Raw genomic sequence first — 124462 nt, forward strand, 5'->3', positions numbered from 1 at the left:
ATGAAAAGATTATCATTCTACCTAAATAGAAATACTCTAAATAATATGAGATATGCTCTGTATCACTACACCAATTTTTCAATCAGACGACAGTGAAAAACTGTCGTCTGATTATAGAGTTTGCTGTTGTCTATCTCAATGCCGTCTGATACATAATCAGACAATACCAAAAAACTGTCGTCTGATAAAGTTTACTACAACATCTACTACTATATTGTCTGTTGTCTGAATACCACGAAGAACAACAGCAATAATACCAAAAACTGCGGTCTGATAAAGTTTACTACAACAGCGACTACTATATTGTCTGTTGTCTGAATACCACGAAGAACAACAGCAATTGGCAACTTAACTCTTGTGCAAAGTAATTTCAGTTGACAGACCCTAGAAGAATATGGACGTGTAATAAAAATTTAGAGAACATTGATTTGTAAAAAAACTGTTGTCTGAAGGAAGCTTGTACATCTGCAAAGTAATTGAATACTATTGACTGACTTTGAACAAGACAAGATCAAAACTATTAAAGCCATTGTGTATTATTGCTTCATACTATTGCATCCTAAAATAAACTGTTGTCTGAGATTTTCTTGAACTATAGCTTTCTTGCTTCATGGATCCTTAAAGTCTCTTTTCAACCATATGGCCTCCCAAGATGCTGTAGTAGTTTATCAATTCATACAATTGTAGCTTTTCAATTCTCTGTGGTCTTCGTTTTCATCAGACAACAGAACATATTTTTTTTTTTTGTGTCATATCTTGTTAGACAACTGAATATGTTTAATAACTATTGTAGATAGATGATTCAGACAATAGATTTTTCTTTCTTTTTTCATCATGTTCATTTGTTAGACAATGGTTTGCTGTTGGTTCTGAATTGTCTGAGATATAAGAGAAGACATACATTCTGTACAATTGAACACATCCTTGATTCCAAAAGCCATTTCATTCATCAGCAATATTCATCCCAACATTTACATAAGAATTAACATTGCCTAAGTGGCAATAACTGCATAAAGCCCGGAAAACATAAACGCGCCCACATTGCATTAACCATGCCTATAACTAAAGCAAAACTAAGTCTAGCTAGCAGGAGGCTCATCAAAATACCAAAACAAAAATGCCTTCAACTGCGCATTAACCATGCCTAAAACTAAAACTAGCTAGTAGGAGGCTCATCAAAATACCAAAACAAAAATGCCTTCAACTGCACATTAACCATGCCTATAACTAAAGAAAAAACTAAAACCAGCTAGCAGGAGGCAGGTGATCAAAATACCAAAATAAGAGCCCTGCCTTGAACAACCATCACAGCTATGCAATATGATACTTCATCACAAACTTAGCCCACTCTGACCTCACAACATCAACATCCTTTTGGGTGTAGAACAATTCGGATCGTCGCTGCCACTGAAACAAAAGGCATAGTACAATCTCAACATCACAACATCATGCAGCAACAAGAACATTAAGTTATAAAGCTGTCGAACTAAAATTTAAGGCTTTACCTTTGAAGCAAAACCCAGTTTCTTATCCTCAATTATTTCCTTCATGTACCGCATGATGAATATGCCACAGTCCTTCACATTTTGTTGTGCCGGAATACCCTAAAAACAGTCATTACAAAATCTCAGCAGTGCACTAACCATAGCATGTACAAAATCTGAACCTACAATTATGAATACTAGCATACCCCCATGTTTTGCCACACTATTGATTTCCGGCCAGACCTATTTCTTTGAGCATTGTAAATTTTGATCCCACTTCAACAATAAAATAGAAGACAGCAGTAAGTTTAATCAATCGGCAACAAACAAACCAACATAAAAATCATCATTCCAGTAATTTATCAAAATCAGAGACTTGGTCAGACTTACTTTTCTACAACAGTTTGCCATTCTCCACCAACTAGTCGACGCCGCAATGGATCCATGAAATAGACAGTTTCTTCCTCCGGATTGACAACAGTCAACATCCAATGGTTACTTATAATTTTATACCAAGAAATTAAGTCAGTTGCAATTTTTTTTATTATATATATATATATTACTTACTAAACGACATGTTTGAAGTAATTAATTAGACAAGTTCAAGATAAGTCATTCACCCTGCATTATACGGCAACAAAAAATCTGGCCCTTCTCTGCAGTTGTGAACCTATTTGCTAGAAAACGTGATCTTTCCGTTGTATTTCCACTTCCAGCTGCTCCAATCTGTGAAGGGTCCACAAAGCTAACCATGTGTGACATCTTTGCTCTCTTCAAGACTTCATGCAAGTAGCTGTAAAAGCACATAACCTTAATACATTTGAAAACAAATAAGAGTATACATATTGAATACATTTATGAGATAATAATTCATCGGAGCCTACTGATTTTTCCAACTTACCATATATACATTGAGATTACTCCACCTGATAGTTCAGTCATTGTACACAATGCATGAATGTCTGACTTAAACAGATAATGCTTCCTGTCGATGCCAAACACTTTCTGTTCCAAATTGAAGGAGATTGTCCTCCCATTTGCCAAATTGTCCCTTGTCCAAATCCACAAGCACTTCAAAGGTGCAGGGTAATCTTTTGGTAGCTTCTTCATGTCAATATTCTCCTCTTCAGGACTGCCTAATTGCATTTTCCTCTTCTTCAAACCCTTACTGGACTTATTTGGTTGTTTCTACATGATAACATATCGAGTTATTACTAAATACACAATGGAAGAACATGCATGCTTCAGTTGCAGTTTCAGTTAGTTTACCTTCATAGTGTCGGGAGGGGATTGAAGTATGAGGTCCCTCGGCCAAGCAATGTAAGTCCCAACAGCATCTTTGACAGTAACTATCTCATCGTTGACTGGGAATGGAACCTTAGCTTGAGGATCAAGTGGACGCAGAATCGACACTCGCACATTCCCTTCTTCCAAAGCAACACCATGAAGTGTCTGGTTTTCGCAATTAGCGTCCACTTCAACAATGGTTGCAATAGCAACAATATTGTCGATCGACCCTAAAGCCAATCGGCACTCGAACTCTTTAAGTTCCTGTTTTATGCAATCACACATATTTCAAGAGAAACCATTTCAGCCATCTAGGACAACTCGACATATCAACACTGATTATTAATATACAAATCAAACACATGCATCAAAATAGTTTAATTAATTTATCTATGTCGTAGATTAGAGCATATATACCTGTTGTGTAACTTCAACCAACTCAATAGCCTTCTCATGAACTACTACAGCAGCTGGTTCTTCCACCGGAACCTGTACAACCTTATCTTCTTCCACTTCCTTCGCAATGTCATCCACTAAGTCTAACCGCTTCTTTGCAGAGATACCAGCAGCGTCCTCAATCTTTTGTAATGCACACTTCTCCCGCAAAGTGGAGCAACTACCTTGTCCAGAACCATGGTCCTTCTGGCCTGCCGTAGGGGACTCAATGGGAAGGGTTTTCCCATCAACTTTTGCTTCCAACCTCATTATTGTTGCAGCCCAATATGCTCTCTCTCGTGCCACAATTTTCTCTGTCTCCTCCTCTATTAATTTCTTGCAGCCTTCCTTAATTCTCTCTTCAACAGTTTTCCTTTTTTGCCTTGGTAGGTTAAAATATACGCTAGGCTTGACATGACCCCCCACACCACGCACTCTTCCATGGTGTTCACGGTTACCTAGAGCCTTTGTCAATACATCATCAGTGCCACAAGATGTCACCTCACCGTCACTCACTTGTCTCTTCAGCTTTTCCTAAAAGAAGAAATTTTATTTAATTTAAATCAGTTTTTGATTTAAAGTTGTATATCTTGTAATGTAGTTGTAGTAAATGGCTTAGATAAGCTAAAACAAGTATAACACTTTACTTACTATGTCTGCGGCACACTTCTCTACCTCAACATCTTTGAAGTTGCCGTGTTTATCCTGCCGTGCCTTTATCCACATTGTTGCACGGTCGATTTCCGAATCAGGATTGATTTCAGACTACAAAATAATATAACTATAAGTAACCATTTAACCTTAACAATAACTCAGCATGCAAGATATAAAAGTAAATCACTCTACATATGCTCACCAATTCAGCCTCCAGATTTGCGTATCCCTTACGCGACATGCGATGAGGGTACTTGTTCTTACACCTCTTTCCCTTTTGCACCTTCTGCATTTCCTATAAACCATCAAAGTAATGACCATCATAACTCAATTCACTATAGTTATAACATGAGTAGTTATAATTTATCCAAGTTCTGAAAACATGAAAATACAAACAAACTGTACCTGAAATTCCTCAGACAATCGATCAGCTACAAAGATGTCCCAATGAGACTTCTTGATGAAGTTGTAATCAGCTGGGGGATACTCTAACAATTCAGGTTCATCCTTATGTGGGATGATGTACTGTGTAGTCAGCTTGCTCTTAAATTCTCTCCACTTCTGTGAAGCTGAAGATAGGACCATTCTCCTTGCCTCCGGAGGTACCTCAAATGCCATCTAACCAAATGATAAAGCAAAAATTAAAACCAGTCTATGAACATGGAGTCTTTATATTAATCAAGAAAAGGATCAGTATTTTTATACCTCGACACACCTCTAAATCTTATTTTTTCGATCCTTTGGGACCTGCTTCCAAGAAGGTCTCCATATTGGTGCCTTAGTACGTGCTAGTACCCCAATATATGACTGCATTTCCTTGGCTGCAGCACCATAAGGCGACCCCTTCTGATTAAACAAGACTTTCAACTTTACCCCAAGAATTTTCCTTCTCACAATCCTGTGCATTGTAACACAACCACGCTTCAGCAACTTTAAGCCGCTTTTTTCTGGGCTGGATGCCTCAGATGACTTTTTCTTCTTATGCTTTGTCAATGACTTGCTGACCCTTAACGATGTCGTTGCTCTCTTTGGTGATGGCTTATTTTCTGATGCATTTGACTGACCAGAATATGCAAGTTCTGGTGCAGATCTCGCTCTTGTCACTTTCAATGCATTGATAATATTCTGCCTTGCTCTAGTGGCAGCCCTAGATTTTGAAGGAGCCATGATCTACAACCAAAAACACATGAGGGTTAGTTAAATATAAATGGGGCATGCTAGATCATATATAGTAAAGCAATATATATTGACCTTATTGTAAAATTATCAAGTTTAAAGAAAAAAAAAATCAATCTTGAAAACAGAAAGCTTAACAGATAAGGGAACATTGTCATTGATAAGAAACGAAACAAATCAAGTAAAAACAACGATTCACAAATCAAGTTAAAAAAAGATTCATCCGAATTCAAATAAATAAAGTACATAGCCAACAATAACAATAATAAACCCTAAACTAAGAGTTGACACATTTCATCAGTCAATCCATATTCCTTCATCACCATCCCGCATATAATTGCTAGTTTGGTTACCATCTACATCTGTAGTGTCGATCGAAGGCATTGTGGTATCAAACAGCTCGTTCTCAAGTTCAATGACTCCAACCTCCTCATCATCACCTGCATGGTAATCCCTATCAGGACATCGTACGACCACAGACCAATTAGCGTTAAGAGGATCATCTATGTAACAGACTTGCTTCACATCTGTACCTAACACGAAAGGATCATTAAAATGACCTAACTTATTCAAATTTACTAATGTATAACCCAAATCATCTATTTTAATGCTCTTATCAATGTCAACCCAATCACAGTAGAATACAGGAACCCTAAAGCTATGATAGTCTAACTCCCATATATCTTTAACGACTCCATAAAAAGTCGTATCATCATTAACCGGGTTTTTATCCTTCGCACTAGAGATTAGCATTGCATTGGCGAACAATGAAACACCACTGCATTGAACTGCTCGAACATCATCACGATCCTTGGTGTTGAAATTAACCCCATTTATCTTGTAAGCACTGAATGTTGGTACTTCTGAACTAGGACCATCAGCAATCCACCTTAAGTGTTCCGAAACATTAATATGATCATCAATACACCCAGCAGCAACCTTCATGCAAAGAAATAACATTATGGTTAGTTAAACTGTCATTTATACTTAATATCTACCCAAACTATAAAAGGTACTGGAATAAACAGATCATTGTACTTAGCTTTTCTTGTATCCATTTCGCAAATGTTTTATTCTGTTTCTCCTTTAGCCACTTCTTATTTTTTTTAAAATTTGGATGAACATGCTTCAACCATTCCAAATGTTCACTACAAAAGACAAGAAAAATGCAAAACCTTTAGTAAACTCCAACTACATGTATTTATTTGTACCGAAATGACACAGTATAAAAATTAAAAAATTAAAAACAAATAAACAGAACACATGACTTACTCAAAGTAGGGCCTTGCTTCATTCGTATTCTGCAACACACAAAGATGTGCTAGCTGCAACTTCTTTTGACTTGGATAGATCATTGTGGCACCTGACATAGGTCTGCACGTCCCCTTCTGGTCAGATGTACTGCTAGATGGTAGTCCAACAGTAGGTTCAGTTAGATTACGTTCTGCCAAAAACTCTACTGCTTCTTCGGCGATGTATGATTCAGCAATGCAACCTTCTGGATGGTTACGGTTCCTAACATATCCTTTTAATGTTTTCATGTACCTTTCGAAGGGGTACATCCATCTAAAGAAAATAGGGCCACAGAGCTCAACTTCTCTAACAAGATGGATCGAAAGATGAATCATAATATCGAAGAAGGACGGTGGGAAGAATTTCTCAAGCTCACAAACTGTTTCGACAAGGTCAGCTTGAATTTTTTTTAGCTTCTCTACATCTATGACTTTACTGCATATGGCCTTGAAGAAGAGACAGAACTTAATGATAGCATATCTAACTGGTTTCTCTAATACTGAACGAATTGCAATGGGGAGCAAGTGATGGAGGACGGTATGGCAATCATGTGATTTCATACCAACAAGCCGTAGATCATCCATGGACACTAAACTCTTCATAATAGAACATAACCGATCAGCAAGCTTCATGCCAAAAAAAGATTTGCAAACTGTTTTCTTTTCTTCTAACATGAGATTCCAACTTGCCAAAGGTAATTTCTCTTTTTTCCCCCCAATTTTAGGATTCAGACCAGCCCTTATACCCATTGCCACCATATCTAAACGAGCAGCCACCCCATCTTTGGTTTTCCCAGGAATATTCAACAATGTACCGATTAATGCATCGCAAACATTTTTCTCGATGTGCATTACATCAAGATTATGTCGAACGGGAAGAAACTTCCAGTACTCAAGTTCGAAGAAAACAGATTTCTTCTTCCAACATGGTCTACTCTCATCTTCAGCACCCTTATATGGAGGATGAGGGTGCTTTTTACCAAAAGGCCAGTTCATACCTTCTACTCTTTGCAGCACCTCATGTCCACTTAATGGAATAGGAGCGAGATCACGTTCTTCAGTGTTATCGAAAACTGCTGCCTGTTTTCGATAAGGATGGTAACGTGGTAAGAATCTTCGATGCCGCATATACGACATCTTTTGACCATGAGCCAGCCTATGAGGTTTGGTATGCTGTAAACAAACAGGACAAGCATTGTACCCTTTCACAATGCTGCCTGACAAATTCCCATATGCAGGGAAGTCGTTAATGGTCCAAAAGAGCACTGCTTTAAGTTTGAAGTACTTTTTTCTATAACCATCATATACCCCTTCAACCCCATCCCACAAAATCTTCAAATCATCTATCAAGGGCTGGAGATAGACATCAATGTCATTTCCAGGCTGTTTAGGTCCAGAGATTAACAAGGTGAGCATCATATACTTCCTCTTCATGCAGAGCCATGGGGGAAGATTGTAGGTCACTAGTATGACAGGCCAACAAGAATATCTATTAGAAAGGGAACTGTGGGGATTGAAACCATCAGAATACAGCGCTAGCCTTAGATTCCTAGGCTCTGAACTAAAAGCAGGCCACTTATCGTCCACTAACTTCCAAGTAGGGGAGTCAGCCGGATGCCTCATTTTATCATCCTTCAGTCGCTCATCAGCATGCCATGTCAAGCTTTTAGCTGTACTAGTCGACTGAAACATCTTTCTAAATCTAGGTATAGGTGGAAAATACCATAACACTTTCCCTGGAACCCCGACTTTTTCTACTTTATTCTTTCCCTACTTCCACCTAGAGAGACCACAAGTAGGGCAGCTAGTGGCATCAACATTACTATCCCTGTATAAGATACAGTCGTTAGGACACGCATGTATCTTTTCATAATTCATTCCCAACGCACACAAACTCTTTTTGGCCTCATAAAAAGAACTTGGCACTTCATTACCTTCTGGAAGCAATATTCCAATCAATATCAACATGTCAGAATAGCAAGCATCACTCAACCCATGCTTTGCTTTGAGGTTGTAAGTTTTAACAAGTCCATTTAACTTGGTAAAACGCGTACAGCCAGGGTAAAGAGGTTTGTCGCCATCCTCAACAAACCTTAAAAACTCATCAGAGTCTACTGAAAACTCATGATCATCAGACCCCCCCACAGTGTCATTACCTGCCATTTCTACAGTTTCAGAATTCCCTTCGGGTTCGCTACTCTCATTTGACGAGAGTTCCCCATGCCATATCCATTTTGTGTAAGTTTTATCAATACCAAACTCAACCAAATGATCCCTTACTACCCCAGCCTTCCAAGATTTACCATGACCACATCTCATACAAGGACAGCAAACCTTATTGACATCACAACCACTCTCTAATGCAGACATAATCAATTCTTCAACTCCTAACTCAAAAGCTCGCGATCTCCTATCAGCATGCATCCATGATTTGTCCATCTTACAATGAAAGCCAGACAACATATAAATATTCCAAGGATGCAACCACAAAACAAAACAACTTAATATACCTAACATTTCATCGCATCCACAAGTGTACTATATATATGCATGTCATAGAATCATAGAGCACTTAGGCAGCCATTGCAATCATCACAAATATACAGCAACGAACATGTATATTATAAATTGCATCATATTAATGATAACGAAATCAACAACCACATCAACAAACACAACAACATATATTATAAACCTATATGCTACACTAGTACAAAATAAGAGAGAGCTTAGCAACACTCACCAAAAGTGCTTATCTAAGCTAGTTTGCCACAGCAATAAGCTTATCTACCTCCACCAGCCTCCTTAGTTCATCCGCCGAGATTCCTTTTCAATCATCAAATTTACCTATGACAAATTTACAATACATACAAAAGTTATCTCCAAGTTCAAAACTTTAACACTTTTGAAACAAAGAACCAACAAAAGAAGTTGCATCATTAAGATCCCATTTTTGACTCAATACCAAGATATATAAGTAATCACTAGCATTTTTGTTTTAGATGAACAGCTTGGGAGAACTTGAAGATTCAGTCAAAGAGTACAAAATCATTACAATGTTTCCCTGCTATTACCCACAGAATTTTCTTGGAAAAAAAAAATGTAACTGAGAAGCAAAAGACACAAAATATTTATACTCTATGATGAAAAAGCCAGAAAGAATCATGAAAATCAAACCAGGAATGTTGAGGAAACATTGGTTTTTGGGAGCCATTAACAATACAGAAAATAGCAAATGGTCTTGGCAACCAATCCATACCTATAAAAACCATACCCAGAAATTGACAACCTTTGCTTTTCAGATCCGCAGACGTTTGCTGCAAAAGCAATGCAAGAAAAAACATCAATGCAAGAAAAAACATGAATCAGAAACCAAGTAGAGGTAGGAGGAAAGTTTTACAAATTAAATGAAGGATTTCCACTTTATAAAATGAAACACTTATTGAAGAATTTTATTACTAATTGTACGAAAATAACATTATAGACAAAAAAAAAACACTAATGATGCTTTGTAACAGTTCACTAAGACTTCCTACAAAGCAAAAAACACACACCCGATCTCTCTATGGATAGTTCTTTGATATCTCTCTGGATCGCTCTCTATGAGCAGAAAAGCTATGAGAATTAGCTTAGAACAAAAGGCAGTTACTTGGTTGAACCTCAGCAACAAGAGCATAAGAAATATCAACTTTGGAGGAGCTATATATTTTTTGATGTATTGTGGTTTCTATACATGCATCAGTTATAGCAGCAACTATGCTAGTAGCAAATATAAAAAAGCAGAAGTACAAAAGAAAATTGAAAGTAAAGTCCACGGTCTTTAATCAATCTTTTCTTAGTACAATATACTTTAGTACAGCTATATGTTTAACGTTCTTTCGACATACACCCTTTAACCCCATTTCATGACCTATCTTTAACTAATTAACTACCCTGTTGTCCCAACCATTTCAGATAATTGAGTATTGCTTTGAAAAAGTCCAAATTGGAAAACAAAATAAGGGAAGCCAACTGAATCAAAGTCCAAGTCATATCTATGTCGAACCAAATTTGAATATCATTTATGTCCTCATGACTGAAATTTATATCCAAAAAAAAAAGAGAAAGAACAGTAGTTAATTGTGAAAAATGTTGAAATTGTAATCTTGGTTGTAGTAACACTTCAAAAACCCAAGATTCTAAACCCTATATAATTTTATTCTATATTTGTGGCTGATGTAGTAAAGCATAATGCCAAAACCCCCATTACAAACAGAATAGCGAAAAACTGAAAGCCAAATAGGAGACAGAGCATTTCCATGATGCTACAAAGATGGCCATAAGCTGTGCACGTCTGATTTCGAATAGGGTAACAATCAAGTCGACAAACTAACTCAGAAAGTAATTAATTTCTTTTATCATTTAGTTTTTCCTTTAGAGTCTGCTAGCACAATTATTATTATTATTATCCAAACAAATAAACTCTTTAGTTTCTATTCTATAGGAAAAACAGAAGGAATAACAGCTGGTTATCCATGAAGAATAGAACTGATTGAACTCTTTGAAACTAAAGTCTATAATCATCAATGGAACAGAATAGAACAATCAGTAATATAATGATTTAGAAATACAATGTTAAGAACTCATTCTTGAAAACAGAACACCTCACAATCTTAAATTGTTCCATGAGGAGTTTAAAATAAAATCTGAAAACTCATGATCATCAGACAAAGATTTCGAACAACTGGTAATGATAGTACAACGATCATGACAAGCAAGTAGTATAGGCCACTATGCACATAAAGAGAAACCACAAAAGTTCCTTCAATTTGATAAAGCCAAATAAACCCTTTTCAAAAACAGTTACTACTACTTAGGGATCCATAAACTCCCAACCAATCTCAACGGTAAACAATTAAGCCCAACCAAATGCTAGAACTAAATGGTCCGTAATAAATATGCAAAATCTGGAAAAAAAAAAAAAAAAGGGGTGGGGTGGGGGTAAGATAGCTCTTCTGCTTCAGATGGAATCAACTTCATCAATAGGCTAAAAAGGCTAATTACACCTACTGTTATAAAACAGATATGTAAATGTTAATGATACAGCAGCCAAAATTTCATTCTTTCTTTAATATATCAAATGGGTTTATCAAAAGCTAAGCATATAACTAAAAAATATGCAAAATTTGAATGACAGCAACCAAAGTTTCAATCTTTCTTCTAAAGTTTATCAAAAGCTTCAGACTTTAATCACACAAATGGCTATTCAGCAATACCCAGAGAGTAAAATCAAACAAAGTTGAGTACCTAAAGTTCAGAGGGAGCAGGGTGAATGAGTCGGAGCAGATCGAGCTTGGGCAACCCAAAAAAAAAACACATCTAACACTTCGCACTTCAAGCCTATTTGCCTGAAATCTCTTAACAACCTACTGGGACATGATATCGAACAGGATTTCAGGATTCACACTAATCGAGGGCTGAGGGCGGGGCTGAGGGCGGGACTGAGAGCGGGACTGAGGGCGGGGCTGATCGAGAGAGACGGGTTCGTGGTCTGAGAGCGGGCTGAGGGCGGGGCTGATCGAGAGAGACGGGTTCGTGGTCTGAGAGCGGGCTGAGGACGGGGCAGAGAGAGACGGGTTCGTAGTCTGAGAGCGGGCTGAGGGCGGGGCTGGGCTGAGAGCGGGACTGAGGGATGAGAGTGAGAGAGAGTGATTTTCAGCTGGAGGCGGACTGGGTGTTTTGCTCGATGGAATGGAGAGGGAACGAGTTGAAAGAGTATAAGTGTTAAAAGTATAAGTCAAACCCTAACTAATTAAAGTCAGCTATTCATTGTATCCAAAAAAAAAATCTAAAACTCAGACGACATCAAATAAAATGCATTGTCTGAAACTCATGTAACAACAGAAAAATTAAAAACCATTGTCTGAACAACTTAAATCAAACAACATCTTTCAGTAGCCATTGACTTACAAGATATCAGACAACAGACACCTAATAACAGTTGTGTGACTGAAAATAATCAGACAACAGCAAAAATCAACCATTGTATAAATGAACCTTGGACAACATCACATAATAACTGTTGTCTGAATTAATTCATTCAGACAACATCAAAAAAATAAACCATTGTCTGAAATGATATTGCACAAGAGCCAAGAAAAAACTGTTGTCTAATTCGAAAACTCAGACGACACAATATTTCTTGCTGTCATCTGATTAAATCAGACGACAGTTAAAATGTTTGCTGTCGTCTGATATGTGTTGTCTGATTCCGAAATTGGTGTAGTGTATGCACCAAGAGCTAATCGAACCTTATTAAGTTTCAAAGATATTCGTGCCAACGGTTATCATGTAGAAACACATTGTGAGAATGGAACTGAATAGCTCTGTATTACCTCTAATGAATGTGGAAGGAAACACATTTTAGAGAAACTTATGAGTCAATTTAGTGGACTTTACCTCACTACGATTCGGATCATTGAATCCTATGCTGTCACCAATAATAAAATGTGGGACACTGACTTATACAGGCTTTGGCATGACCGCGTAGGGCACCCCGGTCGTGACATAATGATCCGTATTTTAAAAAACTCATATGGACATCCCTTCTTTCAAGTGAAAAATAAAATGGGAGAAAAATCTGCACATTGCAAGGTGTCGGTCCTAGTACTGCTCAAATGCAACCATTGCCTTCTGAAGTACCAGAAGCAGTACCTCCCTCCCATTATGCCTCATTGACTATTTCAAAGGCAAATCACTCGCTTTGCAAAGCCTACTCTTTAGCAAAAACAATATCGAGACATTCCTATGCTAAAGACACAAAACAAAACATTCCATTCTTACAAAGGATACAATGATATATCTGTGGACCTATCCATCCAGAATGCGGACCATTCAAGTACTTTATGGTTCTGGTGGATGCTTAGACACGCTAGTCACATGTCGTTTTATTGTCCTCAAGAAATGCTGCATTTGCAAAACTCCTAGCACAAATTATACGTTTAAGGGCTCATCACCCTGGTCACCCTATCAAAGCTATAAGGCTTGATAAGGCTGGAGAGTTTACATCAAAAGCATTTGATGATTATTGCATGTCTATTGGGATCAATGTAAAGCATCCTGTACCCCATATGCATACACAAAATGGTCTCGTAGAAGTCACCATCAAAAGGCTACAGATGTTGGCTAGGGTACTGGTTATGCGCACCAACCTGCCTATATCTGTCTGGGGTTATGCAATATTGCACGCATCTTTACTTATTCGTTTCATACCCAATGCTAGCCAACCAATTTCTGCGTACCAGTTGGTAACTGGATATGAGCCTCACATTTCACACTTACGCATATATGCATATTGCTCCCCCACAGCACACCAGAATGGGTCCTCAGGGATGATTAAGTACTTATGTTGGATATGAATCCCTAAAAATTATCCGCTACTTGGAACCCTTGATAGGCGATCTCTTTACTGCTAGATTTGCGGATTGTCACTTTGATGAGAGAGTCTTCCTGTCGTTAGGGGGAGATAGGAAAAAAGATTTTCCAAGGGAGCGACAGGAATTGTCGTGGTTTGTCCCCACTCTGTCTCATTTTGATCCCTGCACTTCACAATGTGAAAGTGAAGTGAAAAGAATAATCGATCTTCAGAACGTAGCAGATTCGATACCTGATGTGTTTACTGATATCATAAAAGTGACGTAAAAGTGACGAGATCATATATACCAGCTGCAAATATGCCTGCAAGGTTAGAAGTCCCCAACAAGGGGCACGATGCCTTAGATAGAGGCATTGTAACCACACTTAGTGGAGGTGTGGTTGAGGCCGTAGCTCCCCAAAGGAAGAGGGGGATGCCACTTGGTTCGATTGACACTCACCCAAGGAAGAAGAGGGCAAGTAAGGCACAAACTAATCAATTAATCATCAATGTAGAGAATCCCTCTCATAAGATTGTCTTTGATTATAGTTATGTCCATGAATCAATACTGGAGGACGCTCTGATGTTTGAAATGATTCCAGAGAACAAAGAAATCTTAATGGATTATGAGAGTGCGTATGAGTTGATGGAAAGATCTTCCATACACATTGATGATATATTTGCATTTACTGTTGCTCAAGAAATCATAGAGCATTATGATATTGAACCACGCTCTGTTGCATAATGTCAATAAAGAGCAGATTGGCCTAAATGGAAAGAAGCAATCTAGGCAGAACTAGATTCTCAGACAAAGAGACAGGTATTTGATCCGGTAGTGCTAACCCCACCAAGTGTAAAGCCTTTAGGACATAAATGGGTCTTTGTCAGAAAGCGTAATGAGAAGAATGAAGTCTTGAGGTACAAGGCTCGCCTTGTGGCGCAAGGTTTCTCACAACGCCCTGGAATTGACTACGAGGAGACATACTCTCCCGTAATGGACGTTATAACTTTCCGCTACTTAGTTAGCTTGGTAGTTTTCGAAGGACTGGAAATGCAGCTTATGGATGTGGTTACTACATATCTCTATGGGGATCTTGATTTAGAGATATATATGAAAGTGCTTGATGGCCTTACATTACCCAAGTCAAGTGACTCTAAACCACGGAGTGTGTTTGCAATTAGGTTGAAACGCTCACTTTACGGATTGAAACACAATGCCCTGGAATTGACTACGAGGAGACATACTCTCCCGTAATGGACGTTATAACTTTCCGCTACTTAGTTAGCTTGGTAGTTTCCGAAGGACTGGAAATGCAGCTTATGGATGTGGTTACTACATATCTCTATGGGGATCTTGATTCAGAGATATATATATATATATATATATATATATATATATATATATATATATATATATATGAAAGTGCTTGATGGCCTTACATTACCCAAGTCAAGTGACTCTAAACCACGGAGTGTGTTTGCAATTAGGTTGAAACGCTCACTTTACGGATTGAAACAATCCGAGCGGATGTGGTATACCCGTCTAAGTGACTACTTGATTGGGAAGGGATATAAGAACGATGAATTATGCCCCTGCGTATTCATAAAGAAAACAAGTTTCGGATTTGCAATTGTAGTAGTATATGTCAATGATATGAAGATAATAGGTACTCTTGATGAAATAAGATATGTTGATGATATGAACATAATAGGTACTCCTCATGAAATAAGAGAAACTGCGAGCTACTTGAAATCCAAATTTGAGATGAAGGATCTTGGAAAAACTCGATTTTGCCTAGGCCTTGAACTAGAACAAAGAGTTTGTGGAATACTAATCCACCAGTCTGCGTATGTCCAAAAGATGCTCAGGCGATTTAACATGGACAAAGCGCATCCTGCTAGCACTCCCATGATCGGTCGGAGTTTGGATGCAAGGAAAGATCCATTTCGTCCAAAGGAAGATGACGAAAGGAAGATGACGAAGTGGTGTTAGGAGCTGAAATTCCCTATCTAAGTGCAATAGGCGCATTATTGTACTTAGCCTAATGTACTCAACCAGACATTGCATTCTCAATGAACTTGTTAGTTAGACTTAGCTCAGCGCCAACGTAGCGTCACTTGAATGGTATCAAGAACATTTTTCGATACCTAAAATTGACTTGGGACTGTTCTTTCCCTACAGAGAAATAAGAGAGACCGCAGATGGAACTGCAATCCCTAAAGGAAATGTTAATGGCGAAAGCGCCACTCACTACACCGAAACGCCAAATGACATTTTGGTTGGTTTTGCTGTTGCTGGGTACCTCTCTGACCCACATAAAGGTTGTTCCCAAACTGGTTATGTATTTACCATTGGGAACACAGCGATATCTTGGAGATCAACCAAGCAAACCCTTGTGGCTACCTCCTTGAACCACTCAGAGATCATTGCTCTACATGAGGCGGTTCGTGAGTGTGTATGGTTAAGAGCTATCATTACACATATTCGAGGGACTAGTGGTTTGAGTTCTACCACTGAAGAGCCTACTTGCATTTATGAAGATAATGCAGCTTGCATTGAACAGATGAAGTTAGGATATATCAAGGGTAATAATACAAAACACATATTGCCAAAGTTTTTCTACAATCAGCAACAACAGGCCCTCCTCAAGATTCAAGTGAATTAAGTAAGGTCTGAGGAGAATGTGGCAGATTTGTTCACCAAATCATTGCCTAAGGCTATATTTGAGAAACATGTGAAAAACATAGGAATGCGAAGACTTTTCAAGCTCCCTTGATTAATGTAAGGATCAAGGGGAGGTGTAGACGTCAGGGGGAGTCTAACACACACATGTCATTCTCAAATGTAAAAGGTGCATTGTGCTCTTTTCCTTCGACCAAGGTGTATTTTTTGTCCCACAGGGTTTTTATTATTACTTGGCAAGGTTTTTAGTCAGGCAACAACTCATGCACCATTTTGTCTTTGACTTGGCACAAGGGGGAGTATTAAAGGAAAAACACATTATGTGCCTTCGTCAAAGTGACTGACGGAGAGGGAATCAAGGAATTAGCTACTACCATCAATCAGCATTTAATGTCATCATTATAATTGATATTTCCGTTATAATTCTCTCCATATATAAAGGGACTATGAAATAAAATGAGTAAACCAATTTCAATTATCAATTTACTTATATATATATGCGCAAATATATATGCAAATTTAGTACTCTAAAGCCAAAATGATAATTTGAGCTTAGATATGCTCAATTTTCCACTAGCTAGGGGGCCGGGAAAGGAGGCAAAGGTCAGTATCCAATGCATGGGGTCACCATATCATGATAAACATCACTAGGAAGACCTTTGACTATTTATAATGTCTCAATGGATTGGGAGGGAAATGATGAGGAAAGTGCAAAGAATTAGTTGCACTTGACCAAGATGAAAATTTATGAACTTTTTATTTGTTATGGGATATATTGTTATTAGTTCAACTTTAGGATCCTGCCAAGAAAGCACTTTTGACAGACTAGATTAGTCTTCAGTCTCCTCCTTTCACAATAACTTGGAGCCGCCTCTAAGATTGATGTACTAGTTCCTGATACATTGAATGCCAGATTAATCTATATATGTTACAATCACGACAAGAAAAATTCACATCCGGCTGAAAACCGTCGAAAAAATGATGAACTCCAAAATGTTGATTCCAAAGTCGTGTAACATATAGATAATCTCTGGCACATGAACAAGTGCGAGCTTATTGTTAAGCCGTCGGCTAGTTGGTTTTTTAGATCCGACACTCTTGGCATGGTTAAGGATTATCTTAATCATTAGGAGGAAAAGGCTTACTTTGGTGCTATGTAATTTGGTAAATTTAATTAGGTATCAAGTGTTTGTCTACGATATGTTAATGTATGAGTCTATAAAGTATGCTAAATTCATATGAACACTAATAGTGCCTCTATGTAGTGACTAGTTCAACATGGTCTCCAGTTAAGGGAGTTGATCTACCGGCATTAATGTATCAATACGGTGATATATTGTAGACCTTTCCAGAAATACCAATTGTAATGAGACTGTTGGCATCTCCTTCTCACATGCCGGCCATTCGTAGTGCTCGATTTCGATGGGGCAGGGGGTAGGTTTGCTAGATTTGCTTCGTCAATCCTGTGACGATATTCGTCTTTGACACGATGAGCCTATCCAGATTTCATTCAGAGGGTGATCGGCTAGAAGACCAATCTTATGTTCTTCTTAACTGTCAACTAATATTGTATACTCAAGAAAACAACAAAAAAACAATGAAGTTCTTTAATGGTTTATGATTAAAGAATGAAAACTGTGTTGCCTGTGAATCAAAATCGAACAGATTGAGAGGAGTTGATTGGGAGCAAAGCAAAAATGTTAAGGCAAGCACGACTGGCATAGGACCTTAGCTAGCAAATAGTCAACTAACCACTTCGTATTATATAATCACATATCAATAATTTGGGATATTATTTAAAAAAAGAGCTCAGCTGGCGGGTAACGTTGGTTTTGGTTGGCAAAGATCACATGTCTTCTGCTTGTATCATTCAAACACAGCAAGGAGAAAAAGAAAGCAATAATATCACAACCAAAAGGTACTGTGGTTGAGCCAGAAAGAGGAAGGAGAATCTGCAACCACATTGGGAATACCCTACCTTTTCATTAATTGTGATCTTTTCAACTTTCCAAGTTTCCAGGATATCTTTCTATATAGGATTCCAAGGATACAAAGTTCAAATTTGGAGTTTGAAGTCTTTATCTTCTTTGTGTATCAAGTAGTAGAGAGCATTATGGATGTTTCTATGAAACGAAGAACGCTGCTTAAGGTCATCGTCCTCGGAGATAGCGGGTATGTCATACTTGTTATTCTACCTTGTTCTGCTCTTCTTTTCCTTGCTGTAATGGGGTTTTCTTTCTGTTTTTAGAATGAATATTTTACACATATTCGTTGATAAGATATATGAGCTGTGTTTATTTCTTCTTGTTTTGTGTGACTTTCAGGGTGGGAAAGACTTCTTTGATGAATCAGTATCCTTTTATTTACATTGCAACAAGCAAGAAACAGTAACTCATAGCAATGATCAGTTGTCTTTGATTTTGAAGTTCGATTATACTATTCGAGTTTTAATATCGATCTGATCTTCAGTTTTTTATCTCTCATTTATCTATTTCCCTCATTCCCAATTATATCATTACTGTAATTTTCTGTGGGTGATCACCTGGGAAATGTGATGTCCACTGCAATATTTAAGGCACTGTGCATATTGTTCACCAAAACAACATCTATCAACAATGGTGATAAATCTATTAGCAAATATGCTAAAAGATTTGAAGGGGGTTGGTTCCATTAATGTAGATGGTTGAAGGTTAGGGAAGGGTCTTTGAATAGGTGTTAGTGTGTTGTGGGGAAATGGGGATGTTTATATGAAGCTGTCAGAGTAATGAGGCCTTCATTTGCTGTAGTAGTGCTCATTTTCAATCATTAAGTGTAGCTCAATTACCATTTAATTTTAAATCTGCAATTCTCATATCCACATTGTGCATTACTTATGAATTATGATAGATGCAGGATGCATGTGGCTTATTTTGTAAAGGGCTATGTTGATAATATAGTTTGAAATTCCTGATCTACTGCATGTATTCATGTCTTTTATTTAAGATCCCTATTAATTAATGATAAGATTCTCGATAGACTTAACCGTGCAAGCACTCAACTGAAACCGATAAACTGGCTCCATTATGAGTTATGCAAACTTATTCGAGTGTGATTTCAATTTACTGTGATCAATCAGAATCCAAAATTCTGTGCTGTGTGGTTGTGTGGATCATTAACTGAATGTTCAGATATGTATATGAGAAGTTCATTCGACATTATAAAGCTACAATCGGTGCTGATTTTGTCACAAAGGAACTTCATATTGATGACAAAGTGGTGACTTTGCAAGTGAGTAAATAAATATTCATTTACTAGAATATGTATTCTCTATATATACACCTGAAACATCAATTAATGTTAGTTCTATTTGCCACATCTGTGCTTTTATATTTGACAGATTTGGGACACAGCAGGACAAGAAAGGTTTCAAAGTCTCGGGGCAGCATTTTATCGTGGAGCAGATTGCTGTGTTCTTGTTTATGATGTGAATGTTCTACGATCATTTGAAACACTTCAAAACTGGCATGAAGAGTTTCTTAAACAGGTCTGTTAAATTTTTCCTCTTCTGCGCTATCTAGCTTGTAAAGTTATCCTGATTATCTGAAGTTCCAATTATTGACATTATTTCATCATCGGTTAGCAGGTAGATCCAGCTGACACTGAGGCATTTCCATTTATACTAATCGGCAACAAAATTGATATAGATGGCGGAAACAGCAGAGCGGTATGGACATACATAAAAATGCATTCCTGAAAATTTTAGGGGTTTATTCTGGGACTGGAATTTATAGCAGTACCCAAATTGTGCAGGTTTCTAAGAAGAGAGCCCAAGAATGGTGTGCTGCCAAGGGAAACATACCGTACTTTGAGACATCAGCAAAAGAGGATTATAACGTTGATGAAGCATTTCTGTGTGTAGCAAAAACAGGACTCACCCATGAACATGAACAAGACATGTGAGTACACTATAAATGATTTAATGACTATTAGTTTTTTATATATCTAGACAACAGAATGAAAAATTCATGAAACACTTGAACAAATTTGCTCCATATACCTCAGTATTTCATTCCACTCACAATTTTGCAGCAACTACCTTTGGTTTTATGACTTTTATCCTTCATTTGTAACCTTTGGTCTTTTTCTTTATCTGAATATATCGTTTGTAACCTTACCAGCTAATATTACAGTTTCCCATGCAGTTACTTCAAAGGTATATCAGAAACTGTTTCAGAAGCAGAGCAAAGAGGGGGCTGTGCATGCTAAGTGATTGTTGAGATCACGATCTTCACTAATTTTTAATCTGAAATTCTTATAATTTTTCTTTCTTATGAGAGTGGAAGCTACTGTGTTGCCTATCTCATGTGTATACTACTACCATTCACCATGTCCGAGTGTAATAAGTTGTCTACTTTCTATGTAATTAAGAAAGCTAGTGATCAAGTTTCCACGGTATTATGTACGAAATATACATAGGACATGTGACAGAAACATGTTTCTTTTGTTTGCCTGAACTGTTTGTTAAATTACAGATGCAATTACAAAGACAGAATGATCGATTTTCATTTTCTCAATCGAAAGTAAGGATATTAGAAGCTTAATACTTTAACCAAGCAACTATCTACTCTTCAAAAGTTCTCACAAAGTTGGTAAATTTTTGTGTCTTTGTGAACGCACAAATAGCAGCATCCAGTTCTTCAGGATCTTGACTCAATCGAAGGTTCAGGTGTGGACATCCTCATCGCAATAACCCCATGCTGCAATTTAGTCTTCTAAACCATCCATATATTTGGTTCCTGTTTGAGAATCGTCCATGCTAATGTTCAACCAGCAGAGGGTCTGATAACCAATATAAACTTCATGAACCTCAAACCAAGAAGATGATCGATAAAGGTGTGCAGTTTCTTCCTGGAAGATATTTTCAAAATAACATTCTAATTGCTCCTCAAGTTCTCGATTCTGCTGTATGTGTCCTAAAAGTCAGACATGAACAAAACCTACAGACCACAGTAGTGGCATGCAAATTAAAAAAAGAAGATATTCTAAGGATGATGAGTTTTTGGGTACAACTGATCAGTGAGGCAGTGAGGCTAATGTTGGTGTGTGTGATTCTAGTTTCCCTTTTCATGGAAAGAACAGTTCTACTACTAATCCAAAACCTTGAGCATTTTTGAGGTAAAATAAGAAGATACTAGGTGTCATTTGCATAGCTGCAGGTGTTACAAACTCACACGTAAATAATACAAACAAAAAAAAAAACCCGGAAAAGTCTAGTGGACGGTCGGATCTGCAGTCTCGAACTCTTAGTCAAAGCAGGCATCAGAGAATCCAACGGCTCGGATCTTACCCACCGGAATTGTCCCCACATAAAATGGCCTTAAGGCCACACAAAATACAAACCTTTACATTCATACGAAAATCAATTGCAGAAAAAAAGAAAAAAAAAAATTAATGGCGTTCTCTGCAATAACAACGCACTGCCCATCCTCTCTTCTTCGTCCGCCGGCGACGAACCCGTCGGTATCGTCTTCAGCTCGGAATTCAATTTCCTTCAGATTTTCGTCCACAAGTCTCAGCCGTGGAAGAAGACCCATTTCAATTCGATCCGTTTCAACTTCGGGTAAGCTCGGCTCTGTTCTTGGCTTCTGTGCTCAGTTCGGTACAATTTGTGTTTTGATTTGATATGGTTTGCTTGAATTGAAATGTGTATGTGGAAAATTTTAGGTCTAGTGTAACAAAGATGTTAGCTTTTTCAATTAGAACAATAATTTCTTCATATAAATGCTTCATGAATTTAGTTTGGAATGCATTATGCAAAGTAATTATGAATTTCGTATTTGTTTTGATATCGATTATTTGATTATGGGGTGGTGAATGCTAATCTGCATTTGTGTTTCAGCTGCGCCGAAATCCGAGGGCATTGCACCTGCGATTTCACTTACGGAGAATGCGTTGAAGCATTTCAATAAGATGAGAGCCGAACGTAATGAGAATTTATGCTTGAGAATTGGTGTTAAACAGGGTGGATGCTCTGGCATGTCGTATACGATGGACTTCGAGAGCAAAGAAAATGCAAGGCCAGATGATTCCATCATGGAATATAATGGTTTTGAGATAGGTGAGCTTTCTTGTTTTCGTTCTCTTAGTCAAGGGAGGATGGACTGTTTGTGACAGATAACTGATATGTGCTATTTGTTATAGTTAGAGTAGTGATTGCAGTTTCTACTTCGAGTTGTTAAAAACAGTTTTGATGGTTTTGTAGATGATTGATTGATTGTCCGTTCTAGTGAGGGTGCAAGTTGATGAATTTTGATGTGTAGTGAACCTGTGGTAGAGTTTTTCTTGTCTTCTATAGGACAGCAAATTTTCAAACTTTAAAAATTTTGTATTCAGAAGTTGCTGAGAACATGTCAACAGTTGGACGCAGTTCTCAATTGAAATATGTTACAATGCAATTTTGCTGAGGAAGTCAGAAATTGAAGTTTTCTGAGACTGGTCCTGAGACAAATACTCTGTTTTCTATATCCAATTGTAGGATGACTTAAGCGGCTAGTGGACTTCATAATCATGTAGGGTATATAAATGTCACATAGAATGTTTTTATTTTTAGAATTGGAAAACATTCATATTTCAGTGAGTTTGAGAATACCTCAGGGCATGAAAAGAACAGTCTGTACTTTCAGAGGCAAGGACAAAATATTTGAGAAGGTTTCTAATGTGAGGAGAAGTGGGAAACATATGACAGAGACTGGGAAAGTAAATGATTCATTGAAATGTAGAATGCAAAAATTCTTAAGGTGCTGCAAAGTTAAGTATTTTGACATTTTATTGAGTTAAACTGGGTGCTTAAGCAAAGAAAATGAGGGGGAGGGGAGGGAGGGAGGGAGGAAGAAATCCAGTAAGAGGCAGACTGTAGAACCAATGCAACTCCTTCAAACCTCCTTTACTGCTGTGCTGTGATAGTATCAGCTTGAGTACTGTCTAATAAGGCCCTATTTGGGAAATGGTCATGGTGGTTACTTCCAAAGGAGGATTCATTAGAGCATGCTGTCATTAAGTATTGGGCTCAAGCAACTGTGAGATGTGAATTTTGTTAGCATTGAAATGATGTTTCTCAATCGTATGAGGGGGGTACTTCACCCAACTATTTAGGTTGGCACTTGGCAGTGGGCAGTGGAGAGAGGGTGTGAATTCTGGGATGATCTTTTTTTAGGTGCTTTCGCTTGGGAGAGAGGCTGCAGTCCTGTTTGTTTTATGTATAACAGTGAGCTGTTAGCTTCATATGTTGTTACTCATGCTTTATTCCTGGGTGAGATTTGCAATCTTGCAGGATAAATAGGAAGATCATTGATCTACAGAATTTGAGATAAGGCAGAATTTGGGCATCACTTTGGGATTCAATATATATATATATACACACAGAATTTGTGGTCCCTCTTTACAATTCCTGTTGATTGGAGGGCTGTAGTTCGCTAGACTCATTAGTTAGAGTATTTGAGGTTGATTCTTGCTCTCATTTCGGAAAGCATTGATCTATGCCTGTTTTTCTGTATATTCTGTTAGCATTAATAATTTCACCCCCCTTAATAATTGTCTGATACTAATTGTGGTTTTGTAAAAGAACAGACTTTGTTTCCTATAGAACGAAAAACAAAATTTTTCAGCAGAAGATGTGAAGTATATATAATCTTATATGCCTTGTGTTGTGCAAGATTATGTGTGCAGATACCGTACTTGCTGCACTTCTCACTATTCTGCGAAAATACATGTCAAATAGTAACTGATTATATTTATACTGTTAGATGTGTTTGCAATAGATAACATGGTAACTCATATGCTTTGATTTCATCTCCCCAGCAACTTGTATGTTGAACTCCTATTATTTCTTGTTTTGCAGTTTGTGATCCAAAGAGTCTCCTCTTCTTGTATGGCATGCAATTGGACTACAGTGATGCTCTTATTGGTGGAGGCTTTTCTTTCAAGAACCCTAATGCCACACAAACATGTGGTTGCGGTAAATCTTTTGCCGCAGAGATGTAGGATTGTGTATATGGAAAACTTGAGTAGAATAAATAGATGTACCATAAAGAAACTTCAAATGTGTGTCAAATTTCCATGGTAGTCCTGTATTACATATATCAGAAACCCTCTAAAATTACTAGTAGTAAAATTAATTGCATTACTGAATATCTGCCCCAGCTGTAGTATTTCTCTTGCGAGCAAATCTCTTAGTTAAATGATTATCATAATCATCATTGTTATTATTGCCATTTCAGTAGCACGATAACTCTCTTTTGTCAACTATGATGATAAAGAAATCCCAACCCAAACCTCAGAAATGCAGATTCACCACACGCACATATTATTCGTGGTGGCTTCTGCAAATCGATAACAGAGGATTGTGACCAAGGTTGTGGTCGCCATGGGATAGTGGTTACGGTTTTAGTGATAAAAAGTCTTTAGAATGCAGTGCGGAAAGTAAGCATAAGGAAAAAAAACTTGTTCCTTTCCTGTGTTTGGGATACAAAAAGAAAGGAAATCATTTCCTGAAGGAAGAGAAAATAAGGGGGAAAGTGATTCTTTGTTCCTTCCAAACTCCAAAGGAATCACTTTCCCTCTTTTTTTCCTTGCATTTATTACTCGCAACATATTATTTTATTACATTACTTACAAATTTTTTAACAACTTTTTAGATAATTTTTCTTACGTTACCAAAAATCGGAATGAAAAGTTGTTGGGAAATTTCATTTTCCTTCCCATGGAAAAAACAAAAGAATTATTTTTCTTTTCATGAATCAAACGACACCTTAGGGGTAACACAGTAACATTGTGAATTCAATCTAGAGTTGTATCATGTATGTTAAGAGACATTCTATAATACTCTAGAGCATCAATGCTACTCCATACCGGCACATGAGGTGAGAACAAACAATCACCAAGTTACTCAACTTTCGCTCATTCAATATTTGTATAATTTCGATCAACCAAAGTAGAGATGAAACCAGAATGTTGAAAAAAATATGTCACAAATAACAAGGGGTAAAAAAAGCTTACTTTTATTTGGTCAAAAAAAAAAAAAAATTATGAGTTGAATATTTTGCGGGGTGAGAGAGTTAAACGACACCGTATAGGATCTCAGAGGGTCCGCATATAAGCTAAACGCAGTCGTCGTCTATTTCACTCTCTATAGTTTCTCTCAGGAGTCGGATAGAGGCCCCAAACGAATCGAATCGGAACCCTAAAACTGAAACGCGAACAAGAAGAAGTAGAAGACGAAGACTGAGCTCCGATCATGGCCTTCTCTTCCCGTCTCGTATCCAAGTCCAGACAGGTCACTCCTCATTTCTAATTCCTGCTCAATTTTTTTTGGTTTATACTAAAATGCCTGAGAAAAACTGTAACATTTCATATTCCGAGCTCCTTTTTTTTTAATCAAAGAGCGTAGTTACGGTTATTGACGTGAGATTCGGTTGATGATCTGATTAAGAGATGGGAAATTTAGGGTTGTAGATAAATCAAAGGGAAGAAATTGATAGATTTTTTTTCTTTTTGTTTTGGTTGGTGTTACAGCTGTGTGGCAATGGAGTCGTTCTTCAACAGGACCGTCTCATTCCGGTTCGTCACTTTGCCAAGGAAGCAAATCGCCCAGTGCTCAAGGGTGATGGTGAGTCGAAATGCCTCTTCTTTGGTTATGTTGCATTCTCTATTCGTCACGGTTTCCTAGATTTAGGTTTTCAATTGGTAATACTCTGAAATACTGGGGTTTTTTTTTTTTTTTTTTGTGTGTATCCATTTATAAATTTCTTTACTTTTTTTTTTGGTTGTTTTTGGTTATTGAATCATATGTGATGAAACCTTACTGAGATTTCTTACCTTTGTGGGGTTAAAGAGATGCTGAAGAACATCTTCCTGGATGTTAAAAAGAAGTTTGAGACGGCCCTTGGAATACTGCGCAAGGAGAAAATCACCATAGACCCCAAGGATCCAGCTGCAGTTTCTCAATATGCCAACGTCATGAAAACTATTAGAGAGAAGTTAGTAGTTTCTTCTTTTTGTTGTTTTATGTATTTGTGTGGTTGTGTTTATGTGTTTGCACTTGTGGTATAATATGCATTTATTTGTCACAGTAGTATAACACACAGATGCTTCTCTTATTGTTCTAAAATTTATTGTGAGGAATAATTTCTGTTGTATAGTTTATACAACATATGCTGCTACAGTTATGGGGGAAGTGACTGGTAGGTATTGAAGTAGGGAATTGTTATGGTGAGGAGACGGTTATGGAATACAGATTGATTGTCAAAAAAGAGAAGAGAGCTTTTAGTCTTGGTTCCTTTCCCTTTTCCATATTAGCAAAGAGCATTTATATACTGCATCTTTTGTGGTTCAACTTTAATTATCTGATATCATCAGGGCACTTTATTTATGCTGGGAGCAATTACTTATCTAAGTGAGATTGAAACTTTACTGCTTCCAGATTAGCTACAATGATTCCTGGTTCTATAATTCCTAACTGCATAGATTGCTTTCCAATATTTTCTAAGTTACTGTAAAAGTGTAGATATCTCTTTTCTTCGTCTTAGTCATGTTACGCTTCTCTTTAACTTCTGTTGATATTATAGGACTTCAGAAAAGTAGGAAAGTTTACTATTGCTGTATCACATTAATGAAAGCTAAAACTATTCTGTTTTTATGTGGTTGGACTTGGAGGTCTACAAAAATTTCAGTGTTTTAATTATGTTGAAGTGGCATCATGTATCCTGTAGGGCGGATTTGTTCTCGGAATCCCAACGTATCCAACACACCATCAAAACCCGTACACAAGATATCCCAGATGCCAGAACTTATCTGTTGACATTGAAGGAAATTAGGATCAGGTATAGGCTATTCTGTTTGTCAAATTGTTGGATCTCTTGCAATAGATATGATTAGTATGGGTTTTGTGTTCATACCCCAAGTTTTTTGCTGCTATATAGCCCATCTGGTTCTTAATCTAATATGTCTTTCTGCCAAATAATTTCGTTAAACCATTGCACAATAATGTCTACAAAGTCTTGGATTAGTTTTAAATGTGATTATCTGTTAAATCTTTGTGTATGTTTTTGGTGCTCTTTATTAATGTGTACTCTTGATCTGAATTTGTAAACTTCTATTGGACTAATAGTAAATTCAGTCAGGGATTTTTATGTTCACACGTGTACATGTTGCGTCTTCTCTCTCTCTCTCCACACACACACACGCGCACACACTCCTATAACTACATTTGTTAACTGTTTATGTTCTTTTTGCAGGAGAGGTCTCACTGATGAACTCGGTGCAGAGGCTATGATGATGGATGCATTGGAGAAAGTTGAAAAGGAACTGAAGAAACCTCTTTTGAGGAATGATAAGAAAGGAATGGCTCTTCTCTTGGCAGAGTTTGACAAAGTAAACCAGAAGTAGGTTACATTTTTTTCTCCAATTTTTATCAAGTTTGAAAGAGTCGATGTTGTTAATCTGGATTAAGTTCATCTTTGTTAGTTTACGCTCAACCTACAGTTCTAAACTAAAGTACTGTAAATCAGTAATGCATTGCCAAGTCCTGAAGATTGTATGAATTTGGGCTTGTATGTAGTTGCTTTGCTGAATGTTATCTGGTTGTGGCTCCATCTAACCCCATACTCTAAACCTAAGTTGCTTACATGAACTTTGGCATAATAGTAGCCAATGTAATGGGTAGTTGCATAGCTCACAGATACCAGACTACCGAGATAGAGAGCAGACCTAGATGGGGGCTTTTAGAGAATAAAGCAGCATTTGGTTTTGATAATATTCATGAAATGACTATGAGATCTGGTCTCTTTCTATTTTGTGGCTTCTAATGCATACTGCTGCACACGCTTTTTCCGTGTGCTCTTGATCTCTTTTCTCTCTCTAGTCTTGTGTAAAGTTTTGAGGTGCTTATACAGTGTAGTACTGGAGTGTCTAACTACATGAAGTGATAAATTGCACCACATATAAAACTTGCGTCTGAGATAACTCTCATCCACGTTGGTTTGATGGAGCTGGCGTTTCATTGTTAATTCTTGATAGATGAATGTCGCAGTGTAGTACTGGTGTTTCTTACCACATGAAGTGATTAATTTTGCCTCTGGGATAGCTCCTCCATTTTGGTTGGATGGAGCTGGATGGTTCGTATTTAATTCTTGAGAGATGAATTTCTATGGTTTGTGAAACAAACTGCCTAACTTCCAATATAGCCGACTCTGAAGCTGATTTTGGTTTGCACCTTTTCATTCTGCATGCTCCACACCCACCAATCAACCATGGAATATTTTTTTTTTTTTTTTTTTTGTGTTTTTTCTTTTTTCTAATTCTGCTTGTAGGACATGAGTAGTTCAGTTCTTTGTGATGTTGTCAGTTGTACGGCCGGTGTTTAACACTGATATTGGCTTGCCCTTGCCCTATTAACTAAAATTTCTTACATAAAGGATTTAAAGTTAGTCTAACCTTTGCATTTTCAGGCTTGGAATTCGGAAGGAAGATTTACCAAAGTATGAAGAACAACTAGAACTCAAGAAAGCTAAGGCACAACTGGAGGAACTTGAGAAGGAGGCTCTTGAGGCAATGGAAACTCAGGCAAAGCGGTAATTTATCCACGTCTTTTCACCCCCTCTTTTATACACATGTGCGTAGCTCTAAAGCATTAGGATGACGGGGGATATTAATAATTTCTATAATAATACTTGTTAGATCAGTCTCTTTGTTCAGGACAGTTTGGTGATTTCATGTTGAGGATGCTTGGTCATTTGGTAGATTGCTTGCATGCTAGCATAGCTTTCTTTCATAATTCGGTCTAATTTGCTAACTTAAAACTGAGCATGGGTAGATGGTGCAGATGGAAGTTGTTTTACTTTTGTATAAATTGGCAATTACTCGTTACTCCCTTTCTTAGGACTGAAGTTTTCTGATCTTTTCACTGTTTCTCAGGGAGGAATTCAAAGATGAGGCAATGGTTGATGTAAAGTCTTTGGACATCCGAAACTTCATCTAAGGATTCGATTGCTTTCTCTTGCTTGTTTTGAGGTCAACTCAATGTTGTTAAGATCTGGAGAACTGCCAACTATTTTGGGGTATGGGAAATTTGCCCTCCTGTTTAATAAGGCCCTATTGGTTTCGAATGCAGTTATCTTGGTTTATCAGATTATGTAATTTTCTGGTTTTATTACATTGCCAGGTGAGAACTGGAAATCTATTGTCACTTATTACATCTACAGAGTTTATTGCATTATATAAAAGCCGCTTTTGACTATTACTTTTCTCTGCACGCTTGTCTTACCCAAATTTGATTCGAGTGATTCACTCATGCTTTTCCATTGGAGCTATAGAAATACAAGTAAAACAATGAGAAGTTGCAAGATCACCCTAAACCCAAAGGATAACTACTCTCTAGAGCCGGTCCCCGTGCAAACATGATCCCTGGAACCTAAGTATGTTAGAGTTTCATAATGGAACAAAGTTCATCGTGTGATTTATATCGTAGGGTTATAAAGAGTTACATAAATACTCAACCTTTTGAGTAAAAAAGTAGACGCCTTTGTACACACTCTCTCTCTTACTCTTCATCTCTCTCCTTTCCATTCCTATTTCCTTTTCTTTGGGCAATCGATATACTCTTGGCAATCTGTCTGCCATTAGTTGTGCAAATCGGATTAGACATCTGTGAGATATCAAGGATTGTATCTTGGAGTTGTAGACGACCGTAATAACCTGCATGTAGGGAAGGCGTCTACGGCTTTAGTGCCGCGAATGCCGTGCCTCTCTTGTACTCACAGGCTTGACTTTTCATATCTCCTTTTCTTTGTATTATTTGTGTATATGATGTGCTCAATTGATTCTATGGATTTTCCTGCTTGATTAGATTTATTAAATATGAATATTTGATACCATAATTCAAACAATCTAAAGCTGTAGGACAGAAATGTTTTGACTTAATTGCTATGTATAAAGATTGGTCGAACCTTTCTTTTGAGTTTTGATATTTTATGCGGTGATCTCTCCTGATCATGTTCACCTGTAACGTGATAATATTCCAAGGTACGTACAAGACGGAGAGCATATGTTTTGTGCTAGAATTAGATTGAGTAGATTAGAGAAGGACTAGAAATGGTTCAATACTTTATGCATGGTTGAGAAGGCATACATCATATATGTAAACAATTGATAGTTAAGAATTAATTGGAAACCAAACATATGAGTTGCTGCATAAAGTGTTTGACCAGGTAATCCAAAAGTCGCATTGTTTAGAACTTGAACAGAATCTATTTAGTCTATCATCATGACCGCAAAGTTGAAATTAGATATCTGCAACATCATTCTGGAATGTGTACTTATCTTCGTGTGCGCATGAAAGAAACCATGGTATGCATGTTTGTATATGCCTGTGCCAATTGGTATACTCATTGTACATTGCCTGCAGTTACAACATAAAGTGGTATGTCAAAATTTTTATAATATTGTAAACAGTTACAATTGTGAGATTTTAATTAAAATTGTTTCCGGCTAAATATGCTCTTTGAAGTAAGTGTGGAAGTTATTTATTTTTCTCCTAAATTAATTGTGGATGTTTGTATATGCCTGTGCCAATTGGTATACTCACTGTGCATTGCCTGCAGTTACAACGTAAAGTGGTATGTTAAAATTTTTATAATATTGTAAACAGTTACAATTGTGTGATTTTAATTAAAATTGTTTCCGGCTAAATATGCTCTTTGAAGTAAGTATGGAAGTTATTTCTTTTTCTCCTAAATTAATTGTTTAAATTACATATTTTGGCTTTTTATCATCATGAACAGTCACTGGATAGCGAAAATGTTCACCTGGTCAGTTATTGACCAAGAAAATAATGTTCAACTACCCTTATATGTAAATCTAAGGGCAGAGAGAATTATTATTAAGTTGAGTTGTTTTGTTTTCCACCTTTGGATGTAAATCTAAGGGTTGTTGAGCATAAATTCTTTGGTCAACAATTGACCAGGTGAACACAACTGCACTTGATAGTAGGCACTTCAAGTAGATAAGATGCATGGACGTTATTTTCAAAAAAAAAAAAAAAAGATGCATGGACGTTACAATTACTTTTTCAAATTGAAGTGATATCTAGTGTCTGCTAAGCCAATAGTTTGACAGTTACATGTGGTAGTTACAAATTGGTTATATTGATTTTTTTTTTTGAGTAAAGGAATTGCATTATATTAACCAATGGGAATGTTTACATCAGATATCAGTACATTGGATAGCCAAGAAGGCCCATCCTCTACCCAAGCTTGAAATGCAGGAAACATAAGTGCATGTCTAGCTAACGAATGCGCTGACTGATTACATTTCTGTGGGATATATGTACAGATAACTAAGCTAAAGAAACGAAAAAGGGTCGTCGCTTCTTTGATCAAGTTTCCCTCCACAGACCAATCATCATCATCTTCAGCAAGCAAGTCATTAACCGCAGATAGTGAATCCATTTCCATAATGATGGATGCAGATTGGAAACCGGCTTGAAGAGTAGTTCCCCTCTCTCATTGCGTAAAGCAGGCCCTAATCCCCTCAGACCCGCTGTTTTCTCCAAAGCACCATCCACATTTAATTTTAAGAAGGGGAATGGGGGTGTCTCCAAGTGCAGAGGTACTCTTACCTGCCTGAAAATGGGAAATTGAGTTGTTGGAGCAGCTCGAAAGGCAGCAAGGAAAGTCTGGACTTGGGAGAATTGTATACGAGGACATGTATACTTATGCTGAAAGATCTCCTCATTCCTGGCATGCCAAATGCGTCTACAAACCATCACAACAAGATTAAGAGCGTCCAAAGAAAGTACAGAAATAGCATTGCCTAAACAGATCCAAAAAGGAGCTTTCTCTGCAACCACTAACCATCACTTTTAAAGGGAGTAATGCATCAAACAGCTTTGGCCTTGGAACAGGACCACAAAGCATGTAATGTAGTCTCAGCTGCCATGTTGCAGCATGAGCATACAGGAGAATGTAGTAAGTGTCTTCGATGGAGATTAAAAGAACAAGGAAGAAAATCATGTAAAGCTCTCCATAGAAACACCCTTGCAGCAGCCGGAACCTTCAAACGTCAAAGGATTTTCCAAACTGGATCATCTTGATTGTGTGAACATCCTTTAGCTCCGGAGGCACGTGTTCGAATACCTTGTACCACATGATAACCACTTTTAATTGTGTAGCAGACGTGCTTGGTGTAATGCCACAAAGACGATCTGGGACCGGTGTGAAACGTAAAAGAATGGAACAGATTGCCTCTACCTCCATTCTCCAGAAAGAATGAGCAATAAAATCAAAATTCCATGAACCATCATCTGAAATAAGATTTGCCACCAAAGAATCAAGGGATAATTGAGGTGTAGACATAATTCTGAATGAATGCTCAATTGGAACCCAAGCATCTGTATAGATTGAAATTGAGCGACCATATCCCACTCCCCACCTTAGCCCAGCAGCAAGCAAATTTCTACCCCATAACAAAGATCTCCAAATCAAAGAAGTAGACCGACCGACTGACCGGAGCATGAAGGAAGGAAGAGTGAGGAAAGTAGCGACCTCGGTATAATTGTGCCACTAAAGACTCCAATATGGAAATTAATCTCCAACAATGTTTTGCAAGTAAAGCTTGATTAAAGTCTACAAAATCAAGGAAGCCCAATCCTCCTTTTAACTTCTTCGACAAAGCTCCGACCACTTAAGCCAATGAATCCCTTTCCTGCCTTTTTGTCGTCCCTACCAGAACCTTGCAGATAAACCTAATAATTCTTTGCCCGGAGTGTCAAAGGAATTCTGAAAACACCCATAGAATAGGTACATATACTTTGGATCACTGATTTCAACAAAATTTCCTTCCCTGCCTGAGACAATAATTTTTCTTTCCAACCTGTTAGTTTCTGCGAAATTCTATTCCTGACTGATTTGAATATGGAACTTTTGCCCCTTCCAGCCAACTTAGGGAAACCCAAATATTTTTCATGACACTCAACCTCTGGGATGTTCAAGAAAGCACATATGAATGCCCTGTAATCCTCCGTTATGTTGGGGCTAAAAGAAATGGCAGATTTTTGCAGACCGCTTTGCTGACCAGGCACAACTTCATAAATGCAGAAAATGTTACGAAGAACTTGAGGGTTATCTTGAACTGTGAGCCCCGAAAAATTTATTGAGCTTACATTGAGATCATTCGACAAGTTATTTATTTACGATCTCGGTAATTGTCAAAGTGCTCGAGAATATTTTCAGAATTATACATAAAGTGAAATCCTCAATTTAGGAGGTGGATGGTAAAGTTTACGGCACGACGAGTTCGTGGAAATTTTCGGGGAATTTTCCGGATACCGGAGCTATTTTTAACTATTTTTTTCTGAAGTTTTTGAGATTTTAGAAATTAATTAGAGAAATGGAAAATAGGTGGTGCGATCCTAGCCTTCCATTCTCTCCACCGCTTGATCTTAGCCTTTCATGTTAATTGGACCACTCTACTTATAGGTGTTGATCAAATCAAGGAGAGAGAGAGAGAGAGAGAGAGAGAGAGAGAACGAGAGCTCGGTGCTCTCAGGCCGAAGCACGACCCGACCGAGGAAACCCAGCCAGAACGCCGACCTCCGGCCACCCCACGGCGGCGCACAGCCATCATTCTCTTCGTCTCGATGTCGTCTACCCTCTGGTGGTCTCTGATCATCCATGCATCGATCGTAGACGGAGAATCGACGACTGGAAGCTTTATGTCTTCTCCGGCGAGTTCTGCAATTCCCGGCGACTCCGACCACCTTCTGAGCTACTTGTGGTATGAAACCTCACCTCCTCGTCGTGCTTAACAAGCCTTTGTAATTAGATTTTCGATTAAATCAAGTTTTGACAAACTGGTTTCTGGGTTGGTTTCGGGTTCGACGTCGTGGACGCCGCCGACGACTGCTCCAACGCTTCTGGGCTTGGTTTCAGTCGTCACTACACTTGCAGAGGAGAAATTGTGAAGCTTGCTGCGTCGTTTGCATCGAAACTCACTAGTTCATCATCGGCCAGTTTCGACAGTAAGAGTGTAAAACTGAGCTCGATTTAAGTAGTTCTTGAAGGTATAATTCGAACCATGTGTTAAAGTTTTGTTCTTGTTATGGTAATCCAGAGTTAGTGAACTGAGTTGGTTGGGCTTGATTGAGATTGAAATTCTGCTTTTCTGTACTCTTCGACAGTTTGGTTGAGTGTGGTGATTTTGGTTTGATACGTTGAAATTGGAGTTTGGTTATTGTCATGCAAATCCGAAGTTAGTAGCTTGAGTTGATAATCTGTTATTGTGGCCTTGGAATGGACATTTGGTTGGTTGAATGTTGTATAAGCTTGATTGCGTGTGCAGAATGGGCTGTGTGTCGATTTGAATGGACTGTGATTATAAAGATTGTATTGTGGCAGTGTGTCAAATGGTGTTCTTGTTAAATCTGTGTTCAAGGCCAGTTCAAGTATCATTACTAAAATTGGAATTATGATGTGGAAAATGGCCTAAAATAATATTGGGTGTCCATAGTAACTTCCGACGAATTACTATGTGACGAAATTGTTAAGGATACTCGAATTCATTTGTTCATGAAGTTGGGAATTTGTTATAACATTGGTTTGCATAAGCATTTTGTAAAAATGATAGTGAGTAAAGAAAAGAAATGTGTATATATCGGGTGGCCTTGATAAAATTAGGGTGCACCTAATATATATGGTTGATATCGTGATTTAAGTAAAATGTTCGGTAATTTGGGTTAATTATCGAATCTATTACAATTGGTCAAACGTTGGGCAAACATGGTCAAATGTGGTCAACCCTTGGTCAACTCCTGGTCAAACTAGGAAAAGTTGGGGTTGGACGATATATTAATCGTTGAGATTTCATTTAATTGTTCAAAAGTTATTAACTATCGAAATGTCGGAATCTAGGACTCCAGTTACCCAAGGAATAGAAGGTTCGCAACTCTTGGAGTACGTGAGAGAACGCATCGGAATCCAGGTAGGGATTCAGGACTCTCCTCGGTTAGTGATTTTCTTATTTTATTAATGTGATGCATGATAAGTGGTATGGATTGGTTATGTAAAATGCAATGCATACTAACCAATCCGTGAGAAAATGTGTGATGGCTTGAGAGCGAAGGGTGGCTCTGACTTCCTTGGGTTCGATCCCCTTAACCTCCGGAGGGTTAGTTACGCCGGTCGTCCGGGTATTCCGATCGTAATAACGGGCCCGGTACGTGTGTGTAGCTAGGTAGTGGACGCTCTTGCTACGCTTACCTGGTGATAAATTAATTTGAGGTAAGGTCGTGTAGTGGGTCTATGGGACCGGCCATCAGGTAATACTTGGTTTTGGCGCCGTATTTATTTAAGCATCATGCATCGATTTTCAAGTTGAAAAAAAAATTAAAGTTTGTCGTTCTTTTAAATATTTGAATATGTTTTCATACTGGGCAACCCAAATATTTGTTTATTGATTTTGAGTCTAGTTGAGGCAGAATTCCTGTTGAGCAGCGAGGACGAAAGCTCACCCCTACAACAGTATGGATGCAGGTACTGTGCACTGGTGACGGGACAGTAGCGGACGGAGCTGGGTGTGCGGAACAAGTTCGGTAAATCATTATTGGGATGCTGTTTTAGATTCTATTTCTCGAACTCCGTGTTTCAGAACTTGTGGTTATTTAGCATCGTGTCAAATTTAGTTGAATTCTCTTTCATTGAAATTCATACCTCGTGTGATCCTTATCCAAGTATTGGATGAGTGAAATAGATTTCAGCAACTCAAGTTTTTCACCTCAAAAATATCGATAGCTTCCGCTGTGTTTTGCAAAAAGTTTTCTAACAAAATGCCTAGCGGTCCTCTGGAATGTGAATCGAGCTTTCGGTTTATATTTTAGAGCCCCGCGGCACTGTGACGTGCCCAAGCTGGTGAGGTGCGGTTTGGGGCGTTACAATCTGCCAACAAGAAAAGAAGGTTGTCATCTGCGTAAAATAGATGTGAAATGGGAGGAGCAAACCTTGAGATCTTGACTCCATTTAGCAATCCAGCTCATTCAGCAAAATTCAATAAGCTAGAGAAACCTTATGTCACAAAAAGTAAGAGATAAGGTGATAGAGGGCACCCTTGTTTGATACCACTGGAAGGATAGAAATGCCCCAAAGAATTGCCTTGCCATAAAACTGAGAAAGAAACAGTAGTCAGACATTCCACAATTCGTGTCACCCACCGGGCATGAAATCCCAATTTCAGCATCATTGCTTCCAAAAAACACCATTTCATTCTGTCGTAAGCCTTAGCCATTTCATAAATGCATTATATTAAGAGGTTGGTTATATTGATTCATTTCTATAAATTCGGAGTGGAAATATGAAATGGCGTGTCCAATGGATTCTTTTGAAACACTGCAGCAGTTCATAAATATCATTTTGCTCAATAGTAATTTCATGATATATCAATCATCTTATATATAATGAGACTCTTTGGAAGAGAGATTAAAAGAAGCCGTGATGCCTTGGGGGTAAACTATGTGATGCTATGTTTTGTTGTTGCTGATCACCTATTTCTTATCACAACATACTGGTCCCGCTTTCAGCCTACTTACTTGAGTAGAAAATAAGACTTTGATATGTTTGTTTTGTTGTACTTCACTGTTATTCATCTCTGAATAGGAGGAATATATAGAGATACAAGTGTAATCCTAATAGGACAATATCTCCTACAATTATACAGAATACGTAATCTACATAAACAAGGAAAGTAAATATTTACATAATACTCTACACCCCCCCCCCCCCCCCCTCAAGTTGGTGCACAGATGTCGATCATGTCCAACTTGTTAATTGAGTTGTCAACACTTTCCTTGACACTCCTTTCGTAAGAACATTTGCTAATTGATCTTCTGAATGAATGAAGGGGAAATAGATAATCTTTCTGTCCAGGTTTTCCTTAAGGAAGTGTTGATCCACCTCCACATGCTTAGTCTGATCATGCTGAACAGGATTATGAGCAATTTCAATAGTAGATGTGCTATCACAATGTAAGTCCATAGGTTTCTTGAGTTTAAAACCCAAATCTTTCAACACATTATGAATCCACAGCATCTAGCAAACTACATGTGCCATTCCTCGAAACTTAGCTTCCGCACTCGACCTAGCAACAACTTTCTATTCCTTACTGCTCCAAGTCATAAGATTTCCTCCAACAAATGTAAAATATCTAGATGTAGACTGTCTGTCAGTCTTATCACTAGCCCAATCTGCATCCGTGTACCCCACAACTTCCAATTCATCTTTCTTTTTGAACAACAAACCTCTTCCCAGTGCCATTTTAAGATATCTCATAATACGATGCATTGCATCCATATGCTCTTCACTGGGACAATGCATAAATTGACTACCCACACTCACAACATAAGCAATATCAGGTAGAGTATGAGAAAGATAAATAAGCCTCCCTACTAGACGTTGGTACCTTCTTTTGTCAGTTGGAACCTGTTCTGGATAGATGGCGAGGTTATGGTTCATCTCAATCGGTGTCTCAACGGGTTTGCAGCCAAGCATTCCGGTCTCAGCTAACAAGTCAAGCACATACTTACATTGGGATAAAGAAATCTCCTCCTTTTTAGAGCTTGCAACTTCAATTCCAAGAAAGTACTTCAATTGCCCAAGGTCCTTCATCTCAAATTCCTTAGAAAGATACTTCCGTAGCGCTTCCATCTCTTTCAGATCATCCCCTGTGACAATTATATCATCAACATGTACTATCAGAGCAGTAATCTTACCCCGATTACGCTTGATGAACAAGGTGTGATCCGAGTTGCTCTATCTATAAACAAACATCCTTATAGACTTAGAGAACCTTCCAAACCAAACTCTAGGAGACTGCTTCAAACCATATAGAGACTTCTTCAACTTACAAACCTTGCCAGTATCACAAGGCATCGATGTAGAGCATCATATACCCCATGTGCATACACAAAATGGTCTCGCAGAAGCCACCATTAAAAGGCTACTGATGGTGGCTAGGGCATTGGTTATGCGCACCAACCTGCCTATATCTACCTGAGGTTATGCAATATTGCACGCAGCTTTACTTATTCTTTTCAGACCCACTGCTAGCCAACCATTTTTTGCGTACTAGTTGGTAACTGGATATGAGCCTGACATTTCACACTTACGCATATTTGGTTGCGCAGTATATGTGCCTGAAAGCATTCTTCACATCAAACTGATGTAGAGGCCAATCTTTAGTTGCAGCAAGTAAAATCAATATTCTAACAGTGTTGATCTTTGCTACAGGGGCAAATGTCTCTTCATAATCAATTCCATAGCGCTGGGTGTATCCTTAGGCGACTAATTTGGCTTTATACCTGTCAATGCTCCCATCAGCTTTAAGTTTTACTGTAAACACTCAACGACATCCAACAGTCTTCTTTCTAGCAGGCATAGTCACAATATCACAAGTCAAGTTTTTCTGCAAGGCCTCTAGTTCTTCGTTCATCGCTTGAGTCCACTTAGGATCCGCCAATGCATCCTGTACACTACTAGGAATAGATGCAGTAGATAATTGATAACAACAAGTGCATGTGACCCAGACAACCTATGGTTAGATATGTAATTAGCTATAGGATATTTAACTTTGGCTCTGATGTCTGGTTCATATTATTTTTTAGGAATACCGTTGGTAACCCTCTGTTATCTCCTAGACTCAATATTATCTACCCCAGATGATTCATTTGAAATTAAAGGAGGAGGAACAATCACTGCGGATCCTTCAGTTGATGATGTAGAGGGGGATAAAAACTTTGACAGGTGAGAACTCCGAATTATATTGTCTTCATTGGGTGAGTCACGGCTGAGTTGATCAATGGGTAATTCATCAGCATCTGTCCTATTCGACTGGTCATGAAGAAGTCGGCTAGATGGCTCATGATGTTAGCTGGATGAGGACCCCACGGGTAGGTCATAATGTCAGCTGGCTGGGACAAATCCACTTTGGGATGCATTCTTGTTCAACTGGTCATAGTGTTGGTTGGATAGGGACCCCACGGCCACGGGCCCACTGCCATTGTCAAGACTATCTTCTGTTTCTCCTTCAAAAAGCACGGGTCCATCTTCTGTTCCTTTTGCCAAGGCCATTGTAATAACCCGAAAATTAGTGTCAACTATAGAATACTATATTATTAACTATATTCGAAAAATCTTTGTTATTGAGCTCAAGACTCTCATCTATGTTATATTTTTTTTATGCATGTCATTTTAGTACTAATTATTGTAATTTTTTTTTACTAGAGTTCTTTACTTATTAATTGGGTAAATGTGCATATGGATGTGTGAGTGTACATACATATATATATATATATATATATATATGTATATATATATATATATATTTAGCAAGTAGATTTATGCTTTCTTTCTTTTATTACTTTTTTTAATTTTATCTTATCATTTTAATCATTCAACCTAAATAGTAATTAGTCACTCACCTTATAATAATTTGTCACTTACTTATTTTATGCTTAATTCTAGCCTATATAAACACATGATCTCTATCATATTTCCTACAAGCTTAAAAATCAAGTGCAAAACTGATTTGAAGCCTCCTTAGTTGTAGAGAAAACTCAAGTTCCCACACAAATCCTTCATCCTTTCTTCTCTTTAGAAGCTCCCTTTGTTTTTCTTAAAGAAGTCCAAGCTTGAATTCAAGACCAAAATCTTCACCTCACCCCTGAGTTTCTTAAGTAAGTACATGATTACATTCCTATATTCTTTTGTCTTTAAGATTTATCAAACTACATAATCAATGATAAGATGGAAAAGGATCTGCTCTGCTGCAAACCAGTATTTTCGTATATAAAAAAATCTGTTTTGTCAAAAATAATTATAGTATTAAATTCCTCATCAAAAGTTCTTCAATTTAGGCTTTTGAATCACTAAAAAAGGTTAAGAAATGAAGAAGTTATGGCTAATCAAAGTTTTCAACTTTTAAACTTGCTGGAAATCTCATACAGCCATCACAACTTCAAAAATTCATATCTCCCTCATTTCTTAACCATTTTCTACAAACTTTATATCAATTTGAAGCTTAGGACCTCTACTTGTGATCTGGAAAGTTTGAGAATTAATGGTAATTTTATACTATACGTAAAGACTGAGATATCAAAGGACAGTATTAAAAATATCGGTTTCTGCACTGTTAAGGTTCTTCACCATTTCTGGACTATATCACTCTGATTTGGACTACATGACTTATTCCTTTGGATTCCTTGTGAAAAACCCTTTGAAATGATGTACTCATTTGACTAATTCGGACTTGTGATGGACAACATAACACATCTTGAAGTTTGATGACTCTAATTGGAGAAACATAAACATGGTTGATGAACTTTAATGGATTTGGACATAAGGACTGAAATACTAACTATAATATAATTTTGTTAAATTGTTTATAGTTACTTATTTAATGTTTGTGCTTTATTATTACCTATTTTACTTGATTTCAATTATGTATAAGCTTCTTTTTAATGTTTATACTAACTATAATTTAATTTTGTTAAATTGTTTATAGTTACTTATTTAATGTTTGTGCTTTATTATTATCTATTTTACTTGATTTCAATTATGTATAATCTTCTTTTTAATTATGTTGTTTGCTAGTGAATTTACTTATTTGTGATATACAATTATGTTATACATGTTTTCATATGAGATTATTCCTAAGTATATGTATCTATATGTGTGTGTACATATACATATATATTACGATCTATAATTTATAAAGATTGTATGTTGTGAATTTGATTATGTCTGAAAAATATAATTATGAAGCCGGGTGATTACAACAACCCCGTGCTTAAGTGAATTACTGGTAAATGTGCTTCGTGGTTATGCTTCGTGGTTGTGCTTCGTGGTTATGCTTTGTGGTTGTTAAGCTGTGGGCCCTAGTCCCTTCAAATAGTACACTATTATACTCTTAGGAAGGGTGCTTACTTTGAGTATGCATGCCTTGGAAGTGTCCTTGGTATGCTGCGGCTTACCCGTGCTTTGGTATTATATATGGACCCTAGCACGTGGATTTATGATTTGATACCAGTCAACCTGATTTTCCCGTGTTTTGGTATTATGGACCCTAACACGTGGATTTATGATTTGTTACCAGTTAATCCGAAAATTCACTAAAAAGATAAGTGTACTTATGTTATATTGATCAAATATCTATCTATGATATATTTTGAATATGTGAAGGTGTTAGTGAAAAGAAAATCAAGCATGTGTTACTTTAATGTTATTTCACATATTAATACTACAATATTTGTTGGTTTGATAAGAAGATGTGACTATGTGGTTTATTACCAAACCATTCACACGAATAAATATATTTGTATATATGGGTGTGTATGTATTGTGTGTATATATATACATATTTAAGAATTTGTATGAACATATAAATGGTTCTTGGTACATTTTAATTGGTTGTTCAGTTTTGATTTCTTATAAGACACATTAATATAAGAATGTAAGTTGTGTACTTATTGGGCTTGTGTTGCTCATGATGCTACACCTTCTTGTTTTCAGGTAACGAGTAGACGCTTGGGGAAAGTGGGGTGATTCTCTAAATAAATGAATGTTTTATTTTCTACTACTATTTCAAGAAAAATAATGTAATATATTTTTGTTCAACTTCAGTATTGTAAAAATAATAATTTCAATTCCGAATAAAAGTACTATTCAGACTTATTTACAAATTCTCTTACTTTAATTCTTTGAGGAAGTTTTATTTGAAACAACCCACATCACGAATTCGGGTACCATATTTCAATATAATATTGGTCTCGGATTTGGGGTGTGACAGCCATGGGTCCACCTTCTGTTTCTTTTTCCAAGGCCACGGGTCCACCTCCAGTAGAACAATCAATATTCCTAGCTTTTGTTTCTTTTTCTTTTCCTACTGCTCCACCTTCTTTTTCTTTTTTGCTCCACCTTTTTTTCTTTTTTGTTTCCAACCTAATCAATATTCCCAGCTTCTTTTTCTTTTTCTTTTCATACTGCTCCACCTTCTTTTTCTTTTTCATTTCCAACCCAATCAATATTTCCAGCTTAGACTGCTCCACCTTCTTTTTCTTTTTCGATTCCAACCCCAAATCTCGATTCCAATGTTTCTAATTCTTCAAATTCTTCAAATGTAAATAAATCTCGAGGATTTCCTTTACAATCTCTCTCCCCCTGAAGGGAAGACCCCGAAGCTCCCCCTGAATAATAAGACTCAGACTCACAAAACGCAACATCAAGAGAGACATGTATAGTGCCAATAAGAGGATCATAACATCGATAACCCTTCTGGAATTCAGCATAACCAACAAATATACACTTACGGGCACATGGATCAAACTTGCTACGTTGAGACATAGGAATATGAACATAGGCAACGCACCCAAACACACGGAGTTCTAGGTTAGGTAACGATGGAAGTGACAGAAGTTTATGAAGTTGCTGCTGAGGGTTTTGAAATTCAATCACCCGAGAAGGGGTACGATTAATAAGGTAGGCAGCGGACTTCACAGCTTCTCCCCAATATTCACGAGGTACATGCATGCCAAACAAGGAGGCACGAACAACTTCAATCAACTGCCGATTCTTTCTTTCTGCCAATCCATTCTGCTGAGGAGAATACGCATTCGACGTCTGATGTTGAATTCCATGAGATTGCATAAACTCCTGCATAGGGCCTCCGCCATTATCAGATTGAAAAACTCGAATAAAATATTGGTACTGTGTAGACACCATCTTATGAAACTCTTTGAACTTAGAACACACGTCACTCTTGTTCTTCAATAAAGACACCCAAGTCATACTGGTACAATCATCAATAAAAGTCACATAATATCGAGCTCCAGAAAGAGAAGGGATCTTGGCAGGGCCCCAAACATCAGAATGAATTTTCATAAACGAAATGCGATGTGAAATTCGATGACTTTTAGCCAGTTCACGTATATCACAATGAAAATTTGAAACACTAACAACAGAAAACAAATGAGGTTGTAGTTTTTGAAGATAACTAAAAGACAGATGACCCAAACGATGATGCCATAGCCACACTGTTTCCTTAGCATTCTCTACCCCATTGACCTGATTCACTTGTCCTAACAGCTGTTGCTCTCCACTTTCTGTCACATCCAAGTAGTAGAGCTGTAGAGTTTCCCCCTTCTAACACCATAACCAAGAATCCGCCACTTCAGAATGTCCTGAAACACACATAAAGAGGGATAAAAAGTCACAATACACGCTAGTGCTAGAATAATCTGGCCAACAAATAGGAGATTATATGCTAATGAAGGGACAACTAGTACAAAGTCAAGGGTTAATGTGTCAGATAGGACAACAAAGCCTTCTCCGGTAACCAGAGTTGGAGTACCATCAGCAGTAGAAACAATATGTTGAGAGGAAGGTTTTAGCTTTTTCAAGAGGCTAGGATCATTAGTCATATGGTCAGATGCACCTATATCAATTATCTAAGAACTATTCATCGATACCTTACCCTTCATACCTGACTGTGCTACGTTAACGGAGGCATTGGATGGTTGCTCTTCCTCTGTAGTAGCCACAGCAGCGTTTCCAAGGTTCTTTCGAGGTTTCTTGGTGAAATCCCACCAATCAGGGTAGCCAATTACTTCATAGCACCGTTACTTGCTATGGCCCAAATCTCCACAAACCAGACACTTTGTATTTGCATATGGATTTGTCTTACCCGGAGGGTGGCGTGGTGAAGGAGTTGAGAAGCCTGGGGGAGGACCTTGTCTGCGTTGGACTGCCATGACAGAGGATTCAGAGGCATGTCCCATTGCTTGCCTATCAGAATGCACCTTTTGAACATAGGCATAGCTTTGCTCCAAGTTGAATTTCGGGTCTTTGCGTAGAATCTCACCACGGACTTGATCATACTCTGAATCGAGTCCACTAAGAAACATGTGAACTCGCATTCGTGCCATAGCAGTAGTCTCTTGAACAATAGTAGCCACTGTGTTATTTTGGGAGGCCATACGCTGATCAATCTCTTGAAACATTCCCACCAATTCATTGTAGTAGGTAGGAAGAGTCCGGCCATTCTGTTTTGCTCCAAAACACTTCTTGTTTAGTTAGAAAAAATCTTGGTTTCATTAGAATCATCATAAAAAGTCTTCTCAACCGCTTCCCAAAAATCTTTGGCTGTTAGGAGGCGGATATACTGATTCATGAGTGATGGCTCCATAGAATCAGTGACCCAACTCTTCACTTTTTCATTGTTTGTGGCCCAAACTTCAAATTCAGGAGAGTTCTTATTTGGTGCAGCTTTGGCTCCAGTAAGGTAGCCGACCTTTTCTCGTGCTCCAATCCTCATCTTCATAAGAGGTGCCCATATGGTGTAGTTGGATTCACTCAAGGCAACACCCATAGGAAACGTTGAATTATTTTGAGCGGTGGTATGATAATGGTTGATGATTGGAGGCATGTTATGGAGTGCAAGGGTGGCAGCGTCGTCTTCCATAGACCAAAAAATAAGAAGTCTACACTTGACCAAGCTAAAAACAGTAGGAGGTCAGGAGGTCTAGTAGGAAGTCTTAGTCAAACAAGGTGTGCAGACTTAACTAAAAAGGTGCAGGATGTCTGTGTCTGCTAGGTTGAATCATCCAAAAAGTGTGCAGCAATTTCAATTCAATTGGTGATGATGGCTTTCAGTTTCAATGTAGCCAATCGGTGACTTTCAGTTTTGCACTTCAAGATATTTTTGTCTTCAATGGTTCAGGCTTCGGGTTTCGGCTCGGCTATGATACCTAGTAGAAAATAAGACTTTGATATGTTTGTTGTACTTCAATATTATTCATCTCTGAATAGGAGGAATATATAGAGATATAAGTGTAATCCTAATAGGACAATACCTCATACAATTATACAGAATATTTACATAATATTCTATAACTTGAAGGTCATTAACCACATCGTTCGTGCTCCTCAACAATGTTTTTTTTTTTTTTTTTGATTAGATGTTAGGTTTCTCTAGTCTCTAAAATAGCAAGCATATGTTCTTTTATTCTTTGAAAAGAAAAAAAAGTAAAAACAAAACAGATGTTCTCACGTGTGAGTAAACCGGCAACTACGGGTTGTGGAATCAATAACTCCTTCATGTCATAATCACGTGCAATACACGTGATCTGCAGTAACCACGCTGCACCACAGCTGCGTAGCCACAAGGGTCCTTGACCCAAAGCCCCAAAATTGAACAAAATTATCCTACTTACCCCAACAACAGATTTTTATTCCCAACTACCCAATTTAACGTAAAAAGACACGTTTACCCTCATCCTACTGTTTGGACCCAAAATGAAAATTGGAGCCAAACACCTACATAATATATTACAATTTATGCCACTCATCTCTTATATCTCCCCCCGCTCTCTCTCGCCGGAAGTCTCTCTCCTCTATCTCTCTCCAGCACGCCAGAAGTCTCTCTCTCTCTCTCTCTCTCTCTCTCTCTCTCATACCTCTCTCATATCGCCTCCGTTCTTTAGACGGTGGAGGAAACGCTGGAAATCCATGGCACGAATCCGGCCCCAGCTTTCCCGGTGTTGCCTGAGCGTAGCTCGCTCCGGTTGCCATCATTCTTGAGGAAGAGCAGGTGCTGCCAAACGTGGTGCTTCCAAACGTGGTGCTACCAAAGCAAAGCTAGGGTTTGCAAAGCTCCTGCCACCACATATTCAGATCTCGTATTTGCAGCTTCCCAATCTCGAAAATGGTGACCTAGATGATCAAGAAGCGAGAGGTAATCAGGGCTACTCGAACTCAAAATGTGCTTGGAGAGAAGGGAATGAGGATTAGGGAGCTGACCTCAGTTGTGCAGAAGAGGTTCTCCGCCGGTGACTGCCATGTGGGAAGAGATGGGTGCCCAGAGCATTATCTGGGTGCCCTGATCAAATTTTTTTTTTTTTTCAAATATTTCAGGTTTGATATTTCAACAAAAAAGTCATTTTTTTTAGAAGAACAGAAAAATAATTGAGTGTACAGCATAGAAATCGAGTATTAATATCCATATTTTTTTAGGGAGGGGGGGGGGGGGGGGGGCAATAGACGTCTATTGCCCCAATATACGCTTTAATAGACGTCTATTGGGGCAATAGACGTTTTGAATTGATGTAATATTTTCATTTTTTTTTCTTTAATCAAAGTTTTATTTGTCTAAATTTAAGGAGTTTAGTTCCTATTTCGGAGATTGAAAGTTCTATTGGAGGGCAATAGATGTCTATTGGGGGGAAATATATGGCTGATAGACGTCTATTGGGAGACAATAGACGTCTATTAGGGGGCAATAGACGTTTTGAATTGATGTAATCTCCTTTTTTTTTTTCTGTAATCAAAGTTTTAAAGTCCTATTGGGGGGCAATACATGACTGTTAGTCGTCTATTGGGGGGAAATAGACCTCTATTGCTCCTTTATTAGGGGTAATAGATGTCTATTGGGGGCAAAAAAACATTTCTAGTGAAATTTTCAGCAAATTCCGGTGGGCGGCGGCCTGTGACTTGGTTTCGGCGGCCGGTGACCTGAATCAGGCGGCCGGTGACCGGAATCAGGCGAAAGTTGTCCTAAATCAGGCGGCCGGTGACTGAGGTCCGGCGAAGTCTCCTATGATTTTTCTCTCTCTCTTTCTCTCTCTAAGTAACAAAGGGGTGAGGGGTAAAATAGTATTAAAAAAAAAATTAAAAAAAAAAATCTTAATGGGGTATGAGGGAAGACACCCTTAGAGTGTATTGGGTAAGAGAGAATTAAAAAAAATTAATGGGGTAAATAGGAAAAAAATTCCTAAAAATAGGGTAAATGGACAAAAACCCTTTAAAAAAGAAGTGCAAAATAATTGATGCCTGCTTGTGGCTGCCATCCATTTAATAAGTGCAAAATAATTGAAGCCTACTTGTGGCTGCCATCCATTTAATAAGTGCAAAATAATTGATGCCTGCTTGTGGCTGCCATCGATCCATCGATCCATTTAATAATGGAGTCTAAATTGGCTGCCATCCTGACTTGACTTCATTCACTCGTTATGATGGAGTCTGGATTGAGTTGCTATATAGTATCTATATACAATTATACATAGCTCTAATATTTCCTACTTCACTAACCTCAGAATTCCTCTCTTTCTCTCTTCATGGAGTTTGCCAGTAGCATTGCCGATAACGTCTTGTGTAGCTTAGCTTCACATGCTTCCCAAGAGATCTCCTTGGCATGGGGCGCCCAACTTGAGCTCACCAAGCTCAACAAGACCTTATCTGTCATCAAACTAGTGCTCGAGGATGCAGAGAAGAAGCAAGTGAGAGATCCCCTAATCACTCGTTGGTTAGGAAATCTCAAAGATGTTTGTCATGACGTTGATGATGTCTTAGACGAACTGGACTTCCAAAAGTTGCGATTGAAAGTGGAGGTCGACAACTATGGGAAGATCAAAGGAAAGGTACGCCGATTTTTTTCCCGATGGAATCCAGTAGTGTTTAACTTCAAAATGAGACATAAAGTGATAGAGATTAGAGAAAGACTAGTTGACATTGATAATGAAAAGAGACAGTTTGCTCTCCTTGAGTTTGTTAAGAGAGCTGAAGATCCTCGTGCGCCCCAACAAGTGCACGATGACAGGAGGATGACTACCTCTAAAGTTGAGGCTTCAAATGTTATTGGAAGAGATGATGATAAAAAACAGATTATCAAGCATCTCTTGAATGACACTGATTTCTCCAATGAGGAGAATGTTTCTGTTGTTTCCATAATTGGGTTAGGAGGGTTGGGGAAAACAACACTTGCTAAATTGGTGTACAATGATAAAATAGTAGAAGAAAATTTTGAGACAAAGATGTGGATATGCGTCTCAGACAACTTTGATATTCAAACATTAATTCGAGGTATTATTAATGCTGCAAATGGACCAAAATGTGAGGATGAAAGTTTGGATCTTATGGAAAGAAAGTTGCAAGATACTCTTAGAGGTAAAAAAATTTTATTAGTGTTGGACGATATCTGGGATTCAGAGTCGATTGGAGTAACAATTGAAAAATGGACTGATTTAAAAACTTTGTTAAATGTGGGCGCTAATGGAAGCAAAATCATTATAACAACACGAAATAAATCAGTTGCTTTACTTGTGAGTCCCTTATACATGCATTATTTAGAGGGTCTTTCCCACAAAGATTGCATGTCCTTGTTCATCCAAAGGGCATTTAAAAGAGGAGAGGAGCAGCGGTATCAACATTTGATAGAAATTGGAGAGGATATTGTGAAGAAATGTGGAGGAGTTCCTTTAGCAGTTGCTACTGTAGGGAGCATGCTCTATTTGAATACAGATGAACACCGATGGTCGAGTGTCAGGGATGATGACATGTGGAGTATAGGGAATGACAATATTCTACCTGCACTCAAATTGAGCTATGATGCATTGCCACAACACTTGAAACCGTGTTTTGCATTTTGTTCACTTTTCCCAAAGGATTATCAATTCAACAGTGGCTTCTTGGTTCCACTATGGAGAGCACAAGGATACCTCAAAGCATGTAAGAAAAATGAAGATTTTGAGCGTATGAGTATAGACTATATAAGACAGTTTTGCTCTAGATCTTTGTTTCAGGTTGAGACAGATCTCAAAACAGCCATATTTTTTAAAATACATGATCTAGTTCATGATTTAGCAATTTCAGTGGCACAAGTAGAGTACTCCACTGTCAATTTTCGTCCCTCTAGTGCTTTTGAAATGGTTCGACATGTGTCAATATCCAAAAATGACTTGCTTGGAGAAAAGGCACAACTTCCCGATTTCATGCTCAAGTCAAACAAATTACGAACCATTTTAATTCCTAGAGAAGATTGCCAGATGAATCAACGTTTTGTGAAGACATGCATCTCGAGACTCAAATGTATGCGGGTGCTAGATCTCAATGGGTCGCCTCTTGAGGAGTTACCAAGTTCCATTGGTAGTCTGTTTCATTTGAGATTTCTCAACTTGTGTTTTAATAATAAGATAAAAAGGCTTCCCAATTCCATCAGTAAGCTGCTGAATTTGGAGGCTTTGGCCCTTGGGGGTTGTGACGCACTTGAGGAGATACCCAAAGACATATGGAACCTGATCAACCTACGGAGCTTGACGATAACAACACAGCAGACATATTTGCCAAAAGGAATTAGACGCCTCACCTTACTTCAAGTTTTATATTTTAAAGGATGTGTCAATCTTAAATCTTTGGGCGAAGAGATCCAATTCCTCAACAACCTTCGTACACTGGCGATTGCTAGTTGTAATAATTTGGAATGCTTGCCACCAAATATGAAACACATGACCGCTTTACATACTTTGTCTATCGATGATTGCGAGAAGCTTCAGTTGATGAGATCAGGGGAAGGTCCTCAAGTTCTTCGATCATTGATGATCTATAAATCAAGTTTGGAGGCTTTGCCCCATTGGCTTGAAGATTCTGCAGACACTCTACAGAGCATATTAGTTTCTGAATGTCATAATCTCACGGCACTTCCGGAGTTGAAAAACTTCACATTCCTCGAGCAACTACACATTGTAGAATGCCCCAAATTGTTGGCTTTGCCGCAAGGGTTGCATTGCCTTACTGAGTTGAGAGAACTGAACATTGAAGGGTGTCCTGAATTGAGCAAAAGCTGCAAAAGGCAATTAAAAGGTGAGGAGTGGTCAAAGATGGCACGTCAGGTGAAGATTACACTCGACGCTGATGATGAAGAAGATGAAGCCCACAATCGTTTGGCCGACGGTAGGATCGCGTACCCCACAACCCGCCACCGGCGACGACGCCGTTAGTCACCTCAATTCCTCGTCTCCAGGTAACGAATCAGAATTCAATGAACTAGAGTGATCTGGTGTATTGAATTGTTGAAATTTAAGATAATTTTGATTGAATTGGGAAATTTTGATTGTGATTTGTGTACTGATTGGCTTCAAACTCGGTTCAGAGTTTGCATTGGGTGAGTGTTTTGGGGGTACAACAGCTGACTGCTTTGTAACCACTGGGTTTTCAAAAGCATTGGAGTTGAATTAGGATTTACCTGATTTCAGGAAAGAGATCCATCTACTGATTTCAGGTTTCATTTCCCTCTATTCTTCTGTTGTTCTGCAGCTAATTTCTTGCTAGTTTCCTCTTTCAGTTTGTGGCATTTTCTTATTTGGTTACTTTGGATGATTTCCCTGACGGAGATGCTGGATTTATTTCTTTGGAGAACCGCAAATACATTTTCGTAAAATCCCAAACTTGATATGCAAATCGCAGGATAAAAACCTGAAGAAAGATGTTCCTCTCCTAATATTTTTGTATATCAATTGGCAGACATCTTTCCAATGCCTATTGAACAAGCAAGGAGGAAAACTAGCTGCTTAGGAATATCCGTTTGTTCCAATCAGGGTGCTTCAGAATGAACAAGTCCTGCACTGCTGTATTGTTCGAGCTTGGATTGGTCAAAGATGACACGTCAGGCAAAGATTACACTTGACTCTTATGTGGATACTGATGATGAAGAAGACAAAGATGAAGGTACACCAATGATGGACTGAAGATGAAGAAGATGAAGAAGATGAAGGCACACCAATGATGGACTGAAGATGAAGCTGAAGGTCAAGAAGGAGCTTTCAATGGCAATACCAAATCAACTGATACTTAGGTAACAAACAATCTGGTACTTTCTAATTTCATCTTTACATATGTGGCTTTCATATATCAGATAATTAAGAGTTTTAACTTTTAATAACAACAAAAAATGGTTAACAAACTCTTATTTAAAGCATAATATAGATCATCAGTTTCTTATTTTACACTCGTATATATGGTAGCTACAAGTTTTATGATCTTTGCCTTGTCCAATCTTTCACAACTGCATTGCAAGATAAAGTACCAGTAGCTGCTTATTCAATAAAGTATGTAAAATGAGGATTCAGATTAGGAGTTAGTACCAAAAGAATGCAAACTTTTATCAATTACTCCGTATTATAATCAGAAATGATTCTTATAACAAGCAAGATAGCTGCCTGATTTTCATAAACTTTTAACATGTAGGCTTTCCATCAAAAGCATGCGTGCCGCCATTGGAGGTGCTTCAAAATGAAGAAGTCCTACACTGCTGTATTGTTCACTTATTTTATGCTTGGATCATGTTCGAGCTTGGAATTAGAGAGATGTTGATGAACTCAAAAGTGATGTGTGATAAGGTAATGAGATTGTTCGAGTAGCTTCATTTGTGATGCTTGTGTGATTTTACTGTATGATAAGGCATAAGCTTGAATGTTTTAAAAGGTTGAGAAATGTATTGTGATAGTTGTGTGATTTTGTTGTATTATAAGGCATAAGCCAGAATATTTCAAAAACTTGAGAAATGTATAGTCAAATTTGAAGCTGATCATACTTTCAACGTATTATAATCATCTCTGGAAGGCAGCCAAGCTTTAAAATGAAAGACATCCACTTTTGAGATGGTTATCTCTGGCATAGACCATGTTTGTGAGGATGCCCCTGTTGGCAGAGCCGATTGAGGACACTGATACTGAGGCGTTTATGTCAATTTACCGGTTGTAGTGTTTAAATGGTGATCAACAGTATTGAGGTGATGGATGTTGCTAACCATTTATTGGCTAAATTGTTTTGACAGTATGAACAATTATTGTAAGAAGCAACTTTATAAAGATGCAGGGCATGAATAGGAAAATACATAACGCAATGGAAAATACATCAGGCATTTCACACACTAAAAATGGAGAGCATAAAGGATCCCCTTGGTTTATCTACAAGTTAGTCCTGCTACAGGTGTGACTTTTAAAAAAAACTATAGCTGCTGTGTTGTGAGAATAATCAGCTGTGAATTAAAACAGTTTTATATTTGATAAATAATATTTTTAAAAGTGCTGTTAGTACATAAAATAACTGCAGAGTGTGTTTTGATCCACATCAGTTTCTAAAAGCAACCTCTAGACTGCTTCTAAAATTTGCTGCTAGTGACCTATAACTTTCAATTAAACCTGTTTTTTATTTATTTACCAAATACAACAAAATCTAAAATTTTGAACAAAAGTTGAGTTTTTTTAAATGCGAAGCAATCCCAAATGGAGCCTTTGTGTCTTCACCAACTGTTGGTCGTCCCTGAGCAAATAAGCGCTTTGTTCTCTCGAAAACACCAAAAAAATTGAACCGCCAATCCCTATCCACAGCACTTTTGGTCCAATACCCTGGAATAAACATATATGTAAACAAAACTTGCATCAATCAGATTGAGCAACAATCACATCATACCCTGATTTGTAATGACTTGAGGGGACCATAAATTCATTAAGTTGTAATAACATGAGAGAACTTCCTAATTAATAATGACTTCATACATAGAGAGTACTTCCCGGGAAGTAGATAATGTCAGTCTAGGCATATCTATACAAACCAAGGGACTACTAGTCTCTTTTGTTTTACCTTTTCTTTTATTGAAATTAAGGACAAGTCTTTATGGCCCCAGGAAGGAGGAAACTAAGAAGGTTATTTTAAAAATATGAAGTTGCTGATAAAGAGTGAATTTCGTTCCCCAAATATAAATGCCTGAATACTGTTAAGAGTTTAGGGTCAAAGTAGAAATGGTCAACATCAAGTTAGTATAAATAGGAACTTTGCTTTACTGTAGGGATGTCATCTTTTTTAAAACTACCTTGAATTTCCAATAATCAGTTTTTCCCTCTCTCTCTCTTCTTCTTCTTCATTCTCAATAGCCTCCATAGCTTTTCTTCTAGATTTCTTCAGCTTTCAGAATTTTAACATGGTATCAAAGCCCATGGAGGCCTGACCATCGCTCACCGCCATTTTTTTTTTTCCGCTGCTATCTGTATCAGTTCGCCAATCTCATTCATACTCTTAGATCTTCTCTGTTTGTCTTCAATTCAAGGAAAGGTATTCATGAATCGAGATTTTGGGGCTATTCATAATCTTCTTGAGCAATTTTGATGCTACAATTAGTGGGTCTTTGTGATAATTGAAGAAAAATTTCATCAAGATTCAATCTTTTAGATCAATTAAGTTCTGAAGAAATGGCATCTCCTTGTCAAACTTGCAATACTATCTCAGTCCGATTGGATGAGACCAACTACCCGACTTGGGTCTTTCAGATGCAACATCACCTTAGAGGTCATGGTCTCTTAAAGTTTGTGGATGGCTCTCATCCCTGTCCACCTCAATTTCTTGTTATTGATGATGGCTCTCTCAAGAATAACTCTGTTGCTCGAGAAAAATGGATGGAGCAAGATAGTTCTGCTATTTCTCTGATTATCATTACACTCTCTCCGGACGCTCTTACTTTAGTCGTTGGTTGTCTGACATCAATGGAGGTATGGCTTACTCTTAAACAAAGATATGCTAGTACTTCAGAGTTGCATATTATGAAATTAAAGTCTACATTGCAAAGTATTCAGAAGGGTTCCGACTGTATAGAAAAATATTTGCTGAAATTTAAGAGTGCTAGAGATCAATTAGCTTCTGTTGGTGTTACAATATCAGATCAAGATGTTAAAGGTTTGATTCTTGCCGGTCTTCCTATTGAATATGGTCCCACTAGACAGATTATCAGAGGCAAAAATGATATTGAAATGGAGGAAGTTAGGTGTTTGTTATTATCTGCTGAGTATGAGATTGAATTAAAGCATAATGCTTTGTCATTATCCTCTCTTGCTGCTATGATTGCACAAAATAGTCTTGCCAATTCCTCACCTACCTATATGATGAATAATGCCTCAGCTAGCAATACATCTGATTTCCTGTCATCTCAATTTAGTCAACAAAGTAGCTGTTTTGCTCAACCCACTGGATTTATTGCTCAAAATGGTGAAAGTGTGCAGCTGCCTTATGATGGATATGGGAATGGTGGACTTCAACATAATGGAGCATTCAATCTTAGAGGATTTCAACAAACTGCAAGTGTTCAGCAAAAACACAATTTTCAACCCAATAGAGGACTAATGCAGCAACATGACTTCTCACATCAAAACTTCTCCCCACATGTGAGCTACACTAATAGTGAGAATTACTCCCAGCAAAGCTATTCTGATAACAATGGCAAGAACAGCTTCAGTAGACCACACATCAGCAACAACAAAAGTTACAACACTGGTCAAAGTTACTCGGGCTCAGTTGTTTGTCAGATTTGTGAAAAACCGGGGGGAATGCAAGTACTCTATGGTGGTCCTCAAGTGCAGGGCTACTCTCAGATTCCTGTAACAAGAGAAGATGACAATGGCAGTAAAACCAATATTGAAAATACTCAAAATGTTTCACAGGACGAGTATGTGAGTACAAGTAAAGAAAAACAGGAAGTGGTTTCAAAGGAGGTTTCTAAGGAGAAGATTGAGTCTGAAAGTGAGAATGGTGATGAGGGAAATCAGCCAGAGAAGTTTATGGAGGAGAGCTCTGATGAAAAAGACACTTTTCCATTTGAACTTTGCTTGCCTGATGAGGATAGCTTAATTACAGTGGTTGATTACAAGGATATGGTTGAGCGAAATCAAGTCAAAGCTGATGGAGTAAGCCTAAGTGCAGCAGTTGATAGTTCTAGTAAGCCGATGGACTCAAAAATTGGAATCCAAGATGCAAACTCTTCTCAGGTCTACAAAAGTGAAGCCATTAATGACGTTAGTGATATGAGCAGCTCCAGTAGTATGAGCAATGACATGTACAAGCCCCACAAGGTGAATGGTGTAAGATGGGAAGCGATTCAAGCTGTCCGAGATCATGATGGGATGCTGGGTTTGAATCATTTCAAGTTGTTGAACAGTAAACACAATACTCAAGGAGTTGGGTTGTCACATCTCAAAAACAAGAAAGTTGATTCGTCTGCTACAACATCAATCTGTTCATGTTCTAGGGCAGGATCAGTGGAGAAAGAAAATAGTGACTTGAATAAGGATGCTGCAGAAAACAAGGCATTTATCCCTCCATATTCAATTCCCTCTAAATGGCAACAAGCTATACTCAAAGAAATTGACACTTTGTTGATACAAGGCACGTGGCAGCTTCCTTGTACTTCTCTTGAAAGACCTCTACTGAACTGTAGGCAGGCTTGTCGGCCTATGAAGCTATGGCAATTACCACTCATTTCTCCTGGTTGAAACTACTATCAAAGGACTCTGCTGCAAACTAGTTCTTGGTTCTCCAAGCACTAGTTTGAGGGGGGATGTTAAGAGTATAGGGTCAAAGTAGAAATGGTCAACATCAAGTTAGTATAAAACTATAAATAGGAACTTTGCTTTACTGTAGGGATGTCATCTTTTTTAAAACTACCTTGAATTTCCAATAATCAGTTTTTCCCTCTCTCTCTCTTCTTCTTCTTCATTCTCAATAGCCTCCATAGCTTTTCTTCTAGATTTCTTCAGCTTTCAGAATTTTAACAAAAAAATAGCAAGTAATTCAGCCGCACAAGGCTCAAGTCTACTTGCAATTCTTTCTCCCACCGCTGCCACTAATGATCCACTACTATCCCTGTAAATAATACCCACACCAACCTGGCCACCATTTTGACTCACAGAAGCATCACAATTAACTTTTAGATAGCCATCAGTGGGTGGAGTTCATAATGTAGGCACAGCTCCATTAATTACACTCTTTACCACCATGCTCCAACGTCTGGGCATGCATAATTCCTGCCCACAACTTTCTAAACTCTGACAGATGTTCAAAGGGAATACCAATCTCAGAACCCTATCCCAAATGAACCCACCTCCTCACACCTAGCTCTCTCAAAGATATATTTATTCGTTCCATCTACACTACCCACATATGCTATCATATCACATCTTCCCAATACAGTTCCCCTCTTTCTGGCCAGCAAAGAGCTTATATTTCTCTGCCAACAATGCATTACATGAAGCTGGGTTATCTAAGTACACATTTTTACTTCCCAGTCACCATATTGATGTTATAGTCAAATGTAAGTCAAGTCAGCATATTAGTGAGGTCAAATCAAAGTAACTACAAGATTCTCGATGAACAAGGCATAAGACTAAACAATCAATTTCACTTCCCCTAAGAAACATAACTTACAAGAACCGAAGAAAAAACAAATGCAATATTAACAGCACAACATTTTGCATAATTGTTTAACTTTTCAAGAGCTGCAATAAGATACATGGCAGTCATATTTTATAGTTTTATATTACAAGGGATATAAAGGCTCAATGCATACCTTCAAAAGAGTGGGAGGTCCTTCTTCCCTCACAATAGTCTGAACACAGTCAACAATTCCTTTGTACTGGTTGGCAGATCCATTTTTGAAAAAAAAAAAAAGGAAGTAAAGAAAAAGGAGAGCAAACAGTTGGAGGCCCATAGCGTAGTTAGTTATCAAGGGGACTAGGGGAGACAAGTAACATGCTGAATAGCAGATGGCCTTACCTGTACCATTAGTCTAGTTTTAAACACATCAAGGGGAGTGGTTATAACTCCAGTTAATGCACCTAGAAGAGTTTGATATTAAATGTATCAGATAATTGCTTTAGGTCAAACAGATGGATAATTTAGTTAACTCTAATCATAGTAAAAGACAATGAACAGGACTCTTCTATGAAGACAATCAGACAGACAGGAACTTGTCCCAACCAAACTAATCCGATTAAAACTCAGAACCAAAGACATAAAGTAATTTTTTTCACCAGAACTTATCATATTTATCTCACAATACATAAGAAAGACAGCGCACTATTGTTATCTGATTATCCTATGTTGCCAACATTAAGTGCACAGAGACAGTATGATACCACTTTAGTACTCTTTTACAATTTATGTAGGAATTATTCAATCGTACACAGAATACTGTATATCTGCCAGGACATTCTGGAACTACACAAGTCAATATAAGGAGCTGAATTAGTAAAAACTCATTTTAGAATATCTCATGTTGTGACAAATACTAGTAGTCATCCCAACATTGAGGAGTACTGACGGCAGACTTGAGTTGTCAGGCCCCGATGAGGACGGAAGAATTTCAACAAGGGAGACCTTAGCACCCTAATTTTGTCTATACGGGACTCTGAATTTGGGTGAGTTCCAGGTCGAGAGTTGTATTAAGTCGGTCTATGTATATAAGCTATTACAAGAAACTCCATTCGTGACATGGCCTTTTGGGTATTACATCGATGAAAGTATGAATTGCCCATAATGATTTGAAATGACATAAAAGTCATTTCCTATCAACTAGATTTCTTGCCCATAATTAAATTTGAAATGACAAATCTATCACAGAAAGTATGAATTGCAAAACCAAGATTGACAACAAGACATGAACATCATTGCAACTAGAAACCAAGAAAAGTCACCCCAAACTGGACAACAGCATAGTTCAATGTAGCAGTGTAAGCAGAACAATGTAGGCAAAAAAAAAAACTGGGAAAATAAAACAAGTGAGAATCAAGTAAATACTTCTATCCTTCTTTGATACCCAGAAATCCTGCAAACCTGCTTCAGGGACCCAGGCTCAAAACTGGGGCCTCTTGCCAAACCCTACAATCTTCAGGTGGCAGGAAACTCTAGCAAATAGCTAGCTAGGTAATGTGAGAGGATTTTGAAGCCCCCATACCACATGGAGAGCAAACCATGGGCCTAAAAGAGAATACTAAAATGAATGAACAAAAAGATCTTCATGAAACTGAACCAAAAAAAAAAAAAAAAATTGAAAAAATCAAATAAAAAAGAGAGCAGTTTTTGAAATTAAAAGCATGTTGCAGTAGCAGGTATAAATTGTTAAGACCCGCATAAGTCTATTGCGAATTTGGAATCCAAACAATCCACAATTTTATAATAAAAAAGTAAAAAACTAATGAGACCATATACTGAGAGTGTCCAACTCAAGACCAAGAAGCTATTTGTTCCGGACAGTTTTAAATAATCAACAAATTAGTAAAACTTTTCTGAAACAGGAAATGAGTCATTATGATAAACATAGAGAGAAAAAAATAGAAACCCAGGGAAAGAAACCTCATTAATCTAGTTTACTGATTTCCTGAGCCATTCTGTCTTAAAAAAAAAAATATAAAAAAACACAGAGAGATAGAGAGAGAGAGATTGAAGAGACAGAGGATTAAGAGTTAACTGTATCAAACCAAATACATCAGTTAAGTTTAATTTATTTGCATAGTTAACCTGCCTGCAATCTTGTCTTTATAGTATCAATGGGATATAAAGCTGTTTCAACAACAACACCAGCTGTACCTCCTGCTATAACACCCTCTGCAAAATTCACCAGAGAAGTTAAATCACAAATAAAGTAGGAAAGTAAATAGTTTTGTCCATTTAATATCTTATAACTCAAGGTCTTTTGAAGATATGAAGGATGCTCAGTTACTTTACAAAAATTTAAATCTTTAGAACTGAGCATCCTTCTCACAATTATCAACTCAAGGAATAAGATTAATAACAATGATGCATAGTGAACTGCAACCTAGAATTCAATGCATATGTAACTTCAACAATAATGCATATGCGGCACGGACATTTCCATTGCAGTAGTAAACGTACCAAATAAAGTACGCAACAAATCAAAAGGCTTATCGTCCTGCATGCTGACAGATGCAAAAGACTTCCGCTTTGCCATAGTAACATTCTGAAATTTCTTGCCACATGCATCTGCAAAACCATATCACCTGTTCAACCAAAAAGCAAAAGCATACCAACTCTATCTATCCATCATCCCTGTATCCAAAAGCCGAAAACTCTAACTATTCTTCAGTAAATCAAATAAACTTCACTTAAATGAGGGTAACCCTGAAAGAGACTACACCGACTACTGTATATAATTTCCTCAGTTAAAACATTTAACCCGAAACCGAAAAATGGATGTCACAAATTCTAAGATAAAAGGCTCTGATCTCTCCAAATTACCAAATAAAAATCCAATTCTTCCACAATGCATGAAACTCAGAAACTTAGAACACATGAAACTAAGAAAGCCGGGCATTTTAGTCTTTGGAGTCAACGGACAAGTAAAGCTTTCCAAATTGACGGCCAGAGTAAGAGGACCCATCGCGGCCCAATAATACCAGTCGAATCAACCATGAAATTGTTAAAGAGTTGCTAACAACATTACATTGCACAGAAAAACTGGAAAAAGCTCAAATCTTTACCACCAAAATTAGGAGTGCAAAACTGAAGAGATAGAGAGAGGGAGCGGTAGTATGCCAAAATACCAATTATAGCCCTTTCAATCCCTCCAATCTTACGCTATTCAGAGGGCCGGCTTTTTTCACTGAACCTACCTAAACCGGCCGAGTTTAGAAAGCTTAAACTTTCAACAATCCATAGAACACATCAAACTCAGAAGCGGGTCATTTCGGTAATTGGAGTCACCGAACAAAACACACAACTTCAGCAATTCAGAGAGAATGGTTCACCTGATGAAGAAGCTCCGGCAAAGCTCTCCGAATTTCTCAACCACGTCATTAGGTAAGAACAACCAAAGGAGAATGAAAGAAAGTCAAGAACCAAGGGTTCCCCTTTCCCAAAAATGTAGGTTCCTTCCTTGATTGGTGTGTTTGTATGACTGGCTTTTGCTTAAGTGGCTGCTAAGTAAAGCAGCTGAGTGTTTGGTAAACTGGCTTTTTATAAGTGCTGTTAGTGGCAAAAGCAGTGACAAAGTGTTTGGTAGACTCAAAATTGGCTTGTGCTTTTTGTTTGTAGAATGACCAATTTAGATATGGAATTTTTTTTCAAGGATTGATGCTATACGCTAGTGATCTGCAAAATGATCATTCCGCTTGATTACTCTTTGTCCACTATTTTGGGTTCTAAATATCCATAAAAGATAATTCAAGGGGCAATGGAGGTTGATGAGCAGCATATATAGCTCCCCATTTTCATCAGCCAAATTCAGGACCCTCATGTATAGGGACAATAATTATCCCTATTACTAGAGCTACAAGTCCTCCGGACTATTATGCATTTCAAATTTGCCGAAGTTTTGATATTAATAAGGAACCTGATATCCAGACAAATCAATACCAATTTAAAATTTTCATTATTGTAATTAGGTCACACAGTACCATCCCACTATCATATTACTCATTAGCACATACAACTACATCAACTTTGCTGAGGTTTTTGATAGAATGAAATTGGTACAAAGAGCTTAACAATAGAAATTGGTACAAGGTATGGAGATATTGAAACTCGCCACAGAGGAAAAGGTGAGATAGACAAGAAGAAAGCAACCATCTTCATATAACATTGCCATGCAGCAGCAGTGATGCACTGGATTGCCTGCTTGCAAATACCAGTCATTGTTGCTTCAGGACCATAGACCTACAAGAGATCAAAGAACAGAAGTGATGTCAGAAATTTCTTAAGGGAGGCACTTCAAATATCAGCAATACGTATGCTTTTTCTTTAATCTTATTCAATAGAGATTTCAGAAACATTGCTTACCTTAATAGGGAGGCCAATTTCCTCTACAAGTGCCCTCATTTTTGCGAGTCCCCTCTGGTAGTTGGGACCTCCTCCCCTAACATAAAGATGCATCCTATCAACCTTAAGCTTTGTTTCCTGATTGATCAAATATGGCATTGTCAGTTTTGCACTTAGAAAAGATGGTAACAAAACACATACAAAATTGGGGTTTAGCAAAGTAGATTTAGCTGATCACCTTCTCCTTCAAGGCTCTAATAATGCCATTGAATGTTGCAGCTACATCAGTGAAGTTAGCAATTCCTCCTCCAATTACAAGGGCTCTCTTACGGTCATCAGGATCAGAAGTTGCACGCTGTAGAAATAATGAGATTACTTATACAGAACAAAAAGTATGAGGTGCATAACTTAACGGAAAATAGAGATGTGAAGTCGAGATTTGGAACATACTAATTATTCAATAAGGTTCTTCTTACAAATGTACCATGATATGGAATTGTCAAAGACTTTCTAACACACCTTGAAATAGAGCAAATACAGACTTGATAAACTCCTCAATTTTGCTCTTAATCTGGATTTAAGAATACAATTTGTTAATGATTACCAATATCATCCCAAATGAACATGAAATCAACAGATGTAACATATTATTACACCCATGATAGGAGCATTTTAATGCGACGTTTTAACTGCATTTCCCTACATTTTCTGCGTTATTTCCTTAATAAAACTCTGTTTAGGAAAGTTTCCATTCTTCGATTGGGAAAGTTCCTATTTGTAGAAAGTTTCTATTTTTCATTTTTAGAAAGTTTCCCATTTCAATTTAAGAAAGTTGCCATTTTTCATTTTAGGAAAGTTTCTATTTTTCTTACCAGTTTCTATTTTCAGGTCCTTGTCACAAATGAGCTGAAATGAGCTCACAAATGGAAAGAAAAGCTAGCCAACATTGGAGTGAGACAAGGTGAAGTACAAAGGGAAGCACAAATGAGCAGAAATGAAGCTTTCCTGGTCCAACCAGGAAACCCTGTCCAAAAAGGAAAGTTTGCCAAAACAAGACTCTTGAGCCAACCAAGAGTGGAGATCGAATTAATGAAGTGACATGGCATGAGAGAAGCTTCTTGAAGACTCTAGATGATGACATGGCATAAAGGTGGCGCATGGAGGCCCAAGAATTCTCAAGAATGAAGTGGATTTTCGGCAATTGAATTAAAAGCCCACAAAGCCCAAGGAATTAGGGTTTGTGACGCAAGGATGAAACCCTAGAGATGTTGTTGCTGTGATATCCTAAGAGAGAAACAAGGAGTGGCATCAAAATCAATCAAGATAAAGGTGATTGACACCATGCAAGGAAGGATATGTCTTGGAGATTTTCTTGGGAGATTTTTATAGAAAGAAATATTCTTGGAGGAGTAATTTTATGTATTTTCCATGTAAAGGGAGAGAGATAAAGAGGTAATCAACGTAAAAATCAAGAAAACCTAGGGTGATTGACGCCAAGAGAGATTCAAGGGAGAAATAAAAGGAAAGAGAAAAAGGTGGAGACCAAGAAAAGCTCAAAAGAAGTCTGGATACATTCCTATATTCCCTAAAGGAATTTTGGCCGAATTTAAAGTATAAAATCAGAATAGATCCATGGTATTTCGGCCAAGGTTATTAGGGAATTAAATGGAATTTTGTGATTGGTTGGACCACCTCATAGGGCTTATTTGGCAAGATATTATTGGAGGAAATTATGTGGAATTTTCAGATTAATTCCATGAGGTTTACACGGCTTGGTGACCAAGTTGGCCATTCCCTATATATACTCACTTCCTCTACACGTCAAGGGTTCCTCTCCCCCATACAATTTACACTTTAGAAAAAAATTCAGAAAATCTTCTTAGCATAGCCGTGAGTTTCTCCATCCTCTAGTCATCTCCACGAGTTCAAGCAAGGCCAAGGGAGAAGAAGCATAGCCGTGAGCATCCATCATCCATCTCCAACCTTGAAGCTTGCTTTCGAGATTCAAGAGACCACTACATCAATCGTTCATCACCATCTCCATCTCACGGTGTAATCCGATTCTCCTTTGTAACCTTTGCTTTGATTTCGTTGGTTTTGTACTAGTTGACATATGTGTTTGAACAAATATTAATTTCTGGAATTTTTATGATTAATTGAGAATTTTCAGATTCATATTATTGTTTTTCGAGAGTTGCTTATGTGGGTTTGTTTAATTAAATTTGCGTTATAGATAACTTTTGTATTTTAATCTTATGTGGTTGCAAACACTTAGGGTTTCGATATAATTGGTGCTGGGTTTAAGAGCATGAAATCGACTTTTCGTTTTGTGTAAACTTGAATCAAAGTAGTAAAGGTTTTGTACAAAGATCGAATTTAATTAACGAGGATTGCAATTAGGTGGACTTTTCCATACTAAGTTGTATACTTGAGTTGATAGCCTTTCTCTATGTGTAATGCGTTAAACATGACATGATTGACTAGCTTTCTAGGGTTTGATTGCATGTTTGATAGGATTAATCTAGGTGCTTTCGCTTAGGTTAATTAGCATTGAAAAGTAAAATATGGGAAATTGTTTGCTTTCGAACGTTTCACATGATCAACTCCTTTCTCATGACTTAGATGAACAATATTAGGGTTTGAATCGATTTTAATCATATGTTTCGGTTTTTGATCTTTGTTCTCTCATTCCATCTTTGTATTTATGTTTTTTTTTGCATTTTAATTCTTTTGTTTACTTAATTTATTTTCGAAAAAAAAAACCAAAAACAAAATCTCCCCCCTTTTCGTAAATAATGTTTATACTTGTGAATATCTTTGTAAATATTATACTTTGTTTTAATTTTAATTGTTTGTTTGTCCTACATTGACAGGTGTACCATCAATCCCCGGAATAGAACGATCCCTATTTGCTTATATTACTAACGATATTTTCAGGGTTAAATTATGCGCTTGCTTTTAGCGCATCAATTTTTGAAATTTTTTTTTTGCATTTTAATTCTTTTGTTTACTTAATTTATTTTCGAAAAAAAAAACCAAAAACAAAATCTCCCCCTTTTCGTAAATAATGTTTATACTTGTGAATATCTTTGTAAATATTATATTTTGTTTTAATTTTAATTGTTTGTTTGTCCTACATTGACAGGTGTACCCTCAATCCCCGGAATAGAACGATCCCTATTTGCTTATACTACTAACGATATTTTCAGGGTTAAATTATGCACTTGCTTTTAGCGCATCAACCCAGCCACTACTAAATTAAGCATAATCAAATAACTTAATTTTTTTTTTTTCTGGTCAGAAGTAAACTGGGCACTCACGTATCAAAAGATATATGGAAACCCATAGTGTAAACCAACAATGACTTCCTGCAAAGACATGAACAAAAACTAAAATATCATATCATTAAACACAAAGGTATTACCTCCAAGGGAAGGGTGGCAACAAGTGGAGCAGATACATCTGGTGAAAGGGAAGCTCCCGTTGGGACAAATATGGTCTTAACCTGTGCAAAGTATATAAGTTTTTTTTATAGAAGATGCATTTTAGGATTTCAAATATTCAGTAACAAAATGACATCCATAGCATACCTTATCCCAGTTCTCCTCAATGTCAATTCCTCGGAATGCTCACTAGTGGAACTTGATAAGAACTCAAAAGTTTGGAGTTCTTAAAGATGCTTCCTGGGAAAAGAATGAACCAAAAACTCTCATTCAATCTTGCAGCAATTTAATAATCTGGTCCTAAACCCAAATAACAGTCTTTAACTCAACTAAACATACATTACATATAAATATTGTTGCAGAGTGTGAGAACAGAGAGTAAATTCCAATCTATAATTCTGAATCTAATCTTGCAGCATAGAGAGAAACATAATTCCAATCTATAACTATTGCGTAACCATCATGTGGAGATCAGTACCCAAAACCATAAGGCAACATTTCCCAAAATAAACACTCCACGGTTCCAAAAACGTAGTAACCAAACAAAAACGTAGATAAAGCAGAGTGAGCCATATCCCTTTTCTCATGATCATTGTGAATGAACCAAAATCACAGTCCCAAATCAACCTAAACACCCATTGATTCAGTACCCAATTACACGAATTGAAATTGAAATCAACCTATAAGAGATGAAAAACTGGAATTGAAACTGAAATTAAAACCCAAATCAACCTAGAATACCTCTTTTTCAAATTGCCAAGCAGCCAGCAATCAAGGATTGAAGCTTCAATTTCGAACACGGATGAGAGGCGAGGTGAAGGCAATCAAGGACTCAGGGAGAGAGATTATGCGTTTGTGTTTGCGGAGCTGCGTGAGGCTTCTAATTGAACACGGAAGAGAAGGTTTCATGGCATTGTGTAATTGCTGAAAAGAAGAGAGGACAGAAATTGGTATTTTCAGAAGTTCATTAAACTACAGTAATCACCGCTACAGTGACAAAAGCCAGCTGCTGCTTCTAAAAGCTGGGGTGAGGCGGCTTTGGCTTTTCCATTGAAAAGTCCTGGCTTCTGGAAAAAGCTGAGGAGAAGCTGGTTTACCAAACGCAAGATGCTGAGGTGCTTATAAGCAGGGGAGCTAAAAAGCCCCCCCAAACGCAGCCTATATACCCACGATCAGAATTGTTGATATCGCCCCTATAACAGTATCAAAAAAACTTCGACGAAATAATTAAACTTCTGTAGACCGTATTTTACTCATATTAACTCTGATTTTAACGTGCTGCATGTTCACGGACTCGATTTATCGTGCCTTATATCTTTGTGAAGGAAGTTTCATAAAATAGTGAATAAAATAAAAAGTCAACTTTAGGGCCCTATAAATGGTTTTACAAAAGTAAAAAGGGAAGAATCTTATCATTTACGGTCTAAATAAAAGGTAAACAGGTAATTTTTGGTATGGCGGCTCATTTCTTAAGCATTGAATCGTCGGCGCATGCTCCACATCAGTGATGCATCAAGAATTTCTTGTGCTTTGAACGGATTCCTGTATTTTCTACCTATTGTAAAGGAATGGTGCTTCTCGCTGATCCTTTCCTTTTCCGACCCATCCGGTTAGGGAGAGGACATTGTAGTAGTGCCTGTGCCCCTCGCATTTGCAATAAATGTGCAACAAGAATTCCGGATTGAATATGGATTACTTTTGCAGTGCAAAGAAGAGTATACCTCAATCTTCTTCAAACTTAGGAAGAAGCGGAAACCTCACACAAACTGGATGTTAATGCTCAAAGTCCGGCAATAGCCGATCTTTCGTTTAACGCGGGTCCGGTGAGCAGACCGCTACTCTGAGGATTTGATGGCCTCCGCTAGCTGTCACACGAAAGACAGGGCGTCAGAGGGAGACCGTGTTGGACGGTCTTCACTTCTCTGATGCCTAAGTCAGTCAATGCAGATAAGCAGCATAACAATAAATGAGTAGTAAAATGCGTAATTAATGAGGAGAGAGGAGAGAACCTTTTATAGGTGAGGGGAAGATTGATCATCTTCTTGTTTTCGATGTGGGACTGATGTGCTTCGATTCCCAGTGTCTGGAGCTTCTGATGCTATTTTGACGCGACGCGTGGCGGCAGGTCAGCGGTGATCTAGGGGCGATCCAGGGCTCGAGCGGTAGTGTCACGCCCCTGATTTTACACACATGAAAATCGATATATATAATCCCATAATTATACATGCGTGAATATTCAGTCATCAATACAAATACCTGGAACATCTTTCCCATAAAACAAGTACTTACTGATACACTGAATCATCCAAGATAACATACACTCGCTCCACAGAGTTATATATTATACAAATTTACGAATTTAATTGTCATCACAATAAAACGTAAATGCTCCTCAGAGCTTACTGCATAGCGGAAGTCATAACAATGGCAAAGCCAACAAAATTTGCTTCCTACCCGTTCAGCTGCCAACAAGCTGCCTCTGCTTCAGCCACGATTTTCCTGACCTGCAGGATTAACCCCTACACCAAAAGAATGGTGCACCGGGGTTGCCAAACAACAAACCCGGTAAGCTTCTTCAAGCTCGTATGAGTAACTCATGAACATCAATCAACAACTCACATCAATCTACTTAAGGAAACATGCAGCCATGATTCCTTCTAACATTCCATATCCTTTCCAAAGAAAGGACAACATGAGTCACCACTATGACCATGCCTTATTTGCTAACTTAACCATCAAGTAGCTATTCAAGTCTCATCTAGACAATTAACGAAGAATGTCATCGAAACTCTCCTTTAAGCTGCATACCTATGAGTCTCAAGCAACCTCGACCGTTACTCCCATAAGCTATCATGGCAGATAAACTAGAATTCTATTGAAATTGTAACCACTCGTCCTAACCAGAACGTGATTACCTATTTCCTGCCTTGATCACCATCTGTGATCTATCACCATCTGTGATCTGTCACCATCTGAGACATATGATTTCAGACTCCGTCTAGTCAGGGAATCAACATCAAGGTCGCCATCTGCAACCTGTCACCATCTGTGACCTATAATCTTTAGACCCCATCTGGTCTCAGCTCAACCATTTATCACCATCTGTGACTCATGATCTTCAGACCCCATCTGGTCATGAAGTCAAACATCAAGGTTACCGTCTGCAACCTGTTGCTATCTATGATCTATCACCATCTGTGACATAAGATCATTAGACCCATCTGGTCTCAAGGTCAGCCATTGATCACCAATTGTCACCATCTGTGACTAATGATCTTCAGACCCCATCTGGTCATGAAATCAACATCAAGGTCACCATCTGCAACCTGTCACTATCTATGATCTATCACCATCTGTGACATAAGATCTTCTTAGACCCTATCTGGTCTTAAGGTCAACGTTAAGTAAGTCGCCTCCGACTTAAAAACGTTACAACATCTAGTTTCGGTTTTCCTAATCCCTGCTCACCATCTGTGACCCTTGATTCTAAAACCAATACATCTAAAATGAGTCACGCTTGACTCAAAATGTAACATCAAGCTCAATACTTTCCAAACAATAGAAAACATCTTTTTCTATAATATCGTTTCGTGAAAAGTCGCATTTAACAATAATATGAACACCATCATGCATATTATTATTCATCATAATCATTCACAAGGATATATATATATTTCATCTAAACATATATATGTAGTCATTCACTCAGGAATGCCTACTAATACCAACTATAGTTTGCAGTTAAATAATTAACGCCAAAACAATAATGGTACTCCTGTTCATAAAGGTCCTTGTGAGATTTACTCACCTTGAACTCCTGCTGCGTCTTCAATACAGAACCGAACCAAAACTATCACCAACCACTCGTCTGAATACTTCGTCAAGTACCTAATCACATATGGTTCCAACTTAGTGACGATTTACATTTGATTTAGTTCGAAACCCCTGTTTTTGAACTAAAATCCCCAAAGTGGCGCCAATCGAGGCAAAACCACATCCGAGACCTCCCAAAGTCTTCGGAATACGTCCACGATCGATGTGACCAAACCACAAGTCGATCGGACGCTCGTATCCTCACGGATCGAATAAATTCACCGATATGAAACTGCAAAAATCATAACAAATCCAATCGAACTCCAAAATTTGCATATTATATATCGAAACGCTCGTATCGACGAGTAGAAGACATATAATACCAGAAAAAGTTCCATACATGGCCGGAACACCGCCGGAACGCCGCCACAGACGGTGGCGCACCGCCGCCGGCCAACACTCAATATTTCACAAAACTCCCAACATCAAAAAGCTTCATCTAAGCATGCTTGTGAACTTTCATAACTGGATCGAAGTCAGAAAACAAGCTTAAGGGATCGAAAACTACCTCACAAGCTGTGAATAGTAATCCAATCCGAGTTGATCGAATTTTCACGTGAATCGATCCAAACAACCACCAAGGATCGATCGGCGAGGCAGCTCTGAGCTCAACCAAGAAAACTCGAAGCCGTGCCGACGTCGGAGCTGTGTTTTCCGGCCGGGTCCGAAAACACAAGGCTGCACCGCCTTGCAGCGCCGCCGTGGAGAAGAATCGGCGATAGAGACCACCAGAGGGACGACCAGACGGAAGAGGCGACCCTGCTGGCCAAGTTTCAAGGCCGGAGACCGCCGCAGTTGGCCGGAAAAGTCGGGTCGGATCGGCCGGGTTCGGGTCGGGTCAGTCGAAAATCTTCGATACTGAGGGAGCGGACGAGAGAGAAGAGAGAGAGAGGGTATGGTTTCCGGAAATGGAAAGGGAAATAATGAAATAAAATTCTAATTTTCCCTTTATATACCAAAATGGAAACTTCTTTCCATAGCCATAACTTCCTCATACGAACTCCGATTTACGCGTTCCACATGTCCACGAACTCGTATCGACGCGCTCTACAACTTTCGTGAAGGAAATTTTCCGAGAATCCCAACATATAAAAAGTCAAACTTCACACGACCCCCTAAACTGTGAAATTCAAATATTTATACGTACGAAAATCATTCTACTCCATATAAAATCTACGAATAAAGCATTATAACAATTATTCGTACAACTGGTCCATTATTAAATACCAATTTTAAATAACAGAAAACCAGGTCATCACAGTCTACCCTCCTTAAAGGAATTTCGTCCCGAAATTCACGCTTGCTCATCAACAAACAACTGTGGGTACTTCGCTCTCATATCCGACTCCAATTTCCAAGAAGCATCACCCTCGTCATGGTGACTCCACAATATCTTGACCAAGTCAACTTCCTTCCTTCGAAGTTGCTTTGTTGACCTATCCAAAATTCGAACAGGTTCAACAACAAAGGTCGTATCCGCATGCACCTCAATCGTACCATAATCAATCACATGTGACTCATCCTGAACATACTTCCTCAACATAGACACATGGAAAACATTATGCACACCAGACATAGTAGGAGGTAAGGCAAGCCTATAAGCCAACTCTCCTACCCATTCCAGAATTTCAAAAGGTCCGACAAACCTTGGTGATAACTTTCCTTTCTTGCCAAATCTCACCACACCCTTCATGGGCGAGACTTTCAAGAACACATGATCACCCTCATTAAACTCAACATGTCTCCTTTTCAGATCTGCATAACTCTACCAACTTCGCACTTGAGAACTCATCCTCTGTCTGACCTTGAATGTTCCTGGAAATCAGGGCAGGCTGTACCGTGATACTTCCAAGGAAACTCCCATTCTCAACTCCTACTTGCACAAGGTCAAACTCAGATGCAGTTTCCAGCATAAGCCACTCCTGAACCATAATAGAAGCAACCATACTTCTGGGCTTCCTACTCAAAGCATCCGCCACCACGTTGGCCTTTCCTGGATGATACTCCAAAGTAAAATCATAGTCCTTTATGAGTTCCATCCGCCTTCTCTGTCTCATGTTCAACTCCTTCTGAGAGAACAGATACTTCAAACTCTTATGATCCGAAAAGAGTTCGAACTTCTCCCCATACAAGTAATGCCTCCAAATCTTCAAGGCAAACACAACAGCAGCCAACTCCAAATCATGAGTGGGGTAATTATGCTCATGCACCTTCAACTGTCTAGAACCATAAGCGACAACACCTCCATGCTGCATCAATACACATCCCAAACCTTGATGAGACGCATCACTATAGATGACTAAACCGCCACCGCTTGTGGGAATAGTCAACACTGGGGCTGTGGTCAATCTAGCCTTCAACTCGTTGAATGCTCGTTCACATTCCTCAGTCCACACAAACTGGACATTCTTCCTTGTCAACTTGGTCAAAGCCGAAGCAATGCTAGAAAATCCCTCAATGAATCTCCGATAATAACCTGCCAAACCCAGGAAACTACGTACCTCAGTAACTGTAGTGGGTTGGCCCCAGTTCATCACTGCTTCCACCTTAGAAGGATCCACAGAGATTCCATCCTTCGAAATCACATGACCAAGGAACTTGATCTCCCTTTGCCAAAATTCGCACTTCTCGAATTTCGCAAACAACTTCTCTTCTCTCAAAAGTTGTAGCACAATCCGCAGATGTTGATCATGATCCTCCAACGTCTTGGAATAAACCAAAATATCATCCACGAACACTACCACAAACTTATCCAAGTACGGACTGAACATACGGTTCATCAAGTCCATAAAGGCTGCAGGTGCATTGGTTAAACCAAAAGGCATGACAACAAACTCAAAGTGTCCATACCTAGTCCTAAAAGCAGTCTTAGGAACATCATCATCTTTCACCCTCAACTGGTGATATCCGGATCACAAATCGATCTTCGAGAATACAGCAGCTTCCTTAAGCTGGTCGAACAAGTCATCAATCCTAGGTAAAGGGTACCTATTCTTAATCGTCACCTTGTTCAACTGCCGAAAATCCACACACAACCTTAGTGAACCATCCTTCTTCTTCGCAAACACCACAGGTGCACCCCAAGGAGAAGTACTAGGTCTAATGAACCCTTGCTCAAGTAAACCATCAATTTGCTCCTTCAACTCTTTAAGTTCAGTTAGTGCCATCCGAAATGGTGCCATAGATACAGGTGCAGTACCTGGTATCACATCGATAGCAAAATCCACTTCCCTTCTTGGAGGTAATCCTGATATTTCCTGAAATACATCACTGTACTCGGAAACCACAGAAATCTCTACCCTAACCGCAGTACAACTCACTGACTCCACATGAGCTAAGAATCCTGCCCTTAAAGCAGTATCTGACCTAAGACACCGATAACGAAACACCGGCTGCCCAGGTATATGAAATGACACTACCATTTCAAAGCAATCAATCATAGCATGGTTTGGCCTCAGCCAATCAATACTCAAAATGACATCATACTTATGATCTGCTAATACAATCAAGGCCGCGGTAAACTCCCTACCACCAATCACAATTGGACAAGCATCACAAAACTTATCAAGCTCAAGGGAAACACCAAGTGGGGAAATAACACACAAGGATCTAGCAAGAGGCCTAGGAGTTAAACCTAACATATCAACCACAGAACTAGATATGAAAGAGTGGGACGCTCCCGTATCAAATAACACCCTAGCAAAGAAATCAAATAAGGATAAGGTACCTTCCACTCCGGCATTCTGCTGACCAATAGCAAACACCCTTGCATTTCCCGGAGGTAGATGCCTCTGCTGATTTCCTTGTCCCCTACCCTGCTGGGTACAATCCCTTGAGAAGTGCCCCGTCTGGCCACATGTGAAGCATGCCAAGTTCTTAGGTTTCGTGCAATCTCGAGCAACATGGCCCATCTCATTGCAATTGAAACACTTCGGGTTCGCCACTGGCCTATTAGGTGCAACCCTAGCAGGTGCAGCTGCAGCCCTAGCTGGTGCCTGCTGATTAGTCCTCTGTCTCTTCCAGAATCCACCTCGATTCCCAGATGCCTTACTGCTCCCCGCAGTTGCCTTTCCCTTTCTTTGGAAATTCCTTTCAGCCGATTCGTGTTCTTGGAGAGTCAAATTCTCTTGCTCAATGGCCATAGCCTTGACGAAATGAGCTCCACTGTCTTCAGTCCCAGAACAGCGACATCGCGCCGGATTGAAGCATTCAGTCCCCACTGAAACTTCATAGCTAAGCTCTCAGCATCCATCTGCCTCACAAAGCGATACAACCTTGAGAACTCAGCTTCATACTCCCTCACACTCTTAGTCCCTTGGACTAACGAGATGAATTCCCTTTCCATCTGCTCCCTCACTGAAGGCGGAAAGTACTTCTTCCTGAACAGTTCCACAAACTCATTCCAGGTCATGGTGGACACGTCCATCACCCTCTGTGTGCCATTCCACCAAACCCGTGCATCGCCTTGGAGCATAAACGTGGAAATCTTCCTCTTCTCAATGTCGTCACAGACGACCATCTCGAAGTAGGTCTTCATATTCTCAATCCATTGGTCTGCCAACATGTGATCCGTACCTCCCTGAAATGGAACTCCTCCCAATCTCGAAATCTCCTTTGCCAACTTCGACAAACGAGTAGGATCTACAACATTAGCAACCTCCACCACAGGTGGAACAGGCAACTCAACATTTGATGCCTCCACATCATTCTCAAACATCTCCTCAACAGGAGGAGGAATCCCGCCTCTACCTCGGGCTCTACCTCTGCCTCTGGGTCTACCTCGACCCCTAGCTCTGCCTCCTCGAGGGTCCATCACCTAAGGAGTATAACAACATGTGGTTCATACATGTATAACTCTCAAACACAAGTATAAGTCAACGCTATGACTCAATCAACCACAATGCTACGTCAAGGATACAATTCCATCCCCTACGTAAATCTTGAGTTAGACTAAAGGTCATCATTCCTTAAAAGTCTTTAACTCATAGAAGCTACATCTAGCTCCTACACTTCATCTCCTAAGCCGACACTACCCTGACGACTCACATCCTACCGTTCATTACATACCCAATGACTATATCAATACCGAAGAGCATATGATGGGGATCCGCTGCAGACGGGCCATCACTCGAGGAGTATTGATTGTGTCACCAAATATGTACCTTACGCTTTGATACCAATCTGTCACGCCCCTGATTTTACACACATGAAAATCGATATATATAATCCCATAATTATACATGCGTGAATATTCAGTCATCAATACAAATACCTGGAACATCTTTCCCATAAAACAAGTACTTACTGATACACTGAATCATCCAAGATAACATACACTCGCTCCACAGAGTTATATATTATACAAATTTACGAATTTAATTGTCATCACAATAAAACGTAAATGCTCCTCAGAGCTTACTGCATAGCGGAAGTCATAACAATGGCAAAGCCAACAAAATTTGCTTCCTACCCGTTCAGCTGCCAACAAGCTGCCTCTGCTTCAGCCACGATTTTCCTGACCTGCAGGATTAACCCCTACACCAAAAGAATGGTGCACCGGGGTTGCCAAACAACAAACCCGGTAAGCTTCTTCAAGCTCGTATGAGTAACTCATGAACATCAATCAACAACTCACATCAATCTACTTAAGGAAACATGCAGCCATGATTCCTTCTAACATTCCATATCCTTTCCAAAGAAAGGACAACATGAGTCACCACTATGACCATGCCTTATTTGCTAACTTAACCATCAAGTAGCTATTCAAGTCTCATCTAGACAATTAACGAAGAATGTCATCGAAACTCTCCTTTAAGCTGCATACCTATGAGTCTCAAGCAACCTCGACCGTTACTCCCATAAGCTATCATGGCAGATAAACTAGAATTCTATTGAAATTGTAACCACTCGTCCTAACCAGAACGTGATTACCTATTTCCTGCCTTGATCACCATCTGTGATCTATCACCATCTGTGATCTGTCACCATCTGAGACATATGATTTCAGACTCCGTCTAGTCAGGGAATCAACATCAAGGTCGCCATCTGCAACCTGTCACCATCTGTGACCTATAATCTTTAGACCCCATCTGGTCTCAGCTCAACCATTTATCACCATCTGTGACTCATGATCTTCAGACCCCATCTGGTCATGAAGTCAAACATCAAGGTTACCGTCTGCAACCTGTTGCTATCTATGATCTATCACCATCTGTGACATAAGATCATTAGACCCATCTGGTCTCAAGGTCAGCCATTGATCACCAATTGTCACCATCTGTGACTAATGATCTTCAGACCCCATCTGGTCATGAAATCAACATCAAGGTCACCATCTGCAACCTGTCACTATCTATGATCTATCACCATCTGTGACATAAGATCTTCTTAGACCCTATCTGGTCTTAAGGTCAACGTTAAGTAAGTCGCCTCCGACTTAAAAACGTTACAACATCTAGTTTCGGTTTTCCTAATCCCTGCTCACCATCTGTGACCCTTGATTCTAAAACCAATACATCTAAAATGAGTCACGCTTGACTCAAAATGTAACATCAAGCTCAATACTTTCCAAACAATAGAAAACATCTTTTTCTATAATATCGTTTCGTGAAAAGTCGCATTTAACAATAATATGAACACCATCATGCATATTATTATTCATCATAATCATTCACAAGGATATATATATATTTCATCTAAACATATATATGTAGTCATTCACTCAGGAATGCCTACTAATACCAACTATAGTTTGCAGTTAAATAATTAACGCCAAAACAATAATGGTACTCCTGTTCATAAAGGTCCTTGTGAGATTTACTCACCTTGAACTCCTGCTGCGTCTTCAATACAGAACCGAACCAAAACTATCACCAACCACTCGTCTGAATACTTCGTCAAGTACCTAATCACATATGGTTCCAACTTAGTGACGATTTACATTTGATTTAGTTCGAAACCCCTGTTTTTGAACTAAAATCCCCAAAGTGGCGCCAATCGAGGCAAAACCACATCCGAGACCTCCCAAAGTCTTCGGAATACGTCCACGATCGATGTGACCAAACCACAAGTCGATCGGACGCTCGTATCCTCACGGATCGAATAAATTCACCGATATGAAACTGCAAAAATCATAACAAATCCAATCGAACTCCAAAATTTGCATATTATATATCGAAACGCTCGTATCGACGAGTAGAAGACATATAATACCAGAAAAAGTTCCATACATGGCCGGAACACCGCCGGAACGCCGCCACAGACGGTGGCGCACCGCCGCCGGCCAACACTCAATATTTCACAAAACTCCCAACATCAAAAAGCTTCATCTAAGCATGCTTGTGAACTTTCATAACTGGATCGAAGTCAGAAAACAAGCTTAAGGGATCGAAAACTACCTCACAAGCCGTGAATAGTAATCCAATCCGAGTTGATCGAATTTTCACGTGAATCGATCCAAACAACCACCAAGGATCGATCGGCGAGGCAGCTCTGAGCTCAACCAAGAAAACTCGAAGCCGTGCCGACGTCGGAGCTGTGTTTTCCGGCCGGGTCCGAAAACACAAGGCTGCACCGCCTTGCAGCGCCGCCGTGGAGAAGAATCGGCGATAGAGACCACCAGAGGGACGACCAGACGGAAGAGGCGACCCTGCTGGCCAAGTTTCAAGGCCGGAGACCGCCGCAGTTGGCCGGAAAAGTCGGGTCGGATCGGCCGGGTTCGGGTCGGGTCAGTCGAAAATCTTCGATACTGAGGGAGCGGACGAGAGAGAAGAGAGAGAGAGGGTATGGTTTCCGGAAATGGAAAGGGAAATAATGAAATAAAATTCTAATTTTCCCTTTATATACCAAAATGGAAACTTCTTTCCATAGCCATAACTTCCTCATACGAACTCCGATTTACGCGTTCCACATGTCCACGAACTCGTATCGACGCGCTCTACAACTTTCGTGAAGGAAATTTTCCGAGAATCCCAACATATAAAAAGTCAAACTTCACACGACCCCCTAAACTGTGAAATTCAAATATTTATACGTACGAAAATCATTCTACTCCATATAAAATCTACGAATAAAGCATTATAACAATTATTCGTACAACTGGTCCATTATTAAATACCAATTTTAAATAACAGAAAACCAGGTCATCACAGGTAGCCCGCCTGGCCGTGCCTTCGCAGGTCACCCCTTTGGTGAGAGTCGGTACCTCTGGCGGTACAATGAGCGTGGCTCATTATAGCTAATTATGCTTGTTCTGGCACATGTAGGTACAAGTCCCCCAAGTCCCCAGTTAAGGAGGGCAATCTTGGTTGGGGAGTTGATCGGCGGTGTGAAGCGTTACTTCCGCTAGACTTGCAGCAGCATAATTAGCGTTAATGCATTGTCAACCATGGATTTACTGAGCGAATGCTTTATACCCTTTTCGGGTGGGCCCCTGCTAGGCCCGTCAGGGAGTCCCCCACTCCCTAGCCAAGACGGACCTCCGGATGGTCGGTCAGATTGTTTGTTGAGGGGGAGCTGCATGGAGCAGAGGGTGTTGGGTAGCGAGCCCAATCTTAGTACCCAAGTGACGGGGGTCAACATACCTGATCAGGGCCGTCGTAGACTGTTGACTAGTCCCAGTGTCCCGTAGGGACGACCTGACAGTAACGCCGCGTGGCGGTCGTTGTCAGAGTGAGGCGTAGCCTCGGGATTCGCCGCTGGCGGATACTCCCCCGCTGGTTGTAGCAGGAAACAGCGTCGCGTAGATGTTTGGTGGTGTTTTATTGAGCGGTGTTGCGCTCAGCAAAGTATGGGGTTTGCAAGATAGAGAGGGAGCTCTACCGGCAGTGTTGTGTGTAGCAGGGGCTGCATCTCTTGCAAGTTAATGAGTGGATGTTCCGCTATCGGGGATTCGCCCAGGGGAGACTTCGACATTTGGAAGGTGACAAGTGAGAAGTTCCGCTAGCGGGGTTTCGCTCAGCGGGGACTTCGACACTTGGAAGGTGGCAAGCGAGAAGTTTCGCTAGCGGGGTTTCGCTCAGCGGGGACTTCCACACTTGGAAGGTGACAAGCGAGAAGTTCCGCTAGCGGGGTTTCGCTGAGCGGGGACTTCGACACTTGGCGCTTTCTTCCCGAGTGGTGATTTCCATCAGACGCTTCGTCTGATGGTGGTCGACACGTGGCTAACCCATAGAGGGTTAGCGTGTGGAGGCGTGTCTCCTCTGCCTAGCCGTCTCCCTGCCATTAATGCTGAGTAATGATGGATTTATCGCCTCGGTTAATCCGGAGAGTAAGTGGAATCGTGGGACACGTGTACGGCTGGTATTTGATGTCGTTTTTCAGTGGACGGCCTAGAACTGTTTGACACTGACATAAAAGGGGGGGAAGTTAGCGAGTTTTGACACTGCCAAATCTTCGAACTCTACTCTTCATCTTCAAGCTCTGGTTACCTAAGATTCGAGAAGAAAACTGCGGTGATTTCGTGGAGTTACCATACCTGGAGAGATGACGACCCCCTGTGTCGAGGATAAGCGCTTTACTATCTCACCGGAGACTTCTTTAAGGTTGGTACTCAAACCCTTATCCCTGTTTCATTGGATGTCTGGCACGGCCAGTCTCTGGGTTTTGGGTTTACTTTTTGATATGCTCTTCCTTGACATGTTGTGAGGGTGTGAAAGTGAGTTTGGGGATGGGTTATATTGTTGACTAAGTTGGGGCTTTTAGGGATTCGCTAGATGGTCGCCTCTGGATCGTGTGTTTGTTCTTGTTTTTGCATTTTCTGGGTTACTGTTCTTGATGTTCTTGGGTACTAACTGATATAGGGATAGGTTAGATCTTTGTGTGAGCTGACTGATTTGGGTTTTAGGGTTTGGGATGGCCGATGTCATAGAGATTTCGAGCAGTGAGGATTCCAGATCTGAAGTGTCATTCAGTGCGGCGGATAGAAATTTTATTGACTCGTTGTGTCCGTCTGCCGGTGCAGGAACCTCACTACCAGAACCGCTAGAGGTTGAGCCGCTACAGACCATACTGTGGGACATAGTTATGGGTCGTACAACGCGTCCAGAGAGTGCTAGGGTGGGGGAGGCTGCCCCTGCCCACAATATGCGTGAAGAGCAGTTAGCAAGCAATAGTGCAGCCAGTGGTTCTGCTAAGGGGGAGATGTAGGGGGAGAGGGTGCTGAGTCGGCGTGGGTTCTCCAGGACGGCACTCCCGTTGACGAGGCGGGGGGAGGATGACTGTTGCTGCCATCAACCGGTTGAAGCGGGTGTTCCGGTTGCCCGGCGTGGTGAAACTACTTCCTCCGATGGTGGAGGAGAAGGCCTCGATCCTGCCCGCTGGCTTTGCTGCCGTGCACGAGGCGATATTTCGCGAGGGGGTGACCTTCCCGCTGGTGCCGAACCTCCAAATTTTGGTGTGCGAGTTTGGCATTGCCTTTGGGAAAATCTGCCCAACATGTGGCGGTTGATGCTGGAGCTGAACTCGCTATGGCGGTTGTCGGGTTGCAAGGGACCGACTGTGGCGGAGGTGCTGCATTTCTACGAACTGGTGTACGTGAAACGCCAGGGTTGCAGAGGGCAAGTAAATCTGAGTCGCCGCCAGGGAGCGCCAAAGTTGATCGAGAATCTGAGAGACTCCATGTCCTACTGGTGGGGTACCTTCTGCGTTGCCACGACGGGGTGGGAGTACCAAGCGGGGTCCAACGAGGGGGAGCCGACGTTTAGGATTAAGTTAGAGTTTCAGCCCATCCGAGGTCGTTTGTCGTCTCCGCTGAACACGGCTGGCGGTTTTTTTTTTTTTTTTTTTTAGCCTTGTATTCTATACTGATAGTTGCCTTTTTCGTGCAGCGGGGTTGTGGTACAACTTGACTCGCGAAGAAGAGTGCCGCGTGGCGCGAATCAGAGGTTGCTGGCGGAATCGCAACTTGCTGGATTTTCGTCTTCTTACTGGCTGGGAGTTGTTGGTCGATCAACAATTGACTCGTGCCGTTGGTAAGCACTCTCCGCCATACCGCGCCTTTGAGAGATTTTTCCATGCTGACTGGTTTGTTGCTTTTTGTAGAAACTCCGTCGGGAAACAAAGCGAGCCGTGACGCCTTTGCGAAAGCCATGGACCGTGCTGAGATCGACAACTTCCTGGAGACCATGTACGCTTCCGGGATGGCGGCTCAAAAGGCGTGGTGAACCCAGAGACGCTGGCGTTAAGCCCGTCCGAGGTTCCAGTGGTGCTACCCGTGCCGCACCACTCCCATCTTGGCTGTGACAGGCTGCCTGCCGTTCAGGCAGGGACCGGTGAGGTAAGCGAGGCGGTGCCGTAGAAAGAGAGAGCGCCTGCCACACGGCGTGGGGTGCAGAAGAAAACAGTGCGTCCAGCGGAAGGTGTCACCATAGCGGGATTGCAGCCGCCAACGAGGGGTCCGAGGCCTGCCGTCGCTGGAAGCACGCGGGCGCTTCAGCGAAAACGCCGCCAACCTGACTCCGGCGGGGAAGAGGAGGATGCCGTGGAGATTACTGGGGCCCGCCAGCAGAAAAAGGCAAGGCAGGGTCCGACCGAGGTTCCTGCAGACGTGGCGCAAGAGGCAGCCACGAGCGAGCTAGACTCATTTGCCGCGTAAGCCGAGTTCCTCAATGACGGTGAGTGGGAGTTTCTTTATCACCTCTGAGAGCAGCTGGGGTTCGGCGGCCTGGAGGGGATTGTACGGTCGACCGCCGTTAACCAATCACCCTTCAGCACGGCATTTGGGCACATCTCTGTCGGGCTGCACGAGATGTTTCTGGGGGCTTCGAAACAACCCCGGGTTGAGCGGGAGCTAAGGGAGGAGGTGGCAGGCCTTCAAAGGGAGTTGGGGGAGGCCCAGGACAGGTTGGCGGATGTGGAGCGACGCCTAACCAAGGCCGACTGTGATGCAGCGGATGCCCGCGGCAAGTTGGCCGTCTCCATTGAGCAGGACCTGGAGCGGAACGATCAATTCTCCGAATTGGAGCAAGATATGTCCCTGCTGTAAGATCGGGTGGCAGCCAAGGACAAGAAGGTTGAAATCCTTCAACGGGAGTCTGCCGCTAGACAGGCCGAGGTTAAACAGCTGGAGGGTGAAGTTGCTCGCCTGGAGGCTGAGGGGATCCGCGCTGCGGCCGCCGCTATGGAGTCATACAAGCAGTTGGCGGAATATAAGAAGGCGCTAACTGAAGCGGCGAAGGCCGGTGCCCTGGCCAATGTGGAAATGTTGCAGCAGAAAGGCGCCATTGACTGGGCGAAGGCATCCATGCCGGTCGCGCCGCCAGCCAGGGATGCTCCGTCGGCAAAGGGTGTTGGCCCCTCTTAGGTTGATGGTGCCCGCTCGGGTAGCGGGGAAAGTGGCGCTTGTCCGGCGGATGACTCCCAGCGGACCCCTACCCAGTCGGAGGCATCCCGCGCTGGGTTTTTGGCGGGCCATACCCGGGCGGATGGTACCATAGAGACCCCAAGTCCTACAGCTCGCGGATCTGACCAGACAAGCCGCCAACAACCGCCACCGGACGCTGAAGGTGGAAATGCCGAAGGAAGCCAAGCCAACCTTGCCAACCTTTGAAGATAGAAGTGCCTATTTTTGTAGCCGCTAAGGCGTATTTATCTGATGTAATGAACAACCCTAAAGTTAATCAAATTTACGAATTTGGTTTTTTTTTTTTTCCTATGATGTCTGTACCGCTAGAGTTTTGACAATTTTGCTTTTGGCAACGAATGAAACATTAAAGGAATTAAAATTGGTCTAAGTGCACAATGTATCGGACGTGGTCCGCTGACTGGCGTTGCCAGTTGCCCCTAGTGCTAGACTTGGTAACAATGGTTTGAATAATTCCTCGTTTCATTGATAGCTGTCTGAACAGCGTTTACAAAAGCGGGGTCGTACCCGTTGGGTAGCTTCCCTTAGCTAAATATTGAAAAAAAATTTAGCTAAGTCAAGATGCTCTTGGGTAGAGGCATGACTATGTGTAATAATACCGAAGGTGTTCGGTATTCCAAGGGTGGGTCGTTGTGACTCCATCCTTGTCCATTAAGTAGAAGGTGCTTGGGCTAACGACTTCTACAATTTTGTATGGACCTTCCCATGTTGGGCGGAGTTTTGTTAGTGGTGGTATGACTTCCTTCATTACCCAGTCCCCTAGTTGGAGGTTGCGGGCTTTGACCCTGGCGTTGTAGAAACGCGATACCCGTTGCTTGTTCTGGAGGTTGTGCAGATGGGCTTTATGTCGTTTTTCCTCTAGGAGATCCCTGTCAAGGTTGACGCCGTCGCTATTGGTCTCGGGGCAGTAGTCTTCGACTCTAGCGGTTGGTTGAGTTACCTCAATAGGCAGGACGGCCTCAGTTCCGAACATCATACAAAAGGGGGTTTCACCAGTGGCAGAAGTTGGGGTTGTTCTGATGACCCATAGAACTTCCGGGAGTTTTTCCGCCCACACACCCTTGGCCTTGTCGAGTTTCTTCTGTAACAGTTTCTTGATTATCTTGTTTGCCGCTTCGACTTGGCCATTGGTTTGGGGGTGAGCGACGGATGCAAAACGCATCTTGGTACCCAGGTTGGCAGTGAAAGAGATGAGTTCCTTGTTATTGAACTGTGTGTCGTTGTCTGTGATGATCGTATGCGGGACATCGTAGCGACAGTAGATGTTCTTCCAGAGGAAGTGAATTACCTTGGCGGTAGTTATTGCCGTCAGGGGCTCCGCTTTTATCCACTTGCTGTTGTAGTCAATAACAACAATAATGTATTTGAACTGGCCCTTTGCGGTTTGGAATTTTCCCATCAAATCCAGGCCCCCATGTGGAGTGAATCCATGGACCGATGATGACCGACAGTGGTTCCGTCGGGGCATGAGGAAGGTCAGCATATTGTTGGCATTTGTGACAAGATTTCGATATCTGCCGGGCATCGTCACCGAGTGTAGGCCAGAAGTAGCCCTGTCGCATTGTGCGATTGGCTAAGGATCTGGCGCCCGAGTGGTTTCCACATTCTCCGCCGTGTATCGTTGCCAGCACGACCTTTCCCTCCTCTGAGGTTAGATGGCGGAGGTTGGGGTGAGTGAATCCCTAGCGGTAAAGTTTACCGCTCTGAATGTTGTAGCGAGTTCTCTCCGCTGGAGCTGTCGCGCTTTGACCTTGTCCTCTGGCAATGTCCCATTGCGCTTGTACTTAATAATTTCGTCCATCCAGCTAGGATTGGCCTCAATGTTGAAGATCTCCGCCAGGGTTTTTGTGATACTTGGCTTGTCAAGACACTCTACCCTTGTGTCCGCTGGACTCTGGTGTGGCTGGGCGGTTGCTAGTCTTCCCAGTGAATCGGCCTTGGCGTTCTTTTCCCTGGGGATCTATGTGATGGTGTGAAATATGAATTTTTTGAGCAGTGTCTTGACGTACCCTAAGTATGCTGCCAACTGCTGGTCCTTGGCCTGAAAGCTGTCAGTGACCTGGTTGACAACTAATTGAGAGTCGCTGAAGATGTTGACATTGTCGGCCCCCGAATCGATGGCAAGGAGTAGGCCGGCAATTAGTGCTTCATATTCTGCCATGTTGTTAGAAGATTTGAAGTTGAATTTCAACGCGTACTCCGTGTTCAGCCCCCCAGGACTTGTTAAGATGATTCCGGCGTCGCTGGCCTTGGGACAAGAGGAGCCGTCCACATGCAAGTTCCAGTCTGACTGCAGGGGAGATTGTTCCTCAGTTGCCGCCATCTCCATTTCTGGTGTTCCGACTTTGGATTCGGGTTGACGCTCGGTGAGCTTAGCGATGAAGTCTGCCACCGCCTGGCCCTTCATGGCGGTTCTTGGTTTATAATCAATGTCAAATTCACTGAGCTCAATGGCCCACTTGCTGAGGCACCCCGAATGCTCAGGGTTCTGCATTACTTGTCTCAGCCGTTGATTGGTTAGCACATGGATTGTGTGGGCTTGGAAGTACTGGCGGAGGCGTCTAGCGGCAACGATGAGTGCGAGAGCAAGTTGCTCCAAGGGGGGATATCGTGTGTCGGCTCCGTTCATGCCTCTGCCGCCATAGAACACCGGGAGCTCATCCTGGTTCTCCCGCCGGACGATGGCGCAGCTTACCACCGATTGTGATACCGCTAGGTATATGTATAATGTTTCTCCTTGCACAGGAATGAAAAGGAGTGGCACTGCCGCCAGGTACTCCTTTAAGCCCTAGAACGCTGCCTGGCACTCCGGGTTCCAGTTGATGACTTTCTTGTGAGTCGTTTTAAGGACCTTGAAAAATGGTGCGCACCTGTCTGTGAGTCTGGAGATGAATCGAGACAGGGCGGTTAGCTTGCCCTGGAGGCATTGGACGTGGACTTTCCACTCCGGGTCCTTCAGGTCTAGGATGGCTTGCACCTTGTCGGGGTTAGCCTCGATGCCTCGTTCACTGACAATATAACCTAGAAATTTGCTGGCAGTGACGCCAAAGAAGCATTTTTCTGGGTTGAGGCGCATGTCGTAGGCCAAGAGGATGGTTATTATGATTTTGAGGTTTGCCACATGTAATAACCTCATTTTTCTAATTTGGCACTATGGTAGTGGAGATTTCTTTTAATAAAAATGACACGGCATGTCCGTGTTTTGAGCAACAAAGGGAAAGCAGTGCTTCTGCTTTGCTTCTTTTATATTGTATGCGAATTAGTGGATTGTGGTAGGCAAGCACAGAAAAGTCTCTCTCTCGTCCGAAACCATCCAAGAAACAAAGCAATTATTCTCCAAGCTTGTTCTCGCTCCACAGGCCATCGATCGACCCCAGACCACGTTCCACGCCTTCACCTCTTCCTTGCGCAGCTGCCGGTGGCAGCCTCTCGTCGTCGTGTGAGCCGTACACGGAGGTGGAGCACGAGACGGTTTAAACCTGATTTGGTTCCAAGCTCGATATCTCACGCTACAGGCCACCAATTCTCTTGATCTTTGGCTCATTAAACTCGCCTAAACTTTCTGAACAAGCATCAAGAAGTACTGGACCTGGGTAGATCTATTTCACGTTCCTCGGAGCTCAACCCGTTTAGATCGAAAAACAACCTTTCGATCCGGATATCTCGAGTTACAGAACACCATTCGTTGTGATTCTTGGCCTGGTGAACTCACCTTAAGTTTCTGAACAAGTCTCCAGAAGGGATCAAGGCGAGTGGTGGAAGTTTTTACGTCGAACTGGAGCTCGCCGGTTTCTGAAAAAATTCCGGCCACCGTGACTGATTTCGGTAATTTTTGACCTCTTCTTGATGTTTTTTGATAGCATGCCTTTATAGTTTTTGGTTAAGCTTGATGAGATGAAGAAGAGCAGTCCAGCCCCGACACCATTGGTGGTGGTTGGCGGCGGCTTGATAGGAGCAAAAAGTGTGACAATATTATCGAGTATATGCCCCATTTTAGCCTTGTTTCTCCCTTAAATTTACAGTTTTGAGTCATTAAGTCATTTTGAGAGTCTTGTTGAGTGTTTGGAGTGAAATAGGCAGAAAAAGTAAAATTCATGAAAAATCCTAGCTGGATCAGGATTCCTCACTGTCGACTGTTTTTGCGGTCTTTACATTTTAATTCCCTTTATTTTCTCTAGAAAATTCTGATATTCTCCTGCTTGTTGTAGGAAACGTTGCCTGGTGGAACTCTTGGAAACAACAATGATGGAGTCATAAAATAAAGCATTAAGATATTTGACCAAGCAATGAAGAAGGGAAATAAAGGAGAAAGATGTTTTCAGCTGGGGAATAAAGGAGAAAGACGTTTTCAGTTGGGAATAAAAGAGAAAGATGTTTCAACTGGAAAATAAATAAGAGAAAGATGTTTCAGCTTGGAAATTAAAGGAATTGCCCCATTATGAGAGGAGTTAAGGCCTTAAAGGAGATGTTTCAGTTGGAAAATTAAAGGAATTATGATGCAATCCCATCCGTCCAATGATGAAGGGTATGATCGACAAAAGCCAACCAATGCTCTCCTATAAATAGGCAACGTCCAGAACTGAATTTGCATCACTTCCCAGCCAAGATCGCTTCCTGGCCGATCACTTCCTGGCCAAAAACTTTTCCGAGACTCTGCCCAATTCACTCCTTAAACTTCCATCACCTACAAGACCGTGACACCATCCATCCATCACTCTACAAAGCTCTAAGGCGTTGAGTCAAGGACGCTCCACCACCATAGCAGAGAAGAGTTCATCACCTTGTTGCCAAGCCGCTGAGGCTTCAAAGTGTAACTATGACTCTACTTATAATTTTTGTTTCGGTTTTGTGTGTTTGGATTTGCAAGTTGTGTAATTGGAGACATGAAATTTTTAGAATATTTTTATTAATATTTTTTGAGATTTTCAGTTTATTATTGAGTTGATTTCGAGAATTCTTTTATGATGCATGTTACAATCTTGTGCCCTTTTTCGTGTTTAGGTAATTTTTAGAGTTAGGTTAATAAGTTTGCATGCTAGAATAACGGTGAGAGTTCTTGTGTGTTTGCATAATTTGCCAAGAGCAATTGTTATTTGTTAAGACGTTGAGTTAAACAAGTAGTAATTAGTTCTAACGGGTGGTAAAAATCATGCTTTAATGATTAAATGATTCTGGAAATTATGTGTTAAATTCTATGTGTAATGGTTAATTTGCACGTGTGAGTTGATTCGAGGGTTAGATAATACTACTAGTTAAGAGAATTACGCTGAGTATTTTTGAAATTTGTAGTATTAGGCTTGGTAAGGACTTTTCCGATCCAAGCCTATATTAGAACGAATCAGATAAATGGATTGATCTGCTGAGGCTTTTCATTTGGGCTCTTATCTAGCATTTAAGATGGGCACATTTTTGTAGCATGTTGAAATGGATTTTTTGTTTTTACACTTAGTAATTTCCGAGTGGTATTGGTCTAGGTTAGGGAAGTCGATCATTGTATATAAGTTTTATTTATTTTGTTTTTATTTTAAGTAGATTAGGAACCAAATTTGAAAACCCCCATTTTATTCTTTTATTTGTTAATTGACCTTTTTGTGTAGGTGTACCCTACAATCCCCGGACTGAACGATCCCTGCTTATCCTATACTGACAACTACATTTTGCAGGGTTAAATTGTGAGGCTATTTCTGCCGCATCACGGCTCTGTCACTAACTCCGGCGGCCTTTTCCAGCCATCTCCGGGGACCTTAAGGGCAGTTTCTGCTCATTTTTATGTTCTACATGTTAAGACGATCATTTTGATATATTATACGCAATTTTTGGATATCGTATGATTAAGTTATGAATTTTTACGTTTCGATCGATTTCGAATCGTTCGATTTATGATATGTGAAGATCTGACCGTCCGATGGACTTGTAGTTTTGATATGTTGATGGTACGCCTGCCCCAGTGACTTTGTGTGATCATGGGCAAAGATCCCACCGTTGGATCTTCGTATAATTGTGAAATAGTGATTTGAAGGGCGATTCGTGAGAATCCGACCGTCGAATTTTCGTATAAATTTGTGAAGATGTTAGTAAGGACGATTCAGGAAGATCTGACCGTTGGATCTTCGTGATGATTTTTGGAGGATGATCGTAAAGGCTATCCGTGAGGATCCGACCGTTGGATCATCATTTAATTTCGATCCGACCGTTGGATTGTCGTTTGAGTATGTTTTTGAGTTGTTGGCTAAGTTAAGATCATATTGGATTAGGTGATCGAAGGATTGATTTGGCGGACGATTCGTGAAATCGTTGTTTGAGTTGTTAAGAAGACACAGCGGGAATTTAGAGGTGAGTAAACCTCACATGGTTCATATTACGAACCAAAATTTCTTTACTTATATCTTAATGGATTGAAAATGTTTTACGGAAATGAATATTTGTTTTAAAATACAGTGGCTTGATCTTCTACGGTCCATAGGTAAGTAAAATGTATTTAAACTATAAAAGTGAATTTCTCGGTTTTCAATATGTGTGGTTTATAGTTGGTATTAGTGATCATTCCTGAGTGAATGATTACATATATATATATATATATATATATATATATATTGGTTGACGTGTGATTGGTGTGATGAAATGATTGGGAATGGATTGGTTATTATTCAAGCTATTATTCTCGCATTTAATTGTTGAATAATGAAATGTTGATCATATGGTGTGAAAACTATTATATATCCGATTTTGGATTTAGGGTCGATGTAGTGACCGGTATGAGGGAATCGGATACTCTAATCCTAGGTGGATGACGGGCTACGATTGGTTGAGTATAATAGATGCCATGACCCTTACCTGGTGACGGGCTAAGTTGAGTATACGTATCGGATGTTCTAAACTATGATGATGGACTACGATATTGACAATCATGTCGGATGCCATAACCTAGGCCAGGTGATGGGCTACGATACAGTTAGAGCTCTAGTCTGTCAGTCACCGTATTTGTATAAATACGCTTTCGGGGTTTTGGGAAGAAAGATATGAGTTTTGATCCTGTATTAATTCTTGGTGATTTGGAGTTGATGATTTTGGTGATCGATTGTTGAGATTGTTGGTTGTTTACTTGAGTTAAAAGATGTGATTTAATAAATCAACCTTTCATTCTTGTTTACTCATACGGGCTTTCAGAAAGCTTACCGGGTTTTGTGTTGTTGCAATCCCGGTACACTATTCAAACGGTGTAGCGGATAATCCTGCAGGTCAGGATAATCAGGGAGGAGACCGAGCTGGTTAAGGGTTGCAACATTTACTTTATTTCCTTCCATTGTGAGGTTTGTTATGCTCAATTAGAGCTTTACAATTTTAAATTGTAAGAATGAGTTGTAATAATTAACTCGAGGTTTTTTAGTTTTGGAATTTGTGTGGCGTGTGGTGTAGTTGTTTATGAAAAAAATTCAGAACGTTACTTGACATAGTTGTTTAATTCATGTTTCGGATTTGAATTTGTTATTCAAAATTCGGGGCGTGACACCACATGTTCGCTGGCTTTTATACTCTTGACCAACATGTCGTCTACGTAGACCTCGATTTTCTTGCCCAAATGCTCCGCGAACATGGCGTTCATCAGTCGCTGATAAGTTGCTCCTGCGTTCTTCAGACCGAAAGGCATAACATTATAGCAATACAAGCCTTTGTCGGTGGTGAAGGTGGTGCACTTCTGGTCGGCGGGATGCATTTTGATCTGATTATAGCCGGAGAAGGCGTCCATCATGCTGAGGAGTTCATGTCCAGCGGTTGCATCAACCAGTTGATCAATGCGGGGTAGTGGGAAACTATCTTTTGGGCATGCCTTGTTAAGGTTTTTGAGGTCGACGCACATCCGCCACCTGCCGCTAGCCTTTTTGACCATAGCTAGGTTGGAAATCCACTGGGGATAGATGACTTGGCGGATGAACCCAATGCTCTGCAGCTTGGCAACCTCTTCTCCTATAGCGTGGTATTTCTCTTCGTCGAAGGCTCTGCGCTTCTGCTTGATAGGGTAGAAAGATGGTTTGATGCTCAATTTATGCGTGATGATTTCAGGGGAGATACCCGGCATGTCTGTGTATGACCAAGCAAAGACCGCAGCATTATCACGAAGGAACTGAGTGAGTTCTGCCGCCAGCTCTGTGTCTAATTGGGCGCCTATGCGGACTGTCCGCTCAGGGTGCTCGTCAGAGATGCTGACAACCCTTAATGATGTCTCTGGGTTGACCGGCTCCTTCTTTACGTATTTCTTTTCGTCATCCCTGGGGTCCTCAAAGATATTTGGTGGCGGTACTTGACTGCCTACCGCTAGGATCTTATGGCAGCGGGTTGATCGTGCTATAGTAGTTGAATAACATTCACGTGCCAACTGCTGACTTCCCCTGACACAGCCTGTGCCGTTGGGTGTGGGGAACTTCATGAGCAGCATGTATCCGGCGATGATGCACTTGAGCTTGTTGAGTGCTGGCCGACCAATGATGGCGTTATACGAGCTGAAACAATCGACAATTGTGAATTCCATATGTATCTCCGCCATACATGGACTAGTACCGATAACTAGCCGCATATAGTTAGAACCCAGCGGTTGCGTGACGTCACCGGAGAAGCTGAGCAATGGTTCATGATCTTGGAGGAGCTTTTTGTTTCACTTAAGGTCGTTGTAACAACCGCTGAATATGACGTTGACAGCGGATCTGCTATCTACCAAGATCCTCCCGACTGACATTTTGCCGAGAATGGCGTCGATCAAGAATGGGTCGTCATAGGGCAAATGTACTCCGCGTTCCTCCTCCTCTGAGAAGGTAATGGGCTCCCAACCAGACTTTGGGAGTTTTGTGGATCTCTCGTAGCGGATGTTGCAGACTTCCTTTGGGTGATTAGCTCGTGCATAACGCTTTCTTGCCCTATGAGACATGTTGGTGATTGGAGCACCTCCGTCGATGGTGTTGATACGGCTCAAGGGCTCAATGTCTGCGATCACAGGTGGCGGTTGACGCACCTTGAATTGCTCTATCTTGCCATCACTGTACAGGGTCTCAATGGCTGTTTTGAGAGCATTGCAGCTGTTGGTATTGTGACCGCTGTCCTCATGGTATTTGCACCATCTGCCGGTGTTTCTTGGCTTTCCCGCCTTTGGGTATCTCCCTGGGGGCGGCGGTGGGATCTGATCCTTGCATTGGTTGTATATTTCCTCATACGAAGCTCTGAGGACAGTAAATACTGCGTACCGCTGAGAGGACTCCGTCTGTTTGTTGCGGTTTTCCCCATGGGGTGGGTGGTTTCCCTTGTAGTGTTGGTCCTTCTGCCGCTTGTTTTGGTACTGGCCCTGTTGCCACTCCCTCTTTTTGTCAATTGGCGGTGTGTTGGTTTTGTTAGCGGTCCCCTGCTGACTAGAGGAGGGTTGCGCCGATTTTGTTAGTGCTGCTGGTGGCGGTGGGGTTTCTCCATATGTGATGAATTCCGCTTGGGCATGAATGACCGCCTCACTCATGAGGTGGTCGTACACCGCATTTGGATGATTGTAGTTGAGGTGATAGAGGAATGGCCCCTTGAGGAGTCCCTGCTTAAAAGCCACCGACGCCATTGTTTTATCAAGATCACGGCATTGAGATGCTGCCGCTCGCCATCTTGTGACGAATGCCTTCAGTGTTTCTTCCGTACCCTGCTTGATGTTGAACAGTTGGCTTGTGTTGTGTGTCCGGCGGACAGTAGGATGAATCGGGAGAGGAAGGCATGTGATAACGCCTGGAATGAGTCAATGGATCCTGGCGGGCACTCGAAGAACCAATTCATTGCCTCATTGTCCAGCGTTTCGCTGAACAAGTGGCACAGGATGGCATCATCGAATCCTTTGTTGTTGGTGACTTTCTTGAAGGTGTCCATATGGACGAAGGGGTCAGTCTTACCGCTGTAATGTGACATTTTTGGAGTCTTTGCGTACGCTGGTCTGACAGCCTGCAAAATTGCAGCAGTGAATGGTCCTGGCCTGGACGCAAAAAGTGGATTTGAAATTGGCGCTGGGGTGCCTGACTCCGCTCGGATTAACCTTTGCTCCAACTGCTGCATCCTTTCCAGTATTTGAGAGGTTGCATCGCCAGCGGGGCCTGCCCGGGCATTCCGCTGGATTGATCCTCGTTTGGGAGTGGGTGGGTTTCCCTCGGTTCTTGCCCTTGGTCTCGAGCGGTGGGGTTGCAGTGATGATTTTGCCTCCTGTTCTAACATTAACTGGGGCACGGGGGCGGCCCCTTTCCCAATAGCTCTGGTGGGTCCAGCGAGACCTGCATATGCACGACTGGTGTTGGTATTAATGCGCCGGTACTAGGTCGGCTGTGCCTGGTGCCCCGTGACTGTTCGCTCCGTGTCGGGTTTGCTGTTGCCTCCAGCGTTCTTCTCAGTTCATCAAAACGTGACACCAACGTAGCCAGCTGCTTTTGGGCCTCGGCCTTTTCTTTGCGCTCTTGTTCACGTTCTCTGTTTGCCGTATGAAGATCCGCCAATGCCAGCTCAAGTGCCAGCTCATAGAGAGATGTGTGGTCTTGGCCTGGTGGGCGGCTGCTACTTGGGTTTGTCTCACATCCAGGGTTTACCGGGGTGCTGAATAGTGCGCGGTTGATGTTTACCGTCGGGCGGGTGGGTTGGGGGATGGTTGACTGGTCTGCCTCCTCTTCAGCGTTTCCCCCGCTACCGTTAGTCATGGTGATTGTGGCGGGATGACCTTTTGTTCAAGGGTTCCCATAGACGACGCCAATGTTAATGCTCAAAGTCCGGCGGTAGCCGATCTTTCGTTTAACCCGGGTCCGGTGGGCGGACCGCTACTTTGAGGATTTGATGGCCTCCGCTAGCTGTCACACGAAAGACAGGGCGTCAGAGGGAGACCGCGTTGGGCAGTCTTCACTTCTCCGATGCCTAAATCAGTCAATGCAGATAGGCAGCATAACAATAAATGAGCAGTAAAATGCGTAATTAATGAGGAGAGAAGAGAGAACCTTTTATAGGTGAGGGGAAGGTTGATCCTCTTCTTGTTTTCGATGTGGGACTGATGTGCTTCGATTCCCAGTGTCTGGAGCTTCTGATGCTATCTTGACGCGACCCATGGCGGCGCGTCAGCGGTAATCTGGGGGCTATCCAGGGCTAGAGCGGTAGCCTGCCTGGCCGTGCCTTCGCAGGTCACCCCTTTGGTGAGAGTCGGTACCTCTGGCGGTACAATGAGCGTGGTTCATTATAGCTAATTATGCTTGTTCTGGCACATGTAGGTACACTGGAATTCTGGAATTCCTTGGCTTTGAAGCTCTCCAGACTAAAGAAATCTGAAATCTTTCTAAAAGTCACTGCCTCTTCCCCTCTCCAGTCACTTATATAAATGCGAAAAACGATGTCCCATTGCGATCGTTCAAAATCGAAAAGACATGACCCTTACGATTATGACACAAGCCCGGACCCAACTCCTAATTATTAGTGCAACTGTGCAAGCGAGCCATCGCCTCGGTTACGCACTGCATTTATGGCTCATTACGAAAATTGAAATGATGTCTTATCACGCACGAATTGTGAACCCTAGTGTGCCACACCACGTGTCACCATGAAATGATAATCAAAGTGCTCGAAAGCACAACTGCACAAGTATCCCAAACTTCCCGGGACCAACAGCTTCTCCCGGCACACTGACCCCTTGGTCTCTCTAAGACCTCAGGACCTCTCACAAGGACCCAGCCTTTGACCCTTCTGGATTGGGGACTTGTGTGAATAGGTGTCCCGGAGGGATGCTTCCTGATGGGCATCTCCTGGCAGGCCTCTCGCTGTGTACTTTCGATGTTTTCACTTGGACAAACTCCCTTCCCAAGAAAACTCTTAATCGAGAACTTAGGAGACTTGTTTATACCATATACATGTCGAGCGCAACACACAGGAAGAACAAGGCTAAATAACCACCGGAAATAACGGGCAATATTTATCTTCTAAGTAAAGAAATACTAATAAAAGATGGTGTAAGTTGTAACTAGAGAAATGAGGAAAGAAAAAAAAAAAAGTTGTAACTAAAGAAATAAGGAAAGAGAAAAAAAACAAACAAGAAACCTTTGCTTTCCAGGAGATTCAAACCAAGGTTGTAGCTAAAGAAATAAGGAAAGGAAAAAACAGGGAGGAGGAAAAAACACAAACAAGAAAGCTTTCGAACCAAGGTAGAGCCTTAGGAAGGGAAGAAACAACACAGCTGCTTTGCCAACTGAACACTAATGGATTTCATAAAAATGTAGCAGTATTAGGAAAATATTGTAAGGAATGTGAGCCCAACCAGCCTCTCATGTAGATATGCCACTGATAGAGGGTTGCGGTTGAGGGTTTAGAATAGGCAGGGGTTTAGGATTGAAGGCTGGGTTCGACAAAGTGATGAAGGATTGAAGGGGATTGAAGGCTTTGTTGATGAAGGGGATTGAAATGTGGGATTGAGGAATAATTACCGAGGACGAAGATATATATGCAGCACACCCTCAATGCAGAAATTCGGATTTAAGCAAGGGAGGGTGCGGTGGAGGACTTAATTAATGGTAGTGCGTGCGGTGGAATCAGTTAAGCACATGCAGAGAGGCTGACAGCCGATCTGAAGGAGCTGTTCTCTGGATGAACAGACCTGGAGATGTGCCGCCAGTAAGTAGAAAAGGTAGCGAGATGGATAACAGTTAGCAGAACCTTACATAGGCACACAAAACCAGCAAGGCAAAACCATCCTCCCAACATATAGGCAGTGACAAAACTGTAACCGCAGGAAAAAAAAAAAAAAAAAGGCAGAAACATGCCCCTAACAAAGAAGCAGAGACAAAGTGTCCCTGCGTAAAGTGTCCCTGCGTCCCTGCGCTATTGCTGTGAGCAGTCACCGGGAACTCGGGTTTAGTATGTAGTATAATTAGCAACAAAATATTAGGGTTAAAAAAAAAAAAAAAAAAACACACACACACACGCAAGTCTATGATCAATTTCCTACAACTTATTTTTCTGATTGAACTTACAGTAAAATCTTGATAAATGAATGTTTGATAAATTAATAACCTCAATTAAATAATAAATTTCTCCTGTCCTTAACTTGCTTAATTATTCCCCTCGACAAATTAATGACCTTCTTGTAGCTGATTCTGAACTCCAACTCCAAGAGCGAAGGCAGCTCCTTGGAGAGTCTGTTCAGCTTTTGATCTCGCATCTTGTTTAATATACTGCTCAGTTTGGTGGATGGCATGAAGAAATGTTAGTGTTTTTTTGTCCTTACATAATTCCTTATTATCCTTAATAAGATGGTAAAAATCGCGGAGAATCCGTTGAGCTTTGGCTATTTCCTGTCTTTCAATAGCTGTGAAGGCATCTTTCAAACGGCTGGCTAGAACCGGCTGGATGCTGTGCAAATTTTCAGTTTGGTGTAACTGCCTCTGCAGAATTCCTCTTCCTCGCGCATTTCCGTGTTGGTGTTCGAACTCCGCTCCAATTGCGTTGATGAGAGCTACAGCTTTGGCTTTATTATCTTCTTCGACTGCCTGCTCAATTGCTTTCATCATTTCTTGAAGCTTGGCTTCTTTCACATCGTCAGGCAAATCTGTAGCATCTAACCTGGCAGCAACTCCTGCAACCATGGCACTAGCTGTCTGATATTTATCAGCTTCAAGAGCAATCTCGGCTCCCCGCAGAACATTTACCCATGCCCCTATCTCCTCCTCAGTTAGTGGCCTGCCACCACTGGAATTCTCGTCCCTAAATCAATTCATAAACATATTCATCAACTCAACAACACAGACGTAAGCGTCAATGAATATAAGAACAAAAAAGTAGAAACATATACTAAAATGAAAATATGGATCTACTCGCATACTCGGCAGCCCAAGTCCTGACCGACATTGCCAGCCCTAGCACCAGAAACATCCCAGTTAGAGTTGAAATCTTGGCCATCTCTCTCTTTTGAATGCTTGCTCTGAGTTGATATGCTCAGTTCACCAGGTCTATATATGTATTTATAGCTCACTGGTTGAGTGGTTCTGTTGCAGAAAATTCGAGAGGCCTTGCATTGCTTCTCCAGCTGTGAATCAAAGCATTGCATGTTTGCCGCTTCTCGCGTGCCTTTGAACGAGTTTCCCACCGTAATTTGCTCTATCGAAATGTAAAGAAAATCAACTATTACTCACTCACCAGACAAATAAAGAATCCACGTAAAAGTCAGTAGCTACAATTTCTTTCTTAACAAACTAAGTTAATTGCTACTATTTAACAATGTGTACAGTAGGCTGTTTTGCATCAATTTAAATATTGCAAATTATCTTAATATACACTGGAAAAATACACACCTGATGGTTTTGAATAATTAATTAAATGGATGTGAGAAAATTTATCAAATAACAGCGAGGAGTTACTACAGATAGTGGGGCGAGTTGTTTTTTTTTTTTTTTTTTTTTAAATAGTGGGCAAAGTTTTTTCATGGCTAAAATGCACAGTGGGAACTTTTATATATATACTAGAAAATGTCTACACACCCGATGGGTGTGAGAGTAGTGGGAAGTTAAAATAGCAATTGTGAGAATGAAGAGTTTGAAATTGTTATTTTCAATTGTGAGAATGGAGAGTTTGAAATTGTTATTTTCTTTAATTTATGTTTTTATTATTTTATTTTGCTTTTTACATTTTTGTCCCTGATGTTAAAATGTAATCTATGATATTTTAATATTTGAGGGTTATAAAGGTAAAAAAAAATCAATTTTGGCTAACAACACCTCTTCTCTTAATAATAGTATAGATTTTTCTTTTACATTTTTATCCCTGATGTTAAAATGTAATCTATGATATTTTAATATTTAGGGTTATAAAGGTAAAAAAAAAAAAAAAAATTTGGCTAACAACACTTCTTCTCTTTATAATAATATAGATATATATATATATATATATATATATATATATATATATATATTCTGGACACTCCCCACCCCACCCCACCCCTGATATTAGTGAGATTTGAATTCATGATCTCCACGGTGTTAGTTAAGCTAGCTAACTAACAAGCTACGGCTCACCGACCACATAGTGGGAAGTTAGTTGCAGAGGATAAAAATTTTTTTCTAAGGATCTATGTCTTAGATAAAATTAGGCCCTATCGGCTCATGGCATCTGTAACTTGCAAATTCTATGAGTAGTTGAAATATTACAATGTTATCCCCGTTGTTTGATCTTTTGGATTTATCAAAAAAAAAAAAAAAGATAAAAAGAGAACCTATGTTGTTTAGTGAACACATCAAACCTCATGTTGGTGAAATTTGAAGTAAACACGCATCTTGTACAATCATCCTTCACAAATGTGTTACTCTAGTAGAAGCAAGTGACTCTTAAAAAAGTACCAAACACTGAGTAAGTAAGAGGAAATAAAGCTAGGGACAAATGAAAGATGAACCAGAATGCAAATTTCAAAAAAGGCCAAAAGTTGAATCACTAATGCAAAACTATGAAACAATACAACAGACCACAAATCCTATAAAATAACTGCTTTCATTCAAAAAATTAACCAATCTTTTGAAACTTAAGCCACGTTTGTCCTTAGGGTACGGTCTTGACACTAGAGCGTTCCATCACCCATTCTGACTACTAGACCACTCTTTGCAAAACCAAATGAGTGGAAAATGGTCCTTCCTCCGGGGATCCTAGCAGACACATTGAACAACTAGTCCATGATTCCACCACACCATACTTTTTCATGACCAAAATGTCGAAACAAGACGGTCGGAGAATCTCAAACAATGCAAACGAGCACTGATCCTTACCCCCATAATATCTCGATAGCACAGGTGGAGGTTCTCTCCTAGCTTGGTGGACCTCCACATTGCGAAACGACTCATCAACCATATCCAATGCCACAATGGAATTATTGATGTAGAGCGAATGGCGATAAGGATTGAAGAAAAACTCGATTGTGCAAAAGGAGGAAAACCCGGTTTGCTGCAACTTTGGCATTTGATATCCGAATCGTGATTGCAATAGCTTTCCGGAAAGGGAACGATGCCAGGAGCAAAACTCGTCGCTTTGCCACGACGTGTGGGCTTTTTCGGGCTTTCAGGGTCTTTTATGGCCTCAAAACTGCGATTTACTATTTTTCAGAATTTTTGGTTTTCTAGTTTGTTTTGAATTGGTTTTGTTTTTACCCGTGGGTTTTAGGGTTTCATTGTTAGTCGCCCTAGGGTTTCTTTTCTCATATATAAGCAACCTTAAACGGTTGCAAAACCTATCTTTTATCATATTATCAATCAAATTGAGAGTTTTTCTCATTTATCTCTGGTGGACTCCAGGATTCTTGTTTTAGATTTATTGCTTGTAAACCTAGGGTTACTTTTCCGACTACGTCAATTATGGAAACAATAACCCCATCCTAGTGAGTCTTGGCTTTGAACCCGGCCAGTGAAAATCACCTACATGGTAAAAAGTCTGCAGGAACATTATCAAGACTCTTCCAGGCACCCCTTTTGGCCAAGGACCAGACCTCAACCTAATAGCGCCCCAACATGACTCCCTCGCTATCTTCACAACCTTATAGTCATTAATACTAGAATCATAGCAAAACAGATGACCTAGGTTCCTGGCAATATCGATAGAAGACTAGGGCCAAGTATATAAAAACCCAAACTTTATAATGGATGGGTTCCAGAGAATTACAGGAGGGCCTTTTTCCATGTACACGTACAGTGAGGCATGCATAGTAGTTCGTTACAAGTTCCTACCACTTGGTAGCCGAAAGTGGTCTAGCTGGCTATTGTAAATGGGACTTTGGAACTTTGAATACTCGCCGAATAATGCTGCTGGGTTTGAAGGAGCTGCTGCTGCTGAGAAGCGGCGTTGGTTTGATTCTGGAGGTGGGTTTATGAGAGAACTCCCATGACTTGCAGACGAAGCTTCATTTGATTAAATTCTTTGCGGGGCAACTTCGATAGGATTTTCTCTGTTCTTCATCTTCAATTCTTCATATTGCCGTAAATAATAATAATAATAATAATAATAATAATAATAATAATAATAATAATAAAAAGACGGAACCAGTGGCGTGTCAGCACTCGGCACCAGTCTTTTGTATTTCCTTTGCAGATATTTGCCTGGGTGGGGTTCTTTCACTAAAAGTATTATGAGGTATGTGGCAAGTAATTTTGCTTCATTTCAACATTCTTCCCACAAAACATGCAAGTACCTATTTCTGACTCATAAATTTCTTCAAAGAACCTCATAAGATGCTGACAATCAAACTTCGTTCCTTGGAATATATCAAATAAATACAGGTATCAAATTAATCAATTGATATTTGAGATGACCAAGAAGTTGGGAGGTAACTATTGACACAATGCACTGGTACATGTCTGTTCCTGTCAAAATTATACCCTGCACGCTGTTGTGACAGTAGGTAATTTAAAGGCTATCAGATCAAACGGATATAGTACCTAAATGTTAAAGAGTTGCAATGTGAATCAATCCTCAAAACATGTCACTAGCGTGAAGATTTCCTCTTCTTGTTGGACTTAGAGGTGGAGCCATGCTCATCTCTACCACGTCTGTTTCCACCCTTGTCACTCTCTCTATGTTTTCCATGCTCCTCTTTTTCTTTTCTACTTGATTTCACACTAATAACACCATCCCTTGGTATCTGTCTACCATTCTGCAGAGCATTTGCAAACTCTGCATCTTCGTCCTTAATTGCATATTGTTGAAATAACTCGGGATTTAACGAATCTTCGTCCTCAATTGCATCTTGTTGATTTAACGATTTGGATCTCATTTGATCCTGCATGTGGATAATCACATCAGTTCAGTTCTCACTCTCTTAGGAATCCGAACAAGGGAGACAGAATGGAAAGTCACGGTGAACAGGAGGTTAAAGGACTAATGCATACCTCAACTTCTCTCGCAGCATTTTCAAGATCCTCATCGACAGAGATTTTGTGAGGTTCCATTAGAGTCTGAACTCAGGCAAGAATTAGAAGATTAGAAATAGAAAATTAAAAAATGATACATATGTCCACTAGCACGGATCACTCAAGGATATAGACCACATACTTTCACCATTTTTCTCTGGATAATTACCCTAGACCATTTTTATAGCACTATCTCCCACTAATTTTATAAAAAACATATTGAAGGGTTTTATTAACTGATGGTAATTTGGCTTGCTTTCTCCAGCAAGTGGCTAGACAATGGATGACAATCAAAGTTGCTAATCAATAATCTAATCATAAGTAGATAGCAAATAACCTAATCTAAGCATGACACTATAGTCACTCAGTTAAGCATCTGAAACTGCTCAGCTCTTTATGCTTATGAGAACTTAAAGCAGATACTTTCTCCTCTTATTTCATTAGTTCCTTCCTGCATCTCATTCTTCAGAACTAAGGTTTCATAACCCTTAGTGAAATCATTATTAGACACCAAAAATCATGAAACACTAACTGTGACAAGGTTACTAGTTTGCTCAGCTTACTTCTTTTGGTTGAGGCAAGGTTGACTGAATCTCGTCAGACGCAATAGAGTACAAATATTTGTAGATCTTCTTGATAACTTTTATAAACAGTGACAATATCTGCTGCCTTTCTAATTTCATGACCCCCTGCAAGAGACGAATGTGAGTACTTAGGAACATAATCAACAAAATGTACTACAGCATGAGCAATGCACATTATATTATGTGAAGATAATTTATGAAGTATGAAGATTAATTATTGGCTAATTTTTTTATTTTATTTTATTCCTGGATTGGGTGGGAGGTTGGAGGAAAGACAAGCTTATGCACAAATTTAAATAACTATGTTTTCATGAGCATCTGAGTTTGCCTGCATGCTCACATGTACGCAAGAACCCCGCAAAGAATGGTAGAGAAACAAACCTCGATATAGGAGATATCTCGACTTTGCAGGCCAATGCACAGCAAAATAGAAGCTTGAGCATATGACAATGTTACCGGAAGTTTTTCTTGAAAATAGAGATCTGAAATGGTTCGAACAAGATCCAAAATCTGTAAAGACGACATTAGTTAGAGACGTGCATGTACAAAAGTTATTTACATTCAAAGAGAACCTCTGAAAAATATCAAATGATTGTGTACTCTCCAGTTATATTTTGCAAAGAGACCATGGTCAATACTGCAACTTTAAAGAGAAAAGTAGGACCAAAATGGTTTCATAATGGGATTGGAAGGCATCTGTTAGATAGTTATTGGTTTTTAAGACTGGCTGTTTTTTGTTGTAAGATGTAGTTCCACTATGACTGGACTCCTTGTCCGCTGGTTGTAATTTCTGACTGTTCAATGAAAGTCTATTCTTTTTTAAACAAAACAGGCTAATGTTGGTTACATTGAACAAGGAATGCACTTTTACAAAAGACAGTAAAGCAAGGTTAGGGGAGTCGTATTTATGTCTACGAAATTTCAAACGAATGGCCAAAAAGAAAATGAACAGCATAAAAGTTATCCCTATCAAAAGTCACCCAGTATATAAAACTTAAACCTCATAAATCAAATTAGTGAAGTAACTCACCATTTCTACCACATTCAGATCAGCAATGTAAACATAAAACATCAACCAGTGACATGGACAGGATGATTCTCTTGTAACACAACACAAAATTTTCTTTTTAATGCAAATCATAGTCTTCTCTAGTATGAACCAGATGACATATATAGGTCCCCCACTCCCCCCAACAGGAAACTAAAATGTCTCTAAGATAATGGCCACAAACCATTACTCAAAGATCTTACCATATGAAAGTCAGCAAGATGGTTTGTATAAGCTTCCAGTCGCTTCATATCATAAGGCGAGAAGAAATCTTTAGTCGACTTTAAGAATCCATTTGAGATTTTTGATGTGGACTCTAGCTCCTTGAAATTGATCTTGGGATCTAAGATGCTGAAACATTATGAGGTATAAGCACTTGAACAATGAAGATGTATCGGAGAAGGAAAAATATATGTTCTACCTCATGGCGAGCCTATAATCCATCTTCTGGAAACTAACACCTAATAATCTGAGAAACCTTCGCCTGAAATCTGGGAAATTAACCATTTATTGAGTTATTAACTGACAGTTACAGAATATGAATAGAGATACAAGTAGAGCAATATGTTGTTAAAATATATGCCCACCTAGGTAAAATGCATGAAAATCACTAACTTCAAGGTCATCACTGTTCAACGATTTCAGGACCATACATGTATGCTCACCCGTCACAGCACTCTATCAATTGAAAAGAACAATGTCAGACTACTACAATACAAGAAACTATAATACAAAAAAATATCCATTTGGAAGGAGGAATCCATCTTAACTGGAATATGCCCAATATAGAATGGAGCAAATTTATGTTTACTCCAAAAACGGAAAAGGTCCAAGGTAAGGCCGAAGGAGACACCAATATAATGGAGCTTCTCCGGTCGTCTTTCACGAAGATGCACCAGCAAATGGGGAAGATCTGTTCTGGGTTTTATATTTTCCTCAAGCAATGAAACCTACAAGTAAAATGAGTAGTCCGAATTCATCATTAATATCAATTGTAACAACAGGTCGCTCATTTATGTTTTATACTTAATATCAAATAGAGAAGCCAATACATATTATGCGCTCATATTAATAGAGTGCTTATTAGGATGTTTTACATGGATGATTCACTAAATCTTTTCAGACCTCTCAAAACAAAGTACAATCCCCAAAGCCAAGTTTGATAAACTCACATACTTTAATAAAACAACCATTGCATTCAGTAATGTATTGAGCAATCTATTGAAATATAGGTACATAATACTAATAAGTGCACGGACCAGTCTCTACAACATTACAGCCTACGAATTTACAAGAGAATAAAAGAACCAAAGAAAAGTAAGCTTAGTGATTTAAACTACTTACCTTCTTGGCAGCTTCCACCACACTGACAGCTGGCGCCTCAACTTCTTCGACATCTATTTCCGAAATAGGAGCAAATTGTCCTTCATAGTACCTGAGGCAAAATTAATAATTAATGCATAGGACGTATATTTGCAGAATCACAGTACAGAACCAAATAACATTTGTTCCACTGAATGCAGGATCCCCATGAAATTGGATATCCCAAATAACTCTATTCCACTACCACAATTAACTCTAGCACCCAATGCCAAGGTTATTCTTAGAAATATTCTATCATTGTCCTTCAATTCCCTGCCACTTTTAGCCTCCTGCAACCTGTTCGAGCAATAACATTATGCCCACTCTCCTACAAGCTAAAAGTTTTGGATGATATTTTCATAATCCTAACACATCGCAGTTGCATGTATCACCGAACAATAGGATTTTACAACTTGACTAGTTCCCTCTACTTATTCTATCAATATCAAATTACTTGATCGAAGGAATTTAGCATGCAATAGAGTACTAGAACCATTCTACATCCCAGAAGCTTTAACCCTCTGTTTCGATGTGATGAATATGGGGATAAAACAATCAGTCACTTCTATTCTCTCAAGAACCTTGGCAGCAAAATACACATCCAGATCTGTGTGATCTACAAAAATTGATAAACTAGGGCAGGAACTTACCTTGTCAATAGTTCTACTGCTTGTGAACCATAACCAATCTGCAATAGATAAAGCATAAATAATAAGTATAAAAATAAGAAAAAGGACTACAATTTCAACAAAAAACTGGGGAGACAAACTCAAGTAGGCAACCACAAAGAGAAAATTGAGAAAATTACCTTCATGGCACTTGGATGGGTAGCAATTCGAACAATTCGAGCACCTGAAAGTGTGGGGAAAACTGTGTCCTGAAATTGCTCACAGAACTTCCATGGTATCTGATCACCAAAAGGCTGATGACCATCACTTAAACTTTTGATTGCAGATTTACGAGAAATTTGTCCCTCCAGGCTCACCTGAGAAGAAAGGATGGAACACAAGTGTTGAGCATCCAGAAGACATAGAACAAATGAAACTTAAAATCCTTTTAGAGGAGGGATGACATGCATGAGAGATAGAGAGAGAGAGAGGTCTAGGATTTAATTCAGTATCCAAATCTGAGTAGTTTAACAACTTACAGAGAGCGTTCTAAAAATTAGGGATCAAATAAACAAAATGCCATTGCAGCAGTATTGCACAGAAGATAGGAACATTAATACTAGTTCATCCGCAACCAAAAAAAAGAAGAAGAAAAACCTCATTCATCAAAAAAGACGTGCAAACCTGAATGACACACAAAATATCAGGAAGTTGATTTTTTGACTCGTCAACAGGACCTGCGTATGCAGCATGTATAATCAAGTCAAGCCGATAGCAACAAAGCAAGCATATATAGTTCAATACAAACAAACATACCAAGCAATACGAACAAGTGATGCGCTGGAGCATCAGCCATTAGTTGCAAATCATTTGGAGAATTCTTGTAGTGAGAGGCAACATATAGCGCCATCATTCTCTGCATATAGGAAATATATAAGCCCCAAACAGATTAATATGAATCTGGAAATCAGTTATAAACATACAAGTTGAATATGTACTTACCTGTAAAAACAACTCGCTATCTTTGTGATATGAAAAAAGTGTATCACGGTTCACATAGTAGAGATCACACTCATTAGGTGCAGGTAACCTGGTTGAGAGAGAGAGAGAGAGAGAGAGAGAGAGAGAGAGAGGTCGTTAATATGAAGATAATTAATATGGTTTCATCTTCCTCAGTTCCTCAGTTCTCAGTATAGTTTGTTACCCGTTAAGCTTAGGAATGGAATTGGTAATATCCAAACAAAGTAAGCCGCCAAGCCAGGATTCAACGGGGTCACCAGAAGCATATCTGATTGATTCTTTCAATTCTATCTTTTTGAAAAGTCGACCTACAGCAAAGGTATTTATGAATTCAGCAAATTATGCACATAATACATATATAGAAGTATAGAACAAGTACATTGGTTGCAAGAAATGGTTAATAATTCCACTTTTTCAGAAACAAGGCTATTACTAATCGGAAGCCTAAAGCTGACTGAAAAATTGAGTGATCTGAGTAGGAGAACTTAAAGTTAACATTGATACTAACTTCAGGGGCAGCTTAAGATCACTAGACTACTAAGTACCAATGTACATGTGTTTCAGATGCCAATATTTCAAGAAGAAATGCACAAGTTGGGGTACATTAAATAAAACCACACATTAGCTTTCCCATGTATTACAATCCAAAGGAACACTTTTGGGACTGGCGATGAGAGATAAAGTTTTTCCAACAATCCAAGGAAATACCTTCACCACTACCCACATCCAAACATCAAAGCTCATTGCCTCCCAGGGGAAGCCTCTAGTCTCAAGCTTATTCTCTTGCAAGTTGATGCCTATGTAAGAACACTTGGATCTATATAAAATTTTCTTTGACTACTGAAGTGTAGATAAAGAAAATCCGGCACATTAATATTATTACATATTAAGAAATGGTTACTAAATAAATAAACGATGTATGGTTTCTCTTGCCCTTGAACCAAATCAATACCCCTCTCAGCTTAAAACCCAAAAGTACTCTAATATCTACTCTCTGGATGTCTTCGGCCTTTTTCTTTTTAGAAATTTTTTTTTTTTTTAAAAGACAATCTTATTGACAACAAAGTATGATCCAATAAAAGAGGACAAGCAGACCACAATAAATAAAAACAAGAATTCTACACCAAATAAAATTAAATAGCTGCAAACAAACACCTTAAAGACCATATGCTTAGACTGCAGCTGCCTTCCAGTCCAGCAAAATTTGAGAAATAACCACTGGCTTCCAGTGCTCTTTTGCTCTTTTTTTTTTTTTTTTCTATTCCTCTGCTACTTTTTCCATTATTTTCATAAATACAGTTGGAGGATCACTTCTAAACTCGGAAGGTTTTGTTATTTCCCTTCGTTTGACTGATTCATACTAAATATTCCAATCTGCATTTTCCTTGTTTCCTAAAGTATTGATAATAAAGTTCTAAGGGGAGCAATTACTTCTCCAGAACCAAAAAAAGGGAGCAAGAATTCTAGACAAACAATGAATGCGGCCATTTCCTTCTGTTACTCTTGGAGAGTTTACAACAGCTTGCACACCACCAAAGTCCAACAGCAAGAAAGGGGAAAACGTTGGCCTGTACCATCTTGCAAATTCTAATGTCTTCTCCACTTGATACAAGTTATAATTTCTCAAACCCTCATAGTTCAAGGGGATAATTTTGTTCAAATTAGAAATTGGGGTATAACAATTGAGCTAATGTCAATCTGGGGATCTTGGTTCAACCTCATTTTATAGATAAACCAAACAAAAACAATAACTGCAAGCTCAGGGAAGGATAAGCATACCAGATATAGGGCCATTAGCAGACATCAGGCTTTGCTCTTCCAATTGCTGTAGAAGCTTTAGAGACAAAGACCGACCAGTACCTTCATAGCTTGCAAAGTTAAAGAAATGTGCTTTAGTATTTAAATTGCATTCACGATGATCTCATTTATTAAAACGCAAAATCATGCATGACTGCCTGAGCAGTGGAATACTGGGAACAGTAAATGGAAAGTGAAAGTTCTTTCTCAAAAACTAAAGAATATAATGGACAACTCTTACCCATTAACTGTAGATGAAAGGAAGACCAGATAAGGGCCAAGCAAAGACTTCACCACTGGCAGTGGAATAGCAGCAGCCTCATCAACAACCAATAATTCAACTTGGGAAAGTTTTTCATGCTCATGGGGCTGTATGTACTGCAAGGAGATGTGGCAAAACAACTAGCGTCATAAGAAAATGCAGAAAAATACCCACAGAAGGTATAAAGCTCTAGAACACCTGACTAATCGAACCCAGGCAAGTGGAGTGCCTCCATCCCAAAAGTGCTAGATGTATAAAAAATTACTCTAGGTGCCCCAACAGTTTGCCCATTCAGGAACATGCAGTAAGTAGCAAGCTTCTTTCTCATTCACATTGCACGCACAATACTATAACCACATACAACTGTGTATATTTGTATACTGTCCCATGGCAACCATTGAAATTTCATATACTACCCAAACAAAGGAAGTGCGCTAATCATATACAAAGGTGTACACATGAGGCAAGAGTGTGTACACATTCATATCTTTAGTGATCAGGCTTATCCCCGTTATAAGAACTGTTCTCTTCCAGCCTCAGATTCTGTGTTTCCAAGGGACATGACCAATACATCTCAAGTATCAACTGCCTGAACAAATCCAATTCCAGATCTCAAGGTTTCTGAGTCCACTTTTACTTTGATTGGTACTATGTTAACTATACACTTCTCACTAACCTAACTGACGCTTCCACATCCTGAAATATCATTATTCATTCGATATGGGCTTAATTTAGAAGTTCATCCATATAGTGTATTCACTGAATATAAACTCCTGCTTGTGCAAGTTTTTCAATAAAAAGTACTTGTTTGCTTACTTGTAAGTTAGCTACCCAGTTTGCAAATTACTCTTAAGACACTCAAGATATGCTCGTGCAGTATATTACAGAAGAGATATTCTTTACCTGAATTGTTTGTCTGTGCTGCTTGAATATATTGATCTTTAGAGTTGCTTTCTTCAACGCAGGGTTGGAACTTTTCTCCACATCATAATCTAAATGTTCCTGAAATAGTTTACAATAGTAAGCTCAATAATAACTAGTGTTCCGGAAAAACCAGAAGTAAGAAACAGGTATGATCTTATCAAAAGATACAATCTTTGTTTTCTTTTCCTTTGGTCAAGAATAAAAAAAAAAGTTACAACGTCGTTAAGTACAACCATACAAGCATGAAGTAGATTACAATGTTATACTTACTGTACCAATTAAATAACTTTCAAGTTATCTTATATGTGTTTGAGCCATACAAGTAAAAGTTTCTTGTATGCTGATCGTCGATAGGGCAAATTTTAAAACAAACCCGCTTCTATATGTACATGTAAAGGTTGAAGAGAATGAAAGTGAATGCAAGAGTTTCCAGTGGTTTACGACTATCAATGCCATTGCTAAAGTCTGATGCTTGTGGATTACTCCCTGTTGCCCTGTTGGGGGGGTGTGGGGTGAGCCCTGTACATGTACCAAGAACGCACATGGTCTCTGGCATGGTGGTAATACATTAAATATGCAGTCCTTTGTAAGTCTTTACTTTTTAAAATATTGGCCCTCTTAAAGAAAAGTATGTGTATTTGGCCCTCCAAGAAACTTTTTTGTGATTCCATCCTTGCCCCTGTCTTTGACAATCATTAGCCTATCTTTGGATTGTTTGCATGAAAATAAAGAACAGAATCAATCTTTGGTAGAGGAAGTGGATTTTCTATAAGTAGTAGATTGTGCAAGACTGCTAGAGAATATGAGAACCATCCATGGGAGAAGAGAGACACTGTACCTTATAATCCAATGCATCCAAACCCTTGCAAACAAATTCGAACAAGGTCTTCAAGTTCTCAGGGCTCGGTGCAGTTACAAAGATATTTGAATACCTGTTAATATATAAATATCCAACAACAATCAGGTTCCACCATGAAATTTGTTACATGTCTCTGTGTTTAACATAGATAAACAATTTCAATACACTCTAAAAGCAATTACCCTGCAGCAATAGCTCCAGCAATAGCCAAACCAAGTGCAGCTGACTTCCCACGGCCACGAGCAGCGAGCAAGGCAACAGTACTTCGGAGTGCCTTATCCAATATTGCATCGAGAAATGTAGCAACAGCATTTCCCTGTTCAAAGAATTATAAGCCTTTTCAAACTCAAACTACCACATGACTGAATAATAACTAATAGCAATTAGACAAAAGATGTCTACCTGGTCGAGCGTACAACATTTCTTTATTAAAGGGCCGACGGGAAAGGCGTCACTTAGTTGTTCTTTTAGATCCTTCAATTCCCTTTCTGACTCGGATATTCCCTCAGAGTCCTTTTGATCCAGATTAGGAAGAATAACAAATCAGTTATTAAAGCTTTCGTTGAACAAAAATATCAATAACTCTTACAAGCTACCTAATAAACAAAACCACCATTGAGCATACACATAACAGACAAATTAACCCTTTTTAGCTTGCAATTTTACATATCACAAAACACGTTCGACCAAAAAGTTACCTCTTTAACTGGAACTGGAGTAATTGACCTTATGTGAGATGAAATTGGTAAAATATTCAGTTCATCATCCATAACCACACATGCTTTGCATGATGCAAGTGATAATAAGAAACGCTCATTGAAACGGCCAGTAGCCTGGGAATGTGATTCGGTTCGAAACCTGTCATGGACATCCTGAAATCAAAAAGCCTTGCATATGAGTACTAACAGAGATATTTTTCACTTGAGAATTGTGAAGAGCAGCTATGACATAAATATTGAATCTATAGCATGGCAGTGCTGCTAACATGTATGTCCACCAAGTTATACAACGGTTAAATATAATGTGGGGTATAGCTTAAATGAAAATAAAAAGGCTAAACAGTATGTCACTATGCATAGCCATGGTGTGTCTGAGAGCAACAGAATAGATTCATACCATAACCATGGTGTATAAGTTGGTGAGTGAGGTTAGAGAACGAAGCAACAATATAATTAGTCCGCCACCCTCCACAGTCTCTATTGTTCTTGCTAGTAGATTTGGTGTCACGGCCTCAAAATCCTTAATGCATTGCAAAGAACAAACTCAGTCAAGAACTAGGAAAAAGAAAACTTATAACACCAATCAACAAACTTCAATTAGCGAAAAGAAAAGAAAAAACACTTGGAACGTCACATAATTTGTACCTGAAGTATACACATCCCAAATGTATTACCAAGAATTCTCTCAGAATCCTTGTACAAGCAATAGGTCACTCCGCTACTTTCGATAAAAAGTGAGAAGGGATCAACCTTCTCGGGATCAAGCAGACCCCTCTGCATTAGCTTTTTCACCTGCTTAGCACGTTTTTTCTTGTGACTGCATTTGCAATTACTCAAACCAATCAACAAATTGTTACCAAGGATGAAAAGTTAAAAAAAAAAAAAGGTAAAAAGAGGAAGTGAAAAAATCAAACCTGCTGAGCTCAAGCTTGTCCTTGTAGCACCACAACACAGTAGGCTTTGATTTCTTCAATTCATTGCTGAGCATATAGTGAAGATTCACAATCTGCAACCACACAAAACCCAATCAAGTCCTGACCTTTCTGAGTGAACAGAGCAAACCCAGAACGACGGTGATTGAATTGAAGAGAGTAGAAGAGTACCTGGTCACGTGACTTGTCGCCGACGATGACGAACATGGAGCGGTGCTTGTTTCTGACGCCATTGCTTATCAGGGTTCTGATGCGCTCGTCGACCTTCTTCCTCATCTTTGGTTAGAGAGAAGGAATGCAAGAGATTAAAGGTGGGTTCTTTTTGGTTATAAGGGTCTTGGCTTCGCTGCTCTGCTCTGGGTTCCTTGTGGGTTTTGGCTATGGTGGTGTAGGGTTTATGCGAAAATGGGCGGTTTTTGGACTTCAAGTTCCGTTGGGCTGGGGCTTTAGAGTTATATACTGCAGGGTTTAGCTATAGTGGTTTTTTTTTATTTTTTTTAAACCAAAATGAAAATTACGAAGTTACAGTCTTTTTGGTCAGAAAGTAAAACCCTAAACCCCAAAGCAAAATTTAACCAAAGACCGATAACGAGAAGAAATTCACTTTAAGACGGATAGAGGTAAAAAGAAGTGATCCAGAGGGAGAATCTTGAGCTTGGAGAAGAAGAGAACACAAATGGGTTCCTTGAGTGGTTTCTCTCTGCAACCCAAAACAGTGTTACCCAACACCAAAATTGTTACCCATAATCTCTGCTACAATCCACTCAAACCCCAATTCCTCAATCCTCACCATATTCAAAAGCCACCTTTTCCCCTATTCAAAATCATCTCTTCTCACTCAAACACTCCCAGCCACTCCTGTAAACTCTCAAATGTGTACTCTGCTCTCCAACCCCAGAAAAAGTTATCAACTTTTTTGGTGGAAAAAGTAGTGGGTTTGGTTATAGGGACAGTTTTCTTTGTTGGGTGTTTCAATATCAGAGCAGCTGTGGCACTACCAGCTCAAACAAGCAGTTCCAGTGAAAGTTTGGAGGAGAAGAGAGAGACCCAGAAGGGGAAAAGTGAGGAAGAAGAAATGAATGAGAGGATTTTGGAGGAGGACCCAAGAAATGTTGAGGCTTTGAAGGTGGTTGTGTACGGGAAAATGAGGAGAGGGAAGACAAAGGAGGCTGTCAAGTATGTGGAGAAGTTGATTGATGTCGAACCGGATGAAGTCGAATGGAGGCTGTTGCTGGCTCTTTGTTATGAGATCATGGGGGAATTGGGTACTGCTAAGAAGTTGTTTAAGGAAATATTGGAGAAGAGGCCTCTTTTGCTCAGAGCTTTGCATGTATGTTTCTGGTGTTTTCGCTTTTGTAGATTCGTTATTGTTGGAAACTTTAATGCCTAGATGTTATTTAAATGCTTGTGTTTGGTTGTCTGATACTTATGAGATTAGATAGTAGATATATAGAGATTGATATAGTCTGTACAACTTGAAGCATTGGCATTGTTTGTGGATGAATAGACATTGAAATGGATGAGTGTAGGATTCTAAAATTTGGTTTCTCTGCATTATACTTGGTACAAAGTCTGTGCCGTTGGTTGGTAAAAATTGCAAGTAAACTGATTATATTAGACCTTGGCAGTAAACTAAGTTCTAGCTAGAAATGATGTGTATGCCTGCGTTTGTGTGGCCATTTCTTCCTTGTTGAGTGCTTAATCCTCATTTTTTCTCATCATAGTTTCAATACAAGCTGAAACTGTGTACTTTTTGAGAATTGAATATGCCATGCATGAGCAGTGTTTCTTTGGGTGGCATATTCATAAAGCTCCTAAGTTCCTCACTTTCAGTCGCAGAAGTGCTATTTGAATAGGTATATGTAGGTCAGTAATCAATTATCTAAATCAACCAAGTATTCAAAATGCTAAGTTTCAGTAGTTAAAGACCCCTAGTCAGATTACCTAGCTGGATGGGTCCAATCTTGAGTGCATTACATAGGTATTTGTTCATGATATGATGACAGTTTGTAGGCAGTACATTAGCCAATATACTGAATCCCAATTCAGTCATTTCTTAGCAGTATAATGATAAAACGTTATGCAAGATTTTACATGTATTGATACCTCATGTGTTGAAAGTAACGTGTCTTTGGTTGAGACATACTTGATACCTACATATGTCCTCTTATCAGGGTCTAGCACTGGTTATGCACAAAAAGCGTGAAGGTCCAGCTGTTTTTGTGATGCTTGACAAGGCTTTAGAAATTGCACGTCGGGAAAAAAGAGTGATTGAGGAGAGAAATATAAGAATTCTGATCGCACAGATGCACGTTGTAAAGGTAACTCATCGGTCGCAACTCGCGTTAGATTTTTATTTGAAACCATTTGTCAGAATAGAATTCCTTGTAGTTAAAAAATAATTGTTAATCTTCTTCCAATATGGTTATTGAAAATGAGAATAACTAATGTGTTTTCAGTTTTGCTGACTTTGCAATTTATGCCTTATAGGGACAATTGGAAGAAGGCTTGAATAAATTTCAGGATCTTGTCAATGATGATCCCCGAGATTTTCGACCTTATCTTTGCCAGGTTAGTCTTCTCACAATCATCACTTTCTGCTGGTAGTTTGTGTTTGGCTTTCCTTAAATTATCGGTAACATTCTGACAACTGAAGGTCTTAAGAACAGTGGTAAAAGATTTACAGATACGGGTTCGGAACAGTGTTCCTTACTTCCCAAATTTATTTCTGTAAATGTGAATAAATTGTTAAAATAAAAAGGCAAACGTCTACCCTTCATTCTAGCATTCTTTAATAGACAAGAAACGCAAAAGAAATTAACTTTTGTTTCTTGCCTTCTAAAGATTGTAGGGGTTGGCAGGAGGCCCCACTTCTGACCCTCGTTATCAAAGACAGACTGATTCAAAGTAGGTTTGGGGTTTCTGGGTATCAAAAATATAAGCTAATAGTAAAAGGCAGAAGATATATGCAGACGCAAGTCATGCTTTGTTTACCATTTGACGAATTAATCTGTTGGCATAGTCAAAGCTGAATTTTCTTGCTTACTGGTAAATGGTTCTTTCCAAACATGCCACGTATTGCCACTTGAATCTTCACATACACAGATTTATACTTTCCTTTTTGTATTAATGGATGTGCTGGGTAACAATTTGAAACTGGAATGATGCGATTGTCTTCGTTCAAATTTGTAAACCAAAAGGTGTCAATATATAGTACCACTAATTATGGTCAGAAAGTAAAAACAGAGAAGCATAATGAATATTAAACGTTGGGAATATCTTACAGGGAATTATCTACAGTCTACTGAAGAAAAAGAAGGAAGCTGCAGAACAGTTTGAATTATATAGGGCTCTTGTGCCCGAAGAAGTTTCTCAGAAGGGATTTCTTGACGATGTTGTGTTGGCAGCCAAAACGAAACCTGGGGAACAGCTTCAGAGGGAGTTTGATGCTGAGTTTTCAAGCCAGAAGTAAGCCTAGACTTTTCTCTCAGGGTAACATTATAGATTACAAGTTAGACTGAGGTTTTGTGGTGCTTCAAAAACATATTTTTGTAGAGGAAACGCCACTGAAGACGTGTAGTAAATATGCAATTTCAAGGGCAAAGGCAAGCAGTTGGCATCTATCATGGGGATAATATACAAACTATGAGTTTCTAAAACAGGGCTGGATTCAGGTGCATTTTATTGATTTCAAGATAGGAGCTCTTGCGTACGTTATAATTCTATATTCAGCTTGGAGTTTGTTCCAAGACCTGAATTGTTGTCATCTCAGAGGCTCAACTGACCTTGTCTTTTACCGGAATAACTTCCTCTTGTGAAATAGAAGTGGGTTTAGCAGCTTCCTTCTCTCTTTATATGCCATCTTATGAAACTTATTTGTGTTATCCACTTGAAACTGGGTCTTAAGAATCATCTCACTGTGCAGAACTAAGTGGTAAGATCCAGGTCAGATTTTCTCCTGTTAAATTAAACACCTGGTCTGGATTTCCTGTTTTGTGAAAACGTATCATTAGCATGCAAGTCCTACGATAGTTCTGTAATCTATTCAATAATGATACCATTTTGGCTACGAGGCCTTGTTTAGTGAAAGAAATTATACATTATCTTTCAATCCAGTGCATGTTACAAAAGTACGTATGCACTCTAGCAGCTTTTAACTGATTATTTTGGTTGAAGTTGAAGCAGAACTTTGCAGGTGGACCTCTTAATTGCACGAGCATTTCACAAAGATTTGAGAATACATTGTTATGTGACCCCATTACACTTCCCTTCAAGTGGTGAGGGAATTGCTGACTTTGCGTGTTGGAAGGGGAAGAGTGAGATATCTCTAACTTTGGGTGTGGGCTAGTGCATTAGTGACACCAAGGGATTCTGCATGTGCTATTCTTCGATAATGGAATCCAAACTTTCTGCATATGCTATGCTTCGAATAATCTGCTTGAAACAACCAAGTATATAGATAGATGGAAACCTTATTTATTTTTGAAAGAGATGAATCCGAGCTTAGAAATGCAAACCAATGCTTCAATATTAAACACCAATATTTGATTATATTCAAAAAGATGGGTACAATCCCAAATGGCGAAGCACCTGGTTACAGATTCCCCATGTTGGTCTGAAGCTAAGCTCGGCCATGAGAGGATAAGCTCAAGTTGGGAGGCATATCCATCATATATGCCAGGATGACCTGAATGAGTATTGAACTATCCAAATCTTTTTAGGACTACTAAGACAATAACCAGATTCCTAATCGATTGTAAAAAGAAATGCGCAGTAGCATCCAAGTCCTTTTATGACTGGGAATATTTGAAGTAGGAATAGGGTAGTTGCTATATAAGGACCCTTTCCTAGCTATAGCCTTCAATTCATATTCACACTAGACCGACCCGTACAAAACGAATCCTTCCTCAGTTTTCTTCTAACGGTGGAGCAGTTTGATTGAATACGAGGAAAAAAAAAACTAATCATGGCTCATATCATAGATTCATAGAGGACACAGTGCATCTTTCATTTATGCTCTTTTTTTGTCATCTCAGGCCTTGTGGTGAATCTCATTCAAGCCATTTTCTTCGTCCTGATTCGGCCTTTATCTAAGAATATATACAGAAGGATAAACGGAGTAGTGGCAGAATTGTTATGGCTGGAGGTGTTGTGGCTCGTGGAGTGGGGGGCAGGCCTTGAGATTCAAGTACACACAGACAATGACCGGCGTGATGGGTAAAGAAAATGCCATTGTCATATCTAATTACGGAACTGATATCAATTTCATTCCGGTCCTAGCTCAGCGCTCTGGTTGCCTCTGCAGCTTATTATTTAGTGTTGACGATAAATTCAGCAAGTTCCTTCCTGTCATTGGGCGATATGTGGTTCTCTGAAAATATCTTTATGGGGAGTAACTATTGGGGTCCGAACCAAGGCAAAGCCTCTGCATCAAGTCTCCGTGGACTCAAGAACTTCCCTCGGCCTATATGGATGACTCTACGTACGTTCAGAAGAAACAGGGGGAGGTGAAATGAGACGTGAGGCCTTTGTCTCTGCAGTGAAACACATGAGGTCTTTTGTTCCAGCCATGTATGATGTTACAATCGCCTTCCCTGAAGCTCGATCAGATTCACCTCAAACACTGTTACAACTCTTCTACGAGAGGCTGAGCCGCTGAGGCGACGAAAGTCATATGTGGTGCATGTGCATGTTAAGCGGCATGAGATTAGGGGTTTGCCTCGTAAACATGGTGCCCTTGAGAAATGGTGTGAGGGTGTGCTGGAGGCCAAGTAAGCCTTATTGGACCAACACAGAGCAGACCAAACTTTTGGTGACCAAGTACAAGTACTAGAAACATGCTCTGGTAAACGCCGGCCACTCAAGCCTCTTTTGGTTGTTACCTCTTGGCATGGGCACTTGTATTTGTATTCTCGGCAATCAAGTTCCCCCTCTTGTCTTTACTAGTGCTACTCATTGCACCCTCAAGCCTGACTTCCGTTCTCAATCGGGGCCGCTTGTCTTCCCTACTGCTGAATCTTACAGCCTTCCTTCTTAGACGTGCTTCTCAAGTTGCATCACTTCTCCTCATTAGTGCTTTTTATTTCATTTACTTTCTTCGTTCTTAGACGTGCCTTTTGTTTTGAGTTCCGAATAAGCTGTTGCTCATATTTGAAATCTCTGTCTATTAATTTTGGTATTCTTAATGTATGCCTAGGAGCTAGGACAAAATGCTTTCTTTATTCTCCTCGCTGCTCTGCATGCTGAATTGTGTTTAAAAAAAAAATGTGTGTTCGTTATTTTATTGTTTTTGTATGTATTTCCTTCTCGTGCTTTTATATTACAATTTACAACTCAGCAAACAACGCTTTTAAAAACCTTCTCATTTCTGCTTTTGCGGGGGCCTTTAATACAACGCAACTGCCACAGTCGTCCTCTTTCAACTTCTCCTCTACCCCTCTTCTTCTTCGTCGGAGTCTATCTGGACAGAGATGACGCTGGTTTTGTTCTTCAGAGGTTCGGGAGGCTCCGAAGCTCCACACTCCAAGTTCGGGTCTGGGCTTCGCCGGTTTTGTTTGTCAGAGGTCCACAATGCCTAGGAGTGGGCAGAAAACCGAAGACACCTTAAAAACCGACCGAACCGGACCGGTTTTTCCAGTTCGGTAACCGAACCGAAGAAAAGAGTAGCAGAAATGAGGAAAACCGGACCGAAACCGAGTAAATCCGGTTCGATACCGGTTTTCGTTGTTAAACCGACCGGTTTAAAACCGAACTGGCCGAATTTTTTAATATATATAAAAATAATTTTTCTTATGCGTTTTCAGTCAATCATTGGCCAAGAAACCGGTTTCACGTGCACCTGATCACGCCAAATCCTCACTTTTCTCTCTAACCCTACATACTACACGATTGATTTCACTCATTCAGATCCTCTCTCTCTCTCTCTCTCTCTCTCTCAGCAGCGTCGCACTATCCCCCTCTTACTGTCTCTCACCCTTGCAAGTAGTAGTGCTCCACGAAGCCACCACGTCTGGATCTATCCCTACCGCACCTGATAATCACCGCCTACGTCAGCCGCATCAACACCAGATCTAAGGTACTTCTACTTAGGATTTGATTTTATTGATATCTGGTATTGCATATTTGCATGTGTGTTCGATGTGGGTTAATAATATATGATTCATGTTATGGGTTTTTGATTTTTGAATTTATGTATTGCAGGATATGGAATCATAGATCTGGAGGTGTTGAGATGAAGCTGGAAGTTTTTGTTTTTTCAATGCGATTTGGGAATTGAGAAGCTTTGTTTAATTTCTAACTTAATTTCGATTCGCAATTCTAATAATCTGCAACTAATTTCTATTTGGGTTTGTCAAATCTTGATCTGGAGTTGACCTAGTGTTGTTTATTTCATTCTGATAGATCTAGAATTTTACTTTAGTGTTTTGAAAATTGAGTTGGTTTCTATGCGTTTATGTTTTTTTAGATACAAAGGTTTGGAAATTAGTTCTTTGTTGAACCCATTTCTTCGTTTGATTGTGAAGAGAACAGATCTATAACATGGAGTTCGATATGTAATGGACTTCTTATGTTATTCTGTTACTTGCAGATGCAAATTTTCGTGAAAATCCTTTGAAGCTTAGTGAATGTGTTGTGAAGATTAGTTGGTGATGAGGACTTTTGAAGATTAGTGAATGTCTTGTTTAATTACTGAATTAAGAAAAATGCGAATTATGAATGTTTGGGCTTAAAAATACATCTAAAACCAGAAATATGTAACACGAAAGCAGAAAATGGGCCTTGAAAAGGTCCCAAAATGAGAATTTTTGGGCCTTAAAAATAAACCGAACCGAAACTGAAGGGGGTCGACACAAAATTTCGGCCCAATGCTTTTTAATTCGATGGTCGGTTTGGATTTGGGCCCAACCGATTACTTCAGGTCGGAAACGGTTTAGGCCTCAAACCAAACCGGCTTGACATATGCCCAGCCCTAACGATATGTAGGCATTCTCCTGCTCTTCACTATCTTATGCTGTATGCCTGTAAGGCCATTGTTTCTCCCCATAAAACGAGACAAACATGAACTGATTGACTCATTGCTCTCCGCAACAGATAAAGAGAAAATAAGTATAATCCTGTTTCAGGAGGAAAAAAAGATTTTAAGTGACATATATATATATATATATATATATATATATATATATATATATATATGTATATGATGTTTATAGCAAAGATAAACAAAGCAGGTTAAGACTCAAGCTTAGCTTCAGGAAAGATGCAAGTAACAATGTAACGCCCCAAGCAGCACCTCACTAGCTTAAGCATGTCATAGTGTCGCGAGCCTCTAAAACATAAACCGAACGCTCGATTTACATTGTAGAGAACCGCTAGGCATTTTGTTTGAAAACTTTTCGTATAAACATAGCGGAAGCTACAAATATTTTTGAGGTGAAAATCCTTGAGTTGCTAAAATTTATTTCATTCGTCTAGAACTTGAAATGAATTCTCACACACGAGGTATGAACTTCAAGGAAATGAGAACTCAACCAAAATAGACACAAGGCTAACTATCAACAAGTCTCGGAATACGAAGTTCGAGAAATAGAATTTAAAACAAGGTCTAAAGGACAAAATTTACCGAACATGTTCCGCACACCCAGCTCCGTCCGCTATTGTCCCGTCACCAGTGCACAGTACCTGCATCCACACTGTTGTAGGGGTGAGCTTTCGTCCTCGCTGCTCTTACAGGAACTCTACCACGACTAGGTTTGAAACCACTAAATAGATATTTGGGATCCCAATATGAAAACATGCTTAAACCAAATATTTTAAAAGAACGACAAACTTTATAAGAATGCTCTTTGACTCGAAAATTGATGCATGATACTAAATTGAATACGCGCACTGAATCTTACCAGATGCCCGGTCCCATAGACCCACTACACGACCTCACCTCAATTTACTTTATCACTAGGTAAGCGTAGCGAGAGCGTCCACTACCTAGCTACACACACGTACCGGGCCCGTCATTACGATCGGAATACTCGAACGACTGGCGTAACTAACCCTCCGGAGGTTTTAGGGATCGAACCCAAGGAAGTTAGAGCCACCCTTCACTCTCAAGCCATCAAACATTTTCTCACAGATTGGTTAGTATGCATTGCATTTTAACGTAACCAAACCGTACCACTTAACATGCATCATTTTAATAACAATAGATAAGAAAACTACAAACTGAGGAGAGTCCCAAATCCCCTACCAGGATTCCAATGCTTTCTCTTACATACTCCGAGAGTCGCGAACCTTCCGTTCCTCGGGTAACTGGAGTCCTGAGTTCCGACATTTCTATAGTTACTATCTTTTGAACAATTATATTAAATCTCAACAACTTTTCCTGGTTTGACCAGGAGTTAACCAGTTTGACCAACCGTAATAGGTTCGATAATTATCCCAAATTACCGAACATTTTACTTGAAATTACGATATCGACGAATTACGACTATGTCGAAGAAAATCAAGCAACGACTTAATTTCAAACATATTAGGTGTACTCGAAATTTACTAAGGCCACCCAATATGCTGTTTTCCTTTCTTTACTCACTTCCATTTCACACAAGGTGTGCCCAAAACTACTAAGGGCACCCAATCCTAACTTTTCTCCTTAACTGAAAATATAATCTCTTCCAATTCAAATCAGCATAATCATTTCAATACTAACTGCGATGGGAAACCTTACAAACAAAACACATTCACCGTAAGCAACCCTTTCCAAACTCATTCACCATTACAATTGACATAGCCCATAGTAGACATCAACTCAAATAATCAAAATTCTAGACAACATAACCAATTCGATAATAGAGCCTTCAACTTCATCATATCAAACCAAGCTCAGTAGCATAATTTCTGATCACCAACACAAGAATCTAGTTCAAGATTATACCTTCGAAATAGGAAATCCCTTGAACTAACCCAAACTCAGCTTCCCGAGCTCACTGTCGAATCTGCGTTGGTGATGAACTGAGGCTGTCGACATGATCTACCTAGCCAGCTGCCAAATATCTTGTCTACAGTTGCATTCGAGGCTGGAACAAGCCAAGGAAAGCCGAGAAAGTTGCCGGCATTGAGGGACCGCGACGGACCCGAGACGAACCCAGAATGCAAACCATCAAAACTCAATCCAATTTGAAAACTAATTACATAAACGTGTAGAGAATGACGAGGAGGTGACGTTTCATACCACATGCAGCCCAAACGGTGGTCGGAATTCACTGAACCTGCCGGAAAAGCTTCAATGTTCACACCGTCGATTCTCCCTCCACAGCCGACGATTGAGCGAACAGCGACCGGAAACGTGACTGCGACGACCAGAGGAAGAGATGGGTGGCAGTACTCCAGCCAGAGGTGGCCTGATGGTGGAGCGTCGGCTGGATCGCAGCGTCGGGTCGTCGAGCTGCAGAAACGGGTCAAGAACGCTGGGTTCTTCTCGATACTTCTCCATCGCTGATCTGATCTAAGGCTATTTGTAGCCAAAATCCAAAGTAAACCCGAGGGCTGAGATTAAGCAGTGGAGAATTGGATGGCCCAGATCGCTCCACGTTATTTTCTATTTTCTTTTAATAATTTATGCAGTCCAAAATTTCCGAAAATCATAACATATAGCTTGGATGTCCGAAAAAATCCTCGAAAATTTTAACGAACTCGTCATAACGTGTACTTTATTATCCAATCCTTAAATTAAGGATTTCACCTTGTGAAAATTTCCAAAAATATTCTCAAGCAATTTAATCATTACTGAGATCGTGAGATAGTAAATTAATTTCCAATGATCTCAACTTAACTAGACAAATTTTTTCTGGGGCTCACAAACAAGCCTCTCTTCAATGAGTACAAGACTTTCAAACACAATAAATTAAAACAAGAGAAGAACTGGACACATGCTATTGAATTTGAGAAGAGAACTTCACTTGTCATCTTGGCTTTGACCAACCACTACCTGGAGAAGATTTGCATGATAAATTATGTGGTTAGCAGCCGGCAAGAACTACATTTACAATGATAAACTTACTTAGAAAGCAAGCTATCACAATAAGGATATCTACCAAATCATATCAAGAAATTATGAGGGGCACTAGTATATCTTTCTATTCTCTTGTGAATTCTCCCAAAGGTTACAGTTTGTTATTCTAGTGTAGTTCTAGTGATCCTGGAATTGGGCTTTCTATTCTCTTGTGCCTTTTCACTAATTTGTTCTTCTTATGCACTTCTCATATACGTATCCTATCACTTTGGTGTTTTAAATGAATGGAAAAAGCAAAGAGAAAAGGAAACATATATTGGATCAGGATTCCCCATAGAAGCTCACACCTTAGTGATCCTAGCATTAGCTTTCTGACATAAATAGGAAAAGAAAATGGTTTTAAATTTCTGATTCTTCCAATATTGAGGTTGGAAAATGCTATTATTGCTTTCCCATACAAGAGAAGTAGCAGGAAAAATGCCAGACAAACACAGTGCAGTTAAATATAGTTAAAACTATGTTCCCACAACAACATACTAATACAGCTAAAAATTAGAGGCAATTCAAGTTCAAAATATGTTATGATTTGAGAAAGTTTTATAATCCTCAAGTGGATCCACAGGTATCCTATTCAACAGCACAATTAGATAACCAAACACAAACATCACCATTCACCACTACCATAGTATTAAATTTCTTAGATACTCTTTCTCAAGAGATAGCCATTGACGTATTTAAGGAATCACAAACTCTCATTTTATCCTTCATTGGCAGTCAAATGACACCCAAATTTCTCAAAAGCCACTTTCAAAATTCATCACACAAAAACCCAAAATTTGCACATACTTCAACTATCATGGTAGCAAAGCCAAACCCAAATTTCTCAATAGCATTTCAAACTAAAATAAAAAAGAACCAACACAAACTCAAGCTGAGATTTGCGATTGGTTATTTACCTCAATTTGGAGTTTTAGGGTTTTCCTTCTCCGCTCAGACGCTCACCAAATCAGGAATTAATTGACTGATGATAGTCAATTTGGTCCGATTCCCACTTGCCCAGTGTCAATCAATTGGAGACATGAAAAAAAATGAAGACGCTATAAACAAAGTGGATGTAGTTAGTCGTCGGTTCATCTTCTATCATTTGAGATATTTTCATCTTCAGAAAGAGAGAGAAAAAGAAAGACGTCAAAATCTCACCTCTTGAGGGTGGATTTCTGATTGAGTTTGGTATTTATACCCAGCACTCTAGAATTCTTCACAATCTAGTATTTAATAAAATCATTTAAAATCGTTGGATTTTTTAATACCACAAGATTTAGAAAGACTTTTTAAAATCTTAGTTGAATACCACAAGATTTTAAAGGAATTTTTTAAAAACTTAATTGAACACCCATGGATTTTTAAAATCCAAAACAATCCAATAGACTCCTAATTGAATACACCCCCCCAAGATTGCTCGCATTCTAGGTCTTAATTACTAAGTGAAAAACCTATAATTCCTTAGGTAAATCAATGAAGAGTCTTGCATGCTTGTATGGCGTTCCAACTTGTGTTCTTGGCTTAAATCAATCAAACTTTCATTAATCTTTATGCGTTAAATATGTTTTGTTAGTGAGTATCATTCTATGACTAGCATTGCATGTTTAATAGGGTTAACTATGGTGCGTTCAGCTAGTTAATTTAATTAAGAGAAGTAATAAGAACTTTGTATGCGTTCATCTCTATTCTTGATTGATTTCTTCATTCACATATTTTGATCCATGGTTTATGGTTAGATTGCCTGTTTTCGTGTTAATGATTGTTAATTAAATCTTTACATCTTATCCGTCCATCTTTTCCTTGATTCATGGTTGATTGATCACATGTATTATATCATTAGATTAGAATATAAGCACTTTTGAAATCCCTTTATCTTGTAATTTTGTAAATATATACTTTGTTTTATAATTTGTGAATAATACTAATTTGTTTAACGTCTTTGACAGGAAGTATACTCCAATCCCCGGCTTAGAACGATACTCTACTTACTCTTTACTACAATTCGATACAGGGTTTAAATTAGCACTCACTTTGAGTGTATCATAATACCTATAATTAATGCCAATGAACTCAAGTAGAGTTACCCAAAACTTCATGGTCTTAGTTTTAGTCTCAATATGTCTTGTGACACTGAAAACAACTCAAAAGAGGCAGAGTATAAAAATTATAGACTTAGTAATACCTACATTGCATATTAAACTTAAGCTTGAAATAGCCAGCAATGAAAAACCCTAACCCTTAGAAAATGAAGTCAGCTGAATACAGATCATATTGTAAGGCAAAGAAATTTATAGACGTTGTTCATATTCATCAAATTAGAAAAGGATAAAATTACATCGAGTGATGTTACCAGTAACACAGCACATGAAATCAACGAAGTGAAACCCTAAAACACAAAAACCCATAGATTAAAGGAGGAAATACTAAAACTGAAGAGATTAAGGTCAGAATCATCTTGATTGAGCACGAAATCCACTCAATTGACCCGGAATCATCTCTCAATGAGCTGGAATCCTCTCAATTTCAACAATTTTAGTATCATAGTTCAAGCAGAGTTACCTTCCAGATACGCGACCAAAGCCAAGAGCGCAACAACAGGAAGAAGAAGAAGAATCACCATTTTTGGTAGTTAGTTCGCCAAGAAATGCTCAGAGCATCCTCTCGATTCTTCTTCACGCTCTATGGGGCTTCTGGAAATCACGGCTTCACCTTTTTATACATGCGAGCGGTCTGCAAAACGCCGCCGTGTTAACAACCTGAGCATGTTCGTTGGGGTTGATGGAGAGGAATCGGGCCGACCGCCGTGTCAAAAACTTGGCCGTCTTCATTTTTCAGTGGATTTTTGGAGCGCGGTAACCACGTGCAGCCCAAATCTAGAAAGTGAGCCGAACCTCGAAAATCTTCACTAGTTGCATCTTGATCGGAGTGTTTGTAGACAAAAAAGAAGTTGCTTTGGTATAGTTCTTCCCTTTTGTATATCATGTCTGTATATGTGAGAACAAGAAGAAAGAGAGGAATCGAGAGCTGGGAGAGCGGGGAAACGATTACACAGTTTTTATTAAAATATTATTTTTAGAAAAATGGTAATTAAATTCTACTTTTTACCATTGAACCCATGAGTTGGTCAAAAACCGATTACGTTAGAATTTAATTACCACCATTAATTTCTCTCTCTCTCTCTCTCTCTCTCTCTCTCTCTCTCACACACACACATCAATTATCTATTTTTACTTGTTCGCAGGCCTACTTACTGAGTGTAAGGGCCATGCATATGGTGATTATAGGATTTATATGTTGTTCAACAGATTGATGGATTCTTCTAATTTAATGGTGTGAGGATGATTTGGGTTGGATTTCGATGTAGTTGTTGAATTCATTTTGGATGGGGTTATATCGCCATCTTCTTGTATGACCAGTTGGGGAGGAAATGATTAAATTAAAGTGTTATGCAAGTTGTTGATCAAGGATTTCATCCATGGGATTTTCATATCTGTGCAAGGCCATAGATGCATAACGATTTTGTGGATGAGAGAGAGAGAGAGAGAATAGTAGTTTTGGAAGAGAAATATTGTGAAAAAGTATTAAAAAAAAGCTAAGAGAGTGCAGAACGTAAAAATGGGAGTGCAAATTGCAACTCCCACTACAAAATTAAAGGAAAATATGGTCTAATGCAATAATTAGTTCACATATTCAACGAATAACTACATATAAAAAAATATTGATACTAGAATTGAATGGACTTTCGGGCTGGGTTTATAAGGCCGGGCCGGGCAGACTTTAATGAGCATATAATGGGCCGGGCCTAGGTTTTGAACTCTCTGCCCTAACCCTGCCTCATGCGCAACGGGGAGGGCCGAGATGGGCTTCTCTACAGGTCGGCAAGCTAAATGATGACCTCAAAAGCTGGATTTTCAGAGGTAAAAGCTAGCTAGTTTGCAACAAAAATGAGGACAAAAGATAAGTTCTGAACAATAATCTGAATCAATTTCAACCAATTCAAAAATAAATGCAGTGAAGAACTAAGCCAAATGTCATATATATAGCATATAATAATTCTCAAAAAAGCAGCTTCCCGGACCGTTTTGGGCAGCGATCGAGGTTGCACGTTCTGGGCAGCGGCCGGATCTACAATTGCAAGGTTATGGGCAACGCCAAAACCTCGTCGCCAACAACTCCACCTGGCTGCAGGACGGCTTCTCAGACCCCTAGCCCCCCTCTGGCAAGCCGCGCGGAGCCGTCGAAGCTTGATCTAGGCCGGAGGAGCGATGTCTGCACTTTTTCTGGGTTGCGGACGTCCGCTCTCGAATAGCTCTTTATATATATATATGTATATATAACAGCCATGTGAACTCAATTGAATTAGAACAAAAGGGAAAGGTACATATCCAACATTTAGGAACAAAAAGATACATACGGGGTAAATTCTTGCCTTATCCCATGAATTATTGAGAAAGAAAATGACCAATTAGATTGCTGCAAAAATAAAAAGGTAATACATGCATTTATGAACCGACAGGATAATAAGAAAGATTAGAAGAGAAAACAATGACATTTTGTCTTTAGGTCTGAATTTTCTTCTGGAATATTTGATCATGATGTCAGTCTAGGAAAATATATCAATGGAAGAGTGAGGGTTGATGAAAGGGGGAAGAAACGAGTGCCATGAACGTGGGAGGCACTGCTGTTGGAAAATATTTTGAACTTGTCATTATCTAAAAGTATTCAGATGATAGTTTTGATTTAATGAGAAACTAATTAACAGAAATACATATCTAAAACTCTATTCTGTTATCAATTTGAAATTATGTCTCATTTGAAGTAGGAGACTTATCTGTTAATGAACCTGATTAACATTAAGGATATATACATGAT

The 124462-nt window shown here is 39.7% G+C and overlaps 10 protein-coding genes, 5 long non-coding RNA genes and 1 other non-coding gene across 30 annotated transcripts; 9 read left to right on the plus strand and 7 right to left on the minus strand.

Moving 5' to 3' along the window:
* Positions 1-1240: 1240 nt before the first annotated feature.
* Positions 1241-1832, minus strand: LOC112186243. The gene is made up of 3 exons (XR_005805914.1): positions 1691-1832; positions 1506-1604; positions 1241-1407 (listed from the first exon to the last, which is right to left on the minus strand). It is a non-coding gene; the product is annotated as an uncharacterized LOC112186243 (long non-coding RNA).
* Positions 1833-6304: 4472 nt separating this feature from the next.
* LOC112184079 lies at positions 6305-8020 on the minus strand. Its single transcript, XM_024322369.1, has one exon. The coding sequence runs from the start codon at positions 8018-8020 to the stop codon at positions 6305-6307; it is 1716 nt and encodes a 571-aa protein (XP_024178137.1).
* Positions 8021-18233: 10213 nt separating this feature from the next.
* LOC112189241 (ras-related protein Rab7) lies at positions 18234-20947 on the plus strand. 4 transcript variants are annotated; one of them, XM_024328537.2, is made up of 7 exons: positions 18234-18576; positions 18729-18755; positions 19572-19671; positions 19781-19927; positions 20024-20107; positions 20194-20339; positions 20574-20947. In XM_024328537.2, the coding sequence occupies exons 1-7, from the start codon at positions 18518-18520 to the stop codon at positions 20647-20649; spliced, it is 639 nt and encodes a 212-aa protein (XP_024184305.1). In that variant the 5' UTR covers positions 18234-18517; the 3' UTR covers positions 20650-20947. The 4 variants fall into 4 exon arrangements, with proteins under 4 accessions (XP_024184305.1, XP_024184306.1, XP_024184307.1 ...); XM_024328538.2 differs by having other exon boundaries at positions 18236-18576; positions 20027-20107; positions 20574-20946; XM_024328539.2 differs by having other exon boundaries at positions 18237-18576; positions 20586-20946.
* Positions 20948-21783: 836 nt separating this feature from the next.
* On the plus strand, positions 21784-24574 carry LOC112183310 (iron-sulfur assembly protein IscA, chloroplastic). Its single transcript, XM_024321649.2, has 3 exons — positions 21784-22003; positions 22283-22501; positions 24281-24574. The coding sequence occupies exons 1-3, from the start codon at positions 21835-21837 to the stop codon at positions 24421-24423; spliced, it is 531 nt and encodes a 176-aa protein (XP_024177417.1). The 5' UTR covers positions 21784-21834; the 3' UTR covers positions 24424-24574.
* A 979-nt stretch (positions 24575-25553) lies between these two features.
* Positions 25554-29677, plus strand: LOC112189913 (probable ATP synthase 24 kDa subunit, mitochondrial). The gene is made up of 7 exons (XM_024329294.1): positions 25554-25714; positions 25954-26047; positions 26273-26417; positions 27150-27260; positions 27675-27821; positions 28887-29009; positions 29353-29677. The coding sequence occupies exons 1-7, from the start codon at positions 25676-25678 to the stop codon at positions 29414-29416; spliced, it is 723 nt and encodes a 240-aa protein (XP_024185062.1). The 5' UTR covers positions 25554-25675; the 3' UTR covers positions 29417-29677.
* Positions 29678-33931: 4254 nt separating this feature from the next.
* Positions 33932-34854, plus strand: LOC112189187. Of its 3 annotated transcripts, none has more exons than XR_005805772.1 (3): positions 33932-34209; positions 34365-34453; positions 34546-34854. XR_005805772.1 is itself a non-coding variant. In XM_040513838.1 (3 exons), exons 1-3 carry the CDS (start codon positions 34073-34075, stop codon positions 34557-34559), a joined length of 315 nt encoding a protein of 104 aa, XP_040369772.1. In that variant the 5' UTR covers positions 33932-34072; the 3' UTR covers positions 34560-34854. The 3 variants fall into 3 exon arrangements, 1 of the variants encoding a protein (XP_040369772.1); XM_040513838.1 differs by having other exon boundaries at positions 34290-34453; XR_002931764.2 differs by having other exon boundaries at positions 34365-34854.
* Positions 34855-35714: 860 nt separating this feature from the next.
* On the plus strand, positions 35715-36190 carry LOC121051456. Its single transcript, XR_005805773.1, has 2 exons — positions 35715-35749; positions 35953-36190. It is a non-coding gene; the product is annotated as an uncharacterized LOC121051456 (long non-coding RNA).
* A 3803-nt stretch (positions 36191-39993) lies between these two features.
* LOC112190883 lies at positions 39994-42136 on the plus strand. The gene is made up of 2 exons (XR_002932675.2): positions 39994-40153; positions 41988-42136. It is a non-coding gene; the product is annotated as an uncharacterized LOC112190883 (long non-coding RNA).
* A 5306-nt stretch (positions 42137-47442) lies between these two features.
* LOC112190829 (putative disease resistance protein RGA3) lies at positions 47443-51833 on the plus strand. 5 transcript variants are annotated; one of them, XM_024330322.2, is made up of 4 exons: positions 47443-50265; positions 50587-50676; positions 50766-51096; positions 51489-51833. In XM_024330322.2, the coding sequence occupies exon 1, from the start codon at positions 47585-47587 to the stop codon at positions 50240-50242; it is 2658 nt and encodes an 885-aa protein (XP_024186090.1). In that variant the 5' UTR covers positions 47443-47584; the 3' UTR covers positions 50243-50265; positions 50587-50676; positions 50766-51096; positions 51489-51833. The 5 variants fall into 5 exon arrangements, with proteins under 5 accessions (XP_024186090.1, XP_024186091.1, XP_024186087.1 ...); XM_024330319.2 differs by having other exon boundaries at positions 47445-50265; positions 50395-50676; XM_040515611.1 differs by lacking the exon at positions 50587-50676 and adding an exon at positions 50395-50523 and having other exon boundaries at positions 47445-50265; positions 50766-51111.
* Positions 51834-52282: 449 nt separating this feature from the next.
* LOC112183348 (S-adenosylmethionine carrier 1, chloroplastic/mitochondrial) lies at positions 52283-59979 on the minus strand. 5 transcript variants are annotated; one of them, XM_040515655.1, is made up of 6 exons: positions 59831-59979; positions 58959-59066; positions 58584-58670; positions 56841-56902; positions 56635-56700; positions 52283-52651 (listed from the first exon to the last, which is right to left on the minus strand). In XM_040515655.1, the coding sequence occupies exons 1-6, from the start codon at positions 59877-59879 to the stop codon at positions 52508-52510; spliced, it is 516 nt and encodes a 171-aa protein (XP_040371589.1). In that variant the 5' UTR covers positions 59880-59979; the 3' UTR covers positions 52283-52507. The 5 variants fall into 5 exon arrangements, 4 of the variants coding, with proteins under 4 accessions (XP_040371589.1, XP_040371587.1, XP_040371588.1 ...); XM_040515653.1 differs by lacking the exon at positions 59831-59979 and adding an exon at positions 59322-59816; XM_040515654.1 differs by lacking the exons at positions 52283-52651; positions 59831-59979 and adding exons at positions 53921-54668; positions 59322-59816.
* Positions 59980-64251: 4272 nt separating this feature from the next.
* LOC112189851 lies at positions 64252-65267 on the minus strand. Its single transcript, XR_005805951.1, has 3 exons — positions 65024-65267; positions 64430-64522; positions 64252-64344 (listed from the first exon to the last, which is right to left on the minus strand). It is a non-coding gene; the product is annotated as an uncharacterized LOC112189851 (transcript).
* A 28212-nt stretch (positions 65268-93479) lies between these two features.
* LOC121051954 lies at positions 93480-94521 on the minus strand. Its single transcript, XM_040515630.1, has 2 exons — positions 94372-94521; positions 93480-94253 (listed from the first exon to the last, which is right to left on the minus strand). The coding sequence occupies exons 1-2, from the start codon at positions 94446-94448 to the stop codon at positions 93623-93625; spliced, it is 708 nt and encodes a 235-aa protein (XP_040371564.1). The 5' UTR covers positions 94449-94521; the 3' UTR covers positions 93480-93622.
* Positions 94522-97785: 3264 nt separating this feature from the next.
* On the minus strand, positions 97786-108993 carry LOC112187309 (RNA cytidine acetyltransferase 1). The gene is made up of 26 exons (XM_024326053.2): positions 108718-108993; positions 108529-108620; positions 108260-108431; positions 108012-108134; positions 107594-107767; positions 107298-107408; positions 107078-107211; positions 106875-106968; positions 106016-106114; positions 105092-105228; positions 104833-104921; positions 103238-103361; positions 103036-103123; positions 102850-102949; positions 102718-102770; positions 102234-102410; positions 102076-102113; positions 101408-101498; positions 100834-101013; positions 100651-100741; positions 100485-100554; positions 100267-100414; positions 99397-99525; positions 98995-99120; positions 98411-98476; positions 97786-98301 (listed from the first exon to the last, which is right to left on the minus strand). Exons 1-26 carry the CDS (start codon positions 108820-108822, stop codon positions 98008-98010), a joined length of 3105 nt encoding a protein of 1034 aa, XP_024181821.1. The 5' UTR covers positions 108823-108993; the 3' UTR covers positions 97786-98007.
* Positions 108994-109153: 160 nt separating this feature from the next.
* Positions 109154-112635, plus strand: LOC112187311 (protein SLOW GREEN 1, chloroplastic). The gene is made up of 5 exons (XM_024326054.2): positions 109154-109876; positions 110721-110867; positions 111037-111117; positions 111833-112014; positions 112102-112635. The coding sequence occupies exons 1-5, from the start codon at positions 109223-109225 to the stop codon at positions 112124-112126; spliced, it is 1089 nt and encodes a 362-aa protein (XP_024181822.1). The 5' UTR covers positions 109154-109222; the 3' UTR covers positions 112127-112635.
* Positions 112636-115428: 2793 nt separating this feature from the next.
* On the plus strand, positions 115429-116196 carry LOC121051931. Its single transcript, XR_005807512.1, has 2 exons — positions 115429-115621; positions 115747-116196. It is a non-coding gene; the product is annotated as an uncharacterized LOC121051931 (long non-coding RNA).
* Positions 116197-118215: 2019 nt separating this feature from the next.
* Positions 118216-120747, minus strand: LOC121051813. 2 transcript variants are annotated; one of them, XR_005807059.1, is made up of 3 exons: positions 120505-120747; positions 118769-119524; positions 118216-118613 (listed from the first exon to the last, which is right to left on the minus strand). It is a non-coding gene; the product is annotated as an uncharacterized LOC121051813 (long non-coding RNA). The 2 variants fall into 2 exon arrangements; XR_005807058.1 differs by having other exon boundaries at positions 118216-119524.
* Positions 120748-124462: the final 3715 nt, after the last annotated feature.

This window comes from Rosa chinensis, chromosome 2 (genome assembly GCF_002994745.2).
Source record: "Rosa chinensis cultivar Old Blush chromosome 2, RchiOBHm-V2, whole genome shotgun sequence".
Lineage (NCBI taxonomy): Eukaryota > Viridiplantae > Streptophyta > Magnoliopsida > Rosales > Rosaceae > Rosa > Rosa chinensis.

Coding starts and splice junctions, on each gene's coding strand:
- LOC112184079 (XM_024322369.1), bottom strand. CDS start 8,020: ATGTTTCAGTCGACTAGTACAGCTAAAAGCTTGACATGGCATGCTGAT.
- LOC112189241 (XM_024328537.2), top strand. CDS start 18,518: ATGGATGTTTCTATGAAACGAAGAACGCTGCTTAAGGTCATCGTCCTC. Junction 18,756..19,571: donor AAGACTTCTTTGATGAATCA/GTATCCTTTTAT, acceptor CTGAATGTTCAG/ATATGTATATGAGAAGTTCA. Junction 19,928..20,023: donor ATGAAGAGTTTCTTAAACAG/GTCTGTTAAATT, acceptor ATCATCGGTTAG/CAGGTAGATCCAGCTGACAC.
- LOC112183310 (XM_024321649.2), top strand. CDS start 21,835: ATGGCGTTCTCTGCAATAACAACGCACTGCCCATCCTCTCTTCTTCGT. Junction 22,004..22,282: donor TCGATCCGTTTCAACTTCGG/GTAAGCTCGGCT, acceptor TTTGTGTTTCAG/CTGCGCCGAAATCCGAGGGC. Junction 22,502..24,280: donor ATATAATGGTTTTGAGATAG/GTGAGCTTTCTT, acceptor CTTGTTTTGCAG/TTTGTGATCCAAAGAGTCTC.
- LOC112189913 (XM_024329294.1), top strand. CDS start 25,676: ATGGCCTTCTCTTCCCGTCTCGTATCCAAGTCCAGACAG. Junction 25,715..25,953: donor TCGTATCCAAGTCCAGACAG/GTCACTCCTCAT, acceptor TTGGTGTTACAG/CTGTGTGGCAATGGAGTCGT. Junction 29,010..29,352: donor ATGGAAACTCAGGCAAAGCG/GTAATTTATCCA, acceptor ACTGTTTCTCAG/GGAGGAATTCAAAGATGAGG.
- LOC112189187 (XM_040513838.1), top strand. CDS start 34,073: ATGTCGTCTACCCTCTGGTGGTCTCTGATCATCCATGCATCGATCGTA. Junction 34,210..34,289: donor CACCTTCTGAGCTACTTGTG/GTATGAAACCTC, acceptor TTGACAAACTGG/TTTCTGGGTTGGTTTCGGGT.
- LOC112190829 (XM_024330322.2), top strand. CDS start 47,585: ATGGAGTTTGCCAGTAGCATTGCCGATAACGTCTTGTGTAGCTTAGCT.
- LOC112183348 (XM_040515653.1), bottom strand. CDS start 59,463: ATGGGTCCTCTTACTCTGGCCGTCAATTTGGAAAGCTTTACTTGTCCG. Junction 59,067..59,321: donor AAGAATTGGATTTTTATTTG/GTAATTTGGAGA, acceptor ATGGTTTTGCAG/ATGCATGTGGCAAGAAATTT. Junction 58,671..58,958: donor TTTGTTGCGTACTTTATTTG/GTACGTTTACTA, acceptor TGAATTTTGCAG/AGGGTGTTATAGCAGGAGGT.
- LOC121051954 (XM_040515630.1), bottom strand. CDS start 94,448: ATGGCCAAGATTTCAACTCTAACTGGGATGTTTCTGGTGCTAGGGCTG. Junction 94,254..94,371: donor GTCAGGACTTGGGCTGCCGA/GTATGCGAGTAG, acceptor GAATTGATTTAG/GGACGAGAATTCCAGTGGTG.
- LOC112187309 (XM_024326053.2), bottom strand. CDS start 108,822: ATGAGGAAGAAGGTCGACGAGCGCATCAGAACCCTGATAAGCAATGGC. Junction 102,411..102,717: donor ATATTTTGTGTGTCATTCAG/GTTTGCACGTCT, acceptor CTTTCTTCTCAG/GTGAGCCTGGAGGGACAAAT. Junction 100,415..100,484: donor GATTATAGGCTCGCCATGAG/GTAGAACATATA, acceptor ATAATGTTTCAG/CATCTTAGATCCCAAGATCA.
- LOC112187311 (XM_024326054.2), top strand. CDS start 109,223: ATGGGTTCCTTGAGTGGTTTCTCTCTGCAACCCAAAACAGTGTTACCC. Junction 109,877..110,720: donor TTTTGCTCAGAGCTTTGCAT/GTATGTTTCTGG, acceptor TCCTCTTATCAG/GGTCTAGCACTGGTTATGCA. Junction 112,015..112,101: donor GCTGAGTTTTCAAGCCAGAA/GTAAGCCTAGAC, acceptor ATATTTTTGTAG/AGGAAACGCCACTGAAGACG.